The following is a 144179-nucleotide window of genomic DNA, read 5'->3' as shown; positions in this document are numbered from 1 at the left end:
TAATCCCCAGCACAAAACCGAGAGTGCTTGAAAATCATTCTTAATGCCACAATTCCTGTGATGGATAAGATCTGGCAGATTTCACCAACCGGTGGGACGGTGTGGGAAGTTGAGGGGGGAAGAAATGTGAGGAAAGGTAATACACAACCCAGGCAGGCAGACCATGATAAGAAATCTCTTCAAAGCAGTTCCCCTTCACTGACTTTCTATGAGTCCACCTAGGAATATAATCTTGCAGTTTTCAAGATTATTATTTTAACTCAGTAGCCATTAAAATTGCCTTCCTGAAATCCGTGTGGTTCTTGCTTTCTTGGTCTGCCAGCTGTAAGGGCCTTGCATGAGAAGTACTAGTCATTTTGGATTGGGACAGAGGAGATATCAAACTCCAGCAGAGGCATCTGGTGGCATAATGCCTGATAAGTACTTTCCCTTGTGTTAATTAGGTCTTACGCAACCTCATCATAAGTGTGGATTTAGCTCTCTATTGTAAGAGCGCTGATTCTATGCTTCATTGGAGGTTAGTTATGCTGCACAGGTGAATTGAAACAGGGAAAGGGGGCGGGGTTTGCTAGATGGGCTTTGCTATTTCTGTCTCTACCTGGTTCATTGCAGCTTTCCCATTGTTTCTGCCAATGTAGGATTTCGCATGGCTACCTTTTTTGTTCTTTTTATTATTTTTTATTTCTCTGTGGTTTCATACAGAAGCATTATTCGGTCCACTTGACTGAGCGACATTTTCTGTACCAATCTCATGCAACTGTGATTCCAAAGTTTTTTGTGCAATGCATTACAGTTGGTTCCAATGTTAGTATATGCGCTGCAGAGGTATTCCTACCTATTCGGTCCAGTTCAGCCGAATAGGTAGCAACTCCGGCGGACACGTGACTGTACCAGTTCTATCCTCGGTGACGCCATCTTGATTTTCTGTTCTGCACATGCACAGAACAATCTTCATTGAAAAAATGTAATTTTTATTCCATTCTAAATGTGCGCATGTGCAGATCGTTTTAAGTGCAAATGCAAGCACACACACACACAAAATGTTTCAGGCGCTGAACCAGTAGTAATGATGGCCAGAACCCACCCCTGATGTGCTGCCAAAGTGAGCATCTTTACAGTTAGTTGTGTCTACTTTGTCCGTTCCATGCTCATTCTATGCCCAGGGTGATATAATGTTAATTCTTGTTATTATGATAGGCACAATAACAGTGGCATGATTAAGGAAGCCTATTGTTGTACACATTGTTCTCCCTAGTCCATTAGTATCAAACTCAGCATGTTACATTGCTGTCACATGACTTTCCCAACTTATTTCCCATTCAGCTGGGATGGGAGTGGCCTCATGTGATGCATCTGCCCACAGGCTGCCAATTTAACACTCCTAATCACTCCTAATCATTCCCAGGTTACTTCTGGTACTGCTAGTTATGACAGTCACTCTTTTCAGCGCTGTTGTAATTTTGAGCAGTCACTAAAAGAACTGTTGCAAATTGAGGCCTATTTGTATTCATCCTGCTAGGTATCTTCCTTTTCTCTCTTTATTCTGTGCTCCCTGCAACACTCTTACTCCTCGGTGTGCAGTGGTTAGAGGGTAGTACTGCAGGCTATTTCTGCTGGCTGCTGGCTGCCTGACATTTGGCAGTTCAAATCCCACCAGGCTCAAGGTTGACTCAGCCTTCCTTCCTTCCGAGGTGGGTAAAATCAGGACTCAAATTGCTGGGGGCAAGATGCTGACTCTGTAAACCACTTAGAGAGGGCCGTAAAACACTGTAAAGCAGTATATAAGTCTAAGTGCTATTGCTATTCAAACTATTTTTGAATACAGACTTAATGTTTTTTCAAGAAAGGACTTAAACCTGTGTTCAAAAACAGTCCTATTAACAGAAAGGAGAAATAGGACATTTGTGAATCACTTGCAAATCAACCTAAAAGACCCCTTTACCGTCAACACTCAGATTGTTCCATTTCTTTCCTATCTAGGATAGATATCTTGATAGGAATTGACTAACATACCACTAGCAGTAAAGTTATGTTGCAGGCTTATAACTTTTTTACATGCAGAATCTTACATGATTGGAGGTTCATAGGCTTAACCCTTTAGTATTGAGTAAACCACATATGAAGTCACCGCTCTCTTCCATTTATTGTTATCAGATTTCCTCTGTTTCACCTGAGCTAAGCATAATCCACTTTTGCTTTCTTTCCTTGCAGGGGAAGGAATCCCAGGTCTCTCACCATTTTTGTCACTGGAGAATTCATTTTTCTCAAAGAAAAATCCATAAACTGGGTTGTCAGGAATCTTAGCAAAACATCTCTATGAATCACATTATTTAAACCTCCCCTCCCCCCCAAAAAAACCCTCTCAAAAATCTTTGTCTTTGTATTTTAATTTAAAAAGGTAACTGTGAAGAAAGCTACCACATTAATAATATAATACTGAGCACTGTTATTAACCCTACAGAACCTAATGAGATTGCTCCCTAAAGGGTGTTTAGAATTAACCTTACTTTTCACAGATGGCTGCTGTTACCTTCAGATTTTACAAGGCTGGCAACCAGTATCAAACTGAAGTATCTGTCCACCTCAATTAGCACCATCAATTTTGATTAGCAGTGGAATTAGGACTTCAGGAGAGATCTTTTTCATCATCTCCTACCTGATCATTTACTTCAGATTAATTAAGTTTAGGTTTATGAATGCCATTTACCATTCAGCATATCCAACATACAGATACATATTGGTAAATTAATTAAGGGAAAATATATCTATACTTATTAGGAAAAAAAATGGCACTTTCTATTATAGCTCCCATTACCCCTAGATAGAAAGTCTAATTATAAGGGATTGTGGGAGGTTACATTTCCTCTGTTCTGTTATCTTTTTTAACATTTAAACAATAAATTGGGATACGTCATCCATTATATGATGATATTAATCTTGAAATATGAATTAGAAGGAATTAGATTTCAGGAATAGATTTAAGAGAAAACCTGCACTGTTTGTTATCATGCCCATGACTAGAAGTGTGAAAGTTTGCTCAAAAAATAGCAGTGATATACATAACACAAAGATTTTGCTATAAGAAATCTCTATTCTACAGGCCTTAAACATATGAGAAGAAAAATATTTTGATTTATGCAGAAGTCATATACCAGGTGATGTTTTTCCTTAAAGTCCCATTTAATAATTGAGAAAAAATCCAAATACAGTATATCACAAAAGTGAGTACAACCCCGCACATTTTGTAAATATTTAAGTATATCTTTTCATGTGACAACACTGAAGAAATGACTCTTGGCTACAATGTAAAGTAGTGAGTAGAAGCTTGTATAACAGTGTAAATGAGTAATTGTACAGTGATATACTATATGTCAAACATGCTCAAGTCAATTCATTTTAAAAGTCCAGATCATCTTGATCAATAACATTTGAGTTCTGCTTCTTCTTTTTAGAGACTCGAAAACTATCTTCATTGTCTTCATTTGGGGGATCTTCTCCCATCACAAAACTTGCCTGAGATGATTGGTCGTCTTCCTCCTCTTCATTACTGTCCGGATACATCTTTGCAGGCTTACTCTCGATATCCAATTTAGATTCCCCATCACTTCCACAGTCACCATCCTCATTACTAATATTCTCCTTTTTCTTAGACTCATCTTCATCACTTCTATATTCAGATCCTTCCTGAGATTGCTGTGAAAAAATCCCCTCAGATCCTTTCTCTGGTGCTTCAGGAGTCCCATTCTCTTCTGTTCCTCTGTCATCTTCTGGGTTCTGTACAGATTCATTGCTATCTTCTCCTTCTGCTTCATTCTCTCCAGCTTCATCACCCTCCTTATTTTCATCCTCTTCTTCAACTTCTGCGGTTTCTGAACATGCCTCACTTTTTTCCTCCAAACTGGCATTGTTCTCAGATTTCTGTTCACTACTATCAGGAATCTCTTCCTCAATAATGGCCTGAGATTCACCAACATTTTCTGCAGGTTCATCACCTTGGCTTTCTTTTTCATCCATTTCTACTGCACTATTATCTGCCACATTAGGTTCATCTTCAGTTTCTTGATCATCTTTTGGGGTGTCTTTTTGTTCTCCATCCATCTCCTCTTCATCATTCAATTCTTTATCTTCTTCACTTTTGGCTTCCATTTCCTGATTATTTTCTTCACATATTACATCATTTTCTTCCTGTTCTCCATCTTGTCCTACTTTCATGTCCTCCTCCTGTTCTTCATCCTCTTTTCCTTCCTCTTCTGTTTCTTTCTCTTCCTCTTCTTCTTTTTCTTTCACTGATTCCGTCTCACTTATTTCTTCATCTTCTTGTTTTGCTGCTTCCTTTTTTTCATCTTCTTTCATAGACTCCCCTTCCTTTTCTTCATCTTCTATGTTGGGTTTTTCCTCCTCTTCGTTCTCTTCCCTTTCTCCTTTCACAGAATCCTGCTGCTCCACTTCCGTCTGTTCCTCCTGCTCTTCCTCCTCCTCCTGCTGCCCCTCCTCCTGCTCCTCTTGCTCCCCTTCTTCCTGCTCCTCCTGCTGCCCCTCTTCCTGCTCCTCCTGCTGCCCCTCTTCCTGCTCCAGCTCCTGTTCTTCCTGTCCCTCTTCCTCTTCCTGCTCCTCTTCCAGCCCCTCCTCCTGCTCCCCCTGCTCCCCTTCCTGCTCCTCCTGCTCCCCTTCCTGCTCCTCCTGCTCCCCTTCCTGCTCCTCCTGCTCCCCTTCCTGCTCCTCCTGTTCCTCTTGCTCCTGCTCATCCTGCCCCTCTTCTTGTTCCTCCTCCTCCTCCTGACTCTCCCCCTGCTTCTCTTCCTGCTCTTCCTCCTGGTCCTCCTGCTCCTCTTCCTGCCCCTCCTCCTTCTCCTCTTCCTGGTCCTCCTGCCCCTCCTCCTGCTCCTCTTCCTGCTCCTCCTGATGTTCTTCCTGTCCCTCTTCCTGCTCCTGCTCCTGCTCCTCCACACATTTTGCTTCCTCCTCCCCATCATTTTCCACCATTTCCTTTGCTTCTTGTTGGGTTTCTTCTTCCTGCTCTGCTTCACTAATATCATATTCTGTCATCCTATGAGCAATGCTGCTGTTCTTCATGTTAAGGATTTCTTGTAGATCAAAAGCCTTCAAAACTGGGTTTGGAGCCTTAGCCATCACTTCAGCTGTACGTTGTACAGTCTGGGCCACCATTTTTTTCCTCATACACTCATCGCAGGGGCAATACTCTTCATCTTTTAGCTGATCATCATATGTTTCATCTTCTTGAATTGTATTATAAAAGAAGTCATCTTTGTCAATGTCCCCTGACTTCAGTTGCTTATTTGAATTTGTGCTCTTGTCATTGATATTATTGAGTGATAACATACTTGTCAAACGGCGCCTCCGGTTTTCTAGTTGTGGAGTAGATTCTTGCCTTAATTCATTTTCTGGAGGTTTTGGAATCTTCTTTCCTGTTCTGCTTTTGATTTTATTTAGTTCTTCTTCCACACTCTTTTGTATCCTTCTGCTCACTTCTTCTTTCAGTTCTTCAATCATCAAATCCAGCTCTTCACTGTTTGTCAGGTTCCATTTCACTTTGAACTCATTCATGGCACTGACATAGTGAGTCATGAATTCCTTCTCGATTTTCTTCAGAAGTTTTAGCACCCAAACTGGGTCCTGGCTGCCGGATCTTTGTTGGATCATTGGAGAAACTTTCACTGTGCTTTGATGAGATATGTTACTAGATGCTGTATCATCTTTAGTCGCAGACTGGTTTTCTGAATTGATCTTGGCCTCTTTCTCATCAATAGCCTCATTTACACTTGGGTCAGGTTCTGTCTCATTGTTGGCTGCCTCTTCACTGGGATGTTCTTCTACTTCTTTGGCCAAGCTGTCTGTATGAGCCTCCATCAGGATATTATCTTCATTAGAGACATTCTCTGCATCCTCCACATTTTGATCATCATGTGTACTATTTTTGTCCAATTCAATATTGTTCTCATGATCCTGGTCTTCCTTTGCCTCTATTACCTCCTGAACTCCAGCAAGTTCTGCTTCACTTTCACTTTCCAGTTTTGAACAAAGTGGCTGCGAATGCTCCTCTGGCTCCTCCTCATTACCACCTTCCTGCTCTGGTTTTCCTTCTTCGGGGAGTTTGGCTTTATCTCTTTTCCCTTTTAACAAGGCACAATCATGGGCACCAACACCACTGTCTTCTCCCGAACCTCCATCACCACTACTTATATCAATCCCCGAAGAGGTCATTGTTGTAAAGTCACCATCTTTTGAATTAGGATCCTTGAAACTCGGAGATGTTTTTATCTGGCTTTTTCCTTGCAGCCCTAAATTGGCATCCCCATTTTCAAATATGTTTCCAAACCACACTGCCTGGAAAATGTTTAAGAGTTCTTTGTATCTGAACCAATTCAGGCATTTATTTTGTTTATTGGATGAATCCAATGCTTCATCCAGGAGCTGTAGGGTAGCAAGGCATTGTATCAAAATATCGGCTGAGTTGCTGAGTTTTTTTCCTAATGTAGGAGACACTTCAGGCAAACTATAGGACCGTTCCAATTTTGTTTCGTGTTTGGAAGCCAGCAACGCTTTCATAATCTGCACAGAGATTTGAATGGTGCTGGGCAAGTCTTTTGTGTGGTTGTTTTGGCTGGGGATGTCAGAATACTGGCCCTCTCCTTGGCTAGTTTCAGCTTCTTCTGATATAATTTCAGAAGCCTTCTCATCCTGGGGACAATCATTTTCTGCTAGGTGTTCACCATCTTCTGCATCTTCCTTCTCACTACATTCCTTTTCCAATGAATCCTGGTTGTTTGAACAGTTGGGAATTTCACCATGCAATTCAATTGTCTCCTCATCTTTCTCCATCTCACATTTCATCAGCAGAGATTCTGAAGGAATCTTCCTCAGCCACTCATGCACAACTTCTTCTGGAGAGGCATTGGGAAGTGAAGATGGGATGATTTGGTCACAAGTTTCTGAAGCAGCTTCTGCTTGGACCACTGTCTCTTCCCCTGTTTGCTTTTCCTCGTGGCCAGAGCCTTCCTTTTGCTCTGCCTCATTTTCTGTGTCCATTTCAGGCAACTGTGAACCATCCATTTCTTTTTGCAGTTCATCTGCCGTTGGCTCCAATTCATTGCTCGCAGGGGCACTGTTGATGTTCATCAGCAGAGACCGACTGTTCTTGCTGCTGGGTCTCCCTCTAGGGGGGACAGGGGAGTGAAAATTGAACTGGGTTGTAGATGCTTTTTCTGAAACCTGGCTACAATATTTCAGGCTAGCATTGCTTCTCTTTTTTTGTCTTGGTTTGGAAGGTGGCGCCACGCTTGATTGCGAGCTGACATCATTGTTCTCTGAGGCTTGCATCTCCGAACAAGTGCTCTTGGCATCAGAATGTACCAAGTTGCTTGAACTATCACATTGAAGATAATTGCTTCTGGTTTCTGCTACGTGGCCACATTTGGAGCACATCGATTCTGAGCTACTTCCTTGCCTGGAAATGTTTTCCTGAGTACTATTTTTTGCAGTATCGGCCCCATTTTTCCCATCAGATTCTAAAACATTGGAAATAGAAGATGATACCTCAGTATCTTCTCTCTGGGTCCTTTTATGACTACTTCTGGAGGACTTACTAGAGCATTTAGATATCCTGCTAGAATTTTCTTCACTGGTGGGAGCTGCTTCACTTAACGATGATATATTTGAATGAGAAGAATTATGAGATAAATGACCCCCTTTGTCTCTTTTCCCTACTTCATTTGAGTTTTCTGAAGAAGAGGTTGTCCTGCTGCTTGATCTTCCATCCTCTACATGTAAAGGTATTTTGGTTTTCTTTCTTTTGATAGTAGATCCTATAGTAGACCCACTAGATACTTTGGAGTCTCCTTTTGAGTCATATTGGTTGCACTTGCTTCTATTGGAGATTCTGGAGGCAGATAAAGCAGCACTATGGATATCCATTTCACTGCTATCACTTCTACCTTCTTCATTACAAACTTTGGACTGGGAGACTCTGGTCTTAGACCTTTTGCTACATCTATTGACTTCATCCTTGATAAGACTATTGGACACCATCTTTTCTGAAACTGAATTTATTTCATTATCCTCATCTTCCTTTTCAACCTCTACTTGTGTGGCAATTTTAGGGGGGCAATCCTCACTTGAAAATGATATTTTATTATATGACGGTATGTGACCATTATCTGAAATTTTCTCTACTTTGTCTTTTGTTCTAAATGTACTACCTTTACAGGATTTGCTACTGGCACTATTTGGAGAAGATGAACAGCCAATAACTTCTTCTCTTTCCTTAATGCTACAGGATGAAATTGTCCTTACCACACTACTTGTTTCCTCTAACACTTTTATCTGGCTTTCTATAGAATACTGACATTTTGATTTGTTACTCCTATCTCTACTTCTTCTACTTTCATCTCTTTCTTTCCTCATGATGGAACCATGTTCACTTTCTGAACTGGCCAAAGTAGCTACACTATCTGTTTTCTCTGATAGCTCTTTTTGGCTTTTGCTTGTTTGCATACAGTTATCTTGACAGCAGCATTTCTTTATTCTGCCATTCTCCCTTTTATTCCCTAGAGTCTCTGAGAAATCTGAAGTCTCTTGTATGAGGTGTTCAGAATGTTTTGTTTCATTTGATGAAGTATGGACACTCTCAATGGAGGCTCTCTTTTTGTGGACAATTTTCTGGTGTGATGAAGTGCTTGAGCAAGAAGAGTGTGTGTACCAAGTGTTTGTTACTCCTGGCTCTTCTTTTTGAGAAGCATGCATGGGGTTCTTCCAAATATCATAGTTGCTGTGGGACTTACTGCAACAATGGCAATAGGTCACCTCATTTTCAGATTCATCGAGATTTGAAATGTAAGAGTCAGCATCACAAGGATATAATGAGTCTTCCATTTCAAAGCTAGTCTCTTGGTTAATTTTCTCTCTTGGCTCACTTTGATTATCTTCCATGACATCTGATTCTTCACAGAGAGTCTGATTCATCAAGCTGGATTTCTTGATTTGTGTGGACCATTGAAGAGTCTCGTCAGAGAGCAGATGAAAGCAGACTTTCATTTCAACTGATAGGCTGCCGTCTTTATTCATATACACTTTCTTTTCTATGTCATCATTGACTAAGGAAGGGGCCAAACCCTCTCCTTTAGGGCAATTGTTGGAAGAGGAGTTTCCATTGTCTGGTGATGTTGCTGGACCATTCATGTAAGATTTTTCAGATGATAGCGAAAACCTCATGGACCGATTGCTCAAGGACGATCTTGGGTGAATTACACTTTTTTTGGCTTTCAGTCCAAAATTCACTGCGGTTTGCCACAGCGGGGGTGTGTGGTGGGGAGTGGGGGAAGGTAAGGAGGAAAGAAAGAACAAAAATGAGAAAAAATGCATACCTAATATCCTGAACTGATAATAATAAATGGTAGCAGTTGCTTTAATCACATAAAGAATCTGGTTCAGCTTTCAGAATCTCCACCATTGTAAGCAAATCTATCACAAATCTATTTTCAAGGGGACTAAAGACTGCCCCTTGTCTTTTTCTGGGTGATGTCTCTCAAGGCTTCAAGTTGTGCCAAGAGGAAAGGAAAATAGATTGCAGGATGCATCCATTCCACCCTCTTCCCAAAATAGATAGTTGCAAATGAAGTGTTCTAAGCTCTATTTCAAATCACCCAAAGCTTTTTAAAATAAAAGGTAAAGGTTCCCCTTGCACATATATGCTAGTTGTTCCTGACTCTAGGGGACGGTGCTCATCTCTGTTTCAAAGCCGAAGAGCCAGCACTGTCTGAAGACGTCTCCGTGGTCATGTGGCTGGCATGATTAAATGCCAAAGGCTCACGGAACGATGTTACTTTCCCACTAAAGGTGGTTCTTATTTTTTCTACTTGCATCTTTACATGATTTCTAGGTTGGCAGAAGCTGCGACAAGTAATGGGAGCTCACTCCGTTACGTGGCGCTAGGGATTTGAACTGCCGAACTGCAGATCTTTCAGATCGACAAGCTCAGCATCTTAGCCACTGAACCACCATGTCCCTTTTTAAAATACCAGTACTCTAATTCATAAAATGGAATTATTATTAATAGAGAGAAGCTAAAACCAAGGAACTACTCATGCCTGGCCCCATCATCACTTGTGTTTGGACTGCAGATGACCAGGTGAGCAGATTATTGTCTAAAGTATGGGTGTCAAACTCGCGATGTCACATTGTCATTATATGACATATTGTGACTCCCTCCTCTTCACTCAACCGGTGGTGGGCATGGCCAGCACGTGACACATCTGGTCTGCGGGCCACGAGTTTGACACCCTTCGAATAAAGCAATTTTATTGGTACTTTCTACTGTTGTTGTCTTCTCTTGCCCCAAACTCAGGAAATTAAACTGTTCACAGTGAACATTATGAATGCCTTTTACTCGTGTTATTATGGTCTTTAAAAAAAACAATGCTGGTTTTAATGGATGGAGGGCTAATAGCTTTTGATTCAAACAGCTGAATTAATTAAACAGAAAGAAAGGGAAAAATTAGAAGGCTGAAGTTAGATTGTAGGAGAGCAGGGACTCTTGCACTAATCTAGAAGGTCATTTTCCCCTGTTCATCCGATTAGACAACTGATACTTTCAAGAAACCTTCATTCCTTTCCACTCCCCTCCCCTCCAAATCTAGAAATAAAGAGCACCAGCCCAAATGCAGTCATCATTCATTTGTTCTTACTTTCATTCTTTTTGCCTAAGGTGCTACTGTTGGAGTGGGAAGCTAGACCAGGTAATTTCTCCAAAGAGTGCTTCTTTGGGTTTTGCATTAGGATTGGCTTGAAGGGTTCTTGGCCAACGCAGATGAGCACATTTGGGCAAAGCAGCAGACCTTGCATACTGTCAATCTGGAGAGGAGGCAAACACAATAGCAGTCAATAGGGAGAAAGGTGGGGGGGGGGGGACCAATACACTGAAGGTGCCATTGTTGGCTGAAGTTGACTTACAGTCCAAATCTAGAATGGTCACATCATTGTTATGACAGCGTGTTTATGTGCATGTCTTCCAGTCTATGTTTCTGTCAAAATGAAGGCTTTAGCAAGGGTGGTAATCAGAGGTGGGTTGTTGCCAGTTCGGCCCGGATCAGCCGAACTGATAGTAGCAGTGGTGGGAGGCTCCACCCATCCGCCCGGATGCTTCTGCACATTCACAGAAGTGTTGCGCACGCATGAGCACGCACAGGAGTGCGCCCGAACCAGTAGTAAAAAAAATAGCAACCCACCTCTGGTGCAGGGGTGGGTTCCAGCTGCTGCTACTGCCGGTTCACTCAGGGATGTGCTGTGTGTATGTGCTTTGCACGCGTGTGCAATTGTAAGATGACCAACCGTCCTCCTTTAGGGAGGACAGTCCTTCTTTTGTAAGTTTTGTCCTCCCTCGAAAAGTGTCCTCCTACATGTCCTCCTTTTCGATATTTGAAGACTAATCTGTTGCGCGTTATGTGACGTATTTGTATTTGACATGACAATTCATCAAGGCTCGGCATAGTGCAGTATAAGATGCGATTATGAGATGCATGGGCTCCACATGGGAGACCTTGAGAGAGAGCGTCGCGTGCAAGTGGCTTTGTTTACTTCTTACCGAAACACGACACGGCACATACACACGCAGTAGACTGAGATTGAGATTGAATGTTGATACTGTAGCTGCAGCACTTGCCGTAAAATTCAATATGAAGGATATTTCTTGTTCAGATATTTCCAATATATTGTTACAAGATGATACATTGACAAAAAATATTAATTCAATGGAAAAGTACTCATTTAAATAATAATTAACAGGCATGTAAGCATAATTACAATATAAAATGTTACAAATGTTTTTATTATGCATATATCATATTTTAGTGTATTATTGTTGCAATGAATAAAATATTTCTTTTATTTACAATATTTTTTCCCAATTTATTTGTCCTCCTTTTCATTGTAAAAAAGTTGGTCACCTTAGCAATTGGTATGTGTTATGCGTGCATGCACAGTACTAAAAATGCTCATGCACATGCGCAGAAGCAAAATACAAGATGGTGACGCCTATGGCACCGGGAGAGAACCAGTTCAAGGGCATGGCAGGCTGAGTTACTACCTACTCGGCTGAACTGGTCTGAACCAATAGGAACCCACCTCTGGTCTGGTGGTAATGATGCATAGTAGACACAGCTTCATCATACATATGTGCAGAATGGAGATTTTGTTTTGTTTGATAGGTTTCCCTGTCTCAAAACAGCAGGAAACCACAATATTTGGTGGCACAATTCACAGGGAAGTGAGGAGCACAAAGAAAACAGGCATATGATGCTCAAAAGCAGCATGTTGCCTGTACTCTCCTATTTGAAGAGCTGTCCCGTCTACATCGACTTTAAAGATGAAACATCGTAAGAAGAGATAGCGTAAACTTCCCATCAGTAGTTAGCAGCCTCTGGGCAGGTGACTGAAGAGCAGACCCTGTAAGGTTACCAGCCAAAACAAGGTAATAGGCAGAAATGACCCTTTTAGATTTTATTTTATATAATAAATCAGGTTAATCAAGCAAACACAACTGATTGCAAGAAAACACATTTGCAGGACTGGATATTGCGTTATCTGTCTCTGTTAAGACTCATGTCTTACATACTAGCATGCCTGATGGGTCTCCTTTGCTTCCTCATTAGGTCACTGTGATTGAGTTATGGGGTGAATGGATCAGAAGGACTGATGAAATGGTAAAGTATTAATGTATAGGAAAGAGTGTAGAGCAGGGGTGTCAAACTCAATTTCATTGAGGGCCACATCAGGTTGTGTTTGACCTCCAGGCGCCAGGTGGGTATGGCCAGGGTGGCTGGGCTGGGGTAGGCATGGCCCCATTTTCACCCAGAACAGCCTCCTGTAGCCCTCTGCCAGCAAAAATGGAGGACACCCCCCCCCAGCTCCATTTTTACTGGCAGAGGGCTACAGGAGGCCGTCCTGGCCAAAAACAGAGCCTGAGACGGCTGTGTGTGGTCCTCCCGAGTTCCATTTTCACTGGCAGAGGCATTATGGGCCAGTCCTTCACTGTTTCCAGGGCATCCCCACGTCAAACTTACAGTGGAAAAAAATCCTTATTTTATTTATGGTTTTAAAACATTTGTAGTTGTGTATATCTATTAGCCAAGCTTAACTTTCCAAGATTAGCATCCTGATAACTGTCCTTAGATTGTGGTTACATTTAGAAAAATAGAAAAGCTGATTCCTGGGTAAATATAATTGTCATGCATTGTGATCACAGAGAAATTTATACATTCAGATTAGACATGAAATAAATGGTCCAATTTTGCATTTGCATTTAATGCTATGCCAGCATTAAGACTCGAGACTCACCCTTTTCCCATCTATTGTGTACAGCTTCCTCACTGTGAACTGCATAATTTCTGAAATTTCATCCAAGAGAACTTTGAAGCTTTGTGCATTTCGACGGTTCAGGATAATTGGCAACTGTGTTGTAATATCTCCATTTTTGATCAGAGTGATTTTCTTGGGTATCCTTGGACTCTGTTGGGTGAAAGCCATTGAGTAATCTTCTTGTTTGATATCTTGAACTACTCTCTTGAGAACACTGTCTGTCTGTCTAACCTTTTGGGGACCCAACTTCCGGTTGACAACACCAGCGTTAAGAGGTGTGACATATTTCTTATCTGAACAAAGATAGCATCCTCCATCCTCCAGCTGATCCAGTGTGCTGATGAAGTGTATCCCCCGTGGGGTTGTGATGGCCCGTACCCCAAAAGGCAAGGGGATCTTGTGGGAGAGGTCATCCATGAGAGCATTGAAACTTTTGAAACTGCGTTGATTGATGGCCATCTTGATTCCTGCAAACTGTGGGTCCCCACTTTTGTAGAACGTTATTTTCTTGGCTGGAGGCACCTGGGTGACAGCATTTGTACGAACTGTTGGAAGAACTGGTTGCTCATTGCTATAAGAACTGGTGAACTGACAATCAAGAGGTGGTAGGCTCATCCTACGGAAGGTTTAGAGGTAACTGCAATGTCAAAAAAAAAAAGGAGTATAATTATAATTACCGTACCTACACACGAAATACCATACATATATCCCAATAACCAGAAGTCTAGCAAACAAATAACCTAGCTGGAAATTCAACTAATTAGTTCATATATTTTATACAGTATCCCATCTTACCACCTCTTTATTAGTAGAATTAAGAAGATTTAATGAAATATTTGTGCAACGCCCACCTGATAATTGTTCCACAATCTTGAGAGTGCATTTTCCCACAATTACTTGGTCACCCTCTTGTTCCAGCTTTGCCTCCATTAATGCCAAATTTATTTTCCTTAAAGTTTCTTGTTTGCATATATAACTTCTAGGATCCAAACCTGATTTCTGAGGCTTTGAAATTGTTTCTATCTATATGCATGCATGCAAGGTGCACCCACAGTCACACAGATACAGATATACACAAACACACTTCATATTTTGCCCAAGACATTGGCATTGGTTGACCTAGATCAGGGGTATCAAACTCACGGCCCGCAGGCTGGATGCGTCATGCGCTGGCCACGCCTGCCCCCAGTTTAGTGAAGGGAGGGGGAGTTACAATACTTCATGTGATGACAATGTGTCATCATGAGTTTGACATCCCTGACCTAGATCATGCTTATTTATAGAAACATATTTCTTTGTATCTATGTTCCAATTGTCCAAATCGTAAAAAGCATGTCAGAACTAATCAGGAGCAATATTAAAGGAGAACAAGACAGAATTTTTGAGGAACAGAGTAAACTTGTGGAATAAAATTGAGTTAATAGTTTGAGAAAGACAAAATGTTATCCTTCCTCATGCATTCTTTAGGATCATCAGTCCAAATTTCCTAAAGCAAAGGACAGGAAGGACAATGGGCACTATCTAATAAAATGAAATTCAATGGTGAAAAGAGTAAGGTTCTACATTTAGGCAACAAAAACGGAATGCACAGGTACAGTATAGGTGGTACCTTGCTCAGTAGTAGTAACTGTGAAAGGGATCTTGGAGTCCTAGTGGACAACCATTTAAATATGAGCCAGCAGTGTGCAGCAGCTGCCAAAAAAGCCAACACAGTCCTAGGCTGCATCAACAGAGGGATAGAATCAAGATCATGTGAAGTGTTGATGCCGCTTTATAATGCCTTGGTGAGGCCACACTTGGAATACTGCATTCAGTTCTGGTCGCCACGATGTAAAAAAGATGTGGAGACTCTAGAAAGAGTGCAGAGAAGAGCAACAAAGATGATTAGGGGACTGGAGACTAAAACATATGAGGAACGGTTGCAGGAACTGGGTATGTCTAGTTTAATAGAAAGAAGGACTAGGGGAGACATGATAGCAGTGTTCCAATATCTCAGGGGTTGCCACAAAGAAGAGGGAGTCAAACTATTTCCCAAGGCACCTGAGGGTAGAACAAGAAGCAATGGGTGGAAACTAATCAAGGAAAGAAGCAACTTAGAACTGAGGAGAAATTTCCTGACAGTTAGAACAATTAATCAGTGGAACAGCTTGCCTCCAGAAGTTGTGAATGCCCCAACACTGGAAGTCTTTAAGAAGATGTTGGATAGCCATTTGCCTGAAACGGTATAGGGTTTCCTGCCTAGGCAGGGGGTTGGACTAGAAGGCCTCCAAGGTCCCTTCCAACTCTACTATTGTATTGTATTGTATTGAATTGTGGGTGCTCCATCACTGGAGGTTTTCAAAAAAGAGACTGGACAACCATTTGCCTGGGATGGTATAAAGTCTCCTGCCTTGAGCAAGGATTAGATTTGAAGACCTCTTAGGTCGCTTCCAACCCTACGATTCTATGTTTTATGTTCAGTGCTCCAAAATACTTTGAAAACTTTGATCCCAGAATTAGGATTTACTTTTTCTGCTTGGACATGCTGAAATGAGGAACATGGCATATTCTATGTGCAAAACATGTGCTCAACTCAGATCTAGAGGCCTTTCATGCTAGATAGGACTTGTGAGCCACAGCTTCTCAGTTATGTAAAAAAATGTGATGCCACCCACTGAGATACATTTTGTAGACAGGGAAGTAGCGATATTCTTCTTCTGAAAGTGCCTTCTTCTAATCTTAGCTGCTTTAACATTGGTTGAAATTATGACATGGAAGTGGTATTATGCAGGATATTGTCCATTTTGTTTGACACAATGACACAAAATAGAAGTAAAATGGGCCAAGAAATATAAAGACCTGGAATCAGCTTTATAGTGAGCAAGATAAGCTAAAGTTTGAACAAAAACTAATTACATTTAAAAGGCAACTGGACTATGTTTTTTGTTTGAGGAAGAAGAAGATGTTTTTCTTTTCATCCAAGAAGCTGCATCATCAGGGCAGAACTGAGATGTTACACATCTTCTTCTTCCTCAAACAAAAAACATAGTCCACCGCCTTTTGAAAAATCACCCTTAAGATGACCATGATCTGGATGACTGAGACTCTCCATAATTATATTTAATACCATTTGCAAAGCTATCCCCTTCTTTCTTATTTATTAACATTGATTCCCAAACCTTTGTCCAGAAAGATCTTTGTTGAGGTTTCCAAAAAATGTCTAGGCTTTTTGGGTCAACAGTAGGAAACCAGTATTTGGGAGTTCAAATCAAATATTCAGCTTTTAAAACGTAAGGATATACATTCCTCACATCTCAGACACACATGGAAATACTCAGGTGTGAGGGCACCTCATATACATGCACTTGTAACCCAATAAAGCAAATGGGTTGCTTCAATTTGCATAACAGATGTCCCACTTTCTATGGCACACTTCAGGAGAACATAGCTGTATACCATATCTGCTGGGGAGAGATTATTTTGGCTTCATACATTCTAGATATAAATCTGTTGATGGCTGAGATCAAATCTTGTTAAAGCTGATAAGAACTTCAGTACAACCTTCAGCTGCTTGACTCTTGTACATAAACTGCCTGGAAATGAAATCAACTTAAGAAATTTCTTTCCAAATTTTGCCACCTTAAAGGCAGACTACGGTTAACACCGTCTCTGTTGAGAGATTCTCCTTGTCACTTGGACTAAAAGGGAAAAAAATTGCCAGCTATTCCTTGTTTTTCTGCTGTTCTTATAAAAAAAACATAACAACAAGCGAACACTCCTGCAACATCACAATTAAAGGTCCAGACTTTCTTGGCAAGCAGCTCGGCATGAAATGACTGTTGAGAGAACAGAGAGCAAGGACTGAGGAAGCTTGTCCCAAATCCCACAGCAGTGAAGCAGAACAGAGGTATTTGTGCAAAATGGAATGAAGTACAGCAGGGGACTTAAAGGGGAGGAAAAAACTGCTGTGGAGTAAGAAAACCCAGGAGGAGGTCACCTTCCTAGCAGGCTAGAGGCAGGTTGAGGGCAATATCATCTGATGCTGCCCTACAAGTGTTGATGGCCCATGGAATATACAGTAATCTTTATTTGCTCAATGACCAGTACAAAATAAACAGACAAACAAGGAGAAAAGGCAAAGTAAATCTCAAGCAGAAGGGAGTAGTGTAATACCTTGTTTCCCTGAAAATAAGACCCAACTGGAATATAAGCCCTAGCATGATTTTTCAGGATGCTTGTAATAGAAACCCCCCCCCAAAATAAGCCCCAGTTAAGATCATCAGCTAGTACTGTATTTCCCCCAAAATAAGACCTAACCAGAAAATAAGCCCTAATGCATCTTTTGGAGCAAAAAAATAATGCAAGATCCGGTCTTATTTTCGGGGAAACACAGTACACTCCAGAAACAGATTTATATGCAAGAATATAATATTTTAGCACCAAAATTATAATCTATAAGACTGGAGTAGTATAAAACTAAAACCAACACAAGATACTTTCTAGAACTAAAAAGATCAAACTGTAACAGTTTAGCTTTAATCTATAGCTCGGTGGATCTCAGTCAAAGTTCCATCGAGTCAAATAAAGTCAAATGATCGCTATACCAGTTTTTGTCTTATTTCCATTCTGGCAACATACCATGTAGTTACTGAGAAAGTGATGAAAGGTTTTAGATTTTCTAAAGGAACTTCAGAAAGTGCTTGTCTGATTTTCAGCATGTTTGCAAACTAGTAAAATAAGATTGGTCCAAAAGGTGCTGTAAAATTTACAGTGTGAAAATTCATGGGCGATTGTTTCCATCTCATTAAAGCTGAATGGGGAGGTGAACTCAGGGAAAGGAATTTAACAAGCCTGCCTTGCAGCCACGCAGGGGAAAGGATGTTATGTCTAGATTTATGTCTAGATTTATATCTCTCTCTGTGTGTGTGTATGTACACATATATATGTGTGTGTGTGTGTGTGTGTGTGTGTGTGTGTGTGTGTGTGTATTCGTAGATTTTCATGGGTGTAGGTATGCTGGTCTTGTTGTATTCGGGTCTTTTCCTGTGTAAAATTAAGATTGTCTTGGCAACGTTTCGGCGAGGTCTCACTCACCATCCAGCCCGAGGATGGAGAGTGAGACCTCGCCGAAACGTTGCCAAGACAATCTCAATCTTACACGGGAAAAGACCGTTTTTGCAGATATGGGATTATATGAGATGCACAGCTTCAAATTATACTTTTAATGAATTGTTAATAAATTCAATCAAGAGGATTGTCAGGGCTTCTCCCATCTTTCTTCTTCCAGAATCTTTCCAGTTTTGATGTCAGGTTGATAGCTCTGTAGTTTCTTGGACCCATTCCCCTCCCCCTATTGAAGATGGGAAATATATCAGCCATTTTCCAGTCCTCTGGTGGTTCCCTGATGCTCCAGAATCTTCTAAAGATATGGTTCAGTGGTTCTGAGATCATCTCTGCCAGTTCCTTCAGAACCTTAAAATGTAATCCATCTGTTCCTGGTGATTTAAAGTCATATAGTCATGTAATGTGGATAGGTGTTCTCTTACCATTTTTCTTGCTTATTCTGATTGGCATGCCTAATTTTACAGTATTATTATTATTTTTGATAGGGTGGATAATTTTTTCCTTTAGTGTAAAGACAAGTGCAAAAAATGAGTTAAGCGGTTCTGCTTTCTACATGTTGCTCGACGCCTTCTTGCCATTTTCTCCTATTAATGGACCAACTGTTTCCTTGACTTTTGTTCTTGGGAGAAGAAATCTGACGTAGCTTCTTTCCATTCTTCTGGCAGACCAATGTTGTATTTATCTGCAAATGTTGTCGTTTCCTTCACATCCTTTTGTGAATTTATTCAGAATATTACATTCTGCTCATCAATTCCTCAATTACTGTAAGAATCCTCTTTGGAGGAATGGAAGACTCCAATGCTGCACATACTTGCCAGAGAGATTAAGCACAGTACTAAAATAGAATGAAAAGATCTGTTCATGTAAAACATTTAGCCGCTGCTGGCTTTTGGTAACACTTTTCAAAATCTGGCTCCCAATAAACTCTTCGTTTTCGGTGCATGGGATGGGACAAACTACTAATCTCAGTGGCCAAGAGTGCTTGAGCACAACTGGGCAGCAATGTGGAAATCAGCACTTACCCTCTGTGCAATTAGTTAAACTGCTCTGGAAGTGCCTGAATATGTGGCTTGCAGGATTAGTACAAAAGAGAATAAACAGAGAGAAAGAAGTATGTTCCAGCAGTGTGATTACAGAGAGAGTGAAAGAGGATCAAATCACAAAGGCAAATATGTAAAAGAAAAATAAATGGGTTAAGAGGAAAAAGAGGAGAAAGATATGTTTGGATGGAATTGATAAAATCTTTTTTTACAAAAGAGGGGTGAGAAGTTTAAAGTGTACTGTAAGAAGTGGTAGATAAATATGGTGGAAACCAAGATGATTTTATAAAGATAGAAACCTATCAAGTATGATTAAAAACTAATTTTCGCTGTGTTTCTTTTTCTTTTTATTCTCATGCCTTCAGTTTCTTAGCCATTATTTTCCCCCCGTTCTTCTGCATTCCGTACAAGATGTCTTGTCTCAAAAAAGCATAATATAGCGTGTATAACTGCATTTGAAATATCCAACATAACAAATTCATGTTGTATGTATGCTAAACACCCAACACAAAAAATAAAGATGATAATCACAAAACATGTTTTTTTTTAAAAAAAATGCAATTATTTTAACCATTCTTATAAGAGTTCCTAGACCTCTTAGGAATTGGGTCACTTTGCTGAATGTATTCTTCTTTGTATGTGATAACTTAGAATTCAGAACGTTATTCCAGATATAGCCTCTTCAACACAACCTATAAAATGACTTGCCTCGTGGTGGATTGAACTAGGATATTGATGGAACTCTTTGCAGGTGTTTTGATTTCATATGCACCAAGATGAGTAATATTCCTGGGCAATAGAAAGTACAAAATACTAACGTTGCCAAATTAATTGTATCTATATGAATGAGGATACATTTTGAAATATCAGGAATCTCAAAACACCCTTTCTACGATTGAGCTTTAATGTGCTAAGTATTTTGTAATATTCAGCATGTGGGAAAACTAATACATGATTATCTTAGCACAGGATGCAGCTAAAAATGAACTCACACCAAAACATATCCAACAATCAGGTCTCATATTTAATATTTCGATATATTTGATCTTCTTGTGAGGTTCCCAGGATTTATTCCTTTTGCATATTGTTCTTTGCTCACTCACAGTTTTTGACATTAGTCTATGTGTCTTAAAAACCCAAATGCTGACACTAAAATCAATCAAATTACAATATAATTTATTTGATTACTACCTTTTCAGCAACTCAAGATCTTTTCTCAAATGCATTTCTTAAATTTAACAAAATTGGGAATGACACAGCAAGAGGATTTATATGGTAGGTGTTTTCAAAGAGTTTGATACAACCATGAGCTCCAGTAAAATGAATAGTGAGTTTCTCAGGATGCTGCATATCCAAATAGATAATATTTATTTTCCTTTCCATTGGAAGATTAACCAGTAACTCAATTACATGCCAGGTAAGATCTAAACCAATCTAAGCTTTAAACCCCTGCATACTTATCTTACATTTTAAATTTAATAGGGCTTTTCTCTTCAATGACCTAATAGTTAGAACCCTAATCCCATCAATATCAATCGATCAGGACCTAAACCCAAGTTCTTTGGGGAAAGCAACCCACAAATTGGTTTGCAACATAATGACAAATTGCATTTGTTTAATCGACTTCAATTGACTGCCGATGTAAAATAAGACTTACCAGAGTGAAGACAGACTAAAGACATCACGCTGTTCTACTCCCCAGCTCAAAGCAGGGCCTTGTTCCTCTTCTGGGCAACCATATAGGAAATATAGAAACCTCTTAGAGAAGACAGCATTCAAACTCTACATATAGCTGTAATTTCTGTATGATCACTCTGTTGCAGTCCACCCATGCAGTTGAAGCTTGATAGAAGGTATTCTCTTGAACACTTTGAAATTAGTCAACTTCTCCCCTTTGAAAACTTGACTTCCACGGCATCAAACTGTGCAAAAGGAGACCCTTTTTTCTTCCACAATATGAAAAGAAAGTGGTATACTGTTGTTCTTATTTAATGACTAATCCAAATAGGATTATGATGGCAGAAAAGCTACTTAGGTGGCAAATGCCATCTGCACAGACCAATGAAGCACAACTGATTATTGCTAAAGATTGAGCCCCAGCAGCTTCAGAAGAATGCTCTGGTATAGTCCGACTCCTACAAGAGCAGGCCATGATCTAAACTGTTTTAAGCTTCCTTCCTTGATAAGGAAGGGGTAAGCCTCATAGGAAATCACACACTGCAATTACTCCTAGAAACAAGATTATAGGACTGCATCCTTTGGGGCATGTTTTAATTCTATCCACCCATCCTTGAGTCAGCAGAAAACTGCACCAGTATGAACTCTGCTGTTTCCATTGCTGATGTTTCCCCTGCCTATATTCTCAGCAGCTTGTCTTGTCAGCCCCGCTAAATAGATTGGAGCAGCTGTCTGGAAAGCTGTACAGGAAAGCTTTAAAGGCTTTTAAAAAATGATATTGCCCATAATAATAGAATCTTGAAAGCCTCACTGTTGTATCTCCTCTCGTTGTTAAACTCCAGTGAATTGGAGAGGTGTCTGATGAGTCGTTTCTGAATGTTGTGTCATAGTTCTAGGCTTTAAAAATGCTATAGCTGCTTCTAATGGTCCCTACATATTTCCATCAATTTCATCTTCCTCACTCTCTACACTCAAGATAAGGAGTGAAAAGTCTAAAGGATTTTAGACACATTAAGGCTGCCTTTGTGAGAACAGGGTTATAAAAATACTACTTTAACTCCAGTACAGCTAAGGAAGATTTAGGCTTCCTGTCTCATGGACTAAGGACAAGATGAAGACCACTGTCACTGCGTTTATTTGGTTTGCCAGCTGTGCCTACATTCTGAGTTATACGGTAGAATGAACTGACTTCTTATCTCAGCTTCACTGCGCATGTCACACATTCTTTCACACCTTCACTTTACTTTTTTTCTTTTGTCCGTCTGCCAAGGCAGACAGGAATTTTGCCAAGATGTAATTATTTAGCTAGTAAGTTTGTATTTTTACTTTCTTTACAATAAAATGTTTTTCTTAGAATATATCTCGGGTTTATTTTGCTTATTTAAAAAGTATGCTTCAAGGAAATGCCACAATTTCATACCTCGTTAAATTACAGGGCTTAATTCACACCCTGACAACCACTTTGTGAAACAATGAAAAAATGATGTTTGTCAGGACATGTTCTGTCCTATGGTTAGGGACAAGAGGGATTCAACCATAATTGTACTCTTCTGCAATGGCTCCTATTTTGCATTTGCGATTTCTGTAAATGGTTTCTGATAGAATGTTCCACTTTGAGATAATATTCAAAAGTTAAAATAACATTTCAAGGAACTGATTGGTTCAGCTATACCCGTGATGGTGAACCTATGGCACGTGTGCCCAAAGTGGCACATGGAGCCATGCTGCCTGGCAGGCACGGTGTCGCCCGTTCCTCTTCCAGGTTTCTGGCGTACATGTGCACATGATGATCAGATGCCTTTGTGCACCAGAAACCGAAAAAGCTGGGCTTAGTTTTCCAGGTGTGAGCATGAGTGGCAGTAACCAGAAGACTTGCTGGCGTGCCAGAAACCGGAAGTACATTTTCTGGCAGGTGCATGCCCCCTGGGCAGGTCCTCTTCCTGGTTGCGGCCCAGATGAGCGCATGCACTCATCTTTTTGGCCCTCGATGCCAAGCATGTGCACCCTCCCTTTTCGGCACTTGGTGTCAAAAAGGTTCACCATCACTGAGCTATATAGTTGGAAGGAGCTTGGAAGTCATCTAATCCAATTCCTCACTTCCTGAGTTACTTAATTCAGTTTCTTCATTTCAGAATATTATTGCCAAATTCCAGATCACCAATCATCATGTCACTATTGACTAGCTTCCAATCTTCCAATTGTTAGGAAGATAGTTGAGAAGCTTGTGTCAGATCTATCCATAGGAAGCCTGTAGATCCTTTTCAATCAGAGCCCAGGCCCTGGTTTGGGATAGTGACAGGATTGGCTGAGGCATCAGTTGTAATTCTACCTGTGGAGTAGGAGGACCTGGCAACATTAATTCATGCTCTTATTGCCACCTTGTTGGTCTATTCTCTATTGTAGCACTTTCTAATCTTAAAAATTACCTAAAAACTATGGTAAATCTAAAATGCAATAGACAGTTTTCTAATTGTTGAGACCAGTTTTGTGGACCCTGCATTGGCTTTGGAGTACAATTTAAGGTGCTAGTTTTAATCTAAAAGTCCTTGATGGTTTGGTACTTGGAGATGTACAGAAACTCCTAGTCCTACCAGTACTATCATTAACTGAACTGAGCAGAGAGGCACTGCTACTGATCCCACATATTTGGGAGGTCTAGGAGGGCTGAAATGAGGAAGGTTTGCATTTCTATGGCAGCACTGATGCTGTAGGACAGCCTGATTGACATCTGTTAAACCATCTATATTCTCTATGTTTGTAGTTTTATTTGGATGGGATTGTGAGGGATTTTTGTTTGTTTGTAATGATATTGATTTTTATTTGGTGTTATCCTTATGTAAGCCACTAGAAGTCTCTGAATTGTGATGAGATAGAATCGAGGCAAATAGATAGATAGATAGATAGATAGATAGATAGATAGATAGATAGATAGATAGATATTAAGGTAGCATTAACAAAGCCGAAATACTAGTTTTTTTCCCTGCTGAATGCTTTAAATATTGATTAGGATCTTTTTTCTGTTTAGCTTAAATTTTAGTCACTGATTCTATTCCTGACCCTTCATCAATAGAAAATAAGTTTGGGTCATCTTCATTATCTTTCAGTTATCTGAATCTAGCAAGCTAAGAGTGTAATTGTAAGAATGAATGCAGTAATGAATCTCTAAACCCCTTTTCCTGCTTAGCAGTTACATGATTTGATGGCTTTGGGTATGTCATTTTAAGGCTTAGCTCCATTTCAGAACAAAAATATGACCTATTTTACAAGGTGTTGCAAGACTTACTGATCATATATGTGAAATGCTCAGATACCAGGGATTCTCATTAAGTCCTCTGGTCTCCAGAAGATACCGTATTTTTCGCCCTATAAGACGCACTTTTTTACTCCAAAAAAGAGGGTAAAAATCTGAGTGCGTCTTATTAGCCGAATGTAGCCACCTGGGTCCACTGTTCCCTCTAAGGCCGTGATGGCGAACCTATTTCTGAGGAAACGCGAGGCATTGCCCTGTCAGCTCCAGTGTGCATGCACCTGCTGGCCAGCTGATTTTGGATAGTTTTTTTTTAAATCTCCGGATGATTCCCTGAAGCCTCCAAAGGGCGAAAAACAGCCCAATGCAAAGAGAGCTGCCAGAACGGGGAAAGACAAGCGGCAAGGAAAGAGGCTTCTTTCACTCGTGCTGGCTGCTCTGTTTCCCCCTCCCCCTGCTACTAAAAAGGATCCTGCCCGATCGTAGAATCCACAGGGAAATGAGAGAGCTCCCAGAAGGGGGGGGGGGAAGACAAGCGGCAAGGAAAGAGGCTTCTTTCACTCGTGCTGGCTGCTCTGTTCCCCCCTCCCCCCTGCTACTAAAAAGGATCCTGCCCGATCGTAGAATCCACAGGGAAATGAGAGAGCTGCCAGCAAGGGGGGGGGGGGGAAGACAAGCGGCAAGGAAAGAAGAAAAGAGGCTTCTTTCACTCAACTTGGCTGCTGTTGCCCTTTTCTCCATTTCAGTGCTAGGGCATCGAGGTTGCCCCACCCACCATCGCCCAGGTCCTCGCTTCTCCCAAACATTTCTTTTCCTGCCTGATTTCCAGCTCCATCGCGTTTCTTGCCATCATGTGCAGAGAAACAAAGTTTGTGGGACTAAAAAAAAACTTCAATCAATTACAACTTGGGGAGGGGGAAGAGATCTCGCAAAGTTGGAATTGATTGATTGAAAGGAGGTTTTTTTAGTCCCACAAACTTTGTTTTCCTGCATGCTTCAATGCCAGAGTTCCTGACCCAACATTTTGGTTACTAAGCAGGAGCATTGTTAAGTGATACTATATAACACTTTTAATTAAGCGGGTACCTTGAATAAACATAACTTTGAGTTTCAAATAATACTGATTTCGTTGTTGTCTTAGGTGACATCTGTGAAAAAAATTCAGGTGCTGCTCAGGCATAAAAATGTGACGCTCAAATAATATACTTTTCTGCTCACACTGAAAAAAATTAGAGGGAACATTGCCTGGATCATCTAAAAATGGGGGACATAAAATTGTTCTTAAACTGCTGTTAACTTTATACAGTTGATATAAAATATTTTACTACAGTATTTGGTTCAGAATCTTTTTTTTCTAGATTTTCCTCCTTTAAAATTGGGTGCGTCTTATATTCCGGAGCATCTTATAGGGCGAAAAATACGGTAGTTCTACTGTCTTTTATTATAGCCATTTATTTTTATGTGTGTAATGCCTTTTCCAAATATTAAGCTGCATGGTGCAAAAATAGCAGCCCAGGTTCTTAATTGTCTAGCAAATTAGCTGGCTAGAAAGGGAATAACCTTTTCAGGCCCGATACTCACTCTTAGAATGTCTTCTTAGGGAAATTTACTTGACACTAAGTATTTTTACAGCATCAGCAAATAAATGTGTCTCTTTGTGCATTTCTTCAGTGTTGTAGTTTTATCTCTCTCCCTCTCTTTCTTCCAGTTGATCTTATCTGCAGATTCTTTAATTAAGACTGTATTTTAAAATCATATTTATAGGTATAATTAACATCAATATTTAGTGCAAAAAATGGAATAGAAACCTTTTTAATTTAATTGGTGTGGACTTCCTTAAGTGATACTTTCCTTTGTGTCTAAGATTTCCTTGGTTCCTGTTGGTATTTTACTTGTACGGATACACTAGTAGGAACGAAGGAGATATACGTGGCAGGAGGGAAAGGATAAGTCTTTCATAATCAGAGATATTTAGATTCCAGGAATAGCAAGAGGCAGCCAGTACTGCTGATTGGATTTTCAGCTTCAGCATTTTGCTCCCTTGAATGACATTAAGTGCAATTGCAGAATATATTAACCCATGGTTCACTTAACCTCAGTTAGTCAAGTTTTTTACTTTGACAGGGAAAAGTAATCCATGGAAGAAACACGCACACACACACACACACTCTCCTGGACATAACTCATTAATCAGGAGAATCACTTTTGAAAGAAAATAAAGAGTTGTAGCTTTTTCAAGTGATGTTCTTACATAGAACTAAGTAGGCAAACAGAAAGGGGAATTCAGACAATGTTCTTCTTTTAGAAGTATCTTTTCCAACCTGAGCCACATCAAAATTGAAATGCAGTCCAGAAATTTTTCCCATACCTGTGCTGTCAAAGATTCTGTATTACCATGTAAACATGATGAAGTAAATAAGTATAAATAAATCCTGACTTGGAAATATTATTTGATGGAACTTGTATGAAGACACTCTTTTAGGGCAAGAGGAAGATGGATAGACATACAGTATAGCTTATTTAGCATAAGTATTACAACTTATAGAATAAAATTATGTCCAGCTGCCTATGATTAGTCACTGCTGTATATTTTAAATGCTAAAACTCTGACAATTGGATATATTAAATAATTCAGAAAGCAGATAAAAATAAGAAAAAGGCGGTATTATCGCTTGTGGGAATCAGCATTTTGTGGTCAAATCAGTGGTGGGATTCAAAATATTTTACTACTTGTTCTGTGGGCGTGGCTTGGTGGGTGTGGAAGGGGAAGGATACTGTAAAATCTCCATTCCCTCTCCACTCCAGGCGAAGGATACTATAAAATCTCCATTCCCTCTCCACTCCAGGCGAAGGATACTGTAAAATCTCCATTCCTTTCCCACTCCAGGCAAAGGATACTGTAAAATCTCCATTCCCTCCCCACTCCAGGGGAAAGTTACAAAGGATACTGTAAAATCTCCATTCCCTCCCCACTCCAGGGGAAAGTTATGGCAACATCTCCATTTCCTCCCGATCAGCTGGGACTAGGGAGGCAGAGAATAGATGGAGATGGGGCCAGTCAGAGGAGGTATTTACCGGTTCACTGAACTACTCAAAATTTCCGCTACCGGTTCTCCAGGACTGGTCAGAACCTGCTGAATACCACCTCTGGGTCATATCACGTGTTAAGGCCAAGTCTGTTTGCTGCAACCCTTATCATATACAAGAGGTAGGATCTGGATGATTATCATGGGGCAATTCTGTCTTCAAGGCTTTGGATTTGCCCATGAAGTATAAGCTAGGAAATGCTGCTGGGCATATTTTTTATAGTTGCTTCAGCATTGCTCAAGATCCCAGTTTCTCCTTACTGAGGAAAATCAGCTTGCTTAATCTGAAAACCTGCTTAGCCGGGAGACTTTAGACCTGTCTGCTTAACAAGAAAAGCCGCAGTTGTTAGGGCCAGAGGAAGATGCCTATTGAAGTTAACATAGGAAAGTAGCAGTAGTGATAATGGGGGTGGTAAAATAATGTATTGATGCCAAATGATATCAGCCCTGGTTCTAGAAAAAAAATAGTAAGAAATGTATGTAAGAAAAAGAAAGATATCCTTATGTGTATAATTAACTTTCAATGCATATAATAATATAAGGTACTATAATTTGAAATAATTTGTTAACCCCTGCCTGTTAGGTCAGCATTGTACCTCATTATTGCAGATAAGGGTTTAGGCCAAGAGATGTTATAAAGCTGCCTTGAATTTCAGTTAGGATGAGGTTACTTTTTTAAAGTGTTTATTCATAATTTGTGATTCTTGAAAGAGCATACGGATTGGCAAAGATAGCATGGATAAGAACATAAATGTCAGATATAAGGCACAATTATGTCATATGTCATGACACCTTCCCTAAATTATGTCGTTTGTGTGGTGATGTCATATCACTAGTGACGTTATGTAACCTTTCCTCTGCCTGCTTTTCCTGCTATCTCAGGTCATTGTAATTTGCCTCCTACGATTTGATAGCCTATTAGTGACCTTGACTATCACTAAGTGTTGTATCTTTTTATTCTTGATGAATGTATTTTATTCTCCTTATGTACACTGAGAGCATATGCACCAAAGACAAATTCCTTGTGTCTCCAATCACACTTGGCCAATAAATAATTATGTTCTATTCTCTACTCAGTCTCCCTGAAGATGGGGGTGGGGAAGGAGTAAAGTAATAGGAAAGGAAATGTATACAATAATACAATAATACTAATACAATAGTAGAGTTGGAAGGGACCTTGGAGGCCTTCTAGTCCAACCCCCTGCTTAGGCAGGAAACCCTATACTGTTTCAGACAGATGGCTATCCAACATCTTCTTAAAGACTTCCAGTGTTGGGGCATTCACAACTTCTGGAGGCAAGCTGTTCCACTGATTAATTGCTCTAACTGTCAGGAAATTTCTCCTCAGTTCTATGTTGCTTCTCTCCTTGATTAGTTTCCACCCATTGCTTCTTGTTCTACCCTCAGGTGCCTTGGAGAATAGTTTGACTCTCTCTTCTTTGTGGCAACCCCTGAGATATTGGAACAATTCTATCATGTCTCCCCTAGTCCTTCTTTTTCTTATAGCTAGGGTATAGCTAGGGAAAAGTTAAGCAGCCTCTCCTGTTTGCTGATTCTCCCTCACAGATGCCCCTTTACTGCTATCCATTAGAATGATAAAGTAGTCACAAAAGATTTTCTAGTGCTATGATTGGAATTATATGGCCAGTGCATATAATTGGCTTGGAGTTAAAAAACAAACAAACAGGTCTTTAAGGCTTTGCAGAAAGACAGCAGGTTGGGGGCAAGTCTCAACTCTATGGAATGATATTCCAGAGTGTGAATGCCTCAACTGAAATGGATCTCCTTCTGGGTCCCATGATGTTACTCCTTAATGGGCAGGACCCAGAGCATTCCTTTCCTCTTGGATCCGACACGACAGGTAAATATAACCGAGGAAAGACAGTGCTGCAAGAGACCATGAAGAAATCATGAAGGGCCTTAAAAGGTAAAGGACAGCCAGAACATTGAATTAAACCCAGAAGCATAGTGGCAACCAAACTGCCCTGCAGAGCAGGGACATCACACACACCGAATGGTAACCACCCATAGCTTCCAGCATCGCAGTGAAAAGATTAGAGCATGTACGGAGTGTACCTAACTCAAGTTTTGATTCCCTGCTGAGCTGAGCTGCATTGTAACCTAATGTGCCAACTGCAAAGATAAAGCCTCCAGGCCAATTGCCAAGCTTAGCTACGTAGCCTTCCTAAAGCAACTTGGTGTACATGAAAAATGGGAATTCTGCCTGTTTGCTGTAATATAAAGTGAGACAGCATCCCCTAACAAAGCTCTGGGCTATATGAAAATGTATTCCTTTCCCCTTCTAAGCTCTTTTGTTTTCAGAGCGCTGAGAAAAATCACGAAGTTTGCATGATATGAAATTATGTTTCTAATACTATGATAAGCTGTGCAAGCTGTGTAAACTATAAGAAGTTTGAGAAAAAGTTTTTGGGAGCAGCAGCAGCAGCAGCTTCTGCTTTTGCTTTCTGTCTCTCTCTGCCTGCTCTATTTAAAGTGGGAGATGAAAAAGGTTGCCCAGTTTTGCTTTCTGATCAGAAAAATAAAACTGATTATCAGTTGCCTCGTGTTCAGAGTTTCATTGGATTTATCAGATTCTGAGCTGCACTCAAAAACCTTACGGCAGCATTTCAGACTACTGTGGAATATTCCGCTACATAAAACAAACATAAAATCTCTGGCCTCAAACCCTAGATTACATCATTGTTTTCTGGTCTGTTGCTGTGTTTTGCTGTTTTAGTGAGAGGATTGGTTTTTTTATGTATAGGAGCAATACAATACAATACAATACAATACAATAGTAGAGTTGGAAGGGACCTTGGAGGTCTTCTAGTCCAACCCCCTGCCTAGGCAGGAAACCCTATACCGTTCCAGACAAATGGCTATCCAACATCTTCTTAAAGACTTCCAGTGTTGGGGCATTCACAACTTCTGGAGGCAAGCTGTTCCACTGATTAATTGTTCTAACTGTCAGGAAGTTTCTCCTCAGTTCTAAATTGCTTCTCTCCTTGATTAGTTTCCACCCATTGCTTCTTGTTGCAGTGGGATGTCTACATTTCTCTGCAAATTCAGGTGCTACAGAACCAGATCAGTCATTCCAATAGCAGGCATAAGGCCTTCCTAGTCTTCCAGTTGATGAATCAGAATTTTCTGTTAAATTCTCAGTTTCTCGGCTCTTAATGCTCAATGGCTGCAGTTAATCTTTAAAATAGAAATCTTAGGGTTTGAAGGCAGAAGTGGCCTTTCTGTTCAAGAGCCACAAAATCAACTTCCGTGCTTGTTTTCTCAAATCCTGTGCAATCTGGCTCCAGCATTCAAACCCTATCTGAAGCTACCAGCTGTGACTGGTGGTATGTGTACCATGGAGGGACTCATAAATCATGCCCATGGGATACTAGGTAAGTCACTAAAACTTCATCTCTACCGTGGATAGGTATCTAGGCATTTCATAAATGAGTAACTGAAAAAGTCAGATTTTTAAAATCTCCATTGAATCCTTTGATAGGCAGATGAACAAAGTTAAGATTGGGCGGTTGTAAAAGCCGTGCTTTGGAAGGGAGTATGCAATTATGTCTTTGTAATAGAACCTTTTCTTCCAGGGTTTTGCATCATAAGCCAGCGTCTCCTAGCAACCAATCCAGGAAGGATGGCCAATTTAACTGCGGAGGGTGTTGAAGCTGTCCTTCAGCTGCAGGTAAAAAAAGATGGGAGGAAAAGTTTAAGGTGATCGTGGTAGAGGGGAAGGGAGAGCCCCAGAAAATATTGGTGAAATATAATAACATAGTCTGCCAAGTTTCATTCCCATGGAAACCAGAAAGACCTTTAAATAAGGCCTCAGAAGCCTTCCTGCTTTCTTCCTGGAGAAATCTTGGAGGCTTGCATTTGTAAACTTTCCGTTTTTCTTCACTGTTTTGTTTTTTACTTTATTCTGACCAAGGAAACATGGTTTTTAAAAAATGCTGTTGCACAGTGTCTTTTGATTTTAAAAGTACTAGGAAATGCACTGATTAAAGTAGCTTAAAGACGGCCTCAGTCAGATTCTGACTGTGCAATTGAATGTTGCAATTTGCTCTGAGGCTGACATTTTAAATTCAGAGAGGGGCTTTTCACACTGGATTTTTATGTGTTTATATATGAGAAGTTGAACTTGATGGCAGAAGTTTTTTTCTTTAAGAACAATGAAATTAATTACTGGATCCTTGGATTGTTTTGATATTTCATTTTCTAACCCAGTGATGACAAACCCTTTTGGGCTCTCTCTCTCTCTCTCTCTCTCTCTCTCTCTCTCTCTCTCTCTCTCTCTCTCTCTCTCTCTCTCTCTCTCTCTCTCTCTCTCTCTCTCTCTCTCTCTCTCTCTCTCACACACACACACACACACACACACACACACACACACACACGCACCCACACACCCCTAGGCCAGGAGTGGGCTTCAAAAATTTTAGCAAGGGGTTCTCTGCCTGGTTGCTGGGTGGGTGTGGCCATGGTGGGCGTGGCTTAGTTGGCCTCCTACCCCACAGCAAGGGGGGGGGCGTTTTTGCCCTTCCCAAGCTCTAGAGGTGTTTCTCAAGCCTCCGGGAGGGTGAAAAAATGAGAAAATGAAAACAGCCTCCACAGACTCCAGAGGCCCACACTTCCGGTAGGTCCGTGTTTCACCCTCCCTTAGCCTCCGCACATGCCTTGCACTTACCCGCATCCAAAACGGGCTGCCTGGGGATTCCTGGGAGGGGTGGGGTGGGGTGGATGGGACCAGCCAGGAATGGGATTTTGGGGTTCTCCGAACTGCACAGAATCTTAGCTAGAGATTCTCCCGAACCCCTACAAACCCCCAGCAGCCCATCCTGATCTAGGCTACCCCGAGCAGTGCTACTCAATGGCAGCACTGAGGACTTTCTCCTAGCACTGAGGAAGTAGAGTGCAAGGGCCCCGCAGCCCACTGCTCCCTAGGATCCACCATGCACCACTTACCTTCAGGTGGTTTCTATATATATATACACACACACACATACACATATATATACATATACATACATACATACATACATATATATGTGTGTGTGTGTGTGTGTGTGTATTTGTGTTACAACCCCTGGTATGCCTAAATATGGGAGGAAGGTCACTACTCCCTCATTTCTGTCCTTCGGCTTATCACAGAAGACCATGCAGGCAGAAAACCATATTTTTATTTTTAATGTTGCCTTTTTATATTTGTGTTGTATTTGTACTGATAAATAAATAAAGGGAGACTAGTATAGATCTATTTCGAGCTAATTAGCTCTCATGAGCTAGCCATACCCTTACTGGGATTTGAACCTGGGCTGTATTATTCTTAGGCAGAAGTCTTAGCCACTAAGCCACAGGCTCGCCTCCTTATCAGTTGAGCCAGGGAAATAGGTATGTATTTGTGTTACAACCCCTGGTATGCCTAAATATGGGAGGAAGGACAGAAATGAGGGAGTAGTGACCTTCCTCCCATATTTAGGCATACCAGGGGTTGTCGCACAAATACATACCTATATATATGTACACACAAACATAAAACAAACAGACATAAACACACACAAAATAAAAGTCCTTCTCCAATTACTTACAGTGTGTCGATTGGTTACAAAACTTCTGTGCTTTCTCACAATAGTTTTCACTTGCAATTTACATAAAGACTCATATCATCATTCTAATATTGTTCTGTCCCAAGCCTCTACAATATGTATGGACTTAGACTTGGCTGTCTGCCACAACTAAGGAGGGAGATAAGCAACCCCTTGGCTGGGAGCCCAGAAAGCTATCTCTATGAAGCTTGAACTCACGAAATTCTCCCAATCTTTCTCTACGGCTGGATCAGTAAATTTTTGTTTCCTGCAAAATTCCCCTCCCGTCGCCACACCTATAAGCTCTCCGGGAGGGGCCAATCAGTAGCCACCTGTTCCTATTTCCATCTGTGACCCTTTTTCCAAAGCTGTTCCCTCCTCCTCGCAGCCCTACGCATACGTACATCAGGGACAGCCTCCCTCTGTTCTTCCTCACTGCTCCCTGACTCAGATGCCACCTGGTGGCCAATAGGCCTCTCTAGTCCCTGCTCTGACTCTGAACACCCCCCAGAGTCTTCCTCAGCTTCCAGGGTAGTCCCATAGTGTTCATCGCTGTCAGATTCCACCAACAGCTCAGCTGGCCACTATTGGGCCACAACAAATATATATGTATGCAATTGTTATGGATATTAAACATTCATTTCACTATAGCTATTATTACATCCTTTATATGTAAAATATTCTAAATTTAAGATAAATTTATAAATATAAATAATATAAATATAAATTTATATTATGGCATTTACATTATGGCATTTACATCATCCTGAAATCATCCAATAGTATTACATCTTTATATATTAGCTTTTGAACATCCTCTCCATGGTCCTCACTTACAATTTATATAAAATTCCATATTATCAATCTAGTGTATATATGTGTATTATTACCATTATTAATCATTTATTTAACTATAACTATTATTACTTTATTGTATACATATTGTTCTGCATTTAACTAAGTTTAATTTAATTTTTATTATAACATTTCATTTCATCATCCTGTATCCTTCCAGTAGTAGTGCAGTCCTATATCTCTTGCCATTTGTGGTATTTGTATTCTAATTGTTTTCTTGATAAGTCTTGTGTGAACTTCTCTTGGCGCCTTGTTGTTCCTTGCATATCTTGTAAAGACTCAAAACCCTCCATTTGTTCCTTCCATCTGCTTGCCTTTAGTTATCACCAGTGCTTCTGCCAGAAGTTCTCTCATTGTTTCTGCCAAATTATTTTAATAGGATTTTGTTCTCTTTCCCATCTACAACATTGTTTAATTAGTCTCAGCTTCCGAGGCTCAGGAAATACCATTTCTTGCTTATTTCGAAGTCCTATTCAGATGCATTTCTTATTTGCTTCTCTCAGCTGGCATCCTTTTGCAAAGGATGAGAGGAGATATCTGGGGTGATTTAGCTATTGTTGCATTGAAGTTTCCACCATTTCTGATCATGGGGAATTGGAACCTAACTTCTAGGTTATACCGTAAATAACTAGTTCCTATTTCTGCTGTAAAGCATAATACCTTGCTTTTACTTTTTCTTTCTCTGCTTGGACTTCTCTTAAAGTGTGGGTTTTCCCCCAAAACCCTCACTTTGTGTAAATTTGTATTGTGGGATATCATACTTATAGCTGGATGTGAATTTTAAAAAAATCTTCAGTTTTGAAATCTGTTCTGCCATCTACTGCATCAAATGGAGTAGATGAAGTATCCACATATTGACAGTTGTTTAAAATTGCTCAAGTCATCTTTAATTCCTCTTAATATAGGGAGTCCTTGACTTACAACAGTTCATTTAGTGACCATTTGAAGTTATAACAATACTGAAAAACTTGACAGGACAGTTGTCCAGATTATGACAGTTAAAGCATTCCCCCGTGGTCACTTGATCAAAATTCAGACACTTGGTAACTGATTCATATTTATGACAGTTTCAGTGTCTCAGGGTCGTGTGATCACTTTTTGCACCCTTCTGACATGCATAGTCAATGGGGAAGCCTGGTTCACTTAACAAGCATGTTAATAGTTTAACAACAGCAGTGTTTCACTTAACTTTGACAAAAATGTCATAAAATTGGAAAAATTCACTTAACAATTTTCTTGCTTAGCAACAGAAATTTTGGACTGAATTGTAGTCGGAAGTTGGACTACCTGTATAGGAGATGTGCAATTTATATTTTCATCTAATATAGGGACCATATAAATGCTTAATTTTCATAGGATTGTGTTCATTATAATTTACTATTTGTATTGAAGAAAGTTTAGTTTGTATACACATATGCACATATTCAGAGAAATATTGGAAACTTTGAAAATAACATAAAATCCCCTCCAAAAATATTGTAGTACCAGTTCAACAATCATAGTGAATGCATTTCCCTATTACTTAAATGAAAGGGAAACCAGTATATGTAAAATGCATCAAGTTCTATTTGGTTTTATACAATACAATACAATACAATACAATACAATACAATACAATACAATACAATAGCCAATCAGTAGCCATCTGTTCCTATTTTCTTCTGTGCCCCTTTTTCCAAAGCTGTTCCCTCCTCCTCGCAGCCCTACACATACATACATCAGGGACAGCCTCCCTCTGTTCTTCCTCACTGCTCCCTGACTCAGACGCCACCTGGTGGCCAATAGGCCTCTCTAGTCCCTGCTCTGACTCTGAACACCCCCCAGAGTCTTCCTCAGCTTCCAGGGTAGTCCCATAGTGTTCATCGCTGTCAGATTCCACCAACAGCTCAGCTGGCCGCTATTGGGCCACAACAAATATATATGTATGCAATTGTTATGGATATTAAACATTCATTTGTTCCTTCCATCCGCTTGCCTTTAGTTATCACCAGTGCTTCTGCCAGAAGTTCTCTCATTGTTTCTACCAAATTTTCTCTCTTCTTCCATGTTTTGAAGAAAGGGTTCAAGTTCGTTAATCTGTCCTTTCAACATTCCACTCCTGTCGTTTCCAACCACGCTCAATTTGCTGTCAATATCAACAATTTTCTTATAACTTTGCTCATATTTTTCTTCATTTTTTTGAACTCTATCCTCAAATTTCATCATCATTTTATAAATATTCTCAACTATTCCCGCTATTTTTCTCTTTTTTTCTATCTTCTCCATCCTCTTTTCAATGTTTTTTGTACTTATTTGTACTTTTTGAACTTCAAACATAATCATTTGCAATGTTAATTCTTTTTTTTCTTCATGTTGTGCCATTCTTCCAGGTTCTTCCACTGCCACTAAAACAAGGAACATCCAGTTTAAAATGATAGAATAATGTAATAAATAACAGATAAAATCTATATTAAAATCACAATTTGGCATCCATTCTGTCAGTTATACATGGCCTAACTATACTATACTATAATATCAATCCTTAAACTGTGAGGCCCTTAGTCATTAAGTACTAAAATGCAAAAGAGTAGTAATGCAAAAGGATTTGCTACATTAGTTGTGTAAAATAGCTATGGAGGATTAATCACCTGTTTCCGATGAATTCCCAGTGGATTATAGGCAGTATTTTCAAATTTGATTATTTATTTATAAATTGCACTAATCCATAATGTGTTTTTTTAAATACTGTGTTATATTATCCCAGCAATTGTGTTTTGCAAAACATGGTTTATGGTGGATTATAGTGTTTAAACCAGGTCTCTACAGTTTGTTCAGAAAATTCTATCTGAACAATGTTTTAGTGTGATGTGTGAAACCAACCACAGAATTGGAATTTTATACCTGGCAGAAATCTTAAACGTTAATCTAGTTCACCCCTATGATTAATGTGAATCTACAATTCTGAATGCAACTTCCACATCTCTTAAACCTTTTTCAGGCTGAATTCTTCTACAAAGTGCAGTATGTTGCCAGATGAAAACATCCCAATGTCACCTTCATTTTAGGAGTTCTATAGCAGAAAAAAATCCCAGGTATATTCTTTTCTCACTAGACTGGTTCAGAGCTGAAAACAAAACTCAATTGGGTGACAGAGTTCTTTTTATGAAGCTTTATTCCTTTCAATGTCTTTTGAGAAAACATATTTGGCCAAAATCGTACGTTGTCTCAACAAAACCCAGGTGTTGTGTTGATATAATAGTATTCTAGAATTTGCAGCCTCCCTTTTTTGTAATTAGAGATTGACACTTTTTTAAAGTCTAGATCTGATAGCCTTGAGTATCATAAAAATTTTAAAATGGGGTGCTGAGTAATTGGTGGGATAGCCCAGGCCAGGTTAGAATATTTATACTATATAAGAGATGTGGTGGCGCAGTGGTTAGAATACAGTATTGCACATTACTTCTGCTGATTGCCGGCTGACTGCAATTTGGCAGATCGAATCTCACTAGCTCAAGGTTGACTCAGCCTTCCAGCCTTCCAAGGTCAGTAAAATGGGGACCACAATTGTTGGGGGAAATATGCTGACTCTGTAAACTGCTTCGAGAGGGCTGTAAAGCACTGTGAAGTGGTATATAAGTCTAAGTGCTATTGCTATTTATTTATTTGTAAAATTTATAAATAAGGCAGGAAGGATTCTGATAGTGGACTTACCACAGTGTGGGCTTAGGTTAGCTTTATGTGTTTATGCAGCAGAGGTATTACAGTTGTGTCTGGAGGAGTACAACCCATTCAGAACTAAATGGAACTACTAAGTAGAACTACTCTTAGTTCTACCACCACACTGGTAGAACTAAGAGTAGGCACTAAGTTGTGTCAGGTTGAGTATAAACTTATTCCTCTTTTTTAAGAGCCTCCAGCCTTTAGAAAAAGCCTTGACAGTGTCAATTGGTTGAAGAAGAAATATACAACTGTTGATACCTGACCCTACGATGAAGAATGATCTCACCTACATAAAGTGGCTTTATGTAGATATTAAATGGAAGGGATTAGACCATTGTCCCTTTGGACCTCATAAGTCATGGGCCTAGGCTTAATTCCCTCCCTTGCCAACACTGATGACCCAGCAGTTCAGCAAGCAGTCCAGTAGATAGTCCTGCAGGCAAACCTGGTAGCTGGCCAATAGAACATCTTTCAAAATAAACTGACCAGGTAGGACCTTAACTGTAAATGTCTAAGTCCAGTGCTTAGACTATAAGGAGCAAGCCCTCACTCTTCCATCAAATCCCATCTTCATTGCAGCACTACCATACGGCTTCTCTTGGTGAAACTTAGATCCTTTACAGTCACCAATTGTCCTGCTGCAATAACTCCAGGCAGTTCACTCCGATCTTCAAAATGGGGACTTTCACATGGACCTTTTCTCATGCTGTGTCAGAGTGAGGGTGTCCATCAGGGAATATTTTTCAAGTCAAGGATTTGTACTACAAGCTGACTACAGTCTCCTATGTCTTGTCACAGTACATTCTCTTACATTGGCCCTGCATCGAACATCAGCTTGTGACCAGAGTACAATGCATTTCAATTTCAAAACCACCTTCAAATTTTCATACAGCTATTGTAATAAAACTCATCACCCACTGACTAAAGGAACATGAGTACATATCACCATCATCTATGCCACCAATAACAAACCCTTCTTGAGGGTTTTAAAAAAATTATTTTTAAAAAGCTCTACAGAATCACAGAAAAGTTGAGTTTTAAGAATGCTTTACCTGATACCATGTTGAAAACTGAAATTTATATTCTTACATTTTGAAGGCATCTCTTGTCCCTGAGCTAAGGTTATATGGAAACCATAACCATATGGCTTAGACAGAAAACCATGATTGGTTTAATGCAATACCTGAACTCAACTAGATTTAAGCTTAGTTTTATGCAGGATGGGGGACCCTATTACAGTATTGTCTCTTCAGAAACAAACTATACCTGCAAAATAATAATAATAATAATAATAATAATAATAATAATAATAATAATAATAATAATAATAATAATAATGGGCTACCTCACTATTTGAAAATTCTAAATGTACCTGACTTGAACATTCTGACTCTACAAAAAACCACCCTACTTGGAACAATTTATATCCTCTGACGTTACCTTAACAGTTCCTAGGTCCTTGGTTAGGACTCGAGCTGTTAGGCTACCAACCAGCCCCAAAGGCTGTGAATCTCAACAAAGATTAACATAATAATAATAATAATAATAATAATAATAATAATAATAATAATAATAACAACAACAACAACAACAACAATAATAATAATAATAATTTCACTGCGTTAATTGGTTTGCCAACTTGTGCTTATAGTCTGAGTTATACAGTAGACTGAACTATTTCTTATCTGACAATGATTAATGCGCATGTCACATAATACATCACACATTCTTTACTTTCCTTCTGATCTTCTGTTCGCCTGCCAAGAGGACGCAGGCACATAAATCTGCCAAAATGTAGTTAATTGAGTTAGCAAGATTCGTATTTTATTTTATTTTATATTAAAGTGTTTTTTTTTATTAGAATATGCTCCGGGTTAGTCGGAAATATGCTACTAGGAGAGCCAATGGTCCACGCCTCATTAATTCAGGGTGGAACTTCCCCTGACAAATAATAATAATAATAATAATAATAATAATAATAATAATAATAATAATAATAATAATAATAATAATACAGCATCAGTGGCTATTGCTTCTGGTAGTTATGGTGTCAGAGTTTGTTGCAGAAATCAAATCCAGAAAGCACACAGGTATCTGATTCAGTAGGATTCATTAACTTCTCTTTATATACAATATAACACATAAGTAAATATACAATACCAACAGGTGGGTCTTCCAATGGGGTAGAGAGGAGTGATTGTAAGTAGTTTCAGTTCAGAGTTCAGAGCTTAATATAGACAAGACCAGAGCCAGACTTCTTATTTAAGTTTCTGTTTCCAAATAAGCCTCATTGGCTGACCTGTTACCATGCTTATTGATTGGCTGATCTTGTTACCATGTCTCTGCCAGTTCATGAATATTCTGACATATAGGGCATTCCTAAAAATTGATTTAGCACATTTTATAACATCACTGGTTTGATAATACAAAAACTCTCTTCACTGCTAATATATTTGTACAGCAAGGACTGATTGAAATGGAAGATGCTGTAAGTCAGGGGTGTCAAACTCACATCATCATAGCAGCATCATGTGACATATCAGGACTTCCCCCCTTCATTAAACAGGACATGGGAATGGCCAGCGTGTGATGCATCCGGCCCATGGGCCAGGAGTTTGACAGCCTTGCTGTAAGTCATCAGAGTGGAAATAGCCACATAGGAGCGGTTGCATTTGTAAGCTTCCCAGAGTAAAGTTGGCTTCTGTGTGGAGCAGAAGGCTGGACAAATTGGTCTGTCATTTTTAAAATTCTTCTATGATATGAAGCAGTGCCACAAACTAACAGCTTTTCTTGTTTGGTGCTTTTTTCAGCAGAAGCCTGGTCGCCTGTTTCTAAGAGATTTGCTGGGGTGGAAGGAGTTTGATGAAATTCAGGAAGTACGACAGAGTATCAAACTTGATGCCCATTACTATAGCCTGGTGTTTGCTGCTAACAAAGGTTTACCCTGGCAAGTTGTAGCAGAAGTGGGAAAATTGACAGGGGAGCTATTGGAGGAAACCCAAGGTAAGCCAAGATTGCAGTTGTTAAAGAAAAAGTACACCAACACAAGGGGGAAGACCCAGAAGTTTTCTAAGGAAAGCAGCCTGGGTTCTTTCAATGCAATCCTTGAAGCCCCGTATCCATATGGGAATGCCGTAGAGAGTTTGGGCCAGCGTTTTGGCTTTGTAAATATGTAGGGCAGAAGGAATGAACTGGCCACCTTGGGTATAAAAGAATCTTAAAATCTGCTGGTGACTACAGGAGGCCGAGTTCAGCACCTGGGTTCAATGTCTAGTCCAGGCACCGGTGTTCTGAAATTGAATACCTAGATACTTAAAATGGAAGACCTGCTTAACAGCATTGCCACTGATATCCCAGTTATACAATTTCCGGGCTCTAGTAAACACTAGTACTTTTGATTTATCATAGTTAATAGCCAAATGGTTTTCAGCACAGTAAGACCCAAATGCAGAAAGTAATCTTTTCAGTCCTGGCCTTGACAATGAAAGGAGAACCGCATCGTCAGCGTAAAGAAGAAGTGGGATCTTTGTAGTTGTCAGCTTCGGGGCATGGGACTCAATATGTCCGATGTAACCAGCCAGGTCAGATAAAAATATATTAAATAGAAGAGGAGCCAGAACACATCCCTGCCTTACTCCATTCTTAATCGGGATAGGATTAGAAAGTTCTCCCTGCAGACCACATCTGACCTGGCTGGAGGTCTGATTGTACAAGGACCTAATTAAGAACAGCAAACGTCTGTCAATAGAACTTTTGAGCAGTTTTGACCACAACAAATCCCTAGGGACTGAGTCGAATGCTGACTTTAGGTCGATGAAAGCAGTGAAGAGTTTGCCACCTGGTATAGTGGTATATTTGTCGACCAGGTGCGCTAGGGCAAAGCAGTGATCTAGTGTGGCACAGCCCGCTTTAAACCCAATTTGTTCAGCACCAATGATATTGGATTCCTCAACCCAAGTGAGGAGTCTGCGATGGAGGTATTTGGTATACAGTTTCCCAATAATGGAGAGCAGGCTTATGGGGCGATAGTCAGCTGGGTTGTTTCTATTTCCTCATTTAAAAACTGGCACAATAATTGCTAAGCTCCAGGAGGAAGGTACTCTGCCAGAGGAATTAATGTATGTAAAGAGTCTTGCCAAAAGAGGAATCCACCATTCAGGGTTGGATTTTAGCAGATCAGGGGGAATAGCATCAGGGCCAGGAGCTTTGCCTGACTTAAGTTCGGAGATAAACTCGGTGATCTCAGCATGGGTCACAGGTTGCCAGTCAGAGGCTACAGGAGACAGCTGTGGGTCAGGCACGGTTGAACTTGCTGACGCCTGGTAAATTGCCAAGAAATAGTTTTCCCAGTCTCTGTTAGAGATGCAGCATAGAGGGAGTTCCCGATGGCCCGGCAAAGAGCTGGCAGCAATTTGCCAAAATAATCGGGTGTCCTTCTGCTGGATAGAGAGAAGTAAATCCCACTTCTTACTGTGTTCTTGTGTTCTGCGATGCATGCATTTATTCCACTGTTTGTTTGTCCTATGTATGTTGCAGGGCAGATTTTGCATGGTATTTCATAGACTCCTTGGTTTTCTAGCTGGATTTTGTCTTTGGGGTTTCTTAAAATGTTGGCTATTTTTTGGTCAGTGTTGAAGGCTGTCTTGATATTGTGTTTGTGTTGAATTTTGCTGATTTTATCTGTGGTGCCTTTGATGTAAGGGAGGAGGGCGATGCCATTGTCCTGTTCTGTGTCTTGGTTTTTGGGCAAAGTCTCCCTTTGGATTAGCTTGCTAATTGTTTTTCTTTGGAATCCGTTGGAGATTAATATGTTTGTGAGAGTGTGTAATTCAGTTTTCAGGTGGTCTTTGTCGGCTAGGCGTTTGGTTCTCGGGGTGAGGGTCTTGGCTACAGAGTTGATCTGTGCAGGGTGGTGATGGGATTGTGCATTTAAGTAGCGGTTTGTGTGTGTGTTTTTCTGGTAGATGGTATGTCCTAGAGAACCATTGGGTTTTTTGTAGATTAGGACGTCCAGAAAGGGAAGTTGGTTGTTTGCTTCTATTTCCATGGTAAATTGTATTTTGGGGTGTAGGCTGTTGAGATGTGTGAGGAAGTTGTCTAGTTTTTCTTTCCCATGTGGCCAAATCACGAAAGTGTCATCAACATATCTAAGCCAGAGTTTGTGTTTGTGTTCAGATTTATCTAAGGCGTTAGTTTCAAAATGTTCCATGTATACGTTTGCAATGACGGGTGAGAGGGGTGATCCCATATGTGCTCCTTCTATCTGTTTGTATCTTTGTCCATTATGGATGAAGTATGTGTTGGTTAGGCAGTGGTTGGTCAGGTCCAGGATGTGTTTAGGGGGTGTTAACATATTAAGCAGAGTTGATTGATTGATTGATTGATTGATTGATTGATTAACTAACTCATTATGTAGCATCAGATTAGGGTCAGATGATAGTGACCACATAGACCCGTGATGGCAAACCTATGGCACGCGTGCCACAGGCGGCACGCAGAGCCATTTCTGAGGGCACGCGAGGCATTGCCCTGTCAGCTCCAGTGCGCATGCGCCCTGTCACGATGTTAAAAGGTTTGCTAGGCCTGAACTGCCTAAACTGACACTCAAGAGTTAAACTAAGAAAGCTTTATTGCGCAGGTCATAAAACAAAAAATTCTTATCTGAAAGTGATTTATTGCGCATGCGTTTACACATTCCAGAACTAAAATTCCTTTCTTCTTTGTTTGGCTGCCAGCTTGGCAGACGTAGCTTTAATTATCAAAATGTAACCAATTAGTTATTTTCTGTTTCATTTACTTTTTATTTTATTATTAAAGTTTGTTTATTAATTAGAATATACTTGTCAAAGACTTTTATTTTATTTTTTAATATCTCAAAAGATATGCGGAAGGGAATCAGCCACGGTCCATTGATCTCAGATTTCCCCAGGGCATTTTTCCCCTGACACGCCCGCTGGCCAGCTGATTTTCGATAGTTTTTTTTTAAATCTCCGGAGGATTCCCTGAAGCCTCCAAAGGGCGAAAAACAGCCCAATGCAAACCAGAAATGAGGAGAGAGCTGCTGGAACGGGGGAAAGACAAGCGGCAAGAGGCTTCTTTCACTCGTGCTGGCTGCTCTGTTCCCCCCTCCCTCCCATGCTACTAAAGGATCCTGCCCGATCGCTGAAATCCACAGGGAAATGAGGAGAGTTGCCAGCAGGGGGGAGGGGGAGAAGACAAGCGGCAAGGAAAGAGGCTTCTTTCACTCATGCTGGCTGCTCTGTTCCCCCCTCCTCCCCTGCTACTAAAAAGGATCCTGCCCGATGGCTGGAATCCAAAGGGAAATGAGCTGCCAGCACAGGGGAAAGACAAGCGGCAAGGAAAGAAGAAAAGAGGCTTCTTTCACTCGTGCTGGCTGCTCTGTTCCCTCCTCCCCCCCTGCTACTGAAAAGGATCCTGCCTGATCGCTTGAATCCACAGGGAAATGAGGAGAGTTGCCAGCAGGGGAGAGGGGGAGAAGACAATCGGCAAGGAAAGAGGCTTCTTTCACTCGTGCTAGCTGCTCTGTTCCCCCCTCCTCCCCTGCTACTAAAAAGGATCCTGCCCGATGGCTGGAATCCAAAGGGAAATGAGCTGCCAGCACAGGGGAAAGACAAGCGGCAAGGAAAGAAGAAAAGAGGCTTCTTTCACTCGTGCTGGCTGCTCTGTTCCCTCCTCCCCCCCTGCTACTGAAAAGGATCCTGCCTGATCGCTTGAATCCACAGGGAAATGAGGAGAGTTGCCAGCAGGGGAGAGGGGGAGAAGACAATCGGCAAGGAAAGAGGCTTCTTTCACTCGTGCTAGCTGCTCTGTTCCCCCCTCCTCCCCTGCTACTAAAAAGGATCCTGCCCGATGGCTGGAATCCAAAGGGAAATGAGCTGCCAGCACAGGGGAAAGACAAGCGGCAAGGAAAGAAGAAAAGAGGCTTCTTTCACTCGTGCTGGCTGCTCTGTTCCCCCCTCCCCCCATGCTACTAAAAAGGATCCTGCCCGATCGCTGGAATCCAAAGGGAAATGAGCTGCCAGCACAGGGGAAAGACAAGCGGCAAGGAAAGAAGAAAAGAGGCTTCTTTCACTCGTGCTGGCTGCTCTGTTCCCCCCTCCCCCCTGCTACTAAAAAGGATCCTGCCCGATCGCTGGAATCCAAAGGGAAGTGAGCTACCAGCAGGGGGGAAAGACAAGCGGCAAGGAAAGAAGAAAAGAGGCTTCTTTCACTCAACGTGGCTGCTCTGTTGCCCTTTTCTCCATTTCAGTGATATGGCATCGAGGTTGCCCCACCCACCATCGCCCAGGTCCTCGCTTCTCCCAAACATTTCTTTGCCTACCTGATTTCCAGCTCCATCGCATTTCTTGCCATCGTGTGCAGAGAAACAAGGTTTGTGGGACTAAAACAAAACTTCAATCAATTACAACTTGGGGGGGGGGGAGATCTTGCAAAGTTGGAATTGATTGATTGAAAGGAGTTTTTTTTAGTCCCACAAACGTCGTTTTCCTGTCCAAAGCGGCAAGAAACACGATGGAAAAATGCTACGGAGGGGAAATTAAGTAGGCAAAGAAATGCTTGGGAGAAGCGAGGACCTGGGCGATGGGGGGGTGGGGCAGGCTCCATGGAGTGGTGCTGAAATGGAGAAAAGGGCAACAGAGCAGCCACCTTGAGGGAAAAAAGCTGCTTTTTCTTCTTTCCTTGTTGCTTGTCTTTCCCTCATGCAGATTGCTCTCTTCCTCATTTCCCTTTGGATTGCAGGGACCAGGCAGGATCCTCTGTGCTAGCACGGGGGAGGGGGGGGGAACAGAGCAGCCACCTTGAGGGGAAAAAGCTGCTTTTTCTTCTTTTCTTGCTGCTTTTCTTTCCCCTGTGCCAGCAGCTCCCTTCCTCATTTGTCTATTGACTGTAGTGCCCAAGATCCTCTTTAATAGAAGGGGAGAATTTAGCAACTGGACTCACACCTGCCATTGTAAAAAGGGCCCAATCTTTACACAGGAGAATGATAAGGGAAGGTTTTTTGACACAGGAGCACACTTGAGCATCCCCCCACCCCCACCCCAATCTCTGCCCGTTAGTGGCAGAGCAACTACTCCCCTCACTGGGTGTTATCCAAGGGGAAGCAGCCAGAGCAGGGAGTGGCGAGGAAGCCTTGTGCAAAAATGCACGGTTCACACAGGTGAGGGGGGACATTAAGTTATGTGGGTGGGCACTCGAGTTCGTGTGATAGTGCGCACGTATGTGCTTTTGGCACCCGAGGCGAAAAAGGTTCGCCATCACTGACATAGACAGACCTTCTCCAGAATTAATTTGTTCCCAATTTGGTTCCACAAGTCTCCCAATGTATACCCTTGGCCATTTGTCCATCAACCTTGCTTCTGTTTCTGCTTCTGCTTCTGCTTCTTTTGCTCTTCTCATTTTTTTCAGTTTCCCTAGTATTATGGATTTCTTCAAAAGTCCAACTGTCACTTCAATAGAATGTCATAGGAGAAACTACCGCCTGTATGAATCTAATGCTTGTAGCTATATAAATTACTCAGCATCTAAATATTTCTTCCAAGGATTTCATGGCTACTCTACTAAGTGCTAGTCTGCAGTGGTTTTGGTTTTTTTTGCTAGTTTCATTACTATTGATAGTAGAACCTAAAAAGCAGAAGCTAGCTACCACTTCGATATTTTCATTTTCAGTTATAAGGAAGGTTGCTCTATCTGTTTTCATTAGCGTTGTTTTCTTTATATTTAATCTGGGTCCCATTTTTCATAATGTTCCTTGACTTTCATTACTTTATTTATTTTAATAATTTAATAATTATTTACATTATTTTCTTTTACTTTATGTCACTAGTTTTAAAAATATTTTTTAAAAAACACATTTTTTAAAAAAAGGATTGATCTGTCTCCCCAAGGAAGGGTTGAACCCTCTAGCCACGCTATTTCTTTTAAATTCTCATTATCTTAATTATATGGGTGATTTTATTTATTCTATGTTCTTGCTGTAGTTGAGTGGCATTTTTTGTTATATTTATTTTATGCATGTCAGATTCTTTTTTGGAAATACTATGAAATTCTTTTCTTGTCTGCATCTAGATAGTTACTGCCCCACAGTTATTTAGAAAACAGATCATGCTTTCTACTATCCTGCTGAATACCTTATAGAATCACTAGCAAGTTATTTTGATATACAGACGATCTTCAACTTACAACAGTTTATTTAGTGACTGTTCAAAGTTACAACGGCGTGGAAAAATGTAACATGACCATTTTTCACAGATATGACCTTTGCAGCCATCCCCATGAGCATGGGATCAAAATTCAGGTGCTTGGCAATTGGTTCATATTTGTGACCATTGCTGTGTCCCAAAGTCATGTGATCACCTTCTCTCAAGCAAAATCAAGGGGAAGCCAGGTTCATTTAACAACTAGGTTACTAGCTAATCAACTGCAGTGATTCACTTAACAACTGGGGCAAGAAAAGTTGTCAAATGGGTCAAAATTCACATAACAAATATTTCACTTAACAACAGAAATTTTGAGCTCGTGTGGTTGTAAGCTGAGGATGACCTGCATTTAAGTTGCTTTAAATTATTTGTTGTAGAATTTCTATTTAATTATTAGGAAGGTTTAGATTTTATCCAATTGTGAAACTGATCAACCTGTTTTTATTTGCTGCTATCGGTGAGCTTTTGTTAAACATTGATGATACTGCATTTGTTGTAGCCTTTCCTAAGGTAAATTACTGTGAGAAGAAATGTGTAGATAATCAGGATGACTGGCCAGACTTTATTATTTATTTATGTCTATATTTTCTGTAGCTATGAATAGTTTCTTTGAATTATTATCTATTGAAATGAAATTCTCAGTACACTGCTTAATTTCAATTATATAGTTTTCACTTGGCAGTAATAATTTATTTGTTGTATAACTGTCCTCATCTATTTTATGTTTGCTAGCGCTATATACTAGTAGTCTATTATTTAATATTTATGGTATTTCACTTAATTTTGATAAGGCTATTCTCTCAGTGTAAATTTCTTTTGACCCACAGTCCTTAGGGACTCTTCTTACATGTTCTCATGATCGCATTCTTAACTTAATTTGGGTTAGGGATTTATTAGCCCACATTTCATGATTCATTTAAAGAAACCAAATGTGACCAATTCATTGTATACTTTCCTTTTCAAGGTATGCATCTTTCTTCTCTAACTTATCAACATGTTTTGATTACACTTATCCAGGTTGCTTAGTCTAATTGACCCATTTGAATCATGTTTTTTGTGAGTCATTCTACTGATTCAGCACTGTGTCAGGTTGGTCATGATTTGCTAGTAGTTAAGGCAAACTATTAGTCACTGGTGCTGCTGGATTAACCTCTAACATTTAATATTGTATTTAGAATAGAATAGAATAGAATAGAATAGAATAGAATAGAATAACAGAGTTGAAAGGGATCTTGGAGGTCTGCTAGTCCAACCCCCTGCTCAGGTTTCATCTGGATCACCTTTTTTTCTTGTCCCATTTCTTTTATTTCTCAAGAATGTCTGCTGTCAGTGTAAAATTTGGAAGTTTTTATTAAAGAGAGACACTATAAAGATTTTCATCAATAAATTCATAAGAAATTTGCCACTTTCATCTACTGAGTATATAAAGAATTAAACCATTTCTTATCACTGACATAGTCAAGTAGTTAGTTCCTAGCTCCTATATCTTGTTTGGACTATTAGTAGTTTGTTAGCAGTCCTTCCTGGCTGTACTCTCTGCCCTTTTTTAGAGATCCAGAATAGTGCAATTTGTGTGGCCCTTGACCTTTCCCAATGTATTCCTCTTCCTTTCTCTGCCAATCTTTGCACTGGCTGGGTCTTTGGAAGTCTTGCCAAGACTTACCATTTGCTGGTGCCAACTTTTGGAACTGGGCATACAGAAAGACCACTTACCTGAACTGTTCATTTGTAAATTATGTTCCTGTAGGCTTAGTTCTATTCTGTAAACAAGATTTCTACATATCACAATGGTTACCTCATGTTTTCAAGGTATATTTGGAGTGCTCATTTCCCAATATTTGGAAAGGTTTTTAATATTCTTCTTCGTTCACGATCTTTATGAAGTTAGAATGTTTTTTGACATCAGTTTAAATTATGGTAGTGTGGTTGTACGCTATGTTGTGATTTTTACTGTCATTTATTTATGGCGTATCTATTTAAAAAACTTACATAGAATCTTTTTATCCATTTAGGGTAATATAGTGCACCCATTTAAACACTGTCATTCTGGATAACGTATAAGCAGTAATAAGCAAGTAAATAAATAGGTTGTCAGGTCTGGAAGCCATCTTTTGCATTGGGCCTTCAGGCCTGCCACATTAAACACTGTGGGAAAAGGGGAGGGGGGTGATATGGAGTATGGGAAATATATAGTCATAATAACATTCCTTTCTCAGAGAGTCAAGGACATTTTCCCCTGCACCTGGAGGGGTATGGTTGGGAGGCATCTCCAGTTGGGACGGTGCCTGATTGGGACATGTGATGGACATGTGAGTGCTGCGTAGGGGGCTTGGACTTTCATGTGAGTGGGGAAAACCTGGAAGCTTTCAGATTTGGGTTTTCCCAAATGTGCCAATATGACATCTCTAATAAAAAGGAACTTTGAGGAAATTCAAGCCTCAGAGTCTTCTTTTTTTAAAATAATTGTTTTATTTTTTATTTTCAAAACAAACACAACACATCCTTCTTTACATACTGTAGAAAGTGCTTTCGTGCATCTCTTCCACAGTCAACAAACATTACTTCATATTAACTCAAGTATTTTAAACTCAGATATTTACACATGTTACCATCATCATACCTCCATTTTCATTTGACTATAATTGTTTAAACGTCCTTCATCATAAAATATACCAAGATTTAATACATAACCACATACTGGCATTTCATTTACGATTTCTAAAATCTTCCAATAACACTGGATCCTTAGAATCCTATTCTAGAATAGAATCCTATTCTAGCTAAACATCCATAATATTTAATAACAAAGTTTTCTAATCCTTCTTTCCAAATCAATGTTTACCCTGTTTACACTGTTTATGTTGTACCCATACCTGTATATACGTTGTTATCATTATCCCTCCTTTATTTAACTATATCCTCAGAGTCTTCTTTCGTTGGGGATGTTACTTGGAACCCTGGCATAAGTAAATAAATATTACCAGCAAAAACATGTTAGTTTCTAAAACTCTCAGCACATACACACACACCCAAAAAGCAACAAACAGCTTTACTGGAGTCCAACTTTGCCTTGACACAATGCTTATGGGAAGAGCCAGGACCCAGTTCTTCAAGGCTTTGGGGATAGGGGAGAAGAGTGTTCTGTAGAGGCAGAGCAGTGGAAGCTACCAAGACATGCTGACATGATGGCAACATTAAAGGAAGGGATAGGGAGTATGCCCATCCTATCTGACCGGGTGGAACGGTATTAACTATAAATACATACCAAATAAAAATACTATCGACCTTGGCACTACGAAGGCAGCAATCTTAAAGAAGAGACATTGTATCCCCCATTTACAAAGTAGGCTGAACCGATGTAGTGATCTGGGTCACAGTTAGGTGACCCTGACTCCACCCTATCCCATAATGATATCTCAATTGTCATGTGGGTCAATCTTACACAAGCCCAAACTCAAAGTACCTTGATTCCCAGTGACCTATTTTGGGAGGCAGAGATATTGTGGTTGTCGATTTTTGAATAAATAAATAAATACCAAATTTGTCTATGTAGGCATTTTATATCGGGTGACTTAGCTTGTTTATGTGAGTCGTTTAGTTCAAGGTGTCTTTGCTGTCCCTTCAGTTTGTGCCTCAAATCCCTTTGTACCTTTCCCATTTGAGGTGTTTCTTGTTTGGACGCCATCTATAGCCACAGCAGCTTACTTAGTGACTTTCAGCTCAACCTACCTCACAGGGTTGTTGTGAAAAAATATAGGAAGTTAAAGCAATATGTACGTGCCTTACATTCCTGAACAAAGATGGAATAAAGGTGTGTGTGTGTGTGTGTGTGTGTGTGTGTGTGTGTCCAGAGAAAGGACTTATAAAGCAGTAATAATACCCAGGCTTTTCTTCATGTACCTTAAAGTCGTTGCTTCTATTAACAGTGACTTGATGTGTCAATTCCTTGCTGCTGGGTGAGCATCAAGTGAGGAATTATGAGACACCCTGAGAAACTATTATGGTATGTCGAAAATGAAGGTCATGTAATCACAACAGCAGTCTAAAGCAGCCACAACTTCCCCAAATGTCATTCCCACGAGAGTCATCAGTCCTGGATTTTTGACTCATTAAATACATACATTAGCCCAGGGGTGTCAAACTCAAGGCCCAGGGGCTGGAATTGGCCCTCAGGGTGCTTAGATCTGATCCATGGGGTCGCTCTAGAAAGCCAAGGCCCAGCCCGCGGTGACTCTGCCAGAGAAAATGGAACTCGGGAGGGCTGCATGTGGCCCTCCCAGGCTCCATTTTCAGCTGCGACAGCCTCCTGCCACCCTCTGCCAGTAAAAATGAAGCTCAGAGAGGCCGTTGCAGCTGAAAATGGAGCTCTGGCAGAGCTCTTGTGCCAATACAGAGGCCCCCGACATGAGTGACGTCAAGCTGGCCATGCCACTCTGGCCATGCCCACCCCACCCCCAAGGTCAGACACAACCCTGATGCAGCCCTCAATGAAATCGAGTTTGACATCTCTGCTTTAGCCCATTTGAGATACTTTCATTCAAAAATTGCCACCTATGACAACAATAGTTTTAACAGTATGTAGATTAGAACATAAGGTCTTTTTTTGTATGTGTTGTCACAATTTAGTATGGTTTATTCCTAAGCCCTTATAAAGAGCAAAAGAGGTAAAGACAAATTAAAACAGTGAAAACATTACAACTAAAGCCACTGGTGTCTTCGGATAACTTGTTTTATGTCATCATGTCACTAGCTGATACATACTGCTTGGACTGCAGTTTTTTTCCAGTTTTAAAACCTGGCTACTGTTTTTAAACATCTGAGATTACCCCTGTTTTCTATGTATTTAGTATTGCATATCTTGTACATTTGTAATAAAAGCAAAAATCCTTGCAGAGTCCCCCCCCCCCCGTCAGTGTGTGTGCATGTGTGTATGTATATGCATTGCTAGTTATTTAAATATTAACTTTTTAAAGCAGCTTCACATGGGTTTTAGTAGAATTATTATTATTATTATTATTATTATTATTATTATTATTATTATTATTATTATTATTATTATTGACATAATAACCAAGAAACTAGTACTTTAGGAGCCTAATAATTTATGACATATAAGCTTTCATAGATTTGCTTGCAAAAGTTTATGCCATAATAAACTGCTTGTCTTTAAGGAGTTGTAATTAATTAAGATAGTTATCTTTCTAGAAACAACAGTCTGATAATAATAATAATACCAAAAAATCTTGGCTGGTGCTTAGAAAATCTGTGCATTAACAAAATTTCCATCTGTCTATTGCAAAGGCTGCGCTGCTTGGATCTGCATATATACTATGCTGATACATTATGACATCCTAGCATCTTAGGAAGAACTTGATGCCTGTGAAGGGCAACACCAGCTAAAGAACTGGCATCTGCGATTTCACATTGTTGTGTACAGATAATAATAATGTCTTCTAAATTTGGCCAACTGCTTTGTTGATCTTTTCCTGCCTAATTTCCACAACAGCCTGGATAAGTAGCTAATTTGTGCATAAATCTGTGTGACATCTCCCTCTTGTGGCTGGGATAGAGCAGGAATCTACTTTAAAAACTGAAAAGAATAATAACAATACAGTACTTTTTAAAATAATCGGCACTGATAGCTCATTCGTTCCCCAGAAATTATTTGCACGAAGATGAAGGGATTTTGTGTACTAACCTACACTACTTTCTAAAGACGGGTTTAGTGGGGGGGGGGGGGGACACAGTTGCTGTGATCATTACAGTTTACAATAAATAAATAAAAATAAACTATACTGTTTAAAATGTTGTCCTGCTTATATAACAAACTGTGACAATAGCTAGGCTTTCACAATGGTTTTAATTATAAATTCCCAAAACGTAGCTAATGGACATATTATATACTAACTCAATTTGTATCTAGCCAGACCTATGATACCATCACTATGCATGAACATAGTGGACATAGCCTCAAAGTTTGTTGACCTCCTCTCCTCTCCTCTCCTCTCCTCCCCTCCCCTCCCATTTCATCTCCTCTTTATATCAATTATTTTACATTATAAGCTTATCAGGGTGAAAATCTGTCTTCTTATATTCTCTGAGGTATCGTCTCTGTTGAAGCTTCTTTATAAATTAAAAGCAATAATAAAGTTATCAGGAAAAGTCCTAATTTTAGAAACACATATGTGATAATATACATGTGTGCGGGTACCTGTATGTGCATGCAAGGCATTCTCCAACCATTATCTGCAACCAGCATGATACACAACCATTAACATGACCCCCAGCCAATCTGTGGAGTTAGAGAAGACAGTTATTAAGGGAAATCAATTGTACAGTTTGAATGGTTGCATTGACCAAGTAGCTTGTGGGGGGATCAGAATTGTCAGCTATGCACTCTGTTTATTAGAACAAGGTAGATTTATTAATGGCCTCTTGTCTGGGTCTTTTGTTTTGCGAAGAAGAGATGTTAAATGGGGTGACTACTTCCTATTGAAATGTTGAATCTGAATCTATATTATATGTTTGAAAAGTAGGTCAGGTCTGTTTGGCTGAATTCTCCTTTATGCAAATACCCATAATGAGTATCTATACAGAAATTTAGCACATATAGTAAACATATCCATGTGAAACCCAGCTTTGCCCCAATATCCTTGTCTTCAATATACAGGGAATTGTATTTTTTGAACGTCAGACTATTGAATTATAATCACGCCACCTACAGCTTGTAATAGCACAGCCCTGACACAAGCTATGTCCCCACTTGTACTTACTCTTGTACAAATATCTCCTGGCAATTTTTTTTCCCTCCCAGGTCACCAAGATCTTGCTTTCATTTTCTCCCCAGCTTGAGATTGTTCATGTCATCCTTAGCGGTATTGATGCTAAAGTAATGTTTTCATTCTTGTTCTGACACTATCCAAAGGTAGCCTCAAAGGATATACAATATACAATGTACAATGAGCTTCGTTATCTCAGTGAGTTCATTCAACAAGAATCCAATGATTAGTTGATATCAGCTACTCCCGAAGAGCACTAAATCCATGCTTGAGAGAAGCTGATCCAGAAGAAAAGAAGCTTGCATATCAGCTGATAGAAATGTGAGGACTGTGCCTTGTAGTGTGAAGCAACAGTGGAGACATTGCTTCCACTTCACAGCGAAGCCCTCCCTCTCGCCCCATTCCTTCCAGCCCTATTATTTGGTTGCTTTGGCAGCTAATTTAAAGCCCAATCTCCGAGTCAGAAATTAACTGAGAGACCTGGTGAGCAGAGCAAGACAACCAGGTCTGAAAAAGAATTGGATTCTACTCCTGCCCAAAGCAAAATAGCCCTGGAATCAGTGTCCAGGGGCCAAATTCTGGACTCAATTGTGGTCATAAATCAAGAACTGCTGTATGAACGGCTCAGGGCTCCCTCAGATATGAGCTGGATTGGATTGGATTGGATTGGATTTATTAGATTTATATGCCGCCCTTCTCCCAAGGACTCAGGGCGGCGTACAGCATTAAAAAACACATAGTACAAAAGTTAAAAGGAAATTAGAAACAGTCCCAAAAACAAACCCAATTTATATAACACTCACATTTTAAAAATTAAATAAAATTAACAGGCCAGGCTGGCTTGCTGGAAAAGCCAACTTTTTAGGGCGCGTCGGAAGGACCGGAGGTCAGGGATTATGCGAAGCTCCGGGGGCAGCTCATTCCAGAGGGAAGGCGCTCCCATAGAGAAGGCTCTCCCCCTGGGGGTCACCAGCCGACAATGTCTGGCCGATGGCACCCTGAGGAGGCCAACTCTGTGGGATCGTACTTGACGGTGGGAGGCTATTGGTGGCAGTAGGTGGTCTTGCAGGTACCCTGGGCCTAAGCCATGGAGCTGGAGATCAAATGAGCCAATGTCATGAGGGGGGAGCAGAAACAAGAGGTTGTCAGGGGATGATTGTGTTGCACTTAAGTGCAAGTGAGGAAAAGCTGCACTCCAATCTAGAGGACAACTGACTGATCACATCAGACACAATTACCATAATCATTTCTTTTAATCTGATTTTACTGTAATTGTATAGCCTAATGCAGGATTTAATCAATCTGAAAGCCTGCAAATATTAAAAAAAAGATGGACCTAAATAAAGGTATTGCCTCTTGGGAATTCTTTTAAATTTAACATTGTAAAGGATGGTTGGGGAGTATTCATGCAGTAAGGCATGTTTTGTTTTAAAGTGAGTGGTTCAAATCCCATTTTATGTCTATGGATCCCATAATCAGTCTGTTGGAAGCAGATGCAAAATTTGCAAAATTCATTTTGTTCAATTTCTCTGTTCAAAAAGTATGTAATCTATGCATTTTCCTGTAGCTTCTGCAGGAGGGGCTACAGCTGGGTTTAGTCACAGCCTGATTGGTCCAAAGACTGAGGAGTTTTTCTTAAGTAACTTCCTTTTCCTCCTGGCTCCCAGTTTCCTCAGTCTTTGGTCCAAGCATTAGCTGTGGCTCCAGCGAGGTATCATTTTATATAAATTAATACAACGAATTCGACTATTTGACTAATTGGCAAATTCAAAACAACTTTAAAAAAGAGATCAATTGAGTGCGGCCAGGGGAATTGATAAAGCCCCTTCAGGGCATCGGGGGCTTCGGCCCCGCCCTGAGCCAGCAAGAGCTGCACTGATTCCTGGGGGCGCAGGAGTGGAAAGCTCTTTGTAGCTCATGCATTTCCCCAATATGAATAGTGTATTTTTATGCACACTTTCTCTCCACAGTGCAGTTTGAAGGTACGCTTTACCTAATGCACATTGTTCAAATATTAGTTTGAAGTTGAAAAGTAGGTTGTTAAGTTTGGGTTGGGGAGGAACGGATTTTTATTGCATACGCATCTGTCTGATTTCAGATCATTTGCTTCTGACTTTGCCAGCAAAGTCCTTAGGTTGCTGAACCGATTCGGTTCTCAAATCATAACATTTCACTTGAGCTCCATGTGACTTTGTATAAGCAGACTTTTGATTTGACGATTCATTCCCAAAGCAACTGTGGGATGAAAAAAGAATGGGGATAAGTACGTGGTATTGATTAGTGATAGGTCAGCAGAAGACACAGATCATCTTAGCCTGAGTTCATAGAAAGGCAGCAAGCTTTTCTGAAATTGCTTCTGAGGAGGAGAGAAGGTGAAAATGCTGTTGATGTAGAGGTCGCCCTTTGAACAAAATAAAAACAGAAAGGGAGTTGCTATGTCAACTAGTTAATGTAACATGTTGTTTGAGTCATTGCCTGGGGACATCAATAGCATGCATATAAAAGAGAGGATTACCACACCTCTGGCCAGTAACCGTCCAAAATAAAATGTGAATGGTGCTCTATGGAAGACTCTCTTTCTCCATTCTCTGAGCTACAGTATATTGGTGGTCCTCAACCTATACAAGTTGCTTTATTTATGAAATGCATTAGCCACCCATCTTACTGCATTGTATTCAGTAACAACTTTATGATGTCTGGGACTTCAATTCCCAGAATTCTTCTGGCTAGGAAATTTCTGGGAGTTGAAGTCCACACATTTGTTAAAGTTGCTAAGAGTGAGAAACACTGATTAATGTCCCAAAGGTGCTTTTAAAAAAAAACATGATCTGGATAACTGAGAATCTCCATAGACAAATACTGATTAAGTAAAACTGAATAATTTAAAAATATTGGAAACAGTTTCCAATCAGAATCTAAATTAAGATTAAAACAACCAGGTTAGGTTTTTGAAGGAAGTCACCTCCCTAGTTGCTCTACAAATTTTTCCCCCCGTATATCTCCCCCAGCTTTTCTCATTGGTGAGGGATGCCAGAGGAGAGTTAATTCAGCTAAATCTGTTCTTTCCCACTATTTTTTTAAGACTAGTTCCTACAAGATATTTGAATTGCTAACCCCTATTCCATTTCTGGCTCAGTTCTGATATCTACTGTATTTATTCAGTCCCATTAGCAGCTTGGCATTTAACATGCAGATGCATGCATTTTTCCCAAGTTGCCTTGGGCTGTGTACTGTACCTTTTGATAAACATACCAATTTTCCCTGACCTCCAAATTCTAAGAGGATTGTGCATTGCCTGTACCTTCTCCCCCGCTCCTCACTGCCATCAGTTTTGCCCCTGTGTTGCTGCCAAGAAGCAAATTACAGCTAATCAAGCCACCCTTGTTTGCTTATGAGATAATACCTTCTTCAGTTCACGCCATCAAGGTGTGGCATATGTTTATTCAGCCCAGGTTTTAAGAAGTGATGGACTTCAGAGGCTTCTCAGCTGTGTCTTGTGGTGAATCATATCACTGAAGACTGTCAACTCTGATTTTTGGGAGCTTGATGTCCAAAGTACAACTGAACTCCTGTTTGAGGGAAACGTCTATCAGCCTCCTTCAAATCTATGCCTTGCAAGTGTGTTGACACTATTATCCCCTAGCCATACCAGCTGGAGGATAGTGGGAGTCTGGGGAAGGCCACCCTGTGAGATCTTTCTGGTGTTCCAATTCCTTTAAACCCTATCTCCAACTAAGGTGATAAGAATCCACCCACACAGGAATCTCTGATGAAACAGATTAGCCTGCTATCAATGATAGGTTATCCCCATACTACTGTGATGGTGTCCAGGTGGAGAAGTTAGAGCCTGCCATTGTCACATTGCATTTCACAATATTCATCTTTTATCTGCCCCACCTCTCTGCATACGTGCATGCACGCACCTACACACAAGTAGGCCCAACACTTTGATATTTGCACCATTAAATAATTCTGGGCAATTGCTACATGAGAGTGACAGCTTTAAACAGGCAAATTGGCACAGCTACAGTATTCTCATGAGAAGCTAGTTTTTTTTATTGTTTGGACAATGGAGAGAAAGGAAGCACCAAGACCCCTTGCTGTTACCGGAAATTAATTGATGGACAGTGTGCTAAACTCAATCCATTTTAGCTGTTGTTATTTTATTTTACTACTTTATTTTTGCTTTTGCCTTTGCCTTTGCCTTTACATTTACATTTACATTTATTAAATTTCTCTGCCACCCATCTCTCCTATACTTTCAGTGGCTTATGAGTCACAAGCCATTTAACCAGATTTTGAGAGATCAAAATATAGACTGCCAAATACGGATTTCAGATATTCTGAACAAATTTTTATGTTATGGATTTGTACCAATTCATTCCTTCATATGAAGAAAAGTTAAATATTAAATCCAGGTGGGTTAAAGCAAAGACTCAACTAATCTAGCAATCTGTATTCTATAGCTATAGGTCTTGCATCCCCCAACCAAGCTATTGTTGTGACTTTAGGAAAATTTGGAGAAGTTGACATGTTTTTGTTTATTAAAAAGTCATTTCATTTATGAAAAAAAATGTGCATAGTTGCTTTGGCTCCATGGTGTCGATCAAGGGTGTCAAACTCAAGGACCATGGGCCAGATCCAGCTCACAGGGTGCTTAGATCTGGCCTGCAAAACTGCCTTGGAAACAGCTATGGACCGGTCTGCGGTGCCTCTGCCAATGAAAACGGAGCTTGGGAGGGCCACACACGGCCCTCCTAAGTGCCGGTTTTGCTGGCAGAGGTTTTAAGGAAGCTGTTACAGCCGAAAACAGAGGTTAGGAGCCTGTTTTCTCAGGCAGAGCACTTGGGCCACCACAGGCGGCCCCGACATGAGTGACATCAAGCTGGCCATGCCCACTCCAACCTCCCTATACCCCCCCTGTCAAAACCAACCCTGATGCAGCCCTCAATGAAATGGAGTTTGACACCCCTGGTATAGCTGATTGGTGAAGACATCCAACTGAATGTTTCTCCAGATTGAAAAACAAATAAGCCAAATCACTGCACTTAGAAACTAGCATAACCTTGAGAAGGCCAGGCTCCTTTATTGTTTAGCCATTAAGTTATAGCTGACAAAATCAGTGCAGATGAAGGGATGGGGTTGTCTGATATAAAAAAAAATCAGTTGCCACTGTAACTCTCATCTCAGAAAAAATTAAATATGTATTCTTGTAGGCTATTTATTTAAGATCTTTAAATATAATTAATATTGCAACCCATCATGATATCAGTAAAGAACAGTGGCCTTTTATATGCCAATATTTGAGTCTTTTTCTTCTGTTTTCATCTGTGTGTAGTAGGAAAATGCATACTTTTAATTTTACTGAAGATAAATTCTTTTAGATTATCTGCTATTGTCCAGTCTCATTCTCCTTATTCCCTCATTTGTCATGGAAAGGACAACCCTGCTGCTCCCACACATTCAGCAAATAGTTGAGGAAGACAGGATCATACCAATTATTTGTATCTTGTGATATTGGCATGTTTCTTGATAAACCTCAACAGCTGCCTCTTACCGAGGCAGAACCTGTGTGAGTATGTTTTTTCATTCAAGCAGAACTCCTGATGGCCCAAGTACAAACCTGGGTATATCTGATACATTTGTTGGCATAGCGCTGCATCCCCATGGGGATTGGGGTTGTCCCCTGGGGCAAAACAGGTAAAGCTTCATGAAGGCTTAATACACCTATTTGGCATCTTTTCCTTTTATAAAATCTCACCCTTTACTATTTTGTTCTGAGAGTATAAAAATGGGTTTAGAGCTATGAGTGGCTCTTGTATTACCTTCCTACCTCCTTACCTATTTTATGATGAAGATCTTACTTATCTGGTCGCAAGGCAAGCTGAAGCAGTGGTGGCGGGGGGAAGTAGTTCCTTCCTAACATTGCCAGAAAAATTGGTCTTTTGTTCTTCTGCCCGCTTTTACAATTTACAATGGATGAGAGGACTGAAGAGGCAGAATGCGCCAGCAGTTAATCTTCAGAAATAGAACTTGGCAAAGGAAAAAAACAAACAAAAATCCATTTTGTCTTAAACATGAAAACTTTACAAATGTAAGACAACATTCTGTAGGGATTAAAAAACACATTGATGGGTTTTTTTTTTTTTTGATGCACAGCTGTGTCATGATCCACCACCCAAAAACAGGCTCAATTGGCTTAGGGTCAAATGAGATGTTACACACAGATGTGTGTAGTAGTCCTCAGCAGCATTTCTGTTAGATCAGGTAATGAAAGGCACAAAAGGCTAGTGATAACAGCTCTTTATTGAAGTACGTGCAAACATCCACCGACTAGATGGTCGGACAGCTCCCCTTTTAAATGGGAGCTGTCCGGCCCTTCAGCCAATCAGTTTCCCCTCTGTTCCCGCCGGCAACAGACGACCTGAGTGGAGACTTCCATTGTCTAGTAGCAATAGAGGGGGAAGTATCTAACAATTTCCTTTCAAACAAAACTAGTTTGGAAAGATATGATTGGAACATGAGGAATGGGGGGCTTACTCCAGGAGGCATAGCACTGGCATTCCTAGGTGGTGCCCTAGACTAGTGCCCACTCAGTGTTAGCTTAAAGCCAACTCTACTTGCCCCCATTAACTAGAACATTCATGAACATACCAAGTTTCATTATTCTTTTTTTCATCATAACTTTGATGGGCTTTTTTCAAGATAGGATGATTCCTACGGAGCAGGATGCAGGAATAATAAGAGCTGCTTTCTTAATTTTCAACACCAGCCAAACACCCATGAGTAGAATCTTGTCTCTAAGCTGGGAAATATGAAGGCTTGTTTGTTTGCAATGATCTGTAGAGTATCAGAATTACACTTGCAAATAAAGAGGGAGAATGTGTACAAGTGAGAGGTAAGATAAGGGGCAGTTCCCTGCCACAGAGTGTGTTGCAAAATCACATTTGGGTGTCCTTCAAGTGCTGCAAGTACTACCTTCTATCGATGCACTGCTCCTACCTGCCTTTTGACCTACTGAAAGCTGAGGATCTATAACTACACAAGGAGGCAATGAGGTGATAGAATCCTGAGGTGGAAAAAAGGTAGTAATCATTTTGAGCTACAATAGTGCCGTCCTTTTTGTTTGAGTGAAAACTTATCTACAAACGGAAAGATAAGCAGAGAGCAGTGTAGGTTAAAATATTTTTCCCTTTTACCTCTGCCTCCGGATGATTTGGACTCCCAACAGCTCAAGTGCTAAACATCTGGAAAGTATTAGTTTGAGGAATATTGTGCGGTAGTTGATCAGAAAAGAAAATTATATGCAAAATGGCAGTCTAGCATATAGGAGCCAGTTCAGTCAGTCAATCCTTTTGTTCCTGTGAGAGAATTCCTCATACAGTAGTTTATCCGAAAAAGCCTTGTTCTATTGAAGCCAAGGAAAGCAGGAAGAAGGGTGCCTTGAAGATCTCATGTAACAAAACGAACAGTGAGAAAGTAGGTTGGTTTTCTGCATGATTTTGACAGTAGACCTTTCCCCACTGCTGAGTTGAAGTGCTCTCTGCTCATCACTGAATCAGGAGAAAAATGCCTTTGAGAAATTTGCTGTTTCTTTTCTAGTCCTCTGTCCTACATCCATTGCCTGGTTCAGGTAAAGGTAAAGCCCCCCCTCGCACATACATGTTAGTTCTTCCCAACTCTAGGGGACAGTGCTCATCTCTGTTTCTAAGCCAAAGAGCCAGCGTTGTCTTATGACAATTCCGTGATCATGTGGCCGACATGACTAAACACTGAAGGTGCTTGGAATGCTGTTACCTTCCCACCAAGGTGGTCCCTATTTTTATACTTGCATTTTTATTCACTTTCAAACTGCTAGTTTGGCATAAACTGGGGCAAGTAACAGGCGCTTACTCCATTACACAGTGGTCAGGATTGAAACCGCTGAACTGCCGACCTTTCTGATCGACAAGCTCAGTGTCTTAGCCACGGAGCCACCATGTCCCCTAAGTCACTCTAGTCATCTGATTTCATCCAAGGTAAAAAAGTGTAACAGATTTTCCACACCTTTTCAAGCTACCCTTGGACAGTATAAGAATAATAGGAAAAAAATTACCTTTAATTCTGGTACTTGGACCCTAAAGAAAGTGTAGGAAAAATATTGACACCTTTAAACTTTGGTGTTGGAAATGACTCCTGAGAATATGATGGACAGCCAAGAAAACAAACCCATGGATCATTGAACAAATCAGAGGTACAAATGTCTAGGTTCAAATGATCCTACTTCAGACACATTATGTGAAGGCACAGCTCTTGGAAAAAGACTCTAATGCTGGAAAAGGTGAGAGGAAAGGGAAAAAGAGGATGGCCAGCAACCGAGTGGATGGACTCAGTTACAGTGATGGTAAGTGCTCCATTGGGAGATTTGAAAGAACAAATTAGAATAGATTGCCAGAAAGAAAATATATTATAGCTTATAAAAAAAATATAAAAGATTATATGGAAGAAGACCAAGCTTTACTGGTCAAGACTAAGACTGATTTGGAAGTAGTTTAAAAAATAGACTACAAGAATGATATGGAAAAAGATGCTACACAGGCTGTATGAATGAAACAATTGATGTCTTAATGATTAAAATGGATGTACAGATAACAAACCAAACGAGTGACCATACTGGCAACTGTTCAGTTAGGACATCTATTGGTCAGTTGAGTAGTTGCAACACAAGCCTTTCCCCTTGGGTTCCAACTATTGTTATCTAGCCCCATACTTTTTTCCCCCTGGACAGGAAAGAGCAAGGCAAAGCTACCAGTTGCTGTGGCATGGACAGCTCCCTGATGCTGTAAGCAACCAATCTAAAATGAAGGAAATGCAAGGTAAATAGGAAAGAGTGCTCTCCCATTTAATTAGGCACCACTGCAGTGCCCAAAACTTGTCTGACCGTTTGTGTCTTGAATGTAGGCCTTGTGCTATTTCAAAAGGTATGTGATGTTGTAGGTCAAAAGAACTGACTTAATTCCAGGGAGCTGTGACATGTGCCTGTTAATAGATGTGAATGAATGGAATAAGAAACAGGATGTACAAATGTACACTCTAGATAAAGGAGTTCCAAATGTTGAACTCCTTCGTTTTCTAGCTTTCAGTTTGCAATACATTTTCTCTGAAACATTCAAGGCAATATCTTATACCTGCAGATAAAGTGGTGCTTCATTTTACCACTTAATTTTTCTCTGTACACTAATCCGATGACATCTGACTCAGGGGCTCCTTTCCAGGCTTGGCCTACATTTCCTGTCACAAGCAATGCTGGTGCATTTCAGGATACCACAATGTCTTGCGTAGAAAGCTTGTGTCCATAACTTTACATGCATAAAGTTCAATCAGGCGCACCTGCAGCTCAAAATTGTTTCAGGATATTTGAAAGAGGAAAAAAAAAACACCTTTTTTTAAATATAGGAGTGGTTAATCTATGGCCTTTACTTAATTTTTAAGCATAGCATTCAGCACCTGGGTATGGTGTGTGTGGGAGGATGTTTGAGTATGGAGTAAGAAGTTGGCAGGTATCCCAAGATTATGGGTGCAGACTGCTATGGAAAAGCTCCCAGATTGTTTATGTGTGCACCAGCTGTATCTCACCTGTTAATGGACTCTATTAGTGCAGCTGGGATGGGGCTCTTTGACTGGGGAAAGGAAGGCATGGGTCCAGAGTGAGGGAGTAAAGGACAGGTAGGGATATCCAATGCTTTCAATGCATTCTACTGAGTCCAGCAGGATGGGAATCCTCCGGGTACCCACCTCTCTGAAATGACGACATTCTACAGGACCTAGGAGATATATCTTTTCTATAATAAGGTCCATTCTTTGGAACTGCCTTATCATCTGATTGCCCCTACTAGCCTTCTAGAAGGTTATGAAAATGTGGCTCTTTTCTCAAGCGTTAGGGTCTGGAAATTTGTGGAGTCTGATTTGCCTGTTAGTAACTAAATTGCTTTGAGGAAGCTTGGAGTTTTCGTTTGATTATTATTCTTAGTCGTATTTTGTACTTTTTAGAATTAATTTCTTATAACATGTTTTATATATAGTATTCTTTGCCCAGATGTTTGTTCAAGATGGGAAGCCATATAGATTGCCCATAAATAAACAAATAGAAATCAATCAATCTTATCCACTTAGATACTAGAAATAATCAATTCAAAATTCTGGTCCGCTCCTTTGTCAAATCCAAACAAGAATATTTATTACAGTTAGACTATTTTCCCAGTACCTATCTTGTCTGGAATGGTTCTTCTGCTCGAACAGGAGTTTGGACTAGAAGACTTCCAAGGTCCCTTCCAACTCTATTATTCTGTAAAACCTGCTGCAAGGAAAAACATATTCTTTTTTCCAATGAATTGAGTCCATTAGCAAAATTATCTTACAAATATCGCAAGATACTTCTTTTAGTTTAACCAAAATCTTTTTCCTATAAAGCAAGGTTTCTAACCTGTTTTGGATTAAAATCTGGTTTTCTGATCCATCAGTCGTTGTCAAGGATGTCTATTATCTCTTCTCAATTTATTTTTAAACCTCTACCTGTTTTGTTACATTTTGGAAGATTGCTTTAGATGTTCAGGTGGCTGAAACGGAACACAATTTGTTATTATATGCTAGTAATGCTTCATATTGTATTGATAAGGGTCGGTGTTCTATTTTTGGATGTAGTGCAATAATTTGGTAAGTTATCGGTTTATTCAAATATACAAAGTACATGAATTTAAATCATTTTTTGTCTAGAGCCCATCATTCCTTTTTATTATTTTAAAGAGATCAGGATTCATTGGTTAATCACGTATCTTTCCATATGGTTAATAGAATGGGACCAAATTTTGGAAGTGCAGGTGTTGGAAGAAATGTCCATCTGGGTTCAGTTCCAAGTGGGAAGAAAGACACTGGAAACATGGAGAGTGCTTGGAAAGATGGTTTAATGGTGGACAGGACCACATGGTTTGAGATCCTGGGCAAAAAAAAAAAAAAAAAAACCACATGGGAGAGAGAGAGATGTATACCCTCTCTTGGGCCCCACCTTAGAGCTTCCTGTTCCTGTACAAGAATTGGCTGTATCCCAGGGGGCGGGAGTCTTAGCTAACTTTGTAAGCTGTTTGTATCCCAGGTGCCATGTGGTAAAATGGGTAGAGCGCTAATCCTGTTATGTCCTGAGGCCATGTCTTAATCCCTTCACCCTGGAGCTGAAGTTGGGGCAGGGAGCTGCAGGAAGCTGCTTTGTCTTTAAAAACATGTTTCTCCTTTTCTCATCTGGGGAAATACAATATTCTGCCTTTTTAATATTTCCTAGAATATTTCATTCTTTTAGTAAGGGGTGGGTGCTAACTTCCTACAAAGCCAAAGAAAAAATGGGCCTGAGCAGTGGATAAAATTGGTCAGAAACAATGTCCCCAACAAACCCCTATGGGTGAGGCAGTTGGGCAGTGGTTATGTTCATTGTTGGATGTGCCCTTCCTCCTTTTTGCATCTTCCTTCTGCTTATTGTTTCTCTTCCCTCTCTATATGAAGAGAGGGGGGAAAGGAGAGAGAGGGGGGGAGAGAGGGAGGGAGAGAGAGACAGAGATCTCCAAATAAACATATTGCAGTGAAGAACAGGACTATTGTCTCTATCCATTTTTGTTTTGCTCCATTTCAGCTTTGAGTAAAACTTGAAACCAAAAGACTTAACATTTCATTGGAAAACAAAGAGTGTCTTTTCAGCATTTGGAAATGCTTATCTCTTCCTTTGTATGTTGAGTGAATAGCAGCAGGAAGATACTCCAAAAGTTGCATGTTTATTTTTTTATTTGTATTTATCAAACGTATATGTATCATTGGGATGTGGTGGCTCAGTTGTTAAAACTCTGAGCTTGTCAATCAGAAAGGTCGGCAGTTTGAATCCCATATAATGGAGTGAGCTCTTGTTATTTGTCCCAGCTTGTCAACCTAGCAGTTCGAAAGCATGTAGAAATCCAAGTAGAAAACTAGGGACCACTTTTGGTGGGAAGGCAACAGTGTTCTGGGCGCCTTCGCCGTTTAGTCACATTGGCTCATTGACCACAGAGACATCTTCAGACAGCGCTGGCTCTTCGGCTTTGCAACGGAGATGAGCACTGCCCCCTAGAGTCAGGAATGACTAGCACATATGTGAGATACATACCTTTATATGTATCAAAGCTCTTTTGTTTTTTTTTCCTTTCAGGTTTTTCCCTGTTGCAAGCCATCAGAATCCTTCAGGAGAAACTGACTGCCTTTCCAGTTCAGCTCTCCTCTTTCCAGCAGTCTGCCGTGTATGATTACTTTTCAAACACGTTTCTCAAGCATTATTGGCTGTACCAGTTCGTGATGACTCGGGAGAGAGACCGCAATCAGACATTTGCCATGCTTGAGGTCTGTGCTCCCCCCAGCCCCCCTCCTTTGAGTGAAGGCATAGATATTGAAATGTGGAACTACCAGCAACAATTAGCTGCCCTCTGTGCAGCTGAAACAGAAAAACAGGCCAGTATAGTGCATATCCGAGAAACCTTGCATGCAGAGCGGGAACATCTGCTCAGGGAAGTATACCAAAGGGTCAGAAGACAAACACAGACCCTTAACACAGAGGTAAATGCCCACTCCTGCTCTATGATATTGTTAATTTAGCACTGTGTATTGTTAAGTTATTATTGTCGCACGTAATTAACAGGTTATCGACTGCCATTAGATTTCATTTAATCTCTTCTAAGGACCTTTGGTTAGGCATAGGCCTAGCCATTAGGTTTCTCACGTTTTAACCAGCAGGTACATTTGAAGTGTTGAAAACATGTTACGGGCACTTAGGCTGCCATGGAATGGGGATCAGGAATTGCCCATTCGCGAAGAGAAACTCTGGCATTGAGGCTATAGATTCTCAAAATGCAAAGGATATCCAGAGGTTCCTTAGAGGGTATCATAGCTGAAAATTCTTTCTCTTAGATCAGGGCTGTCAAATTTGATTTCATTGAGGGCTGCATCAGGGCTGTGTTTGACCTCAAGGGGCCGGGATAGGCGTGGCCAAGATGGGCATGGCCAGCTCAATGTCACTCGTGTTGGGGGTGCCTCTGGTGGCCTGAGCACTCTGCCAGTGAAAACGAGCTCACGAGCTCTGTTTCTGGCTGTAACGGCCTCCTGCAACCCTCTGCCAGTAAAAATGGAGCTCGGGGGTGGGGGGCATAGGTGGCCGTCTCAAGCTCCATTTTAGCTGGCAGAGGCACCAGTCCTTTGCTGTTTCCAGGGAAGCCCCGCAGGCCAGACTTAAGCCTCCCACTGGCCAGATCTGGTTTGACACCCCTGTCTTAGAAGATCTAGCCTTCCTCCAAGCTATTTATGTATCTTTTCACTGCCTCACTTATTTTTCTTGTTTTGCTTGTGAATTTTAAGGCGTCTGTCTGACTCCTATAAGGTTTAGGACACTGGATTTAATGGAGGCTCTTTTATTCTTACGTAGCACAAAATTTAGTAACAAAAATGGAAACTTTAGGCCTGACTCTCATTTCCAAATTCTTATTCTTGCCCTCAAAATGTTTTCAAAAGCTCTGTCACTCCTTCATTCTCTGTTTCGTCATTCTGCTACTCTGCTAATCATACATTGGCAATGTTCCTGCAACATGCTTAACAATCAATAATAGTGTGGCCGCATTCACTTTTCTTTTTTTGCTGGCTTAGCATGTTGTGCAAACCCAGTTTGTTTGTTTAGTTAATGCTTCAATATATTGTGGAAAGGCAGAACATTAAGCAACCAATCAGATAACGCACATGTTGTGTGAATCCAATTATCATATTCATCTGAGCAACCAACTGATCCACAAGATCACTTCTCAGGCCAAGAACAGCTGATCATATACTCATAGGAGGACATCATATCATTCCTATGATCTAGAAAGCTCCTATTGTCTGGAAAGATCATATCATTCCTATGATCTAGAAAGAGAAGGAAATAATGCGAGTTGAAATCCAACCCACCCATATGTGTTGAGAGAGAGCAATATTGTTATTCTCTGGCTCTTAAACTTGCTGTTTGCTTCTTGATTACAGTTTGTACTGTTTATTTTGCCCTGAAGATTTCAGAACGTGCAGTTCACACTGTAGATTGACAGCACGTTGACTCCTCTAAAACATTCTGTTTCTTCTCTCTCTCTTTCTCTCTCTTTCTCTCTCTTTGATTTGCATAATCAACCTCTGACGAACTTATCAAGTTCCAGATTGAAAATTCCCACCTGCCTGGGCTTGCTTTTCTGGTTCTTCTCTGCCCTGTAGGATATTGTTTAGGGAAATGAGAGGCAGTTTTTTCACTTGTCAGCCCATCTGTGGAGTGAAATGAATGGCCTATTAATGCTTATGCATTTGTGTTTCATTGAGCTGCCAGCAAAAGCAAGTACAGTCAAACGAACAAAGAGAACATCACCTTTTGAACTCAAGCGATGATTGTTGGGATATACATAATTCCCTAATCATTTTTTTTTGTTCAGTACCATTCTGTATATATAGTGGGGGGGGAATCCAAATTTTGCTATTCCCAATTCTTTGTCAATCCTAAATTCAGCCTATCATCACTGAGGCCTTAAGGTCCAATGGATCTCCTCCAAACTTAACAGCTTTGGGGAAATTGATTAAAGGAATGTCACCTCAGCTGCCTGCGGGCTTCTTTTCACCAGTATCATTCATACATATTGCCAGCTGCCACCTTGACCTAAATGATATCCTGGGTCCCTATGCTGTTTTGTTGGCTCCTTCCCAACTTTATAGTCAGATTAAATTAATATTCCCAAGCCCCACCCTTCAGCAGGTGTGTATGTGTGTATATGCATGTGCATACCTACCTAGTCAATGAGGATGTGTTTGGCTTGATAAAGCTTAGCTGGCATATGGTCCTCTTCTCATTCTATTGCAATGTATATTATGATTATAGCACCCTGCTGTTTTTGAATATCTCTCCTGCTACTCTGCCATGCGGAACCCGAAAAATCCATCTCCTAGTCCTCCTTAGAGGCCAGTATCTTTGGCTGTCATGTTTGTGCGTGTTCCATTGTAAAACATGCATTTATCGCCTCTCTGTTTAACCATCCATATTACTGTTCCTGTTGCTTTAGCATACTTTAATATTTTTCCCAGGGAGATGCATACATTTTTAAAGAAATTTTACAGCTCCCTATTATTCTTATTGTCTAATTATGGAAGGATTAAGTAGGACTCAGAAGCATTCTTGAAAATAAAGATGACATGGGAAGTTGGTCATTTGGTTTTCAGATGGCATTAATAAAGTATTAACAAAGTTAATGGACAAATAAAATAAAATTAGGTAGACAGGAAGCTTTTCCATGCTTTCTGACTAATACATTATAGTATTCTTCAATCGTTGGTATGCCAATATATAAAAGGAATCATATGCTGTGTAAACCTCAACATTAATTAAGCAATGCTATAAAAATATGACATACTCACTAATGAGTAAATGGCCTTGATCATTTTTACTTTCACCTCACTGAAAGACTATAAGCAAATGGATTTAAGAAGGTCAAGGCAGACAACATCCAGCAAATGGAGTTGCTGTTGATATACAGAAGTTTGATTGCTTTCTTGGCTATATTTTTTGTTATCTTTTCACAGAGCCTACAAAGAATCTAACTACTGGTATTTACCAGTTGCTGAATTATGAGGGTATGCAAGTAACTTTTTAGAAGTTCATTGTTCTAAGCAATGAGGAGATGTTGTTTATCTAATCAAAGGACCAATAAGATTCTAATGATTTAGCAAGACATAAATTGCAAGTGTTCTCAAATGCTTTCATATTCAAATCTCCCCCAAAATGCCTTGTGGGGTATAGCACCAGCATATATTGGGCAACATTTTGCCAGAATTGATTTTGCTTGACCAGTCTGACCATCTAAAGCAGGGCTGTCAAACTCATGGCCCATGGGCCAGATGCGTCATGTGCTGGCCACACCCATGCCTGGTTTAGTGAAGAGGAAAAAACCCGTGATACGTCATGTGATGAGGCCATGACGACACGAGTTTGACACTCCTGATCGAAAGAGAATCTGTTGAGAGTCCCCATTCCTCATAATGGACACTGCACATAGTGTGGAGGAAATGTTAGGCATTCTGTGATAATCTATATTATCTGGACTGCTCTCTCATGGAGGTCAATATTGATGTAAGTGTCCTTGCTTTCTACAATCAAATCAAACTGATACAATTGAAAGAAGCTGTGCTTGACAGGGTAGCATGGAGAGCATTTTCCTATAAATTCATCAAGGGTTGGATATGACTAAATGATTAAAAAATTACACTTCAATGTGCCCCAAATAACTATAAACTTTCTCAGAGGTAATACTAATTGTAGTAGTGATTTTTATTTGTACATTATTTTTATACTATTCTTGCACTGTATTTTTTTGTGTGTTATTCTCCATTCAGCGATTCTTTAGATGATCACCAGGTAAATTCAACACATTCACATCTATTTGGATTGAAGCAGATTATACTCTTGTTAAACTAACCAATCAACCAATTGCCAACCATATTAATTGTTTAATATATCAAAAACATGGGCTATATCAATCTTGTCTTCCAGACACTAATATCTTTAGTCAATGAAGCAATTAAAACACAGATCCAGAACCTGCATCGTATTATTCAACATGAGATCCAGACTACCTTTGAAATGTTGGAACTAAAGCTTCAGAAAAAGGCCTTGATGTTCAATTTACCTGCTCCATACCCACCTCCATATTGTCCTGAGAGAAAGAGATCAAGCAAACCTCAAAAGAAGATACAGGACAACTTTTTAGACAGCGAAGACAAAATGGAGAAAGACCAAAAGAAGAAAAAGAAATGAAGATTGCTTTGGGGTGCTCTTATTGTGCCTCCTTCAATGAGGAAGCAATCCATACGTCTCCTTATAATTGTACTTTTTATCCCAAGCATTCTAAGTATTTTGCCTTTCAAGCTGATTCTCCAGAGTGATGCTACTTTAGACTGGAGGTAGGGTTCAGATGTCTCCATTTTAAAAGAAAGGATTCTTTCATTGCCTTGCACTGACATATTCAATTTGCTATGGAAGGTATTGTAAATAGATTGAGACACATCATACACCCATTATGTGAAACTTCTACTTCCCTTAGTTAAATAACTTAAAATTTTAAAATAGATTACCATTTTAGGAGAGTAAAATTGAATAGTTTTACCTACAGAGGATAGAAATAGGCAAATAAATTCAAACTAACATTCGTGCTTGAATCTGAGAATCAGCAAACATTACTTAGCAGTGCAATCCAGTGACCTGTTCTGTGCTTCTGAAGTTTTTGAATGAATAGTATTGTTGGCTGGGGAAATTTATTGAAGTTATGCCACATGCCAGAATTCTTATAGCCACATTCTTATAGCCAGCAGTAAATGCATGTTTAGTTGCCTGCATTCGGTCAATGGTTCGTATGCATTGTAATCCTAAACATTCAAGCATCATTTAAAATTCAGATAAATATGCAATTGATGGGAGTGGGATAATTTGTATTTATTTTTAAATTTGGATATTTTAAGTCAAAGCAATGACTGCCAAGATACCATTTGCCCCCATTCTCCTGCCAGATACTTCCTCTTTGGGGATCTCTTGGTTTTGATCTTTCATCAACAAATCAAACAGGAATGCAGCTCAGTTTCAGGGTTCCACCCTCCAATAGCTTTTAAGTTGTCTTCAGTTTAGGCTAATACACAGACACCCTAGGGCCTTAAGGGAAGATCAAGCATTTATTTGGGGGCCATACCCATCATCCAAGCAGATAATGGAATTTCCTTCCTGAAAGAGACTAACAACAGGACTAATGTCCTCATTGCTTCAGTGCTCTCCAAAATTTGTTGCAGCATGATAAGCCTCTAGAAATTATTGTAAATTAAAGGAAAGGGCATGGGTGGGAAGAGGAGAAAATGTGAAGATATCTGAAATGAAAGACATCCTAGTCTTATGAGACCACATGAAAACAAGATGGCTTCATTAAAATGACTCTATGCTTGTGCTGCCGAGTAATAGTACCTTCTGTTATCTAGAGAACATTGTCATAGACATGAGACATATTCAGAAGGAAGCATTTTCCTCTAGGAAATTAACATCTTATTTTACAAGAGGACCGTTCTTTACAATGCCAGTCTTCCTTAGCTTATTTCTATTCAATCCCTGTATTCTAAATATACAAAATGAGACTGTAGAACCTGGAATCTCTTAGCACCTTTGATAAATAAATCCTTAAGGCAGTACCTAACATTGTCTTTCAAAAGTGGAAGGCTATAATACCACCATAGACAGCATGTAAGGCGCCCCCAGAATGTTCTACAACTTGTCAACGAACTGTAATCCTCAATGTAGTAGAAGTTATTAAGCCTGTGAAGTGCAATCTTATTAATTCAGTTTAATTAATATAATTAACATACTTTTAATGGAATTTAAATTAAATTAGATTTTATCTAATTAGATTTTATCACTTAATAGCTCTATGAGTATTGTTATTTGCATATAACTTTGAAATAAAAATACATTTAATATAATATAGTGAAGAGTACTGTCCTGCTGCCGAAACTAAAGTAAGATTCAATCACCTTGTGTGTGTGTGTGTGGAATAAAGAGGAGTGCGTTTTTGTCCGTCTCAAACAGCAAAATGGCTTTTCAATGTTTGAGAGCTCTAATTTCACTGTCGGCGAATTACTTTTAAGGAACATGCACCTGAAGGTTGCCTTTTTATACTAGTGGTAGTAATAATGATGTATGTCTTAAAAACTGTTTTTTTATAATCTTGCTTTGTATATATTGTCATCACCCTTGGCTTCTTTTCTGATAAAACACAAGTTTATACACAAAGATGTTGTCTGTAGAGATAAAGTTTGAAGTGATAGAAAGTTATTTCAGGGATGACTTCTGCTTTAGATACCCTTCCATCAAAGTGAAGAGGCAAGTGAAAGGAAATGAGGCATGGGTGTCTGATTTTTTTTTTTTTTAAGGCTGCAATCTATATTGGGTATTCTACACCCCCGCCACTCAGATATGAGGTCTGCTACGGGGACATTGTATTTTCGTCATGTTATTCTTTCAGGGAGCCATCTATATGTGTTCACAGAGAGCAAGAAAGCGACGTTATTTTTCTTGAAGTATAAACAAGTCGTGATTTTTCCTCATCCCTTTGCTTAAATATAAAGGTAGCCCCAGGACGCATAACATCCGGTTGGAGGGGCCGGCTACTGTTATCAGTCAGGAAACAGAGCTGGACATATCCTCTCCTCAGTCTCAGCAGCTTAAAGCCACCTCCAGTGGCATGATTTGGCAGGAAAAGACAAATTTGCGTGTCTTACTCCTTCTCCTTTGCACACAGCAGGAGCCTCCCTCTACAGCTCTGGGAAAATGAATCTTTTTCCTCCTCTAACAGATCAGAGTGGGAGAACATTTTTTTCTGCCTGAGAAAGCAGCAGAATTCGTAATGTTGGAATGTGAGGTGATACAGGACAGCCTTCCACCGCTGGGTACTAAGAAGAAGAAAAAAGTCTCTGAATGGCACAGTACAAAGCCCACCTTCCTCCTCCTCCTCCTCATTATCATCAATCTCCACTCAGGATTTCCAAACATTTATCATTTAAAGCAAGGCCACTGAAGGCAGTCGCTATTTTTGTTTCAGCAGCAGCCAAAGTTAAATTGAGTGGGAAGAGTCAGACTAAACGAAAGGAGTTTAGAATTTCCTAGAGGTTAAAAGTGTTTAAAAGCTGCCATCAGTGGAGTGTGTCGTGGAGTGTGTTATATGTGACACTTTCCCCTAATGTCATTTTCCAAGTCAAAATGATGTTTTCACTTTCTCTGAAGGAAGGGACAAATTAAAGGATAAAGTGTGTTACTTAGAAAAAAGGAGGTTTCATCTTAGTCCAATATTGTGATCCCGAATCCTAAAGTATTTCTTGATCCCTGCTTTGAATTTTGGGAGCAAAGAGAGAAAGAACCTAACATCTATTTTCTGCCACCACAGCACAGAAATGGGTAACCCCAGATCTCTTGATCCGTCAAGATCTGCATTCATATTCGTACAGAGGTACGGTAATTGGTCGAGAAATATATACTAGCATTCCTTTCTCTCACCTTTTCTGTCACACCAAGGTTTCCCGCAAGACTTTCTCTCTCTCTCTGATGCCTTCTACTTTTTCTCTCTCTCTTCCTCATCACCCAGGAGGCTGTCAGAAATCAAATGTTCCTCTACTGGAAAATCTGACCAAAGGCCAGTCTGTTGACAGTTATACTGGAAAGCAAAGACTACTAATCAATCAATCTGTCTCTCTCTCCCCCCCCTCCCCCTCTCCTTCCAAAGGCAGATTACGGTGAATAATGCAAAGATGTTCCTTTCAAGTAAGGAAGAATTTTTCAAGACAGTACAACTCACTAACAAATTTTGCAAGAATTTAGTTTGTTTAAAGCTAAAAGCTAAAGTCTTTCCGTGAACAAACATTTTGCCAAATCTTTCAAAACTGCAGAAATATAGAAGAATCTCCACTCTTTGCTGACAAATTTCTAACTCTTTAAATCTTGAAGTTGGTGATCAAGGAGTGGGAGAAACACGCAGCTCCTGTTTCTTCAGATTCATGGAAAATTGTCTTGGGTCACAAACAGCACACATTGGCATGATTCCAATGGCTATTCAGAAAGGGTGAGGCGATGATGTATGCTATGCCTATGTACGTATGTGTGCCTATATGAAAAAAAGTTATTTTTAGACGTTGTTTATGAAATAGTATTTGTCACCATGCTGCCCCGCTTGCTTCATGATATCAGAAGTCATGTTTATAAAATGTGCCAAAGAGCTTTTCCTTTGCTTTTCTAATTGGGAATGCGAAAAGTGCATGCATGCACACACCGAGACCTCCTTTCACCATAAACACAGGGATGAAATTCAGCAGGTTCTGATAGGTTCTGGAGAACCGGTAGCGGAAATTTTGAGTAGTTTGGAGAACCGCCAAATACCACCTCTGGCTGGCCACAGAATGGGGTGGGAATGGAGATTTTGCAATATCCTTCCCCCTGGAGTGTGGTGGGAATGGAGATTTTGCAGTATCCTTCCCCCTGGAGGGTGGTGGGAATGGAGATTTTGCAATATCCTTCCCCCTGGAGTGTGGTGGGAATGGAGATTTTGCAGTATCCTTCCCCTGCCACACCCACCAAGCCACGCCCACAGAACCTGTAGTAAAAAAAAATGAATTTCACCACTGCATGATAAACAGCAATTTCAAGTTAAACAGAAACATAGTCAGGGTTCTGGATTGGTCTGCAAATCTGGCCTTTTTTATTGTGCTGTGTCTGGACTGTTTTTATATTTTTCAAGCTCAGTATTGGAATAGTCACAATACTATCTAGCGCATCCACTACATCTAGACCAGTGTTCCTCAACTTTGGCAACTCAACTCAAAAGTTGCAGTCCACACACCTTAAAGTTGCCAAAGTTGAGAAACACTGATCTAGAAGATTCTTAAACCTAAGAACCAACCAAATATGGGCTATTGGTAATGAATTCTCCCATCATTAGTTTTGACATACAAGTGGTTATAGCACTGTTACACATCAGTAACATTTTATTAATGTTTTACCAAAGATTGATTCTTTGCCGTTTTCAATCACTTATGCTAGTGTTAACCCCAAGAACAATCAAAAACCTGTCTTTTGTGTTGAATGCATGTGTTTTGTAATTGCTGTAATGTCTCCCCAGATTAATTTCCAGCTCTCTTCATCAGGCTGGTCACTTATCACTGGACAGGATCCATGTTCTCATTTTGTTTTTTAAATGGGATACTGAAAACATTTTCATTTTTCAGGAGGGTTGTTTTTATTCATTTCCTAAGTTTCATCAGCTTTATAATTTTTATTTAAAGTTAATAAATACATTTACAGTATCTATTTACTGGCTGATCTCAAAAAAGCTATGCAAAGTGAGAACTTGTTATTACTTAGATAAGAGGCCATCAGCAGATCCTAAAGCTGTGTTCAAGTTCTTTCTTGTTCATCCTATTGTATTAAAATACCATACAAATCCAAACTGTATTAAGTTTTCCCATTTTACTTACCGTTGGATTACATGAGATGTCACATGGACAGAACTGATACCAAGGATATCAGCTGTAGCCCATTTGTTGCGAATTGTCAAATGTGGGGTTGGGAGTGCCATGTTTTCTGTTTTATTTGGCCATGTCAAGTGTCTTTCTATTGTGCAAAAAGGAAACTCATACTCACTGCCCACAAAATACTCATTGTCCACAAAATGGTAGCATGCTTGCTCCTTGGAATTTGTACTTTAAAAAAAAAAGAAACTTAGCATAGTTACCCGTCAGGAAGGCTGTAATAATACTGCAGAGAACCATACTGCTAAAATCAATGGTAGTTTTGTACCATCTACAGGACTGGGAAGTCAAAAAAGTGGCTCCACCTCTTTAATATGGCCATTGCATGTATATGATAGAAAGAGATGCAACTTCATTCACACAGCCATGGGCTTCTTGACTTTTTTTTAACTTTCTCCCTGCAGATGCCTCAGTTTAGTAGCAAAACCTCAGCATGCTTCAAAGGCTGCACAGGGGATACTAAGGGGGATATCTGGGGATATCCTCAAACTCCATTATTCCAAAAAGAGAGGGCACTTTTCTTCAAGGTTAGAGTTCTAGAATTCTGGCAAGATGCTGTGGAGGGGACAGAAAATGGCCTTGAAAGACAGCAGGAAGATCTGTTGTGGAAGCAACGATCAGACAAGCAAGGCTTGATCCCATTGCAAGAAAGAAACTTAAGGGAACCCGAGACTATTCCTAATTCACCTGAAGATAAAGTGACAGAGGAGGAAAACACATTTAGATTTGCAAGATTCTCTTACTATAGCTTTTCTAATAAATAGCTTTAGATGTATATGGAACTGGTTTCTTAGTCTGGGCTCACAGATGCAACTTTTTTTTCTCTAGTATCTGGGTAACAATTTGGGCACCCTGAATTCTCTGAAGCATGAATTCTTTCATTGCAGAGCTGCCTCTAGTCTTAAAATTGAAATGCTGGATTAAGGCAAAAGCACCCCTGATATCTAGGGAGCTCATTAAATATATTATGTGGGAAATACACAGAGCTTTCTAGTATATCTGCTAATATGGCAGGAGGTCAACCTTTTTATGATGAGGAATCACAAGAATTCACTTAAATGAATTGAGAGTTGAGGAACAATTCAGTCAGGTCTATTTAGGACTACTTAAAGAATATGATCAAATAAATCTCTAATTTCCAGCAGCTGTTTTCCAACACTGATTATACATTTATGAACAAAATCTTGCCCTATTCTGTGCATCATGCTTTCAGGTACACTGAAATTCTAAGTGTTGTATATCTTGCGCCTGGCACCAGATTCATTGGAGTTGTCCTTTGTAAAGTTTACATCAATTGCAGATTATGAATTCAGTGAACTAGATATGTTATCAATGAAATTAACTTCAATGAAAGATATTGAAATCTGAGTGAAAATAGTAAAGAAATTATCAAAAATGGAGTCCCTCCCTTACACTACTGCCTCCATGTATTTAAACAGATTAACCATCTTTACCTAAAATTATTTAAATATATCAGCTGAAATTATCAAGAGCATAGAGTAACACACAAAAGAATTATCTTAACAATCCATGTTTAATTCATTTATTCTTTAATATATATAAAAACATTATTTGTAGATTAAACCACACACATTTGAGGAACAAATTAGAAAAGCAGAATGATATAAACTAGCTAATTAATCACTACATTACCATTAAACTGTTAAATAACTAATTAACACAGAAACAGTTGATTTCCATCAATGTAAGGAAGTTCTACCAATAAAAATGCATGGTGAGGAAGGGGATAATCTCTAAAACATACATGTATACAGTGCCATTCCAGGCAAAATAAGACACAGAAAAGAAGATAAATTTTACTTTTAAACGCAAAGTTATTTTTTTCCTCAAGGATGATTTGATAAAAATGGAGCATTACTAATACAAAACCCTTTTTAACAAAACTCTCCCAGATCTTTTGCCAGTTGTGTAGATGAAAATGTCAAAAAAATGAGAAGATGGGAGAAGCCTTAATGTTAAATTAAGTTCATACAACAATTCAGGTGCTTCAAGGCTTAATTGGAGTCTGAGAATGTCCTTCGGTTGGCTCCTTGTAAAAAAGCCTATGAACAATCTACAATCCTTCCCTTTCACACTGAATAACTATAGACAGCTTTTGAAATTAATCATCAAAATCTTTCTGTCATAATTATTTACCTACCAAACTAAATGGTAGGTACATTTCATTTCAGTAGCATAGCATTCATTCCATTTTGCCACGTTAGACCAGTGTACAAGTCATCTGCCCAATTTTAATAGATATTTACATTTTAGCATAATCCTATTAAGATCCATGAGATTGCAACAATGGAAACAGTTAATGGACCACTAAATACAATCCATTTTCCAAAATGGCAAACATATGGAGTTACTATACAAAATCTATACACTTCCTTATATGGAGTTTCTCTTACAAGATTTAAATTAATGATCCATTTGAATTTTCATTGAATCCCTGATATAGACCGCTTAAAGCACACCATGAGGAATATAAGGAATATGCAGGCTCCCTTTACAAGCAGAAATTGGCTGAGGCAGCCGTCACACAAGTGAACTTCTTGCTAATGAATCTGTGTTTCCTGCTAGAGAACTGAGTGCTGGAGAAGAGCAAGAAACCTGTGGATTTTGTTGTTGTTTTTTGACAAATCCAGAATGTGTAGCAACTGGAGCTAGTCTGCAGTTTGCCAAGAAGTGTCAGAGCCTAGCACAGCAGATCAGACAACAATTTGTCACGTAACAATTTAATCAATACTAGCCAAATGGGCAAAGAAATGGAGGAAGAAGATGAGTGAGCACCCAGGAAAATGTTTTTCAAGTACTCAAGGAGTTATAAATGAGATTTAAAACAATAATCCTAAATTACAGAAACATCTCCAATTGCATATAAGTAGCCCTTGTTCGGTTATCAAAACTGGAGAAGCAACTTGATTGTTAAGCAACTACTGTCACTAAATGAAACTCAACTGTGTTTATGATCTTATCGAAGCTTCACTTTGCACCCTTCACTGGGTATATCATGCAGAAGCAAGATATTTTGGATTATTTATTTTATTTTATTTCTATAGCTTCACATCTCAGCAAAAATTATTTTGGGCAGCTCACAATTCAAAAACATATTATTTGGATTCAATGGAGAACTGAATGCGATGGCTGAAATTGTCCCTGAAATTGATTTTAATTTGTCTTAGAAATACTTTGGATAAGGATGGCCTACTTTAGTAAGAACCCTTTTTTTAATGGAGAAAAAACTTGTACAATAATTTTGACACTGAAGAATTTAGCATGTTTAAAAGGGAATTCTAAGTATGTTTAAATATAAAAGGAAGCAAATATGTTAGTGCCTTTGGCAAAGGATGTATATCAAATATAAATTCATAAGGCTACTACATCTCCCAGAAATCAACTACTTTGGAAACCATCACATAGAAAAACAGTGTTAAGGGACAGTGTTTTCCCACATGTGATTCAAGGGTGCGATTCAAGGTACTAATTATGACCTTTAAAGCACTCCATGGCTTAGGCCCAGGGTATCTGCAAGACCACCTACTGCCACCAGTATCCTCCCACCGTCCAGTGCGATCCCACGGAGTTTGCCTCCTCAGGGTGCTGTCGGCGAGACAGTGTTGGCTAGCGACCCCCAGGGGGAGAGCCTTCTCTGTGGGAGTGCCTTCCCTCTGGAATGAGCTTCCCCCGGGAGCTTCGCATAATCCCCGACCTCCGGTCCTTCCGACGCCCCTAAAAAGCTGGCTTTTTCAGCAAGCCGGCCTGGCCTCTTATCTAATTTTTAAATGTTAGTGTTGTATTAATTCGGTTTGTTTCTTGGATTGTTTCTAATTTTCTTTTCAGTTTTGTAATATGTGTTTTTAATGCTGTACACTGCCCTGAGTCCTTTGGGAGAAGGGCGGCATATAAATCCAATAAAACAAACAAACAAACATGCATTTAAAGATGTCATATCATCAAGATAGGTTATTTAAAATAACTGCATTTTTAGAAATACTGTACAGGCTGTTACACTTCTCTGAAGCCAAAAATAAATCTCGGGATCAATAATACCTTCCACAGTGTATATCTCTCACCACTTATAAAATATCCATTAGGGGATGAGAAGGGAATCAGTTTTCCCTAAATTATAGGTTCTTTATAAGTTTATAAGAAGCCAAGAGAACATACACCCACCCACCCCGAAAAGAACACTCTACATACTTTTAAATTCAAAAGCAGCTTCTGGGAGGGGATAAAGTAGATGTAACAGGGGTATTAAGAAAGGTGTTTTTTAATAATTATCCTAATCTAGGTTACCCATCTCTTTGACATTCTTTGTTGACAGTTTAGATCCTAGGGAATCCAAAGCACAATAGCAAATGTGCTAAGACTATTAGCTCTCATATGTAACCAGCTTGGGCGATGATGGCTGTCAGGTAACTTCTCTGGAAAGCAGCTTGTTATGGGAGATGCCTGACTCCTATTTTTCCCCCACTCTAAATTCCCCTGATCCATTTAGATTAGAATTAAATGTATATAAAATAAGTGAACCATTGTCACCCTGAAATGTTTAGTTCTGATCTTGAAATGATTTGCACACTTCTCGCTAAAATTAAAATGTTATTGAGGTGAACTTCACTTATTGTGACACTTGAAATGCATTCTCAAATGCTCATATTTGCACCTGATGCTTCTTTCTTGGTTGTTCCCAAACATACAACACCTCTTCCACAGGCAAGGAAAAAAGACAAGATCCTGAAAGACGCAAAGGGCAACAGTCAAACTGTATTGCTTTAAAAAAAACAGAGAGCTAATATACATTGTGACTGATCGACCCTTCCTAAAAATTGCAATACCATTCAGGCACTACAATGAGAATTAGCAAAGGGTTGTTCAAAGCCATATGCAATTCTTCTGACCTACATTTAGTGATGAGATTACATAGCCTCATTTACCACTGATTATGACAAAATCACACCTTATGATGAATATGATGAAGTCCCACCTTGTTTTGACCCGTTTTGCCCTATTGCTATAACCAATTCTCAGTTTGTCAACATGTGCCAAACTGAAAGAGATGATAGGTGGTTTGAAACATGAGGCCCTTGTAGAATTTGAAAATTGTAAGAGTTGATAGGAGAGCGACCCTTTTAAAGAGCTATACATTCATTTGATTACCCTAATTAGGGCATATATTACTGATATTTTAAGATAAAAAAATTCTTTGGCCAGAGACAACAGGAAGATGAGATGATAAGTGGCCCAATCCAGAAGGATAATGATGCTTCTGTGATCACCCCTTTGACATTGTTACATATTCTGTTTCAGTTTTGGTAGTGAAAAATCTCTTATGTGAGCCCATGGATACAAATGGTAATTGAGCAAAGAGCAAAAACACTTGAGAAGACAACCTGCATAACAAATTGAATGCGTACACACAGAGAGAGCTAAACATCTGAGTCTGCATAGCAGTGATTTTTTTAGGAAATGCATTCAAGGGCATCTTTGGTTGAAAGACTCCATAAGTGGTCATGTATATTTCCTAATGTCATTCCTCTGAAGTTAGACCAGATTTGTAAGTATTATTATGCTATGTCAGCTCTGTCTGGGCCCCTCAGTTTGATGAAAGAACAAGGATTCTTTAATTTAAGTCAACGTACTAAGGTGCCTTGATGCATCATTGAAGATGTATCCTTTTAACTGGGATACAAAGACACTTCTGAAGACAGATGCTCAATAGTTAGACTGGGTATAAAGAATGTTGGCAAACTGGAATAATTATCTAGAAAGTGACCCACAAAATTATTTCAGTTCAGGGTGGGAAACCCGGAGAAAAGGAAACTCTCTGTCCAGCAAACTGGTCCACAGGAGAAGTCTCACCTCTCTGACCTAAGAAATGCTGTAATTATTGTAATATGTAGCTGTTGCATCTGCAAGGACAGAAATTAGGCTGGTTTCTGAGGAGTGTGAGCTGCTTCCTGTCTGAGAGACCTGGACATGTCCGTTGATGGTGAGCCCACTAGGCTCTGGATGTCCAGGCGCACTGAGATACTGATCAAACTCATTGCGGTCCATCTCCTCTAGAAGGTCGGCTTGACTCAATTGATCCAGGCTATCAAAGTTCTGATGCTCTGGGGGAGGTGAGAGCTGCCCAAGATGGTTGTGGAGGCTGGGGACTTGGAGATTAGGAGGGAAAGCTGGGGAGTAATAATTTCCTGTGGGAGGTGCTGGGCAACTGGAGGAAGCAGAGTGCATCGTGGAGGCTGATTGAGAGACTGGCATGTGACCCAAAGAGTGGTTGCACTGGAGAGGGCTGGTGGCATAATCTAGAGAATAGGTGTCTCCAGACATACGGGGATGGCGAAGGTCTTCAGGACAAGGGGAGGAGAAGAAACTCTGCTCAGGATCTATCACATCCAAGGGTGACATCTCAGGAGGAGTAGGCAGCCCATATGGATACGTGTCCATCGGAGTACCTGTGTTATTGCTCTGGACCTCCTGGTATCTCCTGAGGTTTGGCATTACTGAGGCAGTTGAATATTCATCCTTCTCACCCATTGCTCGGCTGCACACCCTCTTCTCAGACATGTGGTCTTGGTCCCTGGAAAGGCTACCCAGCAGGAAGCCTGGCTCCACCCGCTTGCAGATCCGCTTGACCTGCTTCTTTCTTCTGGGACGATATTTATAGTTGGGGTAGTCTTGCATGTGTTGAACCCTCAGCCTTTCTGCCTCTTCAACATAAGGTCTTTTCTGGGACGGGGTTAAAGACTTCCACGACTTGCCTGTAAGGAAAAAGAGAAGTTTCCCTTTTTATATTGGGAAGGATGAATTAAGACCCTCCCCATCCATTGGTGAATTAAATTGACATTTATTTGCTGCTCTCCACTACACCTCTTCATATTATTTCATTTCAGACATCGGAACATGTATTCAATCACAAAAACATCTTTTGTTGTTCTGCAAAATGCCATAGATATAGCAAATGCTAATATTTTGACTTTTGGGGAATGGCGGAAGAATTGTTCCCTGTGCAAAATTCACCCAGGCTCCTTTGGAGTTGGGTAGCTAATAGATTTAAGTAAATAAAAAATATAGGAAATGGAGCTTACATAAAAAGAACTCTCCACCTCATCATACCAAATTGAGCCTTGCTCTTATTTCCTCATGTGTTTTCATACAGGCTCACCTTCTTCATCCCTTGAGACAGCAAAAGTGATGGATGTTACTTTGCATTTGCCATTTATCTTGCAAAACACATGGAAAGTGTTGGACCAAGTGAGACACTGTTCCAATGTTTCTTGGTGAACCAGTGATCTCCCCCCCCCCCAAACAGAATTAGGTGGTAAAAGTAATGGTCTTCCTTGATCCAAGACTCCAGGTTAATTTCACGTAAGATTGCCCAAAGAATAAAATTAATACCAAAGATCCTTTGGTCCTCACCAAAATAAATGAGCAGTTTACAGCCTTCTGAACAGCAGCTCTTAAATTAGAAATGTTCAAGACAATGCATTTAGCCAGAGACATAATTACCGTGTGTGGCACTAGCTTGTCCTTTAAATGCTAGACTTTAAAATATTACAAACCTTACTTGTTGGATCTATCCATTTTTAGTTATTCTGTTCAGTTTTTACTGTCCTGATTTATTTTTATATCCAATTCATATTTTTAAACACTGTAGCATAGGCATGTTATTTGCGGACCATAAGAGTAAGCAAATCTGCTTATTAAAAAAAAACACGCTTCCCCCAAATAATTTTACAGCCTTGAAAAACTTATTTTAGTTTTGATAGTTGTACTGTTTTGTAGCTCAAGTGTGGGGAGGGAAGTTGTTTTCTGAAATTACGATCAGAAAGGGCTGTATGGGACCCAGCAGATTGTCATTTCCTATTTAAAGAATCAAATATCAGCCGCAGGCAGTTTTATTTCTTGTATTTACAGGACAGCAATCCTATTTCATTGGAATATTAAATAAATAAAGCGAATCTTGTACATTCTGCATATGGAATTGGTTGCATAAATAGTAACGAAAATACCAGCTCATGGGATTCTGAAAGCATATGAAAACCCTACTGGACTACTAAAAAAGTCTCAGCACTTATGTTCCACATTGGCTAATCAAATGTTTCAGGGAAGCCAGAACACAAAATAAAAGGGCACTGTGCAGGATATCGTCACCATTCAGAATGTCCATGTATCTTGCTTCTAAACATGGACGTTCTATTTGACTATTAATAGCAACAGCCCTGAACCCACATAACTATCTATCCCTTTTTTTAAAAGGCATCTAAACTACTAGCCGTCGTGAAATTTAAGGCTAAGGAATTTCTTTAGTCAACAACAATCTGGATGTCTTTTTAATCATCTACGCACAGAAGTCGTCCATCAGTTGACTGCATTGGGCCAGCTTCCCCAAATTTAGACAATTTCCCTAACGTGTGAACTTCAATACAAAGAATTATCGAAACTCCACTGCCTTAGCTAAGAATTAGGGGCAGCCCCAACACATCCAGAGGGCCTGAAGCTTGGGAAAAAGAGGGTGGGACATTCTTTGCAAACTTTAAAATATAAAGTAAGACTATTCAATTTTTGGACAACATTTGAAATCTTTTATGAGAGAAGTAACATGTTTCTAATATAATTCTTTATCTTCACTTGAGGACAGAATAACTATATGAAAAGTAAAATACTGAAAATAAACACTGGCATGTAATAATCCTCATGAAATATGAGGACATTTTTGTTTCCAGAGTGCTAAAAAGCACCACCAAATCCCAATATAAATTTTAGAATTTTTCATATGTTTTTGTTTACCAAAACAAAATTTAACCTTGAAAAATGTAGTTCACATTCATATAATAGATATTCCTAGCAACCAAATGTTTAGAGCTTCAGGGAAAGCCCTTCAAAGCAAAGGAAATATTAGCTAAATATAGGCAATTAAACTTTAAAATGAAGACTTTCTGGTATTATATAAGAGGTGTATTAAAAAATCTGTGATGGGAAAGTGTGTACATTATCAAAAATTAATCGGGAGTTTCATTTCTAAGGCTTTCCTACGATACTTATGTAAAATTGAAGGTTACAATAGTAACATAAATTCTTTGCAATAACAAAAATGTGAAAGGGTTGTCAATCTTGAATCTGAATTGTTCTCTCTTACCATGAGTCAACATGGAACACCAACAGAATGTATGTTAATTTACCAATCAAAGCCAATTTAATTTGCAAGGAAAAAAATATACATCTCTGCTTTGGAAACTAAATAGCTTTTTTTACTTCTAGTATGTTAGACTGAAGTTTCATTAACACTCATTTGGGGAAATGCCTAGCTAAATAAAACAAGGTTTGTTTCTGAGTGGGAATGTATAAGATAGTACTATTAATGTATTTGTGTCATGTAAAACCACAAAGAAGCTTTTTTCTCTCTTAATACTGAATGATAGTATTTGTTGCTTAAGTATATTCTTAAACACTTCCTTCAAAATAAAGGCTTGTATATAATTTGAACTTGGAAAAATTAAACTAAATTTACATGTGAGATTTTCAACTTCTCATAAATTATATTTCAAATACCAGTTTGGAGAGCACTCATTGCAAAAAGTTTCACATTTTGTTGACCAATTCAAAATGTAATAGTCTTAGCCATTCATGTAACGAAAGCAACAATTCACAATTGCTCCTGTCCTGAGGAGAGAGAAAAAAGCATAAGGAAAAAAAAACCTAAAAACTAAAAACTTTATCTCTTTTTCGCTGTTATATATTAACACAGTTAACTCATCTTGAATCTGCTGCTCAAGGATGCAAATTAGGTAATTTATGCAGATAAGACTGGTATGTATCATTTATCCTCAGCGCAGTATCTCTGGCTATATTTATTTTAGCTGAAAAAACCCTCAGTATTCTATGACATTATTAAAGTTATTTCCTTTAGAGGTAAACTTTGCTATAGTCTACAAAAGGAATAACCTGGATGTTGTCATGTGAAACACAAATTTGCAATCCATGTCCAATTATTTTAGGAGGATGGGACCCATAGCAAAGTTCAAGAACTCTAGTAGGAAATAGGTCACTATGTGGAAATGTGATTCAATGGTGTTAATTATAAAATACCACATATTGAATTAAAGCTTCATAATGCTGTATTGTACACTAATACAAATGGAATAATCAATGATTACTAAGAAAAATATTGGGTTCATACTGCTATATGAACATTTACGATATTCAGCAGCGGTAGGGAATAAAATACCAATTTTACTTTGGGAAATATTAGGAATTTATTTGTTATTTATTCAATTTATTTGCTGCCCATCTCACCATAAGGAGACTCTGGGCGGCTTCTGGAATGGCACTGAAATCTCCATCAACAGAGTGATCCTTTTTGCAGATGTCTAGTGCAACCACTTTTGCAACGCTGGGCTGTTTACATCTCTAGGTTATTGCCTTGAGTATGATATGTCAACGACAAAAAAGGCAAAACTAAAGTTGTACAGGAACTGAACGCCTATCTCTCCAGAGGAAAGACTTTTTTCACATAGAGAGAAAAATGACATATAGATATGCGACAAAATTAACCTTCCTTACACTGGGGAGGAAATGTAACTCACTTAACACTGAGAAATAACCTTTGGAATGTTTTGCAATAAAAAATGTTTTAAAATTTAGAAGTTCCCCAAGCATTCATATCACCACACCACATTGTGCAAACCTATACCTACTAACCGGTAAAGAAATCCTGTTAGTATTAATCAGGTTACTTTCCAAGGAAAGATGGTTAAGCTCAGGGAGCATAAACCTAAGATAGTGACCTTCCCTTTGGAAATTGTTGTAAAATCTCCATTTAAAAGGATGAAAAGCATTTGAATGAGCCAAGCAGCTTTTAGAAATGCCAGTAGATACAGCACTCTATTGCTACAATCCCTACTGCAGATAACATCTTGGTAAATTCAAGAAGTTTATTCCTATGTAGCATCCTAGAGGATTTCACCATTGCGATGCAGTCCTATAAAAGCCTGATCAGAAAGATGACCTACCGAATTTAGTGAGGTTTATTTCTTGGTAAATGGGCATGAGATTGTGGTTTAGACTGCATTATAGCTAGTTGTTAAAACTGAAATAGGAGTACCACATAATGATAGAAATCCCCACTCCCTAAGTTTAAATCAGTTCCAGGATGTTACTAAATTGCTTTGTGGTTAGAATGTTATATTTGGTAACTTTGTGTTGGTTTTGAAAAATAATTTTCTCCTTATTGATTTTGTTTTTCACCAAAATACTTTTGCACTTTCAATGTTGATGTCTTTTTACAGAGAACGCTGCTTGCAAAGTGAAAAAAATATTTAAAAGCGCTGCCTAACTCTGTAATGAATACTGGGAGATGCACTCCACAAACATTCAAAAGAATATAATTGAAAGATTCACATTATTTGTTTTTATTAATTCTTTTCCAGATTAGCAGTGTGTTGTTAGCGTGGCAAATAAACCATCGAAATCGAGATTAAGATTTAAAAAACAAACAAAAAAATCACATATAATCATATCATCAAATTATATCTTAAAACTCCTGGATAAAAAATAGGGAAAATACATTTCCGTTTGCCTGCAAAACTCATATTATCCTTACGTTGTTGATTATTACCATGTTAGAAAACTTTTCAAAATTCATCCCAAACGATCTTGAACACACACAAAAAATATTTTAAATTTTTTTGCACATCCGTAATTCATCAGATTTGCAATACATTTTGAAATTGATTTGCTTTCCTTAAAGAAAATTAATTTTGCCCAATGAGTACGGTGGTAATTCAACTACCAATGTCAGCAATCATACGAACAATGGCATTCTTTTAGAAAAATTAGCATCTTTTAAATTTAGATACCCAAATACATCCTCAAGAAGAAATTTACAGGAAAAAATTAAGCTTTCAAAGGCACCCTTTTAAAGAGCCGCTGCTTCAGAATTTTTTCAGCTATAAATAATGACTGTAAGAGAATTTCAGCTAATGGGGCTCTAAGTTTAAATAGCCTAAATCCAAGTCTCTGAGAAAAGAACTGTCCGGGGCGGGGGGGGGGGGAAACCTGAGGTAAGGAACAATCCTAAGGCTAGGCTTTCTAAAGTCACAAGACTTCTTCCCTCTTAAATAAATCTCTTCCCCCATTTATTCCAACGAGAGAGGCGAAATGCAGCAGATTTCACCCTTCAAGAATAAGAATTGTCAGGGAGGATGCGGAAAGGTTGGTTCTAGCTACCCGTAATTTTGTTTTTCCCAGGCCAACCCTCAACCATCCCGGCCGGAGTCGCTCGGCACAGCGAGCGACTTCGGAAAGCCGGGGTGGCGCAAAACGCGCCGAGTCCCGCTCGCTCGGGCGGGCTCCGCTCACCCAGCATCTTGCTCAGCTCGGCGTTGTGCAGGTCCGGGTTCTGGACGGCCAGGCGCTTCCTCTCGTCTTTGGCCCACACCATGAAAGCGTTCATGGGGCGTCGGATGCGGCTTTCGGGGTTGCCCTTCTCCGTCCGGGGCGCCGCGGAGGGTGAGGTCCCGCTGCCCCCGTCGGACAACTCCAGAGCCGAGCAGTCCAGCCTCTCCGCCCACGCGAAGGAGCCCAGCAGCGAAGCCATGCCGTCGAGGCACGCGGGACTCCAGCCGGCGGGCTCTCCCCCCCCACCCGCCCCCTCTACGCGCGATCGCGCAACCGCCCGCCCTGAGGCCCCCGCTGCCTCACCCCGCCGCCCCAGCAAGCGCCTTTCCCGAGGCCTCGCTCTATTTATGAGCTTCTATGAGCTTCCTCCGGTGCCGTCTGGGAAGTGGCCGGCCCCGCCTTGAGCGCGCCCTCCGTCCCTCCCTCGCTTCTTGCCGGTGGGTGAGGCGCGAGGTCGCGGGGAAGGCGAAAGAGAGGCGCGGGCAGGGCAAGCGGGCGGCCCGCCGCCTTCCCTTCGCTCCGAGTATAGGTGTAAGCAAAGGGGGAAAAAAACCCAAGTGCCTCTGAGCAAGCGCCGAGTGCTGCCCGTCTTAAAAGGCAAGGCTCGTCTTACGGTCCGTGATAGACGCCGGTCGACACCGTCCCCGCGCACTTGCCTTCCTTCCCACTCCCCATCTTGCAACTTGGAAAGCCCTCCAGCTATGAAGAGCTAGGGACACTTAGGGACAACTAGAGAACTGGTTTTCCCAGTTGCAATGTATGGCTGTGGAAGTTGGACCATAAGAAAGGCTGAGCGCCAAAGAATGGAGGTCTTTCAACTATGGTGCTGGAAAAGACTCCTGCGAGTCCCTTGGACTGCAAGGCGATCAAACTGCTCAGTCCTAGGGGAGATCAACCCTGACTGCTCTTTAGAAGGCCAGACCCTGAAGAGGAAACTCCTAATACTTTGGCCACCTGATGAGAAGGAAGGACTCACTGGGGAAGCGCCTAAAGCTGGGAATGACTGGGGGCAAAAGAAGAATTGGACAGCGGAGAATGAGGTAGCTGGATGGAGTCACTGAAGCAATCTTTGTGAGCTTAAATGGACTCCGTGGGATGGTAGAGGACAGGAAGGCCTGGAGGAACGTTGTCCGTGGGGCTGTGATGGGTCAGACACGACTTTGCAACTAACAACAACTTTGGCCTCTCTTTTAATAGATGTGAGTCCTAAGAGGCTGTTACCAATCCCCAGATGCTCACTACCTATAGCATCCCTTCATTACAAAGAACACACACTCTCGTTTCAAGAAGTTGATAATGGTGATAACATCACCCAAGAAAGATGGGCAGAGGGAAATATAGAAACGCAAAGAAAATACTGCAAAATCTTTGCGTTTCCTCTATTTCCACCTGAGCCAGAATTATCAAATTTCTCTGATTCAGCAACATGTCTCAGTTTCCAGACCCGAGAAAGGCATAGATACAGGAACTTTCCAATACTTTCTCCTCCTTCATTCATTCTTATCCAGATGGGTTTTTGCATGTGTGAATTTGCACCTATGACTGTACATACAACATACTCACCTAGACTGCTAACTTAATGCATTTTCTGGGTTCACACAATACTTTGACAAATAAAATAGGACTGGATTAGCATCCAAAAACTTACTTTGCTGTCATCCTGTTGTCCAGATTTCTGCCGCTCAAAGCTGGTAACCATCCCTTAAATTATAGAGTTGGATTTATGTAACATACAAGGCACAAAAAATAAACTAAGGCAAACACTAACCAAACATAGCATACAGTATGGAGAGAAACATCAGGTAGTTTTAACCTGATATAGATATACATGTTGCAGAAATGTTGACTTTATGGGTCTATGAAAACAAAATAGAAATAGGAGGTGGGAAATACAGTTTCTCTCTTCCTCCCTCTTATTTCTTTGGAGTGTATAATCTTGTGAATATAATACATTTGGTCACACTGATACAAATGTATCCATCTACAAGGAACATATTTTAGGAATACATGAAGCTAAATAACTTGATCACCTCAAACCATTGATCTATACAGCTCAGTTATAGTGTGGCTGGCTATAGCGCCATAGAAATCTTTTGAAGTCCTTCCAGGCAAGGAATTGCAAGGAATGACCCTGAGACGTGATTCTTTGATTTCTAAATAAAGTTTAAGCATCACATTTAAACAACAAACTTGGTATATTTTAAATATCAAAGGGATGATGTTTTTTCCAAATGGAAGCAAATTATTGTAATACTACAGTAAAATTCAAGATGAACACATCAATTCCTTGTTGGTGAGGGGTTTTGCTATTAATGAGATATTTTAAAATCAAATTGCCAAATGTTCCTGGTTTGTGTGTTTTTCTGGGCACACAGAATTAATACTTTCCTGATGTTATAAATCACCCAGAGTCACTTGGGTGAGATGGGCAGTGTATAAATTTAATAAATAAATATATAAATCATTAGGGCCAATCGAAACGGGGCAGACTTGGTTAGTACTCGGATGGAAGACAACTAGGAAATTCCCTCACAGTGGATTAGATGGGGGAAGCTGAAAAAAAATTCCAGGAGGAGGCAAAGGAAACTGCTTCAGTATTGCTGCCAAACAATATACTGGTTATCACTAGGAATCAAATCTAAGTTGCATTTTAAAACATATTCTATTAATCTTGAATATCTCAGGGGTTGCCAATATCTCAGGGGTTGCCACAAAGAAGAGGGAGTCAAACTATTCTCCAAGGCACCTGAGGGTAGAACAAGAAGCAATGGGTGGAAACTAATCAAGGAGATAAGCAACTTAGAACTGAGGAGAAATTTCCTGACAGTTAGAACAATTAATCAATGGAACAGCTTGCCTCCAGAAGTTGTGAATGCCCCAACACTGGAAGTCTTTAAGAAGATGTTGGATAGCCATTTGTCTGAAACGGTATAGGGTTTCCTGCCTAGGCAGGGGGTTGGACTAGAAGACCTCCAAGGTCCCTTCCAACTCTACTATCGCATTGTATTGTATTGTATTGTATTGTATTGTATTGTATTGTATTGTATTGTATTGTATTGTATTGTATTGTATTGAAATTATACTCTTGTACACCGTATCTTTTTGTTATCCTACTGCAGATTTAGATAAAGCAGCATAAACGATTTACAAACATAATTTTACGAGATTTTACAAAGTGGACCAAGTTGTGCAATTAATGTAATTAAATCATTAATACATTTCTATACAAAACTTTATAAAGAAGCAGTTTATTGGAGTTATCCGAGGAACAAAAAAGACAACTGGCAGTATATTATGCAAGCCCAGATTGTTTGGTTAGTTTATAATTCTGTCCTTGCAAACTCCCAAAATGGATTAATTTTATAATCAGGTTAAATATATTATTCATATGCAGCTCATATTATTTGTCCAGTCCTTTCTAATTCTGGTCTCCTTAATAGATTCCAGGCAAAGGATGTAGGCTGCCTTCTGTTGTGTTGACTGCTACTGTCCTACCAGAAGCTTTTCCTACCATTCTCATTTATCCTGTAGGATCAAATTGTCATAGATTATGATGATAGGTACAGTATTTGATTCACTAATGTTGTCTTCCAAATCAGAGGTCAACCTTCCCTCTCCATTCCCCTCTTCTATGTTTAGATTTTTTGGGGAGAGAAACGAGCACAGGACAGGAGGACGCTATTGTATTCAGGTTCTGCTCTTCCCTGGAAGTTGGTTGCCAATCACAGACGTCCAGCATAGGACTTTGATTTTTAAATTTGCTCCCAAACTGGGCATTTAAGTCTGCCATTCGGTGTGGCTGCTTATGATGGTTAGGGCTGCAATCTCCAACTGGTTGATAGAGCATGCTAAGATTGAGGATGACATTAACTGTTTACTTTGGCAACTTCAAGACTCTGTTATAACCAAGAAAAATCAAATCTAGAAAACAACTATTTCCTTTAATTAGAAGTAACTTTTGGACAATTCAGTCACATAAACAGCTCCCTCAACTTCTTTGAAGACCATTAAAGGATGAGAGCTTGGTACTAAAATTAGTGTTTGTTTCCATCAATTAAAACTCCTTTGACCAGTGGCCAGCTCTGATTTTTAGCCTAAAAGGCTTAATTATGCTGAACCTAAATGTAAGGCCAGGTGCTTCCCCCTTCTTCCTTGTTGATGATTCTGCTGTGACCAATAAGTACAAAAGCTGCAATGTTTACAGCGTTGATATTTCCTTACTCGGACATTACATTACATTACATGGTGTGTGTGTGTGTGTGTGTGTAAAGTAAATGTTCATAGGATTGTATACTCTTTACGAGGAGTGTACTATATAGACACACAGATAGCAGGAGGGAGGGAGATAGTTTCAACCATGAAGTTAAAGAAACGAAGTGCAATGATTTATTTATTTTTTTAAATAAACAATTGGAAAGAAAGGTATAATAGTTACCCTGGATTTCAGCTTGAGTGCCAGTGACTTACACAGAAACATCTGTCGGTGTCTTGGCATGTTATAAAAATGGTTGTTGGTCCTCTCTGGTCTAGCCCATGGCATTTAAGAGTGTCTCATCCAAGAACCATCCAGACCTTCTCAACCTTGGAAATGGTTTGGAAGATATGTGGACTTCATTCCTCATGCTATCTGGATAATTCTGAGAGTTGAAATCCATGTATCTTTAAGTTATACCATGTACAGTATGTTTAAGAAACACTAGAAGAATCAAGTTTAGCCAGATTTTGCCACCTGCTAAGGCAAATGAATAACACAATACCAGAGTTGGAAGGGACTTTAGAGGCAACCCTGTATCATTTCAAACTGTTGCCCAATCTCTTCTTAAAATCCTCCCGTGTTGGAGCATCCACAACTTCTGAAGGCAAGTTGTTCCACTGATTAATTCTTCTGCCAGGATGGCCTCAGACTAATTCTGCTCAACGATTGTGCCAGTAGACTATGAGGTACGTTAGATGAAGAGAATTTCTTATGACTCTGTATAAATTTTACTTGGCTGCCTATTAAGTAGATTAAAATTTACTCACTAAGAGCTACAGCATTCTGCTCAGTCGTATTAATCTCCTTTCAGAGAAATAAACTTTGTTAGTTTGGATACAGCAATGATTGTAATGAAGTGTAAAAAAGCTTCTGGCACCCGGCCACACAGGTAAGGTACAAAAAGGCAGAAAATGTAGTCCAAGTCAGTTTCGGGTTACTTTGCTGGGAAAGGCTCGATCTGCTAGTCTTTTAAGAAGCATAGCTCTTAAGTTTATATTAGGTACTATATAAACTATATGGCTTTTGCTTAAAATCTTAGCTGATGTAGCAGTCTAAGAAAGGGAGAATCTAAAAGAAGCAAAACAACAAACCAAGATAAACACTTTGGTCCAGGGAGCTTGAACTTTTTTGGCGGCTATGTAAGTTCTCCCCTCATAGTTGTAAAAATTATTTTTGTTCTAAGAAATGTGAAAGATCCTTCGTTATACAAGACTGGACATCTAATAAATTTACATTTTTGAAAGAAAGCTACACCATATAATCTTGGGATTAAATTGGGGGAAAGAAAAGATCTGAAGCAGGGGTGGGTGGCTGGGGTTTTGGTAGGATCTCTGGCTAAGATTCTGTGCAGTTTGGAGAGCCTCCAAATCCCACTCCTGGCTGGCCGCTCCCCTCCCAGGAGTCCCCACGCAGCCTCTTTTGGATGCAGATAAGTGCAGGGTGTAGGCTTGGGGAGGGCGAGAAACAGGGGAGGCCGTTTTCACCCTCCTGGAGTCTCGAGGAAAGCCTCCGGAGCCCAGGGAGGGGAAAAAGATCCCCCCCCCCCGTGTAGGAGGCAGACTAGGCCATGCCCACCATGGCCACCCCCACCCAATCAGGCAGAGAACTCCTTGCTAAAATTTTTGAAGCCCATCCCTGAAGTATTCGTAGATCAGAGCAGAATAAAGCACTGTACCTGACACGCGAAAGATGATCTCCCAAGTTTATTACCCTCTTATTCATACTGAATTTATTTTGTTGGCCCGGTACTTTTATTTTCTATTTAGTATTGAATCTCTTTTTGCTAATATTATTATGTTTTGTATTTTTTTATGTTGGGGATCCAAAAAGAGACCAACTGAAGCAGGAAAAGTGCAAGAAAAAATAGTGTATCTACATTTTGTGTATACTCATCCATTTCATTTAATAAGGCTTTTATTCCTAGCTTTATTTTATCCTTTGGAATACCATAAAGGAAAAAGAAATCTATAGAATAAAATAGCCAACAATGAGTTAGTAATTCAGATCAAAAGCATTAATAGGCAACAATCCACTATTTCTTCAGGAAAAATTCATAAATGCTTGCATGTATTGCTGATTTAATTTTCTTTAACCACCCAAAGTCACATTATTTGAGCTGAGAAACCATGTAAATTATGTAAATAAACAAACTATACCATATTCTTTTTAAGGGTGTCAAGATAACAAGGAACATGGATATTGCAAACCATGAATTAACCACTCCATCTTCTCCATTCCTCAAAAAATCTGTCATAGGATTAGGAGCTCCATTGATGCTTGTCACTGACATGCAAGTTCATAGAAATGCAACACCTAGAGCAGATCATGAGAAATTCAGGATTTCCTGAAGGATTTACCAACCAATCCACCAACAACCCTCCCCCCCTCCAAATCCTTTTTTGCAATTGATCTTCCAAAGGTGGGAATGGTATGAGAGGGGAAAAACACAACAAATATCTGCAAGGTCCCCACTGATTGTTAAAAACCAGGCTTTTCACCCACTTCTTGGTTAAGGTGGATGGCAAATCTTTTATGGGATAGGTTTTTAAAATTAATTTGAATATTTCCTCTTCTTGACATACATAATCTTTCTATTACCTTTACTGTATTTTTTAATGTTGCATGCTTATGAAGTAGCCAGACTTTTAAATATGAAATAAGAAAACAAATAAGGACCACATCTGTTTTATAAAATGTTGCTTATTTATTTGGGTAAATTTGGAAATCTACGTTTATTTCAATGAAGTTAAACATGCAGATTTGTATTAACTGGACCATTTCTTCTTCAGCTTTATGCATTCAACATCTTCAGTTACATTCCAGTCTACTTTTTTTGCTCTTTTTCCTTCTCTTTGATTTTTGCTCTCCTAAATCATTATTCTCTTCCTTAGAAGTTTCAAAGGAACATTGTCTTGCCTTTTGATTACCAATTTGAGATTCATCATAAATAAGATCATTACTGGTGTCCAGATGTTTAGATTTCTTTCTCTTTTTCTTTTTCTGGGTGTCCACTTTATCTCTGCTTGAATCTAGTATCCCAGTGCAGATAATCGTTGGTTCTCCAGCCTCATCCTGTGCATGTTTGTGTCTTTTCTTCTTCTTCTTTGTCTGGGATTCCAAACACTCCAACTTCTCAACCATCGCTGGAGGAGAATTACCTGGCTCTACTTTGGTGCAATGTTGAGTTTTCTTCAGTTTTTTCATACACTTGGCAAAATATTCCTGCACGGTAAGAGTGCTGGTTACAGTATTGCTCCCATCTATTTGGTCAGATGGCACAATCACTTCTTTTGAATCTTCCGCTAGAAAGTCTGTGCTAGCAGCATCAACCTGAGAATGAAAAAAGAGAAGGTCAGAGGAGTAAACTGAATTAAGTGTTTAATTTTTTTTTTATAAACTGTCTGATACTGGATCAGATAGGGTTTTCAGAAGATCCAACACAACTTCATCCTATGTTTTAAGATGGAATGCATGTATCTTAGCCCAATCCTGCTTTATTTCCTGAAATAAGTCTTCCTTAGCTAAATTTAGCACATGTCAAATCAGATGAAGTCCAAAAGACACACATGTCTACAGAAAGGAATTGTCAAAGGTTCTAATTTTGCTGTTTATTTGTGAAGGCAAAATCTCAGGGGTTTGTTGAAGACCCAGTGTGTTTTTAAGCAACAAGTTACACACCCAATAGGAATGAGATAGACTTTTATTTCACAGAGCAAACTCAGTAAAAATAAACATAGCAATCCTGTAAAGACAGACCAACTCAAGAGCTGGAATACTCAACACTGCAAATCACTTAAAAATTCTTAAGCAGAATTTACTCAGAGATTTTTAAGTACCCCAAGAATCACTAATGGAATTTCAAGAGCAACATTATTTTTGTTCCACAGAACTTGGTCCTTGGAGTGCATATCCATCAGGAAGTTGCCTTTTGATGCAACTCCTGATTAGGCAGATGTCCACAGTCTCCCTTAGCTGGATCACAGTTAAACACATTTGAAAGCTGCCAGCGGTGTACCTGAAGGGCACATTACGATGTGCTATAAGATGTGAATTTTAAATAATCCAAAATTAGGATGAACTTCAGAATGTGATATATAAATCACATCCAACAGAGGAAATACTTGATTTCATGTACGTTATATGGAGTTCCCAGTATGACATAGGCTTGAAAACATTTTACTTCAAATATTTGGATATCCTGTATTATTGTCTCCTATTACCCTGAAGAGAGTGATAGGTAATTATGCATGAATGAAGGACGTGCTTCTTCAGCCATTCTGCAAAATGAAGGAATCTCTCCCACATCTCTCACAATGTGAGAGATCATTCTGTGTATATTAGAGGAAGACGTGTTTTCTCTGCCCTGGTTATCATGTGGTCTCATTTCACTGGCAAATGGAATCACACGGTTTCCCCCAACAACCTACAATTGCCCTGATGTATTACTTCATACTAGAATTACATATCCTAATTTACAACAATGAGTGAGAAAATGCAACCAGAGACTGATTACTGAGGTAACGTGAATATTCTTGGCATCAAAGATCTCATCTTATGATGCCTTGTTCAATCTTAAGGTTCAGCTGGGTTCAGGGTTAGGATGCTGTGAATTCCTACTGCATGTCATAAATACCATATAACATCACCCTTTCCCCTAAAATTCAAAACAAAACAAAATAGGTACATATCTGCAAGCAGATGTTTTTCTGCCTTTCTTTTCTATGGCAGGCCTAATTATGCCAAAATGAAGATTATTTGGAAGTTAAAGCTCACTTATGCCACTTTCTACATCTCCATTCACCATGCAACAGAAAGGAGAGATCTCAATTGTCTCAGAGAAAAAAAAATTGGCTAGTAACAGAGCAAGGTTTTTCCTATTGTGGCTCCTTCAAATCAGAAAGTTTTGCCTAGCTACTTCCTCATTCTTTCTCCTGTGACAAAGAAAAACTTTTTAAAAGAAGAAAAAAAGAAAAAAATATCTTCCAATACTTGGTTTTGCTGTCGTTTTTTTTTTCTTGTGAACTTGAAACAAGATGTCTTTTAAAAGTTGTTAGCCATGACACAACCAAAGTTAAGTACTCCCTAGTTTCAGCAAGAAGGAATTATTTGTTTGGACTGCTCTTGAAATCAAGAAATGTTAACTTTTTGATCAAAAATATGGGTGATATTTGCGGAAGTAAGCCTCCTTGATTTCTGTCCTTCTATAATATATTTATGCAAAGAATAAACAACAATCTGGGGTTTATCTTTTGGATAAAACATAGGTGTGCAAGCAGGCACAGAAATATTTACTCCTTGCTTTCTTTTTTTCATTATATTATATAGGAAAAAATCCATCAAGGCTGTCACCAAAGTTTGCTTCAACTAGGTAAAACAACCTTTAGCATTTCAAGTATTAAAACATTAAAAAATAGCTTTGTGAATACCATCATAATTGAGCATAGGTGAAAGGTACAGAGACAAGAATATTAAGCTAGAAGCACAAAATATTAAATCAGTTCTAAGTCAGCAATCAGGCACATGTACTGGACTGACTGTTGCCTAAAATGGAGAAGTTCAGAGAAACCCATGATGCCTAAAGACAAGAACGCAAGCTCAACCACTCCTGTACGGACAGGAATTTTAATAACCACGGGCCACTGCACACAAAGTTAGCAGGGCATGGAGACAGGTAAAGGCAGTGTCAGCTCCAAAGCAAACTCACACACCGCATTTCGGGGACACTGATGGAGAACCCGTTAATCATTTGGAAAAGGTAGGTGCCAGGAACACTCCCAACTGCTTCGCATGACCAACTTTCTCTTTGGAACCCTAGAAACCAGGGAAAAACAATGATGGTGATCTAAACAGTGCTGTCAGATTAAATCAGCTGCTATTTACATCAGGAAAAATGTAGTAATTGGAGGCTGCCACCGAGAGGTGAGCAAAAAGGAGGAGTGGCCCTCTATTCATTCAGATGTCCCTCTTCTATCCTCAAACCTTGCTATGGCTTCAGTGTTCATTCTTGACACCAGATCATTAAAATCTGGGGCCTCTTTTGCCTGGTTGCCACTCAGAGGCAGCAGCTCAGAGATGGTATCTCCAGTCCTGTTATTTTGGTGCCCAAAGGGGAAGAAGAAATCCTAAATGCTCTCTTAAGACATACAATATGCTAGATTCTGAAAAGAAGGCAGTTACAAGAAGGGGGCATCTGTTAAATCTGGAATGACCAAGTGGGTTCATAAAAGTTGTAACTGACAATGAAATGATATATTTGCATGGAGGTATGGAGAACTGTTTCAGAGAATATGTGAAAAGATGAAGAGACTCAGGTTCCTGATGAAAAATAGTGATCACTTTTTACAACAGCTTCCTTTTATGTGGATGCTAAAGAAAGTCACTATAGGTTTTTAGTATCAGCTTTGTAGATATACAAAAAGTCTATAAATCAAATATTTTAAATAATCAATGAGCAATGTAGATATATTTGATTTTAGACAAAATACATAGGATACTCCTGTATGAGCCTACTATTGGGTGCATAACTTCATTAATTTGTAAAGTTACTTCTTGATAGTGTCAAATAGTTTATTTTGAAATATGAAATTTGCAGTTGAAATGCTTTTAAACATTAACCATTCAATTATATTAAAAAACAGCTGCTTTCCTATCTTAAGAAATCAGTATGATAAACTATGGTATTAAAACATCTTCATCAATGGTTTGGATGAGGGAATAAATGGGGAACTCATCAAATTTGCAGATGACACCAAGCTGGCAGGAATAGCCAACACTCCAGGCTTAAGATACAGAAGGATCTTGACAAACTTGAACATTGGGCACTATCTAATAAAATAAAATTCAATGGTGAAAAGAGTAAGGTTCTACATTTAGGCAAGAAAAATGAAATGCACAGGTACAGAATAGGTGGTACCTTGCTCAACAGTAGTAACTGTGAAAGGGATCTTAGAGTCCTAGTGGACAACCATTTAAATATGAGTCAGCAGTGTGCAGCAGCTGCCAAAAAAGCCAACACAGTTCTAGGCTGCATCAATAAGAGGGATAGAATCAAGATCACGTGAAGTGTTAATACCACTTTATAATGCCTTGGTAAGGCCACACTTGGAATACTGCATTCAGTTTTGGTCGCCATGATGTAGAAAAGATGTGGAGACTCTAGAAAGAGTGCAGAGAAGAGCAACAAAGATGATTAGGGGACTGGATACTAAAACATATGAAGAACGGTTGCAGGAACTGGGTATGTTTAGTTTAATGAAAAGAAGGACATGGGGAGACATGATAGCAGTGTTCCAATATCTCAGGGGTTGCCACAAAGAAGAGGGAGTCAAACTATTCTCCAAGGCACCTGAGGGTAGAACAAGAAGCAATGAGTTGTGAATGCCCCAACACTAGAAGTCTTTAAGAAGATGTTGGATAGACATCTGGCTGAAATGGTATAGGGTTTTCTGCCTAGGCAGGGGGTTGGACTAGAAGACCTCCCAGGTCCCTTCCAACTCTGGTATTGTATTGCATTGTATTGTATTGTATACAACCAAATAGAACTTGATGCATTTTACATATACTGGTTTCCCTTTCATTTAAGTAATAGGGAAATGCATTCACTATGATTGTTGAACTGGTATTACAATATTTTTTTGGAGGGGATTTTATGTTATTTTTAAAGTTTCCAATATTTCTCTGAATATTTGCATATGTGTATACAAACTAAACTTTCTCAATACAAATAGTAAATTATAATGAACACAATCCTATGAAAATTAAGCATTTATATGGTCCCTATATTAGATGAAAATTTGAATTGCACATCTCCTATACAGGTAGTCCAACTTCCGACTACAATTCAGTCCAAAATTTCTGTTGCTAAGCAAGAAAATTGTTAAGTGAATTTTTCCAATTTTATGACATTTTTGTCTAAGTTAAGTGAATCACTGCTGTTGTTAAACTATTAACATGCTTGTTAAGTGAACCAGGCTTCCCCATTGACTATGCTTGTCAGAAGGGTGCAAAAAGAGATCACATGACCCTGAGACCCTGAAACTGTCATAAATATGAATCAGTTACCAAGTGTCTGAATTTTGATCAAGTGACCACGGGGGAATGCTTTAACTGTCATAATCTGGACAACTGTCCTGTCAAGTTTTCCAGTATTGTTATAACTTCAAATGGTCACTAAATGAACTGTTGTAAGTCAAGGACTCCCTATATTAAGAGGAATTAAAGATGACATGAGCACTTTTAAACAACTGTCAATATGTGGATACTTCATCTACTCCATTTGATGCAGTAGATGGCAGAACAGATTTCAAAACTGAAGATTTTTTAAAAATTCACATCCAGTTATAAGTATGATATCCCACAATACAAATTTACACAAAGTGTGGGGTTTTGGGGGAAAACCCACACTTTAAGAGAAGTCCAAGCAGAGAAAGAAATAAGCAAGAAATGGTATTTCCTGAGCCTCGGAAGCTGAGACTAATTAAACAATGTTGTAGATGGGAAAAAGAACAAAATCCTATTAAAATAAGGTGAAATGAATAAAATTAGGGAGGGAAATGCCATGATAATCCGTGTTAGGATAGCCATGGATTGTGGGTTGAGAGTAGAGTACACAAGTAGATTGTCAAGATAAAATGGCTTGGAAAAAATGATGTCAGTATGAGCTTGGAAAAACCCTGAAGACGGAAAAGGATTCCAGCAGAGATTATAGGAGGAAGCTGTGTCAACAAGTGAAAAGGCTGGGCTTCTCAGAGATGAGGAAACGATGCTGCTTTTGAAATTGGGAATAACTGGCACTTACAGGAATTTTCATTTGATATGTGCAAGGGTTGGGATAAGGAAATAAAAATATAATTTAGCGATGGGGGGGAATGAATTGTTACTTTTCTACTTTTCCCCCCCAACTTGTACGACAATTTTTTTTTAAAAAAAAAGTTCACTGCAGAATTAACACCGCAAGTTTGTAGGTGGGAAAGGGTGTAATTAATGTCACGTAGCCCAATCAATCCGACTCCAGGTTAGCAACAGAAAACAGGTAGTTCCTGCTTTGCAGACAATGAAGGAAAAGAGGCCAAGCTTATGAGAAATCCCATGTAACCAATAGCTTACCTATAAATGCAGGGTTAGTCCCAATTTGTTCAGGAGTAAATCGGGAACTACAAACCAGTCCCAAATAGCTAAAATGAAATCCAACGCACGCAGATTTTACAATTTCTCTCTCTAGTTATTGAAGAAGAAAAAAATATGTGGAGCTACAAGTAGTAGCCACACCTCAATGGCAATTCTGGAAAAGCTTATTTTTCCTCCTTAAAAAAAGCCACCCATCCAGTCCAACTCTGCTTTGCAATGTGACCGACCAACTGATAAAAGGAAGTGGAAAAGCAGGATGGGAAGGCAAAGAGTTCTTTCCTGCAATAATGGTTTCTCAACCTAGAAATCACATCCATTCATCAGACTAATGAATGGGAACAACCTTTATCTCCACCATGTTTTTCTCCCTTAACCCCCTTTGTCTCCAACTGAAAGGCATCCTGCATCAACAAATTCCTTAAATCACATACTTTATGTACTGGGTGAAGATGCCCTTCTTTTTGTCTGTCCTGAATCTCCTGCAACAGATTCATTGAACAACTTCAGGTTCTAACATTAAAGGCAAAAGAAGAAGGAAAATAACTCCATTTTATAGATTTTCTCCTTTATATTCATTCCCTTGACCGCCTATCCTGAGATCTGACATCATAATTACGTGATTTGTTATTCCGTTTCCCCTTTGGCAACCAATCATGGCAACCAGGACAATTCAATGAAGCACAGCGTAATGGAATAAGTTAAGCTCCCTGCGTTGTTTCAAAGGAGGCTTCAACATGAGGAACATTTAGTTTTGATTGCAAAAGGTTTAGGGAGCACCATTGCATACATCTTTTTAGAGAATCTAAAATACAGAGGCAACATGGCCAACAAGTTAAGTCTACAATAAGCAGAAGACCTGCCCAGCAGAATGCCAGGAGTGTCACCCTTTGTTAATTTGTTGTTAACAAATCAACTATTTGGCATAAAAAATTAATAAAATAAATTACAAAGCACAGAATAATGGGACATACAAGATGCTAAATTGTGTGAATGCATGTGTATGTATATACACTCATTAATTTATCTGATTTGTTGCATAGTCAGCCAGATGTTCAGATTGGATTAGATGATTATTGTTGTTGTTGTTAATTTTATGTCACGCATCTCCCCACAAGGTGACTGTGGACGGCTTATAATTTATAAAAACAAGTGAAAAACAATTAAAATATTAATCGATTAAAATGACTAGACTTTAAAATATTACACTTAGTTATTATTATTATTATTATTATTATTATTATTATTATTATTATTATTATTATTATTATTATTATTATTATTATTATTATTATTATTAATTCAATTTATAGGCCGCTCCCTCTCCACAAAGGGACTCGGGGCAGCCTCAACACAACCACAATTTAGCCAAACATTTCTGTTGCTAAGCAAGGCAAATATTGAGTTTTGCCCCATTTTACGACATTTCTTGCCACAGCTGTTAAGTGAATTACCGCAGTTGTTAATAATATGCTTATTAAATGAATCTGGCTTCCCCATTGACTTTGCTTGTCAGGTGGTCACAAAAGGGCTCGACCTTGGGATACTGAGCCAGTCGTCCACAGTCTGAATTTGAATCATGTGACCATGGATGCTGTAACGGTTGTAAGAGTGAAAATCGGTCATGAGACACTTTTTTCAATGCTGCTGTAAATGAATGGCCACTAAATGAACTGTTGTAAGTCGAGGACAATCTATATTAAAATCTATATTAAAAGCACATCTAAAGAAATCAAGAGTTAGATGGGATGGGATCTTCTTATCCCATTAGCCAGCTCCAACGGTCAATGACCCCCCCCATCCCAATTCCCCAGGGTCCCAAGCTGAAATGGCAAAGCCAGACTTTAATACTCTACCTGAGTGCCAAAAGGGAGGGGCACTTCTGCAGTTTCTGAATACTCTTCAAGGGTAGCTCCATGTAGAGCATGTTCAGTAACCCAGTCAAGACAGGACTAGGGCATGAGTGATTATGCACTGGGCCTCAGGATCCAGAAAATGACGCAACTGGTGCACCACATGAAGTTGTGGAGAGATCCTCTTAGTCATAACTGCCACCTGCTCTTTGAGCAGGAGTTGTGCATTCAGACATACGATTTAAAACAAGAAGTCTTAAAAACAACTATGGTGCTCAAGACAACTTATGGCTCCCTCATTTCCACTGATGTTTGTAACGCATCCAATAAGCTTCTTATAACGTTTTCAGATTGCCCCATGTATGAATGTTCCCTCAGAAGGAAAACTAGGACCTAGGAAAAGCTCAAGGTTTGCATCTGCAAGAAAAATCCCCTGCATCTCCAATTAATTTTGCTACATGATCTAGAGACCTATACATGTTACAACTTTAAATGGCAACATTTTTCACACAGATGTTAGCTCCAAAGGGAGAGAAGAAGCAAAAAAATTAAAAAAAAATATTACAGGCATCCCTTGCCAAAAGGAAATTGCATCTCCTGGTGGCACTTGCCCTAAGGCATGGCTTGGGAATGGAGTCAGCTGTAATCCTAAATCAAGCAGACTCTTGTTTATTCAATGCAGAAAGCATCTTGGGACATCCAATTCCTTTGGGATACTGATCTCTGGAAGGCCAGTGTCATTTCCATAAAAGTTTGGGACTCTGCCCTGCAGGACTAACTTGAATAATTTTAAGTGATGTGCCATCAACAGTGGGACCAAAGATAAATAAAGAGAGACAAACACAAGTTTTACTGTGTCTTCCCCTGTGCACTGTTGGGAGAGCTATCCCACATTTAACTAATTTGCTCTTTTCTCTTATCAGAGAAATTTGGATGGGAGAAAATCTCCCGTTTATCTGATGGTGACCCTGGAGTGCCACTGCATATACATAAATAATCTGACTGGAATCCAGCCATTTGTTAGGACAGCTATACAAGTTTTAGAAAACTTAACTAAACGGTTTCATTTGGGCCCTTCCACATATGTGAATTTCAACTACTGAAATTCCTGAGAAGTGTGATGATGGGGCCACACAGCTGGTGTGCCGCACACATCAGGTGAGGAATGGCTGAATAATAAGATAGCACATAGTAACAGTGGATTACCTCAGAACCTGTTCTAGCAGTTCTTTTTGTAGGATGAAGGATTATGAGGTACAATGCAATCCTCCCAATCAAGTAGGGATCACTGGAAGAGGCTTACATAGAAAACAGGCTAAAATTTGCTCAATGGAAAAGGATGTTCCATCACAAGATGGACACGAAGGAAGGCCCATTGTATTAAACTGTAGGTGACATAAAGCAACTATTGGCAGATTTGGATAGACTTCCAAATGCCATAATATCACATCAGCCCATCCCACACATTCACAGAGGGAAGGCATGCTACAGAACCCATCAGTCAGACAATTCTGACAGGCGGGGTCAAGGAAGAGGGCTTTTTCTGCCTCTGCCCTTGCTATGAGTAACATCTTACCCACAAAGGTGAGGAAAGGGCCCAATCGCTAAGCCTTCTGCAAAGAGGTCAAAACTTGGCTGTGTAGCCTTGTGCGGAGGAGACAGGGGACCACACAGCCATGGGGATGTCTGGCCTCATGAGAACCCCTGCTGCCTGGATTAACAACTCTTAGTCTCCCCATCTTGGATCTTTCCACCTCCTGGAGTTTTATAATGTTTTAAATTTTTAATCTTAAATTATTCATTTTAATGTTTTATTACATTGATTAAATTGTACATCACTAAGGGTCCCTCTGGAAGAGAAATGGGAAGTTAATAAGTTTTATAAATAACTAAGCAACCTAAAGAATGCTATTTTGTAGTATATTAACATCTAGCTGACTTGCCACTCTCAGATTATAGGGTATATTTATTAGGTTTTTGTTTTAAAAAATCCTATCTTTGTTACTTTATAAATTGCACAAAGCAGGGAACATAATACTCTTTCCTCCTCTTATTTTCCACCTAACAACCCTGTGAGGTGGGTTGGGCTAAGAAAGAGTCACGGTCCCAAAGTCACCCAGCCATCTTTCATCGCTCAGGTGGAACTACATCTCACAGACTCCTGGTTTCTAGGCTGGCATCTTAACAACTACACCAAACAGGTTTTCTGGACTGGCTGCAAAAAGAAAGCAACTAAGAATTCAGCAGGAGAATGACAATTTGCAACTCTAAGTATTAACCTCTGGCCATACAATGAAAGACCAGCAACACTGAATGTGTTAGTTAGGCAAAATATATGTTTCTCCTTCCATTAGAACAATGCAACGCATCAGGTTGGCAAAAGGTGTCTAAAGATGCCTGAAAACAAACTTTGCCAGTTCTTTATCGATATCATGTAACTAGAGTCGTTCTCCAACTCTGAAATCATTCAACTCCTAAGTGAGTATTGGTTTGAAAGCTGTTTCTTTTCTATTCCTTTTTCCAGACTCTCAAAGTAATGGAATAGCAGAAGTAACCAAATATTCTGAAAGATGAGCTAAATCCAACAGCTATAAGTCATTCTAAAGCAGTTTCACCTGATCTGGCACTTTCTAGTTACGTATATTAGGACAGCAACTCCCAGAATTCTCTGCAGAACTAAAATGAAAATCTACCTCTTCCTATGACCTTGGAGGGCACTTGCTATGGATGTAAGCCAGGGGTGTCCAAACTTGGGAACTTTAAGACTTGTGGACTTCAACTCCCAGAATTCCCCAGCCAGCTGGCTGGGGAATTCTGGGAGTTGAAGTCCACAAGTCTTAAAGTTCCCAAGTTTGGACACCCCTGATGTAAGCAATACTGGCTCACCATAATATCGCTTCAGATATTTTGCTGGCACAAAATCAGCTAGGTAATCTTGGGCCAGCCAGTCTCTCTTAGCCTGAGGAAGAAGACAAGGGTAAACATTTCTGAAAAATCTTGCCAAGAAAACTGCAGGTCCAAGCAGTCGCCAGGAGTCAACACAGACTCAAAGGCACAGAAAACAAAACAGAACAAAATACCCCAAATCCAGCACTCTTGTAACAGTTTCTTCCCATTTTATCACTCCACGCTATGAGTGGGAACAAACAAATGGCTCTCCAGTTGGGTCCCAGAGGTGTATTTTCAAAAGGCAACTGGACATTGTTTTTCCTTGAAGGTGTTTCACTTCTCATCCAAGAAGCTTCTTCAGTTGTGTCAGAACTAAAGAAGCTTCTTGGATGAGAAGTGAAATGTCTTCCAAGAAAAACATAGGAAGTTGCCTTTTGAAAAAGAACCTTTGGAACAATAATGACCTGGATGATTGAGAATATCCATAAACATCCCCAGTTGGAGGGGCTTTTACATGGGTTGTTCCACTCTCTTTACTCAAGGAGATATTTAGTACTCAAATTTAGTGGGAATACTGTGGAGAAGGGAGAGTGGGAAGAGTGGGCCTTTCCCTGCTCAACTTCCTTTTAAACAAAGACATTATTGACATGCTGAAACTATAGTGGTTTAAAATAAAATAGAACTACAGAGGTTTTCAGCTGCCCTCCCCAGCTGTTATCAGAAATTTTCATGCACAAAACCCAAAACAAAATGCAAAACATCCCCCCCTCCTCGTTTCCTAAATAAGGAGTGCCCCACTTTCACCTCCCCAGTCTCTGAAGTTGGGCAGGAGAAGGTTCTTGCCCTGTAGACGGCATGGCCTCCTGTTTGAAGTCCTAGCTTTTGGGAGATGGTCAGTTTACGTCTCCTGATACTAGCACAGGAAAAGGATGCACTCTCGGCAGCCCATGTGCTCCACCGAGATAAGCACAGAGCTTTCTGTCCCGGGAGCCTTATCGGCTTTTCCGGCTACTCTCCAACACAGAGATCGCACCAAAACTGGCAAGCCAGGTTTTTGCTCATACAAACTGAGGAGGGGAAGAGGTGCAAAGAGATCTCACCAATCAAAAGCAAGCGCGGATGGATGCATGTGTACACACATACGAATGTGCACACGCACACATACCTTGCCTGCATTTGAGTTGCCGCAGAGCAATGTGAAGGGCACAGGCTGTGTTAACTAGTCTTGGATGATGCATTTGGCCGTGTTTCTCATGTGTTGCTACAGTCAACAAGTGTCTCGTATGTTTATGAGCAAGCAGCAAGTTCTTCTTGAAAATTCAATTCTGAAAATTCACAGTCAAGCTGTGTCTTATTTGACCCAACCAGCCATGTCACTTTGTTCCTGATCCCTTATCATTTGCATCATCCAAGAAACAGAAGAGAATGTGTGCAGTATTTGGCAATATATTTTGTCTTTGTATGTATGGCTGCCAATATGCCACCTGACTATATATGTGCCTCTTTGGATCAGATAATTTATCTATCCATGGTCCAAAACTTTGGAGAAATGTTCCACTGCTGTTAAGAGCATAAGGAAGTTCAAATAAAAATCTATTTATTGATCATTATTCATTATGGCAATTATCTTTTGCTAGCGTCCCTTGATTTAGGTCTCTAATTCCTGGAATGATTTATTTTTGTAATGCTCCCTCCCAAATTCAAATGCTCAAAACAATACGCACAGCACCAAAGCAAAGGGCAAATATTTGGCCTCACAGCAGCAATTCTGCAGGAACATGCAGAGGAGGAAAAAAAGACATCTTGTCTAAAATTAATACATAGACACACCCAGCTGTCCCCTACATCTACCAGCGTATATTTTTAGATGCAAGCCACACACTAACCTTTGGGATGATCTTTTTGAATGGCTGCACTGCAAATGAGCTTTCTTCTCCTCTCTGCCTTTCTCATCAACAGCTTCAAACTCCCTACCCTCTTCCTTTCAGGCTCTATGTGAACTCTCTCCTTTCCTGATCTTTGCTACCAAAGCAGCTTCTCAACTACACTATTTTGTATGAAAGGACTGACAATCGGCAAACCTTGCCTCCACCTTTTTTCCCCTCTGAACCAAAACAACTTTCTGCACCCATCTGTAATAGTTTCCATTTTACTTTCAAAAATGATACGTAAAGGGAACCAAATTTTAGTAGCTGGAATATCAAATAATCAGGCTAAAAACTGATGTATGCCACATCCAATTACAAGTCTTTTTAACTGTTAAAAAAAAAAGTGTATGTGTGTGAGAGAGAGAGATTGTACAATAGCAGGCCCCAACCTTTTGGGCACCAGGGACTGGTTCTGTGGAGAGTGTTTTTTTTGTGGACTGGAGGGGGGAGTGAGTTTCACATGCTGCCTAGATCCCGCACATGCGCGGAGGGGGGGCTTCACTCACTTCCATGGCCTTGTTCCTGGCAGACCGCAATTAATGTACAAGACATATGGCAATAATAGGTAATATTGGACTAGACAGAACCATTGTTTTATTGAACCTAACAGCAACTTTGTGGTTACAAACTGCTTGACCCCTGAATATGGAATATCCATGTGCATATTATAATATCCCAACATTAACACAATGGCTGGAAAAACTCATACACAAAGGGCCAGTAGCTCACTTGTAAATCATTTAATATTGCCAATTTTCTATTTTGTTTGTCCATTCATGAGCTGCACTGGTGTGTTATCACCGAGTGTCCATCAATTGCATATGTAATAAGTGAAATTTAACTACCTGTTTCTACACAATGTGCTGATTTAGAAATAAGGTCCTCTGAAATTAACACGGATCGTGCCTTAAGATATGCATAATTTTTTTGGACCCCATACAGCCACTTTTTATAGGAACAAAGAAGCATGCCACAATTTAAAAGAAACGAGAAAAATATGTTTTCTCTGCCTATGAAGAGAAATAAAGAATGCAAGACTGTGATTTTTTTTCCTTCCCTGCAATGAATCCAATATGTTTACATCTAGATATTAAGAGACCAGGACAGGAAAAGTTTGGAACATCAGCCAAGAAAGAGTTCCAAAAAAGAAGCCAGCCAATTTTTAAAGACATTCTTTGTAAGCAATAGCAGCAGGAGTTAGCAAAGCATTTGTCTCTGGGGAACTGTAAAATAAACACAAGAGGGTGCAATTAGCCTGTGGCAGCCAAGCAAGTGTCTAAGTCTATGTGCCTATGTGGGAAAGTGCATAAACATGTGTCACAGTTCTTCTCTTAATTGATGAAGAACATTTTTGACATCAGGCCCTATCAAAAAATGGGGGAAAGGGGAAAAAAAAGATTCCCTGTCCCTAGCTCATTTATTGGGAATTAGTTAAAAATATTAGGTTTTCAGGTATTGGCTAAAGATGAAATCTAGCTCTGAATGAATTTCATAACGAGACTGTGCAAGATCTATTTTTAAAGCAGAGGCCAGAAAGAAAAACACCTTCTTCCTTGTCCCTCACAAACATCCTTCAGTGAGCAAATGTGTGTTGGAAATACTACTCTAGACAGAAAACCCCAGGCTTAACCTTCAGGGTTTTTGATTTGACTCTGAATTTTTGGAAAGCAGTGCAGAATATACTGAATCAGATGGGCCCATTTGTCCAAAGCTCTTCTTTTGTAAGAGGAAAAATTGCCATCAAATTCCCAACTATCAAGATCCAATCAATGGCTCAAGGCAACATGAAAATACGGTTGGGGTGTGAAAAAATGTACCTGCTTATTAAATAAGCAGGTACATTTTCTTATATACTGAACATAGTTACTGCCACTGTTAAAAGATATTTGGCTTTCCTATTTGCTCCTTTCTACTCCAGATGGATTTATAAATGCTATGGGAAATTTAGTGCAGGGACTTAGCAAATGCATAACCTCCACCATAGATTAAGGTAAACAGAGCAGTTTACCTTAATCTATTTATTTTAATTAAGTCAGAAGTGAACTGACCTTCCTTCTCCTTTTTCTTGGCCAATATTGAAAGCATATTATTAGATATTACACTGATCTAGTGAGGTAATTCTTTAAAAAAAAACATAGATTAACATGCTATCTGATGAAAAATGCTATTATCATCCTCATTAAGATGTGACAAAGAAACAGGTAAACAATGGATAGAACCTCATAAGATCTAAGATCTTACATAAAGCCTCATAGGATTTTGACCATTTGAACCAAGTTTAGCTTTTTGACCTTTTAAAACTTTTTTTTTTGGTCCATGGCATCTGAAATCAGCTATGGTGTCCACTGGTTTAAAAAATGCTAAAACCCTCCACCCAAGTTTAGAGGAGGGGTTTTATTTTTGCTCAAGTCCATTTCTTCTCTTAACTTCAACTGCAAGATGGTATCAGCACTGACCTTTTGGACTCCAGCACAATGGCCTTTCAAGTACAAGTTCAGCCTTTATTTCAATCTAGTTTCATTCTTCATATCATTTCTTGTCTAAGTTTCAGCCTTTTGCTTACCCAAAAGTTTTTTTTAAAAAACCCCACCAAACCAACAGCTACGAACATCAAAGCCCTATTATTATCCCCCTCTTTTGAAATAAGACAATATAAATCTCAGGCTGACAACCTAGGGAGATTTTTTTTTAAAAAAGAAATGCCTAGCGTCATATCAATTCCTGTGCCTGGTAGCTATTCTGGAAGAAAAGGGGTCCAAAACATCTCATGAAGGAGCAGAAACCCAATTTATCCAAGGCAAGTTTCCTTCTTCATGCCCATTTAACGGGGGTGGCAATGGGTGTGTGTGTGTGTGTGTGAAGGGGAGGCAAGGAGAGGCCTATGCCAAGAAATAATTGACAGTGAAGTGTTGGAAGGTAGGTTTTTTTTCCTTCCACCACCAATGATTAATGTGAATTTTGTGTTCCTAATTTAAGTCAAGAGACAGAGTAACGTGGCTTCCTATAAAAAATACAAAACACTTCTGGGCAATGCATCGGTAGGAAAAAGAAAGGGGGAAAAAAGAACGCTTGACCAGGCCCATAAATTATAAAGCATTAACACCCTACTGCCACCCGGATCTCCTGACGCATGAAAAGTGACAATCCACCTGGCACTTCCAAGATTTGCGTAACTCACTTGGCGTAAGTTGAATCTTACCTTTGACATTTAATAGTCTGGTTCTTTCATTATCCTCAGCCTTCTGGTATGGCCGAAACCAACATTGACCAAGCCAAACTTAACCACATGTGTTGTAGAAACCTTCTGCATAAACTGAAGCGAAGTGAATAACAAATATAGCTGCTACATTTTCAAGTTATTTTGAAGATTACCATCAGCTGCTCCTGCCTTTGGAAGTTAGATGGCTTGTACTGGGCCTTTCTTCTCCAAGTTGCTTAGTATGGTGATGCAGCACACATTTCACCAAATACCACCAGCCAACCTTGAGAGTTTATCCAATATTTCACTCCAGGCCCTTTCTAGTCCAGATATTTACTATTTCACAATATTGGTTTTCTGTACATTTTACTGCTATTTTTCCCCATACCATTTCGATACAATGAATAAGATCTCTAAAATTTTCAGATAATGTGGTCATATAAAATGGGAATTAAGAATTTTAATTTAGCACATATGTCTATTGTACATTTCCTGATTTAGATTTATGCTTGAATAAATAAAATACCACATTATTTCATTGGGAGATGTCAATTACTTTTACACATGAATTTAAGTTAAATACCTATAGTACTCCCCCCCCCCCTTAACTCCTCCTTTCCTCATACTATGAAAAGAGCGAGGGGAAAGGAAAATTACTTTGCTTCCTGCAAGGGTTGATTAGAGGAGCCTGAGCTGCAATGAATACATGTCATAGAGTCAACAGCTCAAATGATGCATTAAGAACAAACTGTCAGAACTGGAGCTGCTACTTCACTTTACAAGCAGCAACTGATTTGCACAGGCAAATTCCACTCCTTCACCTGCTCTCTGATCGCAGCTTCCCGAGATACAAAAATCCACTTTGAAATTCTTCTCACTCTGACATACCCAGCTTAGCACTCTTAGAACCAGCTTCCCCCAACATTATTATTGTTATTTTTAAAAATGATTGTATCTTTCTTGTCCCCTAACTTCTGACTTTTAGGGGAATTCCCTCATCCATTTTCTGAAGGAAACCTGCAGTATCTGTCGGTGAAGTGCTTGATGTTACAGAAAATTCTGAGACACATTAATTTGTGGGCCCTCCTCCCTATATCACAAGAATTGGGAAGGTGACCTCCAAAGCAGATGGTCAGGAACTAATGGCAGATCTTCTGGGCAAGTCATGAGGCTTCAAAATAATCTTGATTCTCAAGGTTTTGAAATAACAATGTGTCTTTTAAAACAACTTTCTAGGCATTGTGCAAACTTGGGAACAGACAATTCTTTTCAGTCCGATCTGCTGGTAGGTTATAGGAATCCTTCTCAGATATGGTAGCATTACAGGAGGAGAGTGGATCATAAAGGTAGAGTGTAATCTTCTGTTTTTGAGAATTCCAAAGCTTTTAAAAAGTGAGCAGAAATGTGGTTTACCTCAGAGACACTTTATGCACTAATTTCCCGCTCCAGTTTGACATTATTAACATAAAAAGTATGGAGCCAACACTGTCTCAGTTTATTTCTGACAGGCAAACTAGAGAGGTGAATTCACTAGAATTGAGCTTTGGCACTTACTACTTTATTAGGAAGTTGACCACAAGTAATTGGTCATCTGATTGTTTTAGGAAGATTACATGTCTATGGAGATTCTCAGTCATTTAGTTCTACTGAACTTCAATCAATTTTCAACTTCAGAAGCCCTAGGAACAGAATGTAGAAAACATAGTGTTTAACCACAAAAAAGAGGAGTAAAGGTTATTCTGAATATTGAAGAAAAGTCATCCTGAACGTGATTGAAACTTTTTCTCTAGATTATATGAAAAATTATTTCTGTAGGACAGTAAAAATAAGCTTGGAAATAGAGAGCCACAGCACCCTTCAATAAATATTTTGGGACTACAACATTCTGGTTGAGAATTGTGGGGTTGTGGTAATTCCAGCTCATCAAATTGGGGAAGATGACCTCAGTTTAGTGCCTGCCTTTCCAGCTTAGATATAATGCAACTTTGGCCTGTTTAAGCCACTGCTTGAAATGGAGATCAATGCTTTGTTGCAAGGGATCTAATCTATTGCACTGCAGCATTAGCTGGATAAAGTCTTTTAGCAGTAGGTGGTAGTTGACTGCAACTTTCCTAATGAAGTCATTAAGGGTTCACTGAAAATGCTTATGCCCTCTCTTGCCTCATCTGCAATTTTGCTTCACCTGCACTCAAAGTAGAAGGGAGATTTGGATTCTAGAGAGAAGGCATAAACTCCCATAGATGTCTCTCAGTTACTTAAACACAGTTATTAAGGTGCAACCCTTGTAGTTGGGATGGCACAATTCATGATAGAGGAACTGCTTTATTAAAAATGAAAGAAACAGCTTTTCCCTCTTCCTGCCCTATTTTTTATTTGTGTGGGGTTTTTTTGATACATGAACTGCATTAGAAATAATAGAAAATTATGTAATGGAACTCCGGGATCAGCATGCTTTTTGTATGTCAGGCATATATGTACATATTGGTCAAACTTTGTCCTGAGACACCTCAAATTCCCTAAGACCCTTCCATTTTGGAGATCAACAGAAGCTTATCTCTGCAGAAATTTCACAAGACATATAATATGATGGTTATGTCTTCTAATGGTCAGAGTTGGACAGGAGCTGATTTTTAAAGCTTTATTTTTTACTGTCTTACTGGTGATTCTTTTACGTAGTAAAGTGTTTCTCTCCCATAAACAATGGGAGAACTAACATACAGAGATATTCATTCATACCACTGGTATGACAGGCCTTTATAGTATGGCTCCATCATCCATACATTTAAAACTTCCCAAACCAACAACAGTTACTTCTTATTTAGGTCTGCTTATTCTCACTGCTTAGCAAGCTGTTAACTATTGCTCCAGGAGTAAAGCAACACTTTGGAACATGCTTGGGAAAGTTTCCCTTGTGCTGAGCTGGGCCCTGATAGGCAAGCAGCCCTGGAGACAGTTTAGGGAATCAGGTCCCATTAAGAACCTGACAGCAACCCTCTAGTCATCTCCACCATGAAGGGGTTTACTCTTCTCCATACTTTTCACTTTGTCCCCCAATACTATAAAAAGCAAAGCCAGCAGAATTTTAAAAGAAAAAATAAAAGAAAAAAAGAGGAATGGAGAAAATTGTAGAAAACAAGTAATCCTGCTTTCAGCCAAAGTACAGTTAAAAAATGACTTAAGTTTTCTTGATATATGAATTTGCAGAGAGACCATTTATCAACACGGCTGTTTACCTCCACAGCAGAGTCCCTCAAGCCGAAGAGTCGTGTCATTCCCCTTTGACTGATTAATTAGCCAATCAGGGGACATTTTTCACTGTGAGGCATGATGGGTTATCCCAGCTAATGTTCGGTCTCTAATGGCAACACATTAAAGCTAACTCGGCTCTTTTAGCCTATCGAAGTGACCGAATGAGAAGGCCAGATAATAAATCAAAACCCAATTTCCTCTCCACTCTTGGTATTGCACTGGGCCCTAACAAATCCCCCAAGGAATCAATGGCTAGAGAAGAGATTCTTCACCAATGAAGAAATTGGCAGGGGAAGGGTAAAACTGCAAATTCTATCATAGCGTGCTATGCTTGAATCTGTGTGGCTGCCTTATCTCTGATTTTTATTAATTTTATTATTTTTACACACACACATAACAAATTTGGTCACAAGTGCACTCATATAGGAGGCAAGTGAACATTTCCCATATACAGTATCATCTATTTATTCAGGTATACCAAAAAAGTATACATCCTAAACAGATAATCAATATATTGTAGAATGATTGTGGGCATTTAAAAACACACTGCTGGAAAATTTTGTAAGGCAAATTTAATCTTTTCCTCATCCATTTATATTAGCCTTAGGGCCATCCCAATTTTCAACCATGGGACCACCTGGTTAGGGAACTCTGAGATTGAATCCACACACAGAGAAGGTTCTCAAGTTGAAGAACACTAACTTGCATTATGTGAGGAATGCATGTACGGTGTTGACTGCAAGGACAGGACTCAACAAGAAATGTTCTTGTGGTTAACTCTTAAAGGCCATGTCATTCAATCTTTCTCTTCCCCAGTGCTGTTCTGTGAGAGGGCTTGAGACTCCCCTCTCTGCAAAATCAGATGAAAAATAGCCTTTTCTTACTGACCTCGAAATTGCAAATAGATGCCATGAATATTATCCACTGAATATAAGACAATGCTGGGTTGGCCTACCTAGCTTAAGAGTCTGTTGTCACAAAGACCAGACAGATGCTTTCGAGAAACCAACTCCATGTTTTCCAGGAGCTGGTGGGCCACACTGCTTTCACCACTGCAAGTAAGATGTATAGAATGGATAAATTCCAATAACTTTACTCCCTTTTAAATGACTTTAAATTCGTAGCTATCATTACAAATATTGTACATGTAAGTCTGATGATTCACTATCTGAATAAGTACTTCTTTGGGCCCACCCTTAATTTCTCATTGCTTCAGTTAGTTTTATGTACTTTTGAGATGGAAAAATTCTTCACCTAAACCACATTCCCCACACTATGCAAGAAAAAAAAACCCCACAAGCAATCATGATGATATACTAGAGAAATTTCATAGAGTGATACAGAAAATCTGTATCTGTTTTATATATGAAAAGTGATTTCTGCTCGTTTTTACCCACAGAGTTAACATAGTTGGCAATCAAGGAGAAAACCTTTTTGACCAGAATTTTCCAATTATGGAATGATTTATCCAGAAAGATTCACCTGGTCCTTAAGTCTCATTTTTACAGTTATCAGTCTTTGCTATCAGTATTTTTAGTTTTCCAAGAAAATCCTTTGACCTAAACACTTTGATCTAAGCTACTAAAAATATCAGGTGCAAAAATTGATGAGAGATGGGCATAAACTTAGAAAAATCAGGAAAAAGAATACCTTTTAGCAAATTGTTAACTTGGAAAATTGTCATTTTAATAGTTCATTTTAATAGTTTTAGAGACTGGAATTTTTTGTGGGCTTTTTTTTTTTTTTACAAACTGATCTTCTACAAATGATAAAATGACTTTTCAGTCAATCCTGATCTTTCTTCTTATATCCACTCCTGTTCTATTGAATGAGGTCAGTCACACAAGGCCCTTTTAGCTTATCTAGTACTCTGCAGCTAACCAGGGAAAATGAGAACTTCCTTGTAAGATTAAAAGAGCAATGGCTGAAACTGCCAACTCTGTTTCAAGCCTTAAACAAGCAGCTCACCCCTTCATTCAATTTATCGGAACATCAGGAAATGTGTACATCAGGAAAGGGAAACTTTTGAGCAGAAAAATGTGTTAGTAATCAGGAAACTGTCTTAAGAGAGTAGCATCACCCAGAAGGATTGTAATCAGCCATGACCAAATAAGGGAAGGGATCGGAAGATGTAAGTGTCACTTTTCCAACTTCCAATATGTTGAAACTACATGTCTGAAAGGAAGGTTCTTACTAATCAAGACAGTTCGTAATTTGTATGTAGATGCGCATACTGAACTTTTCTGATTCCAAGTTGGGACATTATGATTTTTTCATCATTCTTCTGAATGCGTTCCCATGCCCATTAAAATGAAACCGGACTGTATGTTACTTTCAGGAGCATATTCCTTAGTGATAAAGTTTAAATGGGAAACACAGCTGCATAGGAGAAGGAAATGCAGAGGAGAATGTGCATGTGCTATCCAGGGAGTTTAATCAGATATGAAATGATAGAAAGTTATTTTTGTATCTTAGAGCAAAGAGGTTTAAAAACAGGCACAAGAAACTATTTAACTCATTTTGTGTTCTGAAACTAAAAGGTAAAACATATACAGAGTGAAAAAAAAGATTAAATTAGTTTGATGTAGGCCCTTGGTAAATGCAGATGTTTCTTGAATGTGCTAGGAGAGTTTCCAATCTTTTCTATTGGCAAAAGAAATCAAGCACTGGCTGATTTGTGGAATAGAAGCTGCCTTGGGGATTGATACAATCCTTCTTAAATGCTCTCTTTCACCCTCGTAAATCTAAGCAGCTTCTCTGATTATTACTGAGCTAAGTATGATGAAACAGAGGAAGAGAATTGAAACTAAGAGGTGGAAATCAGAAGAGATATGGATTACAGAGAGGCAGTTTGATGTAGTGGTTAAAATAACTGGGCTAGAAATTGGAAGATAGTGAATTAGAATTTTGTCTTAAGCATGAATCCAACTAGGTGACTTTGGGCCAGACACTATCTCTCAGCCTTAGGATAGGGCAGTGGTGGGCAACCTTTTTTTTCAACTGAGCCAAATCTCGCCAAAACCACGATTGAAATTTATTCTGAGAGCCACATTTTTAAAACCGAAAATACATAGGATGGTACACTGTTTTTAGTTTCAATAAACTCTGGCATTTGAAGCACGCAAGTTTTAAAGCTGTCAAGTTACAAGATCCTTGCATCCCTAACCCTTTAGGAAAAAAACCCCAAGGGGTCTTCAAACCTGACAGCTTTAAGACTTGTGGACTTCAACTCCCAGAATTCCTCCTCCAGTCATGTTGGCTCAGGAACTCTGGCATTGAAGCATGCAAGTCTTAAAGCTGTCAAGTTGCAAGACCCTCGCACGCCCAACCCTTTAGAAAAAAAAACCCAGGGTCTTCAAACCTGACAGCTTGAAGACTTGTGGACTTCAACTCCCAGAATTCTGAGAATTGAAGTCCACCAAGGGCATCAATCATATTAGCCCAGGGATCTGCAAAATTGGCTCTTAAGACTGGTGGACTTCAACTCCCAGAATTCTGAGAATTGAAGTCTACCAGTCTTAAAACAGCCAACTTTGCAGACCTCTGTGTTAGCCCAAAGCCTGGCGCTGGGCGGGCCTTGCTCCCCCATTGGTGGAGCCCCAAGAAGCGAGGAGGGAGAAAAAGAGACGGAGGCCAAGGAGCTTCCCCCCCCCCCGCCCCCTCCCAGCAAAAATCTAACCGGGGAGCCGGGCGGGCAGTAGCAAATTAACCTCAAAACGTATCAACGCTTGGAAGGACGTTGTGAACAAAAACCAGCATGCAACATGGAAGGATCCCAAATGACTTAACGTTTGTAATGCTGAACTGTCCAAGAATGCTAAACCAATTTGTGATTGCAACTTCCTCGAAAGCCTTTTGAGCGCACCCGGATTAAGGTTCCCTTCCCACAACTTTGTTACCAAATCCCATGGCCACCAAATTAACTCACCCATTTCCACATATACCCAATCATAAAGTAATCAAGACTGACTGGAATGGCACACACACACAAATTAAAAATCATAAAGCTGAAGGTGAGCCTGTTTCTCAACCTTGACAACTTTAAGGGGTGTGGACTCCAATTCCCAGAATTCCCCAGCCAGCCATACTCCAATTGTAATTTCTTCTTAAAATAGGATAGAAAGGCTCATGGCAAGAAACTCCAGGCATCCAAACAACTAAAAGGTCAAGGCTGTGTGTTAATTCTGTTTCCCACTTATTTCACAAAGTGGGCTGATTTATTTATCCCACTCATTTATGCCATGCTGTCTTTAGTTTTTGAAACATTTTACAGACTAAGCCTTTTTTTAAAAAATGCCATCAATGTATACACAATTTATTGAGCTGGTATAGGTTCTCCTTGAGCAGGCGGCTGAATTAGAAAACCTCCAAAGTCCCTTCCAGCTCTGTTCTATTCTAAAGACTCTCTTGTGCTCAGCTCCATTCCAAACAATACTGACACGATCAGTACTAGTTTTCCTGATTTCCTGATTAGGGAGGATCCTGAAGTCGGGCGGGGACAAGAAGCGAGGAGGCAAAAAAAGAAACAGAGGCTAAGGAGCTTCCCCCCGCCCCCTCCGCTCCCCGGTTAGATTTTTGCTGGGAGGGGGCGGGGGGGAAGCTCCTTAGCCTCTGTTTCTTTTTTTGCCTCCTCGCTTCTTGTCCCCGCCCGACTTCAGGATCCTCCCTAATCATTGTGGGTCGAAAAAAGGGAAAGGGGCGCTTGTTTTGAAGTGCCCGAGAGAAGGGAGGGGAGGGGGCGCCCGACACACAGAAGAGCCGCATTAAAATGTGTAAAGAGCCGCGTGTGGCTCGCGAGCCGCGGCTTGCCGACCACTGGGATAGGGCAATGGTAAACCAGGTCTGAAAAATATTGGGCAGAAAGTATTCAGTTTAAATACTGAATAAAGAACTTTATGATTATTCGCCTGTACCAATGAAGACTTGCTTTTCCTCTACGTCATCCACATCAAATAATTGGTTTGCACCATAGTTAAAAGGGATGGTTAATGGTTGATTGTAAGTAACAAACATTATAAGTCCTCTACTGAAAAAAAATCAAAGGAAAGTTATTTGACTGAGGAGATCTGTGCAATTATAGGTCAATCTCCAAAATTTAGTTTCTTGGAAAAGTGACCAAAAAAATGGTGGCCTTGCAGGTTCAGATAGAGCCAGGATGAAGTGTTGAACTTGCTTTGTCTGGTGATTGACCTATGCTAGAAAATGGATACTAGAAATGCAGCCTACTAGTTTTCCTAAATCTGAAGGTTAAGGTTAATGGACAGGGCTCCATCTCCTCCCTGTTGCATCTTGGGCCCTTCTTTCCCCTCTTTCTTAATTTTAAATTAATTTTAGTGTTATTATTTATTGCTTTAATGTTTTGCATAATAGCTTCTATTGATTGTAAGCTGCCTAGAGTCACCTCTAGGCAAGATGGACTTGCATACAAGTTTAATAAATAAATAAAGCTCACAGCCACTTTTCATGTTACTGAAAAGTAATGGATATGGCCATATCCAAGTAATACCATGCCAACTGTTCTGTGAATTTAGACAATCATTCTGTGAATTTAGACAGTCATTCAGGCAGTCTTTTGCAATGGTTCCAGAAGCTTACTGATTAAAGATTACTGTTTCACCCCCGGTCATTTATGGTATCGCAAAGAGATCAGGTTTTGTCTCCTGTGCTATACAGCTTTTTAAGGAGATTGCTGGGGATGGTAGTTCGAATTTTATGAGGTGCCATCAATATGCTAATACTGTCCAGCTTAAATTTGAAAACTGTTTTCAAACCCCAGAAAAACAATTGCTATATGTAAATTATATTGAATTTAAATTCAAATTTAAATAAAGGGAGAAATATAAAATTAGATCCAGAAAAGACATAAATTCTGTTGGTCACTAGGAAATAAGCAATATGTTTTGTACAGTTGTTCTTACTCTGAAAGTGCACAATCACAGTCTATGAATACTTCTTCATCTCTACAGCCACTACAGATTTGCAGATGGCATGATGCAGAATAATTTCACATAATTATGCTTACAGTGCCAGCAGTGACCTTTCCTTAACTGGTCAGGGTGTGTGAGAGTTATTCATGCTTTGACAACATCCTGTATTTATGTACGTGCATTTAGTCCAGAAGCAGTAGCTGGTGAAAATGCAGCATTCTGTTTGCTAACTCATGCAAATTACACGGAATGTGTGTAGGGGGATGTGTGTTTTACACACACAGTTTCTACTAAAAAAAAAAATCCATGCTGGAGATGTTGCTTGATGAAAAGAGTTGATGATTACTACTCTCCATGACTTTTCTGCCTGTCATTTCTCTTGATCACAGTTTATTATAGATTACAGAACCACGAGAGAGAAGAACTGCAGCCCACTGCTGGAATTCCAGTTGGAAAACTGCATCAACCCCAAACTTCTGTATGCATGATGTAGCTGAAAAAGTGAAGCAGCTTAAAGCAGGGGTATCAAACTTGGGTTGTCATAGTGTTATCACATGATGTATTGAACTTTTTCCCCCTTCACTAAACCGGGTGTGATAGTGGCCAGCACATGAGGCATTTGGCCCCCCGGCAAGGAGTTTGACAGCCCTGGCTTAAAGCAAGAGATAAAGCACTATTCAAGCCTGACAGAACTACAAGAAACCAAAATAAGCTTCTATTTTCACCTGTCTCTTTCAATAGCCTTAACTAGACCGCTGCAGGTGGTTCTTCTGCCCTACAGAGAAATAGGACCTTCCAAGTGCTGAACTAAGTCCTGAAGTAATCTTTTCATGCAAACCAAGTGTTCTGAGGTTGGGAATCTTTCTCTGTTCTACACTATTCCAAACTGAACTTCAAGCTTCCAAGGTAGATCAGTCCTGTTTCATCTTGTGATCCTGGGCGGCCCTGAAATATATTCAAGGCATGGCCCCCCCAAGGAGCCAAGCGAAGGGTTCTTGAAAAATGACATTAAATGGGACGTTTTACAAATATTACTTTCATTCTTCCAGATGTAGTTTATGTACCCTTGACACCACAGCTTTCCTGTTCTTAAGCTACTACTATTTTTAATACCATGAACATAAATATTATTCTAATGATTAAATAAGTGCCATTACAGTAATAACAACAAATGATGAAGAATCATTTTTCCATACAGGTAAATGTGACTTCCGGTTTGCTCGGAGGGTCGTTTTAAGCGTTCCGAAGGCTTCAGGGAAGCCTCCGGACGATCCCTGAAGCCTCCGGAGGGCCTCCGGGGGGGGGGGGAGGCTCTTTTCGCCCTCCCCAGGCTCCTATAAAGCCTCTGGAGCCTGGGGAGGGTGAAAAAAGCATGTAAAAATGGGGGGTCGCACCTGTTGTGTGTGCATGCGCACTGGGGGGGGGTCGCATATTGCATTATGGGTGCAGCACGCCTGCACACGACCCCCCTGCGCTCCCCCCACTTGTGGCACGTGAGCCAAAAAAGGTTTGCCATTGCTGTGCTAGTCGTTCCCGACTCTAGGGGACGGTGCTCATCTCCATTTCAAAGACAAAGAGCCAGCGCTGTCCAAAGACGTCTCCGTGGTCATGTGGCCGGCATGACTAAACACCAAAGACACACGGAACAGTGTTACCTTCCCACCTCAGGTGGTTCCTATTTTTCTACTTGCATTTTTACATGCTTTCGAACTGCTAGGTTGGCAGAAGCTGGGACAAGTAATGGGAGCTCACTCAGTTACACGGCACTAGGGATTCAAACTGCCGAACTGCCGACCTTTCTGATTGACAAGCTCAGCGCCTTAGCCACTGAGCCACTGTGTGTCAGGCACTGGCACTGATATTTAAGTTTAACTTAAGGTCTTGACCACCCGAGGAACCACCGCTTCCATAATGAATCTGCCTGACCAAGATCTACAGAAGAGCCCTTTGTAAACATGCTTTCACTATCCAATGTTTGCTTACCTGGCAGGTGGGAGAAGACTTTCTTTTTTACCACTCCCAGACTGGAATACATACATCCTAAGGATGTTCTGAATCCCCACTTTTCCTTTAAAAATTCTAGAAAGATGTACCTTTTAATCGACTGATTGTAATTTTAGTTTTTTGGGTTCTTTATTTTACAGAATCATAGTTGGAAGGGGTGATTTAGGTCTGTGAGTTCAATCTATTTTCAGTGTAAGAACCAGTATTAAAATATACCAGCAGATGGCTGTTTAATCTCTGCTTGAATATGCCCAATGAAAGGGAGCCTAACATCTAATGTAAGGGATGTTTTTTCTAACATTCAGTTGGAATCTGCCTTCTTTTAACTGAAACCTGTGCCTGCTCACTAGCACAAGAGAGAATATGCTGTGATTTTCGATGTGACATCCTTTTCAGTATATCTGAAAAATACTTATTATCCAGCCCTCCATTGTAATTTCTCAAGGTTAAACATATTTGGTTCTTTTTATTTTTCTTCGCAGAATTTAGTTTTTAGTCCTCCCATCATCCTTATCGCCCTTTTTTGATCCTGTTTTAAATTTTTCTGAATACTTAAATCAAACCATACATAGCATGTGATTATGAAGTGGAATGATTACTTCCTAAACTTATACCGTACAATTGTATTTGTCTTTTTAGCACTTGCCCCACACTGCTGGCTTTTATTGTTTGCAGCCAATTACTTTCCCCTCACTAAGTACAAACACCAAGCCATGTACTCCCTTTTCAGTACTTGGATATTTGATTTTTTTCCTTCCCTGAAGTATTTATCTATTAAAATTCATTGTTATTTTTGATCTTTTTTTAATGCTACAAAGATTATTTTTTATTTTTGTCTTCTAGGACAGAGTTCCCCAATGTTTCCGGCTTTGGGGACTGGCGGGGGGGGGGTGTTGCTCTGTGGGAATAACAGACAAGCACACGCACTCGCAGCGCCATTTGTATGAGTGGCATGCATGCACGCCTGCCACTCACACAAATGAGGATATGCCGTGCCCTTGACAGCCATTTCTGTGGCCTGGTTGCAATCCCCTCACAGCCAATTAGTGGGTTGTGGCCCACAGGTTGCGGACCGTTCTAGAATATTAAAAATACCATCCTATTTTGTATCATTTGATCAACATTGCTTCTATTTTTAAAATCAAAATAATTAATGAAAATATTTAAAGAGTATTGAGAACTAGTCCTCCCAAAACGTTTTCCCTGTTTGATGAAAACCAGAGATATTCTCTAAGAGCTATTACATTTATACAAGATAGGCTATTCCTTTATTATAGTCACGCTATATTATGTCTAATGCATTCCATGTTTTTTAGAAAGTTAATAGATGAAATAAAATAAATTAATTTTGCAAGATTTGTTCTTGACAAACCAAAACACTTATTTGATAATGCTATTTTCAGTGTTTAACGTTTCCAGATTATGTTTTCCTCCGGAATGTTTCCAGGCATTGTTGTTGGACTGTTGCCCTGTAGCTCATGGATCTTCCCCCACCTTTTTTTTAAAGACAGGGATATTTGTTGGCTTTTAATCACTGGGCTTTCAGTAGTTCTCCAGATGATTTAGTTGAGAACGTGTGCTCAGTACAATAAAAAAGTAAACATCTGAACAATTCTCCCCTTACTGAAAACGTTCCTAATCAGTAACTCCAATTGCTTCACCATCTCCCTGAGAAAAAATGGGAACAATCTGAATGTAAAAATATTCATGTTTTTCTGTGGTTTGTATATAGCAAGAACATCAAGGATGACAGAAATCCCCCCTCCCTCCCCCCCCAACCAGGTACAAAACACACGGTTGCTTAGCCTTATAATTTGTTTTAAAGGAAATAAGGTGTCAACTCACAAGGAGGTCAAATGTCAGCTTGTAGTGAAGTAAAAAAAAGTGGGAGAATTAATCTCACATAAGAGAAGAAATGGAGATTATTTTACCACTGGATATTTAATTGGAGGTTGACAGAAGAACATAATATTTGCCTCCACAGGGAAAATAATATAAGTCAGGCTCAGAGGTTTAGCTTTAGGGGATCTGCAATGCAGGAAGTCAATAAGGTTAAGATATAAAAATATCATTATTATTGGCAAGCTTATCTCATTTTTTAAAGGGAGACTGTGCTAATCCAATGTATCTAGAGGGCAAAAGGTAGAAAGGATCATGCTTGACACAGGCACCTTCTTTAGGAAGTCAAAGAAAGCCTGTTCTCAGTTGCTGGCATTTCTTTTTTTTAAAGAGTCCACTTAAAGTGCTGGCTAGATATTTCTGAATCTCGTGGGAACTGAAAAGCAACCATAGGAGTTTGGTGTTTTGTAACCAATGAAAGAGCTGATGAATATGCAAAGAAGAGAAAAGGTGCAGTGGAGCTTCTTGAGGACATAAAACATTCAACAAAGCAAAAGTGAATCTCTTGAAATTAGATAGCAAGAAACATGGGCTGAAAACCATATTAGCAAAGGAACACTCCTTACCTGATCCACCTGGCTTAGATACTAAAATTGAAAATGTTGTGTGCTAATCTTTGATTGACAACAGAACTCTAAGTCTTGATGGACACCAGGACTCTTCCTATCTAGGCAGGAAGAGATACAAGGATGTTCTCATCCAGCATTTCCTGTTCTTTTAATCTTTTAAACACTCATATATGCCAAGATTTTAAAATCAAGGGTGTGTATTTGGTGCCAATCTTTCAAAGAATACAAATCTTCAACCACATCCTAAGGACATACCAAGAGCTCATGGGTATTGTCCAATATCACGTTTTATTATTTCTAATCAATCCCACATACCAGACTAGATAAAAAGAGCTGTATGTGTGTCTACATAATAAAGTTAACTTGAAATACAGTTTTTGAATGAAATAAGCTTTCCTATCACTATATAATCTCAGCTTTCAAGATGTAAAACAGGAACCAGGGAAGCAGTCTGGGAGTAAGCAGTTAAAAATTTATATGATGGTTGAAATGATCTTTTTTTTTAAAAAAAAAATCAATTTGCTTCCCTCAGTTATTCTGAAGTAGCCTCTGGCTTTCTTACAAGCAGAAAAAAAGCTAAAACGGTTAAAAACAAAGGAATATTTAGTTTGATATTCAATTTCTTGCAGAGGCCAAATATTTATTTTTGGCTATTTTAAAAGAAGATTCTGAAAGTAACCAGACTTTCCAACCTTTCATACCCACCAGAAAGTAGAGTGGAGGCCTTAAAATTTGAGGCTCCTTACAACTTTCATATTAAACTAGAGGCAAAAGAAAATAATGCTCTTTCACAGGTTTCTACATTTCATTCCCCGTCATTCCTGGTTTAAGGTGAATGGAAATTATGGGTGCTAGATATCTGGAAGACTGCAATTTCCTTATATTTTCCAAGATTTTATATTTTTCCCAAAGGCATGCATTCTGGAACAAATACTTAACAAATAAGTGGAGAAAACATGAGTATTTTTTCTAAAAAGAAAAAAACCCCAAAACTTTTCAAATTGCCTAATTTCTAATTTTGTCTGTTGACACTTTTCACATGTGAATTTAATCACCTTGTCCCAAGTATTGATTCATACTAGTTCCTCAGCAAGTTATGGTTTCCAAAGTCCACCATCAAGGAAATATCACCTGCATTTCCAGGAAATTTACATCATTATTCCCAAACTGGATGGACAAATATTTCCATGATTTCCAATCAACAGATTATGAATTATGGTATTTCTGGTGAAACATACTATGTTGTACAAGGCTGGTTTACAGGAATAGAAAGTTTAGAGTTTAGCTGAGACCTATGCTTCCTATGTTTTATGACACAAAATGTAGAGTGCTGTGCCTAGTCTTTTCTTATTTTTTTATAAGTGGATACTAATAATCTACTTGCAAGTAGCTCAGTAACAGTGAAAATGACATGGCATAATATTTTAGGTGATATGCCAGCATTTACCAACATTCAACAATTATTCTCAAAAGCACACCTGGTTCTTGTGTGATTTTCAGAGTCTGTGGAGGCTGCAAGAGTGTGGTCTTGCACAGCCTCCAGAAGTGCGTGAGAGGGCCATGCTCTCGTGCAGCCTCCAGACCCTCTAAAAAACACACAATAACGGGTGTACTTTTGCTTTTCAAAGGGTTCCCCCCCCCCTCCAAAAAACCCTGCAGAGGCCGTGGAAGAGCATTCTCTGAAATCACTTGAAGACGGAAGGCTTTGTATGACCCGGAGCTCCCTTTGTGTGACCTAAGCCACAGCAATGTATGTAATTCTCAAATGATGTACAGCAGAAAAGTGTATTTAAATAATTAGAATAAATCACTATTTAAAGCAGGGGTAGTCAACCTTTTTATACCTACCGCCCACTTTTGTATCTCTGTTAGTAGTAAAATTTTCTAACCGCCCACAGGTTCCACAGTAATGGTGATTTATAAAGTAGGGAAGTAACTTTACTTTATAAAATTTATAAAGCAGAGTTACAGCAAACCCCTACCGCCCACCATTAAAGCTGGAATGCCCACTAGTGGGTGGTAGGGACCAGGTTGACTACCACTGATTTAAAGCATACAGTCCAATACATACACTATATTGCCCAAAGTATTCGCTCACCCATCCACATAATCAGATTCAGTTGTGAGAGAATACTTTGGGCAATATAGTGTATCTACAATATCTAGTAAAATCACATACTTGCATTTTTTTGACTTTGCGTTTTCCAAAAATACAGGATAGGTCATCTTCACTTCGTGAAGAGAGATCTTTTCCTGGATAGAATTGCAGAAAAAACAAAATAATTTATTGCTTTCTTATAGAATAAAGTTAGATCAATGCTCTTGAAGAAGAAAATTATATTTTCTCTGTTTGATTCATTTCAATGAGGCTTAAACCAGAAAAAATTCTCCTAGATGTTGTTGGTTCCTTTAAGTAAAAGCTGCAATGTGCATCAAAACCAACTGCATTCAATATCCTACAGGTACCAACACAATGCCTTAGCTTCAAATTTAACCCTTTCCATGCTACTCATTCTCCATCAAATATTCTAATTCTTAACAATATTTTGATATATTTAAATAGATTTTTTTCAGATGGTTACTGTACTGATCTCATTAGAAACATTTTAATGAGTTTTTTTTCATGTAACAGGTTTAATTTATTAGTTTCATTTGAATTTACCTTTGGCAAATTTCACATAGTGAACGCGTTTTTTAGAGATCTTGGATTTTTCTTCAAGGTTAAAAGTTTTCTTTCTATTTTTGTAAGTAGATTCTAGAATACAAACAGAAAATTACATGAAGCCAAAATCTATAGTCCTCCTGACATACTAAATTCCAATGTAGAACATCCCCTTGGTATTTCTTGTTTTCCCTGTGCATCTTTACGGATTCTTACAATAACAATAACTTGCTCCCAGCTTCTACTCTTAAAGTGTTGTTTTTCCCTGAGTTTCTCTGCTTCAAGTTCCAGCAGTGGATAACTTTGTGTTCTTCTCGGCCCTGTTGCCAATCAGCCAGATAATGGACAATTCAGTTTTTCTTTAGATTACTATAAACATGTGCTGAAGAATGGCAGCTTTTTCTGTGTCTGTCATGATATGAGATGTTCTTTCAGGCATCTTCAGAAATGCGTGTGAACGGACACTAAGATCCAAAGGCAATTCAAATGTCAAAAGCCAAATTCAGATGCAAAGTGATCTTGATGATAAAGAAGGTCTGCATCAAGATGAGGATCTCAAAAGGATCATTCCTCCAGACTACAAGCAACTACAAGCATCACTCTTTTGGTAAAACTATAAGCAGGATGTGAGAGTAATGCCCCCTCATCCAAAGTTCATAACCCCAATCCCAGAAAAATTCGAATGTTCGGCAAGTCTGACAGGATAGGTGGCGGCTTTGATTTCACATGCTTGCTCTCGAACAGCAATAGTGACCTCATGTGGCCAACATGCTGTATGTAATTTTATATTAAGATTTTCAATACCAGTTACTCTCAAAATTGAATCGTGTTACCTGGGTCATCTTGTGTATAACTGTTATTCAACTCTGCCAAAAGCTGATTGAAATCATCTTGGTGAGCAATCCAGTTATCCTGCACCCAACACACAAACCAAATGATTACAATCTAAACTGATCAGGAATGAGGGAAAGATGACAAAAAGGGCATGCTCCTCCATGTTCTACTGATTCAAATTCAGATCACCAAATCAGTTGTCATAAATTTGAGTTTGATATACAAACCATGATCTATACTCCCAAATGCACAAGAAGAGTCATGATTCAAAGCTGCTTTAATTTGTGGTTCATTACATTCTACACATCTTTGATGTGATATAGCAGCCTCCAGAAGCTTTGGGGTTTAGCAGTTCAGAGAAACTAAGAGTAGCACTTGGAACTAAAGCTTGCAATGATGATTTGATGGCTAACTATAAACTATATTTATAATTTTATACATCGTACAAATTGTAGCACTTCCATTTCAACGTTGGTTTAATGTGTAAACTGAACATTTTGCACTAAAATTATCAACATTCTAAATCATTATAAGCAGCCAACTAATTCAGTCCCACATGAAAATATTTATGTCAAACCAAACAAAAATGCATTGTATTTACTTTCTGTGTCTTTTCAAATCAAATTAACTTTACATCTGCTAAATTTGTAGACGTACTTCTATTTCTGTAAAACCTAATACAAATCCTGATTTATAACCGTGTGTGTGTAAATATGCTTCAGCTACAGTCTGTGTAGCCTCAATTCTATTACCTCCACTTACCTCTTGGCTCACAGATGCTCCCAATCCCAATGTGTTGTTCTTCACCTGAATCTTAATATGCTCTGTGCTGCCTTGTTCTTGAGCCCCAAGCCCCTGGTGGAAACAAATGACAAACAGAACTGTCTTGGAGAACTTCATTTGTTGTAGTGTGTAGAAGGCGTCTATTTTTCATTGTGTTGCCTTTTTTTTCAATCCAATTATTCTCAACAGGTTGAAATAATTAGAAAACAAAACAAACCCCATGCATACTACAACTAGCAATCAGAAATCAACCATTCATACTTGCAGAGAAAGGGAAGAGAGTCCCTGAGGTTGCTCCTTTTGTACGAGATGGAAGGTTTCTCTTACTAATCTGAAAACTCTTGAGGTATAACTTCACAATGATTCTTGATTCTTAGGCAATAAATGGCAATAAAAGCATCAGCTTTGCACTCATTAGGCAGTACAAATATACAAATTTAACTGGGATAACTTTTCTGTAATGAAAGTCCAAATTGAGGCACATCTTCAAGATTTAACAACTGGATTCAGCATAGTTGCTTCAGGAAATTTATCCAGAGTCCTTATGCCAAGGGAAATCAGTTTGCATTAAACTTACATTTTATTTAAAAAGTAATTTGTTCCAGATCCTTGTTAGGAAGGCCAAGGAGGCATATGATCCTCATTTAATTTCTTATTCTGGCAACTTTTACAATACTTATTTTATTTTATAAACATTTTATTATCTAATGAACCTTGAAAATACCAAAAAAAACGTAAGCAACTATTTTCAACCATACAAATTTACCTTGCCTTTTGACCATCCCATTTTTTCCAACATCTTCTGGCCAAATTTTGATTCATCTTTACTCCAAGTACTGTTCCGGGGATCCACAGACCATTTCAGTTTGTGGCGTGCTACAAGAGAAAATGAAGTGAAATCTAGTGATATTTTCAAAATTGAAATAGGAAGACTTTCGTCTTCACAATTAGTGCTTCTCCTACCCAAAGTACTTTTTCTGTAAAGATTTTTAAAGAACATTTTAAGGAATGAGTACACTGGGAATCTCAAAAATCAAGCAGGATGATTGACAAACCATTTTAAACATTTTACTGACAAATGCTTAATGAGCTAATATAATATTCAAGTCTGCCATTTTGTAGTAATTTTGTGAATCTCTATGTTCACAAACATTCATTTGCAGCATTCCTTAAATCTGTTCAAAAAAGGAAAAATGATTGATGAAGAATAAGGGACAGGAAATAAGAATTGCCACTGATAAATAGTAATAATTGAAATGTATATCATACTTCTGATCTCAAATACTAATTCAGTATTAACTAACAGCATTTTTATTTATTTATAAAATTTATATGCCGTCTACCCCCTAAGTGAGATATTAGGCATCTTACAAAATATAAAAAGATAATTTGGAAACAATTAAATTAACATGGAATAGAAATTAAAAATCAAGAGGATGAATGGCATAAGGGTGGGATGTTCTTTGTTCTACATCAGCCACTCCCAGTGTAGGACCCCAGGCCAGTTGGAAATGTCAGTTTTTAAGATCCTTCTGGAAGGCCAAAAGTTTGGGGTGGATCTTATTTCCGACAGCAGAAATTTCCAAAGGGTGGGAGCCACAGCAGAAAAACCTTTTCTCCTGGATGTCACCAGCCAAAATTGCTTGGCAGTTGGGGCCTATAGCAAGCCTCTTTTGCCCATTGGGGTGAGATGACTCCTCAAATACCCTCTTTGATTCCAGATATTGCATTGACTAATATCATAGTACTGACCACTTGTTTACAGATAAATCTGACAACAGCATTTAATGTGAGTTTCTCTCTAGTCTCCTCTATTCTTTAATCCTCTTGAGGTACTTTTTATGGCTTCCTCAAACTCAAGCTTTTTAAAATGTTTGTTGGGTACTTAGAAGCAAGTTGCAACGTTAAAGCTTTCCTCACCCCTATCTCAATATTGTTTCTAACTCCTCCGATACCTTTTTTTTTGGGGGGGGGGGCTGGGGGCAGCCTAAGCACTTGAAGCGGTTTTAAAAAGGATTTGCTTAAACGCACAGCAGAGGAATCTACATTACGTTCTGTAGCTATGAAAATCTGGACGGCCTTTAAATGAAGCAAAGATGGAAATAACTCCGTGCTGTAGCCTAGTCGTCCTCCAGGCAGGAACACCGCTTTAGATCTTCGCAGAAGATGGAACAGGGTTGAAGGCGACCTTGGAGGTCTTTTAGTTCAACCTCCCCAACCCCCCCCCCCCAAAGATTTGGAGACTGAATGCTTTTGAAACCTAGAGGGAGAAAAAAATATATCGAAGCAGCTGCCATTATCATGCGTTGCTTATGGGCATCATATATCTACCTAATCGTCCCATACTGGAAGGAAGATCTTGGCTGGATAGAGGTTTCAATCTCACTTTATCATAGCTCCTCTACCCAAATCACAGACCCCACATAATGATCCCTGGCATATACGAAGCGGGGGAGGGATTTGTCAGTTTCGCCTCCATACCTCGCGCTATTTTCTACATGCTCCGTTTCAACCGGCTTCATACTCACGTTCCGCCAGCATCGCCATCTTGCGGGAAAAGAGGGGACCTTTCCCTACTTCGGACGCGCAATGACGTCCGCGACCGTCGCTTTATAGGTGTCCATCCTAAATGCCCGATAAAAGAAGGCGAAGAAAAGAAAAAGCGAGAGGACTTTTCGTAAAAAGATAATTACGGTAGGTAAATCCGAAGGAGTGGCCCCCAAAAAACCCCAAAGCAGTGTTTATTCCAGGGGTCCCCCAACCTGGCAACTTTAAGACTTGTGGACTTCAACTCCCAGAATTCTCCAGCCAGCTGCTGAAGAATTCTCCCAGAATTCTGGGAGTTGAAGTCCACAAGTCTTAAAGTTGCCAAGTTTGGGGACCCTTGGTTTATTCCTTCTTTGATTAGGCCGCAGAACAGATGATCTCAACCCAAGACTATATTAAGATCTCTAATTTTCTCTGTAATTGATATAGAAAGGCGCAACTTCCCGATGTAGAAATACACATAAGGACAAGTCCGCTATTTGTGCCTTTGATGTTCCCAAGCAAGAGAAGCTTTCGATTGTACATCTGCAATCTTTGAAATACCAATGCTTTCATAAAGTGTAATGAAAATGAAATATTAAAATAGTGCAATAAGGTAACTAGCATAAATAAACCAGTCATGATAATTTGTGTGTGTGTGACTTTGAGTCAGTGATAACTCCTGGCGACTGCCTGGACAAGCCACCTTTTTGGGCAAGATTTCAGAAAGCGGATTGCCATTGAGAGAGAGTGAGTAGTTTAGGGTCACCCAGCTGGATTTGTACCCAAAGAGGGACTAGAACTGATGGCTTTCCCCTTGTCCCACAACTACACCAATCTGGTTCTATTAATGAAAATTATAGCTTAATAAGTGCAATATTGGGACTTTTTAAAAGCATTGATTACCAAAAAGCTGGTAAAATGGGAGTCACATTCACCCAGGGAGAAAGAATCCAATAGGTGAGTCAGAAGACAAGGACAGATAGAGGAGAACCACTCAACTTCTGGGCAGGCTGCTATGAAGCTAGGCCAGAACCTGCAGACTACTATAGTTAGTCTTACACTCATGATCACAATTGAGCCCAAAATTTCTGTTGCTAAGTGAGACATTTGTTAAGTGACTTTGCCCCATTTTATGACATTTCTTGCTATAGTTAAGTGAATCATAGCAGTTGTTAAGTTAGTTACAAAGATGTTAAGCGAATCTGGTTTCTCCATTGACTTTGCTTGTCAGAAGGTCGTACAACAGGATCATATGACCCTGGGACATTGGAACGGTCATAGCTATCAGTTGCCAAGTGTCTGAATTTTGATCATGTGACCATGAGATGCTGCAACAGATGTGAGTGGATGGCAGCAAATCACCACAGCAGTATTTCTCAACCTTGGCAACTTTAAGATGAATAAACTTCAACTCCCAAAAATTCTCAGCCAGGGAACTGCTCTAGAGTTTTTGTCAAAGATTTGTCATAAAATACATCAAAATCAAAACCCAGTTGTTCTCTCCTCACAGATTAAAAAGCCTCTTGTCTGCTGGTGCGATTTGCCCAAAAGACAAAGTGAAGGGGAAGTCCATTCAACCACTAACTCATGGCACTTTAAAAAAAATCCACAACAACCCAAAATCCCAAACCTCAGTTTACACACAAAACAGCCTCAGACATGTGAGATTCCAAGTCTTAACCAGCTCTTGCATCACTCAGTTAGATTTGTTCCTTCCTGTAGTGCTTCTGCTACCCAGATTCCCCATACACCTTTTTTAAAAAATTAAAATGGATGCTTTGTGTTAGAAAGAAGACCCCTAGTATAGCCTTTTTCTTATCTCTAAAGTAGGCTGTAAATAGATTTTAGATCATTAGAAATAACCATAGATATATACATACTGAAGCAACAATTCAGCTTGCAAATATATGTGCAGTTAGAAACATTTCAATTATGATATTCCATAGGAAAAAGGGGAAAAAAGTACTTACTACAAGACACTTAAAAAGTCAAGCTGCTGTCATTTCAGGAAGTGAAGAGAAGAAGCAGTGGACATTTGTTAATGTAAATTCTGCTTGCAGAGCTGGTCTGGTAAGAATAAAATGAACTAATACTTAGATTTGATTTATGTTTTTAATAAATAATCCAAAAGAATTGCTTTTGTACTGCGTCTTTCACCAAATCCTATGCATTTTCTGGAAATCCTTGTTATGCTAGAGATGGAAGAGAGGATGAGATGGGAAATCTTTGTGAATTTTGTGCAATGCTCCCATAAGGATTTGCTTTTCTTTTTCCTCATCAGTTAAACAATTGTTAGATAAGATACATTATATTTCTGCTTTTACATCAAATGGTTAAGATAAGTAATGTTTCTTATTTATCTTTCCAATACATACAATGGGGAGGAAATAAGGAAGAGACAAAATTAAGAAAAAAGAAAAAAGAAAAAAAATTGAGATTACCCTAGGCAGTAAAAGTTAATAGGAATTTATCATAGCTCTCAGTAACATTTCCATACTTGCATTTGAATAAATAAACTATATAAATCTTTCATGTGTTTTATTCTCAGTCTCAGAATGTTTGTAGTCTCCCTTCAGTCAAGACTGCAATTAAGTTTAGAAATTTCTAGCGTGAAGAACCATTTCTTCACATTAAAAGCAGGGTGGGGGTGGGGTAACGAGAGACTGCTCTGTTTCTAACTATCCTACTATGGATTTTGGAATAAAATATTTTGAGACTCAACTTGTATTTTGTTGCCATATGGATAAAAAGTATCAAGTCAGAACCATTACTTGGGGAATGAGCTATGAATGCTTCCAGATGAAGCTTTTTATTGTACAATTGCCGTGCTTCATTTGAAGAACTTTATGGGACTTTTCAGACGAAATTGCTTTCCATTTATTTTCCCACTGTTTTCTCCATCTTTTTATCTTATAACAGAAGAAGAAGAAAAAAACCCATTAAGGAGAGAAATGCTGAATCAGTGCTCCATGCCTTTTGAATGGTAATTCACCCTCCCATTAGGCCCCTATTGTTACATATACTGTACCTTTGTCCAAAGTTACAGACCTTCTTATAAGACAATAATAATCATAGTTTTAATTTCATTTTACACAAGAAGTGACTGCAACATAATGCAATGTTCTTGTTCAGGTTTTCAGTCTACCAACCATCAGAGTAGACAATTCCATCTTTTTTCCCAATTGTTTTTCAGTATAACTCCAACTATCCAATAACATTTTTTGTGCACTTAGCACATGATAATTTTGGCCACATACCTGTCATGCTGCTTTCCTGGGGCTCATGTTCTGGATGTAAATGGCTCCCAAGACTCTTGAAACCAAATGAAAAATATATTTTTTATTGAACTGTGTAAGAACAAATGACACACTTGGACACATCTTGAAGACATTGCAAGAGGCAATGAAACATTGGAGAGAGGATAAATAAACAGAAAACAGAATAACAGAGTTGGAAGGGATCTTGGAGGTCTTCTAGTCCACCACCCTGCTTAGGCAGGAAACCCTACACCACTTCAGACAAATGGTTATCCAACATTTTCTTAATATTTCTTAGTATTTTTAAGACATTGGGGCACAGGTAATGTTTTCTTCACTTATTTATGGTTTGATGTGGTCCACAAAGAAAGAAAAATACTGGAACAAATCAGTTGGCTACACAAATGGCTTCAGATGGTAGATGCTTTGTAATCTTCAATAATGAGATGTGTTTCCATGATGAAAGAACACACTTGCAAGACATGGGGTGTGTTGTGTAAAAACTGAGAAGAATGTATTTGAAAGGCACCTTGTAAATCTGATTCAGAGGAGTTTAAACTGAATTTTAGGAAGAGAAAAAAAGATACTCAAGAAATATTTAAATGCCAAGGATTGGGACTGGGATTGGGACCAATACACAGGATGTGGAGGTACTCAACAATGAGCTCATAAAAACAGGAAGATATCAGTAATGTTATGTGACCCTAAGTTTTTAGTGTCTCTATACGAGAACTGCTAACAAACAGGTAGAATTAGAAGTCTAAATATAGGAAGGCTAATATGATATGGTAGTATAATAAAAACTTGTGGAGAAGAGAAATACATGAATGGAATGCAAGACAGAAGGATACAACTAATTCAAAAGGTATAGGCTAAACAAAAGAGGGGGAGTGGCATGAAAGGCAAAGGAAATGCAGATATGTGTACAGAACCAAGAATTTAAGAAGCCAGTCAAAAGTATTTAGATAAAAATACAATACAAGTAAAAAAAAAGCAATAATAATATTATTGTGGGAGAAGTGCTGTAAACTGCCAAGCCAGGCAGAAGATCTAAGTCATTTCAAAGTTTTCAGAAAGGAGAGATGTACTAATAATGGGAAACTTCAATTACCTGGACATTTATTGAAAAAGCAGCTCAGCCAATACTGCAAGTTCCCCAAATTAAAAGAAGAAATGGGGGCATGTTAAGAAAATATTATGATTGCAATAGGGATAATTTGACTGAACTAAGAGTTAAACATATATAGAAAATAGTAGATATGCGCCACCAAAGATATGTATTAGCAAGTAGCTATTATCTGCAAAAAGAAATTCAGAAAAGCTGAAATGAATGTATACTCTAGGGATACTAAAAGCAACAAAAGGGCATTTGGATTATGTTAGGAGGCAGAAGAAAAAGGAATGTGCCTCAGTGCTTGGAAAAGACAGTAGGGTGACAATAGGAAAAGTTTTACATCTCACTGCCTTCTTGTGCATTGGTCTTCTCCATAATTCAGCTGGAAATAAGCAGAAGTACTAACACAAGAAGGGAGTGGTAAATTAAGAAAAGAGATTTTTAGGGAGCACTTGGCTGCCATGAAAGATTGTCTCCTAACCACATCAATTACTGTATATCAATGAAATATGAAAGAAATTGCAGAGCTCATGTTGGAGCCCTTTTTGCACTGGTGGGATTCAGCCAGTTCGCACCTATTCGGGAGACCCGGTTGTTAACTTTCTAAGCAGTTCAGAGAATCGGTTGTTGGAAGAAATCTTATTTTGTTTTTTTCCCACTTTACAGGGCTAATCCTGTAAGGAAACATTCTGGTGTCGTTTCTAGCTAATCTTTATTGCCTTGCTTACAGAAACTACCTCTCTGGTTAACCCTTAGTACATTGTAACAGCTAAGGCAAAGCTCCCATCAACCTGAGTGATGTTGAGTTGGCCACGCCTACAGAGTCACATGACCACCGAGTCACACCTACGCAGCTAGTCATTAGGGCAGAGAATCGGTTCAAATTATTTGAATCCCACCACTGCCTTTTTGTAATGTTGAGAAATGGAGAATAGAGAGCAAATATTTTTTCTATCTTCAAAAAGGTAGGAGAAAGAAACAGATAACAACGGTCAGCTTGACACCACTACTTGGCAAAATTTGAGCAAATGTATTAAGCAGCTAGTTCATGAGCATATAAACAATATAAAGAATATATTGTTCAGCAGAAGCCAGCATGGTTTTATCAAAAAGAAGTTATGCCTAATTAACCTGTTCTCTTTTTCTGATGGTACATTAAAATTATCTTGGAAATACAAAGGACATAGTGTCTTAATTTCAACTGACAACTTTCCTATGAAATCCTAATAACGTTTGAGGATGCTACAGTAAATGATTTCTGCACTGAGCAAATGGATTGAAGCAGATGAACTCCATGGTTTCTTATATGTACTGTTCATTCTGTGATCTGCCATCCTAAAATTGCAGATGCCAATGAATGAATTAAGGTGAACGAATGTTTAACTGCCTGTCAAGTCAGTCCTTGACTCTCCATAGCTGGATATGTGTAACTTGGCCAATTTAGAACACTAGTAGAAAAAAGTTGTCCAATTGTGAAACAGTCCCATTCCCACGAGAAAACATTTGATCAAAGTACTATTTAGGTACCCATCATGATACCTTATGCTTTGAATATAAACAAATGACAATAGCTTTTTACTCTCCAGGACATGGCTTTGATAGTGTTCACTAATTAAGTCACTCAAGTAGCCATCTAATTCTATTCCATCTAAACCAGAATCCAGCCTTGGGATCAAATATGTCATGTACTCTTCACCCTACCCTGTTTCCTCAAAAATAAACCTTCCCTGTATAATAAGCCCAATCAGACTTTTGAGCACATGCACTAAAATAAGCCCTCCCCTGAAAAAAAGCCCTCCCTGAAAAATATTGCCACACAGCAGCAGCCATGAGGTGGCCACATTTGCTATCTTTTGCACCTCAAAAATAATAAGATCTCCCTGAAAATGAAGCCAAATGCTTATTTTGGAGGTCAAAAGAAAATAAGACCCTGTCTTATTTTAGGGGAAACACAGTAAAATCTACAGCTTTGGGATAGACAATATTTCTGCCCCCCCCCTACCTAAAGGATTTTATTTGCTTGTTTTGTTCATTAGGCTACTGAGAATTGCAATGGGTATTTTCAGTAGTATGATGATATCAGCAGGTGATAACCCAAATATTTTGAGGGTTTTTTTGTGTATTTTTTCAGAGTTGTTTTTTTTAAAAGTCAAAATAGGTGCAGCTTTCTGCATTTGAATGAAAACGTGTGAAAACTTACATTTGTGAAAACTAATGGCTTCACAAATCTTCCCATTCACTTTGAATAGTACAATCTAGAGGTATAACATATAGGCTTCAGATGTGCAACCCAGGATTATTAAATATGGGTTTGAAGGATGTATATTATTTTTCAGGGCAAGAACGTGGGACATCAGTATATTTGTGAACTTAATTCTAAATTTAATGCAAGATGGCAAAGGCACTTTTTTTGCGATCTTTTCCTAGTATTATACTATTCCATTTTGGTCCTAATCTGTATTCCCTGAATTAGAAACTCTATAGCACGGGTGTCAAACTCATGGTGTCATATTGCCGTCATGTGACCTTTTGCGATGTTTTCTCCCTTTGTGGAGCTAGGATGGGAGTGGCCTGCTTGTGACATATCTGGCCCATAGGCCGCCAGTTTGACACCCCTGCTCTATAATCTTTCTTGAACCACTTTGTTCCTGTCTCTTCCAGAGACTCAAATTGCTTTATATAAAAAGGGAGAAAGCTTCACTTTTTGGAAAAGTAACCCCTGAATGCAAATACCTAGTACCATTCATGATGTAGTTTATCACCAAATTGCCTATTTCAATTTCTGATGTCTTAAAAATAGCAACATTGCTTAAGAAAGGATTGATTAAATAGAGAATTGAGAACATTTTTTTAAAACAGAGGTGATCAGTGTCCCTTTGTAGCATGCATTTCCTCTTGCCTAATAGAGGCTGCAATAAGGCTTGTAGTAAAGAAACACTTTTCTTGAATTGTTATATCTAAACAATTAGAGGGCTCTATAACATCAAAAATAACTAAGGAGGTAGTAACTTCATAATTCTAGGTGCATCTGAATGAACTGATTTTCGGAATCCATTTCAATCAGACTTTTGGACTGGGATCTTGTCTTTTAAAGCCATTAACCATTAGATCCTTTTGAACCGTCTGATAGAATTTGGCCTAGAGAAATCGTGGTATCTGTCCTTCTATTAGGCCTAGATCTGAAGATGTTCCAAGGAACCTTTAAAAAAAAATATTCCAGCCTTTGGCAAGCTTCTGTCTCATCTCCTGTACTGTCAATATGTACATGAAATTGCTCTGCTGCTTCCTAATATCCAAGTCCAAATCAGCCATCAGTGAAACAAGCTTTAACTAAAGCCAGACAATATAGAAGTTTCAATGGTATGTAGGACTCTGGAAAGGAGGTTTTGAGTCGATTGCATGCTCTCTACAATCTGAAAGTGTTCCTTGATCCCAATTGTGATTGGATTTGCAGGTGATAGTTGTTTATGAATAATACCTTTGTACACCAAGGACCAGTGGCTGATTTCTTAAACTGCTCAGGGATGTCAAACTGGCAGCCTGCGGGCCGGGTGCATCACAGGCAGTCCACACCCACCCTGGCTCCAAAAAGGCAAAAAACATCATGATACATGATCGAGTTTGACACTCATGTGCTAGATAATGTTTAGATTATTTACGTTCCATTTTGACTACTTTAATACACTATCCTTGAAAAGAAATCCAGGCAATTGCAATTGACAGAAAATGGAACAAAATGTAGGGATCTTATGTTTCTACTGAAAGATCTGCAAAGTTACAAGTGGATTGCTAGGAATACTTAAAGGCACTCATGTTACAGGTTAGGAATTGATTTTTTTTAACCAGTTGCAAATGTGTTAAGATCTGCATTTGAAGAATTCCCTGTCTATCTTTCTGGAATGTGACAGAGGGCTTCTACTATTTTGCTCTAGTTATGAATGACAAATAGTCTCCGTTTTGTGCATTTAGATACATCTTTGTCACTTGATCTTTGTCACTTGTTAGATCTTCAATTGCTAACATCAGCTGTGTTTAAAACAAATAACAATTAAAGAACTGATGGCAAAGATATAGCTCTACAGATATTTTAAATACAGCCAATGGAGGTTATCAATATTTAACTTTATATATTCAACTGTTTTATTGGATGCCTTGAGTAGAAAGGCAAGGTATAAATTAAATAAACATTAGTATATTCATTGTAAATGTAGAGGAACACAGAGATAAACTTGGAGGTATGCAACAGCCTTTAAGAAAACATTAGCTTAGCCCAGGAGTGGGATTGAAATTTTTTAGCAACCAGTTCAATGCCCGGTTGCTGGGTGGGCATGGCCCAGTCAACTTCCTGCACCATGGTGGCAGGGGGGAGTTTTTGTTCTCCCCAGGCTCCGGAGGCTCTCTGGAGGCCAAAAACGGGCTGTTTCTGGATTTCTGGTACTTCCGGTAGGCCAGTTTTTCACCCTCCCAGAGCCTCCGCGCAGGCTCTGCACTTACCTGGCATGATGAATGGGCTGCATGGAGACTCCTGGGAGGGCCAAAGTGGGGTGGCTGGGGTCAGTCCTTGTAACTACCAGTTTGGCAAACCAGATTAAAATTAACATCCGGTTTGCCCGAACCGGTCCGAAAGATTGAATCCCACCCCTGGCTTAGCTGAATAAGGCAGGAGGAGCCAAGGAAGAAAACGGAGATTGTTATATCTTGATTTTTTTTTTATAAAAGAAGGAAAGAAAAGCTTTTAGCCTTTCAAGATTCTGTTACAGTATTAAATGCTATAATAATAGAGTTCTTGTGTGGCTATTTTCTGATTTGGCCTAACTTAAAGATCTAATACTAGATGTAAGATGGGGCCTTAGTTTTAAGGATAACTATCCTAAATTTACTTTTCTCCAAAAAAATGATAAGACTATTAGAATTCTACAGGGTTGCTTTTTGAGATAAGTGCATCAATACCAATGGTGGGTTCCGGATTCCATTGCAACCAGTACAGTTTCAACGGGGCCCTGCGTCCTCCACATTAACACAGCCAGTGCGCGCGCACGCATGTGCAGTGCACACCTGTGTCTTACCTTCCAGTGATGCCTCCACAAGCCTCCGTGATGCTCCAGTTGCTTGGCGGAGTGTTGCGCAGACGCTGTACGCGCCATGCATGTACACGGAAGGCTTTGAAGACAGGTAAGGAGCACGGGCAGGCAGGTGAGCCTTCCGGAGCACTGTACCGGAACGGTACCCAATGCTCTGTGCAGGCTCTGGTATGCCCGTACCAGGGCGTACCGCCTGCAACCCACCACTGATCAATACTGTTGTATATATATGAAATTTAACAATATGCATCCTTATAACCAATTAATGGGCATATTATGTGCACATGAAGACTGTATCCCTCCTCCCTGAATCTGGGATCTTTGACCATAATTGCAAAGAATTATGGAACATATTTAGAATGACCTCATTGTAGAGAAGCCTATTTTTTGGGGGACATTAGCTGTTGTCCTTTCCCAGAAAATTATCACTAGAATGAAGCCTGTATAAATGAAGTTAGAGAAAAATATCACACTGTGGATAATCACAAATAACAACAGAAGATAGAAGCACAGTGTGTTTTCCTTTCATATAAATGGGAGTGATCTAGTTCTCTTAGCTGGCCTATATATTATATCTTGCAATTGTAGTGAAACATCATGCAGTATTGTTATTATATTCCACCACAACCATTTGAAGCTTGGCTTAGTTTGGAAAAATGGCTTTCAGATAAACAGAAGATGATGACAGAGGTTCCATACTAAAATTCAGTTGTTCTAAATAATTGTAGATGAAGTTCTCCAACAGTTTAATTAAGTATGGGGTTAATTAATTTGTTTATGAAATGTGCCTGATAAATAATTAGTACCCAATGTGACTTGTTTCTAACTGAAACTGCTAAAGTTCATAAAGTTGTGTAAAGAATCTGGCAGGGAACAATAATCAATAACACACAACCATTATTATTAAAATGGACTGTTTATATTATCTCAGTTGAGTCAATACAGTATAATGTATTAAAATGGAAAGGTACAAAATTGAAATAAATACTTTCTGAGTCATGTATAAATCTTTTGTCAAGATGACATTTTGTTTTTGTGTTTTTGTGGGTTTTTTTTTGTTTCTTTTCATCAATACATGTTTCAGTAAAACATTTAAAATGACATTTAAAGTATCAACAAAATATGGTTTGTGGAAGAAAGACACTCAAATCAAACAAATTTGGCTAGTTTTGGCATGAGATAGTGACATAATTTGGGTTCCCCAAAACCACGTAAATGGTGGTAAAAATATTAAATACTTCAACTCATTTTAAAAAAATAAACAGGCTTTACAAAACCCCCTCTTATCCTTAACTCAGCCACTCTCTTATGTTTTCTGCGCTTAACAATATATACATTCATTAGTGTCCAAGGGAAGACAGCCACTGACTTTCATTGCAAATAGCTTGGTGGAGGAAAAATGACAATAAATGAACATTATGCAACTTGACAGGAACAATGCATCCTTTTTTAATAAAAAAATCAGCCTCAGCACTGCAGAAAAATTGAACAAAGGAAACAAGAAGATTACATATGAAATAGGGAAAGAGCAATTATCAGCAAAATTAGGTCTGAAGCAAAAAGCTATTGCCACATAAAGGAGTGGATATTTCAAAAACCGAAGAGAGGGAAATCTCATTCGGTAGGGTTGAGATTCTGATCTTAAGCATATACTACTGGAAACAGGTAGGACCCATATTAAGACAACTGCATTTAGTTCTTATTGAAATCATTGTAATTTAACTACTCTATAGTCACCCCCACTCTTAAATTTCACTACCCCAAATTCAACTAATTTATTTTAGAGCCAATTCAATAATCCATTGAGGATTAGGGTTATACATGTGCAGGAGAATTTCCATGGTAATCTCCATCAAGATCACGAAAACGGCTTTACTCTGAGCGAATTTACAGTAGGTTTGGTGATACAATGCTGTTGAACAAAACTGGTTTTTCTATAGAGTATAAAATCAGCAGAGTTCCAACAAGTTCTTCTCTCTTCTAAGAACCCTTGTTCAATACATACCCTTAACAAGTTTTTATCCTATTCCTGCATACTTCAGTGAGAAAGGAAGCTTGAAATCAGTTCAGACACTATAATTTAATTCTTTTCTACTTGCAGCAGAAGATGGGAGTACGTCACTGACTACTTGAAGTTGGTAATTCTCTGAAGAGGACTATTGCTGTTACCTATACAATCACTTAGGTATTGCTTTATATCTGTATAGTTCTTTATTTGTATCAACTAGATGTACACATCTCCAAAAACCCTTGCCTGTCCAAACAAAATTAAACTAAAAGGTAATACAGCACAAAGTACTGGGCAAACATTTCCATATTCTTGATATTACCTTGCACTAGCAAAGTTTGCAAAAAGAAGATGAAATAAAGGAAGAGGAAGAGGAATCATAATGTCTAAAAGGAACTCTGGATTTTAATATACAAGATAATGGTTTTAGAAAGCCTTCAGTCTGTTCTAGAAAGTTAATTCATAGGGTTTAGGAAGCTATTGAAATCCAGGTAGCCTTTTGGTTAATAGTATATCCAAGAAGATTCACAAGATGATTCACCCTTTCAACATTAATTTAGAAATAAATTGTCTAGATTGTCTATAAGGAGTGAAAGTGATGAAAGTAGAGAATTTTTGTGTAACTATCTGCATGATTCTGGTAAGTAGCATAGACTATTATTCAATAATAGTTCTTCATGGGCAAAGGAGGCTTGCCAGTTGTGGAAATGCAGGAATGCTTACATTTTCTCTTCTATATCCAGAGAGAAGAGATCATTGCATAGTGCAAGCCTCTGATTCACAACTATTTATGAAATGTTTTCTT

The 144179-nt window shown here is 39.3% G+C and overlaps 4 protein-coding genes across 5 annotated transcripts; 1 reads left to right on the top strand and 3 right to left on the bottom strand.

Moving 5' to 3' along the window:
• Window positions 1-3396: 3396 nt before the first annotated feature.
• On the bottom strand, window positions 3397-13983 carry RP1L1 (RP1 like 1; the record flags this gene model as incomplete). The annotated part of the gene is made up of 5 exons (XM_081943936.1): window positions 3397-4149; window positions 4981-7526; window positions 8217-9293; window positions 10701-10866; window positions 13348-13983. 5 exons carry the CDS (start codon window positions 13981-13983, stop codon window positions 3397-3399), a joined length of 5178 nt encoding a protein of 1725 aa, XP_081800062.1.
• A 17181-nt stretch (window positions 13984-31164) lies between these two features.
• LOC309386759 (uncharacterized protein C8orf74 homolog) lies at window positions 31165-70808 on the top strand (the record flags this gene model as incomplete). Its single annotated transcript, XM_081942506.1, has 4 exons — window positions 31165-31212; window positions 40471-40663; window positions 65860-66260; window positions 70249-70808. 4 exons carry the CDS (start codon window positions 31165-31167, stop codon window positions 70510-70512), a joined length of 906 nt encoding a protein of 301 aa, XP_081798632.1. The 3' UTR covers window positions 70513-70808.
• A 6527-nt stretch (window positions 70809-77335) lies between these two features.
• SOX7 (SRY-box transcription factor 7) lies at window positions 77336-88459 on the bottom strand. Its single transcript, XM_081941814.1, has 2 exons — window positions 88173-88459; window positions 77336-82573 (listed from the first exon to the last, which is right to left on the bottom strand). The coding sequence occupies exons 1-2, from the start codon at window positions 88408-88410 to the stop codon at window positions 81681-81683; spliced, it is 1131 nt and encodes a 376-aa protein (XP_081797940.1). The 5' UTR covers window positions 88411-88459; the 3' UTR covers window positions 77336-81680.
• A 6691-nt stretch (window positions 88460-95150) lies between these two features.
• PINX1 (PIN2 (TERF1) interacting telomerase inhibitor 1) lies at window positions 95151-132022 on the bottom strand. Of its 2 annotated transcripts, none has more exons than XM_081941398.1 (7): window positions 131914-132022; window positions 130152-130261; window positions 129365-129457; window positions 128602-128680; window positions 127769-127861; window positions 127286-127359; window positions 95151-95796 (listed from the first exon to the last, which is right to left on the bottom strand). In XM_081941398.1, exons 1-7 carry the CDS (start codon window positions 131930-131932, stop codon window positions 95275-95277), a joined length of 990 nt encoding a protein of 329 aa, XP_081797524.1. In that variant the 5' UTR covers window positions 131933-132022; the 3' UTR covers window positions 95151-95274. The 2 variants fall into 2 exon arrangements, with proteins under 2 accessions (XP_081797524.1, XP_081797525.1); XM_081941399.1 differs by having other exon boundaries at window positions 131867-131925.
• Window positions 132023-144179: the final 12157 nt, after the last annotated feature.

Source organism: Natrix helvetica (assembly GCF_964273705.1).
Source record: "Natrix helvetica genome assembly, chromosome: 2".
Classification (NCBI taxonomy): Eukaryota; Metazoa; Chordata; class Lepidosauria; order Squamata; family Natricidae; genus Natrix; species Natrix helvetica.
Note: the sequence above shows the minus strand (reverse complement) of the source record. Positions and strands in the feature narration are given on the sequence as shown.

Excerpts from the sequence above, each read along its gene's own strand:
- SOX7 (XM_081941814.1), bottom strand. The coding sequence starts at position 88,410 with ATGGCTTCGCTGCTGGGCTCCTTCGCGTGGGCGGAGAGGCTGGACTGC. Across the intron at positions 82,574-88,172 it reads CGAGCTGAGCAAGATGCTGG|GCAAGTCGTGGAAGTCTTTA; the intron begins GTGAGCGGAGCC and ends TTTTCCTTACAG.
- PINX1 (XM_081941398.1), bottom strand. Across the intron at positions 128,681-129,364 it reads GAGCATCTGTGAGCCAAGAG|GATAACTGGATTGCTCACCA; the intron begins GTAAGTGGAGGT and ends TGTTGGGTGCAG. Across the intron at positions 95,797-127,285 it reads GCAAAGTCAAAAAAATGCAA|GTTGATGCTGCTAGCACAGA; the intron begins GTATGTGATTTT and ends TTTCATTCTCAG.